The sequence below is a fragment of the Mercurialis annua genome, linkage group LG2, assembly GCF_937616625.2.
Source record: "Mercurialis annua linkage group LG2, ddMerAnnu1.2, whole genome shotgun sequence".
In the NCBI taxonomy this organism is placed as follows: Eukaryota; Viridiplantae; Streptophyta; class Magnoliopsida; order Malpighiales; family Euphorbiaceae; genus Mercurialis; species Mercurialis annua.
The window spans coordinates 52,204,303-52,336,299 of NC_065571.1; the positions used below are offsets into that span (position 1 = coordinate 52,204,303).

Genomic DNA, 131,997 nt, shown 5'->3' on the forward strand with positions numbered 1-131,997 from the left:
ACACTTTTACAAGTTTAATCAATGGTCCTCCATCAATTATTAGCCATAAGAAACACCTAAACTAAATAGACACTAAAAATAATGATAGTCATATCTTTCATATCTCAAAACACAAGTTTTATTATTACTAATTACTACTAATACTTTCAACTCAATCCCAATTGCTATAAATAAACTTAATTATTCTAAAAAGTAATTCAACAAATTGAGTAGGTCAAATTGAGGGGGGATTTCGTAATTATGCAATTTCCCCACTTTAATTTTGTTTGTCGTCTTTTTGATGTACATAAATTAATATAGTATATTTTTTTGTGGCGCTGATTATTAATATTATTATTATATTTTATTTTTCGATTACCTTTCTCTAACCCAGAAAAATAAACATAAAATAAGCCAAACAAAAGAAATAAAGTTGAGAGATAGAGATAATTACTTCAACACACACACACACAAATAATAAAAAAAATAAAAAAAAAGCTCGTCAATCAATCAATCCACCAAAATTGAAGCTTTAATTCTTCACTGTTAAAATTATTTTTCCGATCTTGACTGTTATCTCCAGCTATGGATCCATTTGATTTGGTTCGCAAAGGTTCAATTATGATATACGCTTTTTTTTTGTTATAGATCTTTCGTATTTGTTTTAATTCTTTGTTTTAATGTGTTTTTTGAGCTAATTTTGACTTTTTTTAATGTTGAATTTTTTGAGATCTGTGTTAATTTTGTTCTGTGGATAAGGTTAGCTTGTTTTAATTGTGCTGGATTGTTTGAGCTATGAATTTCGTCTGATTTTGTGTAAAGTTTTGGTTCCTTTTTGATTATCTATTCTAGGTTTTAATTAATTAGTTTTTTTTTTTTAAAAAAATTAATGCATTTTTTTTGTTTAATTTGAGTAGTTGTGTATTTTTTTTGCTAATTGTATTTAATTGAGCTTGTTTACTGATTTCCTTTTATGTTTTTGATTGCTATTATTGAGGTTTAGCTTCTTGTGTTTGTTTAGTGTGAGTGAGTAATTTAATTATGGGTTGTAAAGATGAGACGGTGATTTAAATAAAAACAATTATAGTAAAGTTTCTGTAAAGAATGGTGTTTAGTTAAGGAAATTGCAGTTTTAGCATTATTTGATGTAAGGTTTTACTGAGGTTATTTGTGGAATGAAGTGGACTGTGTGCATGTGAATATTGCTAGTTTGTCTGATTGACCAGTGCCCAGTCAGTATGTAATAAAATAAAACTGTTTTTTTGCAGGTTTTGGATAAAGCCTGCTGCCGAATTTTTAAGTTAGCTTATGTTAAAGATCTTTAATGCATTTAGAGTAGTTTTTATTTCCATTTTGGTAAAGAAATGAGCTTGTCCAAGAAAGTTTCTCAATCCAGTGATACCAAGTTAAATATTCCCAACAAGGCAATTGCTTTGAATCCAAATGCAGCAGAATTTGTTCCCTTTTCCCTCAGGTCTTCATCTTCTCCATCTGGAAGTTCATCGAATGCGGCAGCTTCATCAGCAAGGTTTGCTACTTCTGGGACTATAGGGAAAGCAGTTCTTGATCGGTCCGAGTCTTCTATTTCCACTACTTCTGATGAGGAGGCTCATCAATTCTGGCGCCATCAGCTCCCTGATGATATCACCCCTGACTTTAAGGTCATGGGTGAAGATGAATCTCAGGCACTTGGAGGGCTTTCTTTAGCGGGTCTGTCCTTGCATGACAGCAATGAAGTTCCAAAGTTCCCTGCTTCTCTTGGCGGTGGGTATATATTAACCGAGCAACAGGAACCATCCCCACGGCATTTAAATGGTAGCAGCTTCAGTGACAAGATGAGATATGCCAGTGCTATAGCTTCTTATGGAGAAGATCCAACTTCAGCAGTTGGCTATTCGAATTTGTCAACTAAGCTTTGGGACAAGCATATAGTTACCAATGATGAGCTTCTCGGAAATGGTAGGGAGGTACATCAATACAATGGGAATTCAAGACCTGGGTTCATGAATGATATGTTAGGTGAACATGCAGTAGTCGACGAAACCGATATGAACCCTCTGGAGTTTTTGGCCTCCAATTTCCCTGGATTTGCTGCTGAAAGCCTTGCTGAAGTTTACTTTGCAAATGGATGCGACTTAAATCTTACGATGGAGATGCTTACTCAGCTAGAGGTAAATTCCTCTACTGCTGGTAATTTCTTTATTTGAATTGGGTGTTCTTGGTTTCTTAGCAGCCAGAAGACAATGTAGCGCACATACTAATCTATGAAGTATTTTTAATTTCATCTGATGTTTAAGCTGTCAGGTGTTTGATGGTTTGCCCTCGACACATTATTGGCGATGCATTGATCATTATGGAAGCAGTTACTGCTTTTTTCAAGAATTAGAACATTGAAAACAATTTTCGAGAAACAAACAGCTGATCATTCCATGATTATTATCGTATTAGAGTAATTACAAAATGCTTCATAAAGTGTGCTATCTATTTTTTGCTTAGCAACAGTATCATGGTAACTCTTCAGGAATCACTTCTGATGCCTCCATAGTTTCTCAGCGTCGCATTTGGCTATAGGAATAGATTTATCATGAAACTGTTCATATGTTTTAAACTATGTAGGAATGCAACTGTGAATCTGTTAGTTAGATGGTAATGGCGATGATCTATGCCTTTTATGCCTTATTTTGTCAGGAAAGAGCCAACTCCCATAAGAGTTCTGAGGTGACTTAGTACTAAACTCCTACTGTAAGCTTTAAGTGCAGCCTCTGGTTGTTAAGACATAGTGGCATGGTAAATAGGTTTTTTTCTGTGATATTAATGTTTGTACTTGTCTTGCTAGTCGTGTCAAACTCACTAGTTGGTATATATGCTTGGGCTTGATCTCTGAAATACATAAGGGCATGAACTTCTATAGATTATTAATTTTGTAATTTTCTCAACACAAGTTTAAAATTCCCCATTTGTGAAAATTATTTATTTTACATAATGTCTTATGTTGTAGCTTCAAGTTGATGGCGGTTTCAATCAGAATATGAACTCAAAAGCATTGTCAGCTCCCAATCTCAGCGCCTTGGACTTTCCAGCACTTCCTGTGCATGATAGTCAGAATAGTCCTTCAAAATATGCTGGAGATGATATTCAGCAAAGTGGCAATCCTTATCGTTCTTCCGAGAAAGAGAATTTACTTTTATTCAAGTCCAGTTCTTCTATCCCATCTAGAGCTGGTGCTGTAGATTTTGCTTCAGCTGTCAGGAAGTTGGCATCTCAAGATTCCGGCATATGGAAGTACGAAAGAAATGGTTCTGCTGATTCAACTGTTGGTTCAAGCAGAAGCTCTCATGTGTTAGCTAGCGCGTATAGTAGTGGGAATGGGAGAAGCATTTATTCAGACCGGGTGCAAAATCGTGGCTCAGCTCGAGCAGCTCCTGTCTGGCTTGAAACTGGAGAAGCAGTGGGTAATGTTCCTCACTGAATTAACTACTTGCATTTATACATCTGTTATTTGTGAGACAAATGAATTCTGCATATATATTTGCTTTAACATTGTTGGATGGCAGCAAATATGTACTCCGGGTTGCGGGAAGAAGCTCGTGATCATGCACGATTAAGGAATGCCTATTTTGAACAGGTAATCATCAACTCGTTGAATACATGGTTGCTTATTAGCGATAATGCAACATGGTCTTGCAGTACAGAGATTGAAACGCTGTCTATACCTCTTGGCAGTTGTTCTTAATTCAGGGTAATATAGGCCTACTAATCTACTTTTTGTGATAGCATCTCTAATTGAAAGTGAACTACAGTGTTTTCTTATTTTAACTTGCAAAGCTGCTGGGATGTTCAGATTACTGAATCTAGAACAAGCTGCAGTTGTGCGTGCAGGCACTGAATCAGTCTAAAACATGCCAAGGATCAATGTGTCAAACTGATAGATGAGCTGATGTTTAAAAAAAATTTAGGCAAGCTTTTCTAGATATAATCCGATTGCACCTCTGCTGCAGACAATTCCATGTAGATCACGTTTATTAAAATTTCAAAAACATGCTTACTATGTGGTGACTACTACTCTGAACTATATATGCGCTTGTGTACCAATGCTTTCAATTTCATTATCTAAGTTGCATACGATTCAGCTGAATTTATTATTGAATAAATGCAATGATTCTTACATCTTGAAACAGGCACGACAAGCATACCTCATTGGAAACAAGGCTGTAGCCAAGGAACTGAGTGTGAAAGGACAGCTGCACAATATGCATATGAAAGCAGCTCATGAAAAGGCTCACGAATCTATATATCGCATGAGGTTTGTCCATTTTTGCTACTCTTACTTGATCTCAGCCTTGACCAATAGATTGCTTCTTTGTAGCATTCTTTTAACTCATGGCTGTGACAAGCTGCAGTCTTGAGATTGTGAGGTGAATTTACTTCTGGTAGTCCTTACTAATGCGGTACTGCCTATTTCTTGTCAACGGAATAAGGTAGATGTTGATATAGTGAATAGTTATTTTCCCTCGTGCTTCTCATTTCGTTGCTGCCAATTGTTTTACATGGGAATTCTCTTCTACTAGTATGAACAATGGATTTTCTTTATATTTCTTTGAAGAAACTCATTCGCAAACAATTTGCGAGAGACTAAATTTAAATATTTTAGATCCTATTTCTTTGTTATTACTGAGATGCTGGTGCACAATCCTTCTGATAATTTTACTGCATATGAACTGAATTTTGAATCCGAAAATCAGGTCTAATTTCTTCAACATTGGTTCCTAGAGCTACATTATGAAAAAAAAAATGGAGTTGGGTGGTTTTGATTTGGGTATGTCATGATTTTATTCTCTTATTGTGCTTATGAGCTCCTCCCCATTTTTTGTTTTCCTTTTATAATAATTCAGGAACCCAGTTAGTCCCGAGATGCAGGGAAATGGGAGAGGACATGAGCGGATGATAGACCTTCACGGTTTACATGTAAGTGAAGCAATCCATGTGCTAAAGCACGAACTTAGTGTTCTGAGGAGCACAGCTCGAGCTGCAGATCAGCGCCTGCAGGTTTATATCTGTGTTGGGACAGGTCATCACACGAGGGGTTCCCGCACTCCAGCGAGACTCCCAACTGCTGTTCAGCAATATTTGCTTGAAGACGAGGGACTTGACTACAGTGAACCACAGCCGGGGCTGCTTCGAGTTGTGATCTACTGAGTCAAAAACTTGACAATGTGAGGTATAGGAGTTTTTTTTTTTGACAGAATGCAAAATCCAAGCCGTAGTCATCAGTCAAATCATTATTGTATCTGTACATGAGAAGAGATGGAAGACAAAAGTAGTCGAAAACCTGAAAAAAAGGAGAAAAAAGAAAAGGAAAAAAAAACTTTAAGGTAAAAAGGAGGAGAAAACTTAGGGTAAAAGAATGGAAGGAAGAAGTGTATCATTAAGGTTTAACCGGTTGACAGCAGCAATATTTTCGGGACGGAGCCTGCTGAACTTTTGCATTTTGTTAATTTTGTACCTTATTTTTTGTTACATTTATTTCCTTTTTCTTTTTGTAATTCTCAGATGTAACTGATAGAATTGAAATTACATGATAGTACAATTCTTCAAGGGTGACTGCTGTGTGGTGTCTGGGTGCTAAAACATAATCAAAAAGAGGGACCAAAGAAGTCTCAAACCATGAACAATCTGTTGAGAAACCATGAGAGAACTTCGTAATACAACATTCGCTAAAGATCAATTACGAATATATTTTGGATAAAAACATCCATAAGCCAGATATTTTGACTTGTGTTACCACTTCAGCATAAATTATCCAATAATTTTATGCTATCTCGATTCTAATTTAAATTAATTCTTCGATCGTTTTTTACTAGAGTAGAGAGGATGAAATAAGTCAAATTAATTGATATTTTAGGACAAATTTATAGGGTAAAATGAAGGAAAATTTACACCCTATACTATGAAAATTGAAAAGGCAACATATTTATAAAATACTACCTCATTTTTCGCTTTACAAATAATATTACAAGTTTCAAAAAAAATAATAATACTACATTTCTAAAAATATTTGCAAAAATACTATCTTTTCATCTTCTTTCCTTCTTAATTTTTTTTTCAAATCCTAATTTATTTCTCTTACTTTATTAAAATGTCCACCACCACCACCATCGATCTTTATCTTATAGACCTTGTCGTCACCCTTTGTCATGTTTCCGCTGCCCCGCCGCTCGTCAGCTCCTCCACGCCGCCACTCCTCACATCGTAGCCACCCGCTGCTCCTCGACGTTGTCGTTTCAACTTGCCATTTCTTCGAGCCGCTGCCGCTCGTCGGCCTTCACTCGTTTTACCTTTTCAGATAAGTTGTAAAATTTAGATTGAAGCATTAATAAAATAAAGTCGAGGTACAAAATATTATTAGATAATTTAGATTTGAAGGGGCAAAACAAATTAAATGCCAATTTTTTTTCCAAAAGTCATGAACTTCACCTTAATTGATCTTTTATGCCAAGTTCAGAAAGAAAAGTAAACCTTTGTTGCAAATAAAACGAAGGGATGTTTTAATATAAAATTGGCTGTACAAGGATTTCGTAATGAGTTTAGCCTAATTTAAATTATCGAAATGTAATTACGATTCAAGAGTAATTAATTCACATTTAATTATTATTATTATTATTATAATTGGTAAAGCATATTTTTATTTAAATCAATTAATGATAATATTTTTTAATATATAGTTCAATTAAAAATAAAAATAAATCTATAAACTTATTTATTTTATACATATTTTATTTAAAATGAACGTAGAAGACCCTTTGTTCTAATTTAAATGAAGATATGGCCGAGCTGAAAATTTGAAGTTTGGAGGGAAAATTGGACATAATGCAAATCCAAACCAGACATGTTCATTCAATCCAATCTCAAACCCAAACCCAGACCCTCCATCTCCTTTCTATTCTCCTCTATTTTCCATTTCTCTTCCACATCTCTACCTTCCTCACACTCCTCCTCTTCCTCCCAACACTTCACTCTCCTACGCGCCGCCGTCTCCGCCTCCAATTTATCCCTCGGAAAATGCATCCATTCAAACATTATCACCTCCGGCCTCGCCTCAGATTGCTTCTTGACCAACAATCTCATCACCATGTATTCAAAGTGCGGCTCTATCTCGTCTGCACGCCAGGTGTTCGATAGAACTCCTGAACGGGATCTTGTTACTTGGAATGCCATTCTAGCTGCTTATGCGCGATCAGATGAGCCCGTAATTGATAATGTTTCTGAGGGTTTCCGTGTTTTTCGCCAACTCAGAGAGTGCTTTGTTTGTACTAGTAAGTTGACTCTGGCTCCGGTGCTTAAACTGTGTTTGGTTTCTGGGTCTGTTTGTACTTCCCAGGCTGTTCAAGGGTATGCGGCAAAACTTGGTTTGGTATGGGATGAATTTGTATCCGGGGCGTTGATTAATATTTATTCGAAATTTGGGTTAGTTAAGGAGGCTAGAGAATTGTTTGACAGGGTGCAAGAGAGGGATGTGGTTTTATGGAATGTAATGCTCAAGGCATATGTGGAAATGGGTTTAGTGATAGAGGGGCTTCTTTTCTTTTCGGAGTTTCACCGGAGTAGTTTGCGTCCTGATGATGCTAGTGTGCGCTGTATTCTTAATGGGATATCTGAGGTTGGTAATGGTTTAGATGTAGGAAAGATGTATATGGAGCAGATTCAGGCTTATGCGACTAAATTATTTTTCTATAATGATAGTTCAAATGTGGTTATTTGGAATAAGAAAATGTCTGACTGTATCCAAGCTGGTGCATTTCGATCTGCTGTGGATTGTTTTACTAAAATGGTTAGATCGTCACATGTGAGATTTGATGATGTGACGTTGGTTGTTGTTCTGGCTGCAGCTACTGGTACTGGTGACCTAAAGTTAGGACAGGGAATCCATGGTATGATTTTGAAATCTGGTTTTGAAAATATAGTTTCTGTTGCTAACAGTCTTATCAACATGTATTCAAAGATAGGGTTTGTCTCTCTTGCAAATAAAGTGTTTACTGGCATGAATGAGTTAGATTTAATTTCATGGAACTCTATGATATCATGCTATGCACAGAATGGTTTAGAGGAGTCCTCGGTGAATCTACTTATTGGTCTATTACGTGATGGCCTTCAACCAGACCATTTCACACTGGCCAGCGTGCTGAGGGCTTGTTCCTCACTTACAGAGGGGTTGTTTCTTAGCAAGCAGATTCAAGTTCATGCCATAAAAACCGCTATAATTACCGATAGTTATGTCTCAACTGCTCTAATAGATGTTTATTCTAGAAGTGGATCAATGGAAGAGGCAGAGTTTCTTTTTGAGAATAAAAGTAAATTTGATTTGGCGACATGGAATGCAATGATGTTTGGATACGTAATCTGTGGTGATAGTCATAAAAGTTTGGAACTTTTATGTTTGATGCATGAAAAGGGGGAAACTTTTGACGAAATCACATTAGCAACTGCTTCTAAAGCATGCGGTGGGCTGGTAAGTTTGGAACAGGGAAAGCAAATTCACGCTCTTGCTATAAAATTTGGTCTAGACTCGGACCTATTTCTCAGCAGCGGCATACTTGATATGTACATTAAATGTGGAGACATGGCAGATGCACACTTGTTATTTAACAACATCCCTCTGCCTGATGATGTTGCATGGACATCTATGATTTCAGGATGTCTCGAAAATGGAGATGAGGATCGCGCACTATCTGTATACCATCAGATGCGGCTCTCTGGAGTCTTACCCGATGAATATACTTTTGCTACCCTTATCAAGGCCTGCTCTTGTCTAACAGCATTGGAGCAAGGAAGACAAATTCATGCAAATGTGATCAAGCTTGACTGTACATCCGATACGTTTGTCGGGACTTCACTCATTGATATGTATGCCAAATGTGGGAATATCGAAGATGCTTACTCTTTATTCAAAAAAATGGATACTGTCCGAAACATTGTGTTGTGGAACGCCATGTTGGTGGGTCTAGCTCAACACGGACATGGCGATGAAGCTCTTCATTTATTTGACATTATGAACTCTCATAATATTCAACCTGACAAAGTTACCTTTATTGGCGTCCTTTCTGCCTGTAGCCATTCTGGCCATGTTTCTGAAGCGTATAGCCATTTTCATTCGATGCAGACAGATTATGGTATTGACCCTGAAATTGAGCACTATTCTTGCCTTGCTGATGCTCTAGGCCGTGCAGGACGTCTTCAAGAAGCAGAGAAGCTAATATCATCAATGCCCTTCCAACCTTCTGCTTCAATGTACAGAGCCTTACTAGGCGCTTGTCGCGTTCTGAACGATATGGATACTGGAAAAAAACTGGCAGAAAAGCTAATAACCTTGGAGCCATCCGATTCATCAGCATACGTTTTATTATCAAATATTTTCGCGTCTACCGACCAATGGGACAGTGTAACTAAAGCCAGAACAACAATGCAGAGAAAGAACGTAAAGAAGGATCCCGGGTTTAGTTGGATAGATGTGAAGAACACGAAGCATTTGTTTGTCGTCGAAGATCGATCACATCCCGAGACTGGTTTAATATACAGTAAAGTGGAGGAAATGATGAAGAGGATCAAAGAAGAAGGGTATGTTCCTGATAAAGACTTTGTGCTTGTAAATGTGGAAGAAGAAGAAAAAGAGCGGTGTCTATATTATCATAGTGAGAAGCTAGCCATTGCATATGGACTTCTTACAACTCCTCCGACCAGCAGGCTTAGAGTCATTAAAAACCTCCGTGTCTGCGGTGATTGTCATAATGCGATCAAGTTCATATCGAAGGTTTATGAACGGGAGATTGTGGTGAGAGATGCAAATCGGTTTCATTGTTTCAAAGGTGGAAGCTGCTCTTGTGGTGATTATTGGTGACTCGGTATACTTGTCTATTGACTGAAGGGGTAATTTTCACTCATAGCCCCTAAACTTTTGTCGCTTTCCTATTAAGTTCCTTCTATTGCAATCTATAACAGTTTTTTTCTTGTCAAACAATTTTTTAACCGTTAGATATCTAAATTTTAAATAGTACTATAAGGTAAAAGAAATTGTCATTGATTTTGTAGATCTTATGTCGAAAAATTTGATACCAGATCGGACAAACTGGTTGAACTGAAAACCGACTAGTTATACAGTCTAATTAATTTTAAAATTAAACTCTAATCCAGTCGGGTTGGGTTGAAGCAGGTTGTCTTTCCCATGTCTTGTCTTTCCTATGAGGAAGACGATTCAACTTATTGGGAGGGCGAAGTTGGCATAGAGAAGACGAACCAGTTGCGGGTTGGAGATGGACGGTGTCATGGTCGGAGATGTTTTAATGTCGGAATGAGTTTGATGGTTTTTATATTTTTAAAAATATTTATTAAATTTATTGTGTATTTATTAAATTTATTTATTTTAGTTAAAGGAATTAAGAATTCATTTTAGTTTTAAATTGATCGTGATTTGCATCAAATTTTAAAGATGGAGCACTTAGATTTTTACGAATGTAAAAAAGAATACTACAATTTCATTATCAGACTTAGTTTCTTTTGAATAATTTCATCTCTGGAGTAAACAAATAGTCATAAATTGAAAATTTAGGATATAATTAATTACGTACTCATCTCTTTTTTTCTCTGAAAAAATCCTAGCCGTCCATAACTCTTTTCTCAATTCTTCTTGGGCTGCCGTCAATGGTTTAGGTAATGCCATTGACGGTAGCCATCTTTTTTTTTATGTTATTTTAATTTCATATAGTATAATAAGTAGCCAAATTTTTTTCATTTTTTTCTTGATGGATTAACATTTATCGACGAAGCGCAAATTCAATTTAAATTTTCATAAATCAAGAATCGAAGATAAATTGGAGATCTTTCAACAACAAAGATGAAATTATTCATAGGCTATAGTAGTTTTTTTATTGTTTTAGTATTATATTTTGTTTTGAGAATTCTATTTTGTCCTTTCTATATGAAGAGTTTGTTGTCCTTTCTATATGAAAGGTTGTTGTCCCTTTTTATGAAGGGTTTTCATGTGTTGGTTGTATCCGATGTCATGGTTGCAGTTTCTGATTTTATAAATCAGAGTTTGCAGGTGGTGGTGAAGATTGAGCGAAGAACGGTACTTTATTGGCGAAACAGTTAGATAATTTATTTTTTATTTTCGTAAGTAGATCTGCGAATCAGATAGCATGTTGTTTGTTCCATGTCAGGTCATCGGGTTTAGTTTTCAAATTTTCCCGAATTTCTTACAAATGTAACTGTTTCATATTCGATTAATGAAGTTTGATGAATTCTCAAAAAAAAAAAAAAAAAATTTAGGATATAATTGAAAATGGAGAATGCAATATAGGATAATGGTTGGATTGGAAAAACAATGAGGGCTGAATCAAAAACACAGAAAACGTTCCATGCAAGTTTGTCGGATATTTATCCTACACATCGTTGGTTACGCGGTGGAAGGCGCGTGAAGTAGTTGCCAAACAGAGTTTTCTGTAAAGTCTTTTAAGTACACTAAACCCCAAAATAAGTGGACGTAAATGGAAACTGGAAATAGTACACCTCGCAGCTGTTACCATATAAGCCAAACAATCGTACACTTAATGCAAGTGAGCATTTATTTATGAATAAATATATTTATAACGAACATATTTTTGAACTAGACCTATAGTAGAAAATTACTAAGAGTGGTAACTTATTGGATGAAGTTACTAGTTAGAACAATTAATAGTAAAACTTGAATACACTCAAGAATTTATTTTCTTTGATGAACATTCAATTTTGTGTTCAAATTATCATAAATTGTTGGTGAGAATTAATCTTTGTTCTTTAAATGAATATGAATTTATTTTATATTGCTAGTGAAATCTAAACCAAGTGATTAGATTTTTCAAGTGCATTCATCGCATTCAAATTCAAAACTGATTTAACGTGTGTGTATATATATATATATATATATATATATATATATATATATATATATATAATCTATAAATTAGATATATCTTAAAAAAAATATCCATATTGAAAGGTGATTTTTAATAATTAGTGTAAGTTTTTTTTTCTTTTCAAAACCAAAGATTCAATTTTTAGTAAATAGAACTCTCAATCCACAATTGATGAATGAACAAAAACTTTGATTTTAAGTCAAACCATTATAAATGGTTAAAATTTTTTTTTTTACTAATATTTTTATTATTTTTCATTTTTGTTCTAAACAATATTAGTTTTTAAATTCTATTCGCCCCTTTAAAATTGATAAAGAAATTTTACTAATATACTAATTAGTTGAATGATTATAATAATATTTAAAATTTTGATACTTTTAAAGTTCCCAAAACAAAAAAGTATCGTAATTTTTGGAAATTGGAATGAAATCGATCGTCGGAATTTATGATTGTAGTTTTGATTAATTAAATAAAATACAGATGTAATTGTTACACACTTTTAATAATTTTAATCCATAATTGAAAATACATCACTAAAGATCTAATTCAATGAAAAGTTTGGAAATTTGAATAGATCATTTAAATTTATTATAGTATTATAGTTCTCATTAATTATTTAATAAATAATATATTTGTAATTAACTTATTATTAATATTTTAATAATTTTTAATGCATAATTAAAAATAAATATCACCGAGTATCGAATTTAATAAAAATAAAAGATAATAACATGGTTTTTTCATAAATTTAGTTGAGGAACCTTTAGAAATATTAAAACTTATATTTAATTTATTTCAAAATAATTTTAATGCATATAAATGTAAAACTAATTTAGATCTTTAATGTTTTGAATCGACTCTCAATTAGGGGTGAGCACGGATCTTGGATATCTCCAAAACCGAACCGAAAACCGGACCGAAAATATCCAAGACCGAAAAATATCCGTTGACCATTGACTTTCCCCGAACCGAACCGTACCGAAAATTTTATTGGTACGGTTCTGGATCTTTTATAAATAACCGTACCGAGAACCGAACCGAACCGTACCGAACCGAAGTACCGAAATTATATATATATATATATATATATATATATATATATATATATATGTATATATATATATATATATGTATATATGTATGTATATTATTCTAATTTTCATTTGGTTATTATATTTGTATTAACTTTGAATTACTAAAAATTAAAATTGTTTTATAAAATTAAATAATATATATTAAAAATATTAGTCTATATATATAATTTTTTTATTAATTTACATAAAAACAAAATACTTATATATTTCAATGAAAATTATATGAATTTGTCAAGTATTTAATAATTATTAAAAGTATTTTTTATAAATTAATATGAACAACACATATTCATTATTTTCTATCATTGACCAAATTACATAGTTTTAACAAAAATAATATAATTTTAGACTTGAGAATATTTAAAAGTACCCTTATCAAATAATCAAAAAATTAATATTAAATCGAACGATAATATACATGTTGTGCTTTTTTATTTTATTGATGATTATTTACTTGTGATAGTTGAAAATATAAAAAATATGAATGAATGAGTAGCTAATTAATTTTAAAATTCAAAATAATATATTATAATATAGTAGAGATCACATTTTAAATAAAAATAATATCCGTGGTTTTGGTGATATCCGTACCGAACCGTACCGAACCATTAGGCCCGAATTCCCGTACCGAACCGTACCGAAAAATAAAATCTCCGAACCGAACCGAACGGATTATTGGTACGGATCCGGATATCCAATTTTTAATATCCCCGACTTTTGGTTTGGTTCCGGAGATTTGTCAATCCCCGGATTCCCCCGAACCGTGCTCACCCCTACTCTCAATACCTCTCTTAATTGACTTTCATTTAATGATTCCAATTAAAATTTCCTGAAAATATAAAAATTGTGGGAGCCAAATATAAGTTTTTGCCAAACAAACCGTCGTCTCTAAATTTTTCAACTTGTTTTCCTCACACAATTTAGCACATTATGTGCCTCAGTGTATGATATGCAGAGAATAAAGATTGAATTTTTATGCTTATTACCAACCCAATTCTTGTTTATCTCCTCCACTTCTGCATGTTAATTGTGTTTTCATTTCTTTTCTCTACTTCCTATACTGTAAAGCTACAATCTTTGCAGTAAATTGTTGCTATTTCTTATTTAAATAATTTATTACAACTTTAAAATGGCTACTCCAATGGAAGAAGACAACAATATTAATCCTCTCAAGAGAAGTTTTAGTTCAGTCAGCAATTTACAGTCAGACCCTTCTGATCATGATCATAATGCTGCTACCCATCAACCAGATTCTACTGTTACTACCATTGGCAAAGAATTTAGTCCCAGAAGGTTTTTTTTTCTTGAATTTTGTTGGGTTTTAGTTATGGTTAATGGGGTTTGGTTCTTTTTTTTTTTTTATGTTTGTTAGTGTTAATTTTGCAGTTATCAAGTGAAGGTTTTTGAGGTGGCTATGAAGAGGAACACTATAGCTGTGTTGGAGACAGGAGCTGGAAAAACTATGATTGCTGTTATGTTAATTAGAGAGATTGGTTTAGCTATTAAGTCCAGTGGTCTTAAAAGATTAATTATTTTTTTAGCTCCTACTGTTCATCTTGTTAATCAGGCACGTCCTTCTATTTTTTTTGTTAGTTTTATAGAAATTAAAGAAGATGGTTTTGTTTTTTACTAGGTTTTTTTTTGCGATCTTGTTGCTCATAGTGTAATGTAGGTTGTTTTCTGGGTGCAGCAATATGAGGTTATTAAGGTTAATACAGATTTTGAAGTGGGTGAATACTATGGAGCAAAGGGGGTGGATGATTGGACTCTGAAGTTCTGGGAAAAGGAGATTGAGGAGCATGATGTAAGTTGTATTGGTTATATCTCGAGAAAAAGTATTTCGTGCTCGTTGGTTAATTAAAATGTCTGTTTTCTCTGTTTATATATGTTACGGTAATCGAACATTATTTTTGAAGCTACCTCTTGTGATCGGTTTTGTCTCTGTATTGTTTGTGATTAATTGAACGAGTTTTTTCTGATTAAGTTTAAACGGACAGTCTATAATTATATTTCAATGGAACAGACTTTTTAACTTACTTTTTGAACTTATGATCCATATTTATAAAATTAAAATTTTTGGTAACTAAGTAACAATGATGTTCATGTTGGTGTTGGTTATAATGCTTATCGTTTCTTATCTCATAGGTTTTGGTTATGACGCCCCAGATCCTTTTGGATGCCTTAAGAAAGGCATTCTTAAGTCTAGAAATGGTATCCTTGATGATAATAGATGAGTGCCACCGCACTACTGGTAACCATCCTTGTACGAAAATTATGAAGGTTAGCATTCCATTTCTACAAGCTCCGTTATTGCATCTCTTTTTCAAGAAAGATCTTTCATTTTCTTTTAAATTTTCATAATACATAATTACTTAATTTGAAGGACTTCTACCACAAATTGAGTAACAAGCCAAAGATTTTTGGAATGACAGCATCACCTGTTGTTAGAAAAGGTATTACCACCTTCTGGTGTTGTATTTGGTTTATTGCTTGAATTATCTTATAATGAAGTATTTTATAATAGATTGATAAATTATCTATGTTTGGAGGCTGATATCTTGTATATACATTACCCGGTTCTTGTTTGCCATAACTATTCTTAACATTTTGATTTTTGCATGCTAGGTGTCTCCTCTGCTATGGATTGTGAAGATCAAATATCACAACTTGAGACCGTGTTGGATTCCCAGGTATTTTTGACCTATGATTGAGATTCCCTGCATTGATCTTGCGGTTACATGCCTGACTTTTTCTTCTTCCATTTTTGCATGTGCATTGCTGCAGATTTACACTATTGAAGACAAGGCAGAAATAAATGTCCATGTTCCCTCTGCGCGAGAAACATGTAGATTTTTTAACAAAGCATCGTTTTGTAGCTTAGACATTAAATCTAAAATTGAAGCTTCATGGTCTAAGGTATTCCCCCATTCATATGGATACATCTATATGTGGTGGATGATACATGTGTACGAGTGTTGCAGCTTTTCTTTATTTAATATGCATGGTTTATTTCGGGGGATGGTGATTTTTTTTATTTGCATGGACAGTGTGATGGTTCACTGCAAAGTTTGCAAGGGTCAATACAAAGCCGTTATAGAGATGCGGATGACAAACATAAGCTGATGAAACAGCGGGTGTCGAACGACTGTTCAAAGATATTGAATTGCCTTGAAGATCTTGGCCTCGTATGTGCTTATGAGGTATGATCATTCATATTGTAAACTGAACTAAAGAGAATATTGATGTTTAGAAGAAATTAATGTGATCTCCTGTCTGCTCTCTCCTCAATCAATTACAATTCCCTTACACTCTGTCATATATAGTATTTGGTTTTCTTTTTACAAAAAAATTTCATATTCACTTATTAATTTCAAGTAATTGCTGTATGTATACATGTAAGGTCTTCTTTGCTTTCAAAACAATCTTCTTACGATTGTATCCTCTCGCAGTATAATTCATTACTATTTTCATTTCCGGTTTGTAGGCTGTCAAAGTTTGTTTAGAGAATGCTCCGAACTCCACTGAGGAATGTGAATTTTATAAAGACATTTCTATGAAGTATAAAGATTTCCTTGAGGAAGTGCTAATCATTGTTGGCGAGTCTTTGCCACCTGGTATTCTGATTGCTACTTTCTATTTTTTTATGCAAATATTTGGTTAAATAATGACCCATTTGCTGCTTTGGATTTGTTTAAGCTTAATCATATGTGCTACATTCAAGTTGAGATTTCTTTTGATTATTTCTCTTACGGTACTGGGTTTGGACATTATTACTATTCACATCCTTTGCATATGTCGCTAATTCGATGTCCTATATTATTTGTACTTGGAACTATCATTGTTAATAAATTTTTAGTTCTTTTATTTAAAAAATATGAATTAACCCTAGGAGACTAATGAATTCTAACTCGTTTGCAATACTTCAAAAGTGCCTCATCTTTTTTAATTATATTATTTTTGGCCAATTAATTGCAATTTTTAATAGGGCGCTTTACGTGCTCAAGTTTGTTAGTCCTGTGATGGTTGAAGGCTTTATATTGAAATAAGTGAATCTATATACATATGGTTTTAGCTGACTTAATTACTCGCTAATAATGATATCTTGGAATTTTATTTTGTTTTTGAAAGTAATCCATCAGCTTACCTCTTATGTTTGAAATACCTTATCCTGGTTTTGCAGCATAAATGGTTTCACTTTTTCTGATATTTCGTTAGTATCAGAGGCATACCTTGATAACTAAATTCCTTTTACTCCAGTATTTCAGTTATGAGAATAACATCTACAATTCTGCATTATCTTAATTCGAGCAATATTAATTTGCCTTTTGCTTTGAGCTACGTATTTTTTTTCTACTCAGGTGATAATTATTTTTTGGATCTGGGATTTGACTATTTGAAGGCAGTAGATTTGGGTTACATATCTCCAAAATTATATGAACTACTTCAAGTTTTCCTGTCATTTGGGTAACGGAAATATTTAAGTTGTCAGTTTTTTTAGTATCATTGGTCATTCATTTTTTGTCACTTTGATTTTTATGGTTGCAGAGGAGACAAGGAGATACTGTGCCTCATTTTTGTTGATAGAATTGTTACGGCTAAAGTAATTGAAAGATTTGTCAAGAAAGTTGCAGTGCTATCACATTTTACTGTTTCTTATGTTACTGGTTCTACTACATCAGTTGATGCATTGACACCAAAAATACAAAAGAAAACCATGGAATCATTTCGCTCTGGCAGGGTATATATGGTTTTACACATTGTGATTTAGAAGTTGTATTATCCAAACACTTGAAAAATGAATGTATTTGTTTTTGTAGGTCAATCTGTTATTTTCCACGGACGTATTGAGGGAGGGAATTCATGTGCCTAACTGCTCCTGTGTAGTATGCTTTGATTTGCCCAAGACAGTATGCTGTTATGTCCAATCTCGAGGGCGAGCTCGACAGAGTGATTCTCAATACGTCATCATGCTTGAGAGGTAATGCCCTCCTCATTCTTGTATGATTAATCAGACTTGTCTCTGTATTCTGTACGTACGCTATTACATTTATGCTATAATGCATTTGCTAGGCTATTGAAGTTTAGGGTTGTTTTACCTTTCATTGGAATTTTTTTTTTTTCATTTTGTCTTATGTTGGATTTTTCTTAAGAGGTAATGGTTCATTGTTGCTTGCATGTCTTTAGGGGAAATGTGAAACAAAGAGATCAGCTATTTGATTTCATTAGGAGTGAATGGTTAGTAACAAATACTGCTATAAATAGAGATCCTGATGTTTGGACTATGAAAATATGCATTCCTGAGGAAACCAAGGCATATTTTGTGGATGCTACTGGCGCTTCAGTCACTGCAGATTCTAGCGTTACCCTCATACAGAGATACTGTAGTAAGCTCCCGAGTGATAGGTATGGAAATGTTCCTGTAGATGACAACAATGTCGATACTTTTGTTTTTTCAGATACATATGTTTGAAAGCGACCAAATTCACTTCTAATTTAATTGGCTATGTTGCTACTAGGTACTTTACACCAAAGCCTAAATTTGAGTTTGAAAGTTTCGAGCAGTCATTCCTGTGTAAGTTAAGGTTACCTGCCAGTGCTGCTTTTCAAACAATTGTTGGTCCAGAAAGTAGAAGTCAAAACCTGGCAAAGCAGCTAGTATGCCTGGAAGCTTGTAAGAAGCTGCACCAAATGGGTGCCTTGGATGATCATCTCCTACCTTCAGTCGATGTACCGGAAGATGATCTTACTGGGAGAAGTAGAGGAGCATTAGCAGGCGCAGGTATGCTTGTTGATCAATATTTTAATACAATTTTCCTATCAGATGAATGTCTTTACAAATTACGATACATTTGTTATGGTGCTTTTGGTTCCTGATTTAGTTGCTAGAATTGAAAATAACAAAAATCCAACGTCACAATTATATGATATCTAATGAATATTGACTTTTAAACTTGGGAGTCTTCATACTATCTGCATTGGTCTGAAACAATAATTAGAAAGATAGAACAGAATGATAATGAAAGACATTGAACAGGATTAGTAATACTTGTTGGAAGTGGTGTTGTCCCACATTTGTTGTGTGTGAATGAATATGTGTTTATATATTAGTTGGGCATCTCCACTTAGCACCAATTGATTTGAAGATGGAATCTAACAGTACTGGCATACTCTTGATTTGGATTGTAATAAAGACGCTGTAGTTATTTCCTTCACATGACAATAGCTAGATTATCTGATATCATCTCTGAAGAATTTAATACTTTTATATTAATGTTGTATTGTGTTAACCATATCATATCATATGTTTGTGTTTACATCTCAGTCTCTAAATAATTATCCTTTACCTCCAATAATAACAACTCTAGGAACTAAAAAAAGGAAGGAATTGCATGGAACGACTTCCATTCGTGCATTATCGGGAAGTTGGGGAGGGAACCTTGATGGAGCCACCTTTCATGCATATAAGTTTGATTTCTCATGTAACATTGCCAATGAGAAGTATTCTCAATTTATACTTCTCATCGAATCAAAACTTGATGATGATGTTGGAAATTTCGAGTTGGACCTTTTCTTAATCAGGAAGACAGTTAAGGCTTCTGTTTCTTTCTGCGGACAAGTGCATTTAGATGCTGAACAGGTAAATAAATATGCTCATAATTAACATAATAATACATTTTTGGAAGGGATTTCACTGACGCAATTTTATTTTCCATTCAGATGATGAAAGCTAAGTGCTTCCATCAATTGCTTTTCAATGCCTTGTTTGGGAGGTTGTTTACTGGGTCCAAATCATCGGGATCACCGAGAGAGTTTTTGCTTCAGAAAGAAACGAGCTTATTATGGAATCCGTCATATATGTATTTTCTGCTACCACTCGAGACATTCACTGCATCAAGTGACGAATCTTGGAAAATAAATTGGAGAGGAGTTAATGTTTGCACCACGGTGGTAGAATTCTTGAAGAAGAATTATTCTTTGGGCGCCGAGTATCATAATGGCGAGACAGCATGCTCGTCTTATATCGAGAGTAGTAATGGAAATGCAATTCACTTTGCTAATAGCTCAATTGATATAGATAAAGTAGAAAATATGGTGGTCTTAGCAATTCACACATGTAAATTATATTCTGTTGTTGAGGTGATGAATGGTTCATCTTCTGAGACTTCTTTTGAGCAGAACGTCGGTGATAAACCCTCAAAGTACTCTTCATATTCAGAGTACTTTAAAGAAAAGTAGGTGACCCATCCTAGAAGATAGTTGGTCTTGATTGCATTTTTTTCCCTTCCGCTTACACAGACTCAGGTTACTGTTTATGGTTTCTGAGCTGATTATTTGACCACTATCTCTTGTCAGGTATGGAATAGTGCTGATGCATCCAACACAGCCTTTGTTGCTGTTGAAGCAAAGCCATAAGCCTCACAACCTGCTTAGTCCTAACGATGAAGGTTTGTTGATTGAATGCTTGAACAGCATCATAAGATGGAATTTCTTGTGTATCGATTCAATCATTCCAGTGTCGGAGTCTGGACTTTTTTTTTGGGATGAATAGTCTGACTTATTTATTATAGTATCTCAATGTAGATTATAGCTCAGCGCCAATAGATGTTAATTTTGATAATTTGTAACAAGTTGCCTAATTGCAGAAGCTGGGGTAGTTGGAACTTTAATAGACTAAAAACAGCCATAAAAAATGAACTGGAAAATGTGGTTCCTCGTTCTGATCATTTTATTTCTGATATGTTCTTCTAAATCTGCAGATACTTCAAAAGCTGGCATGGTTGTCGAAAAAGAGAGACAGTATGCTCGCATGCCACCTGAGCTCTTAGTCAGTATTGACCTTTCACATCAGACTCTAAAATCATTTTACTTACTACCATCAGTGATGTATCGTCTGGAGTCCCTCATGTTAGCCAGCCAGCTTAGACAAGAGATCGACTGTCAAGTTCCCAGCTTTCATATCCCAAGCTCATTGGTTTGTCTTATTTAGTTAAACTGCTCGCTGTATTTAATCTGTATCTTGATGTATCATTTACTTAATAGTTAGTTTATATATTCTTATCATTTTGTTATCAGTTGCTGGAAGCAATAACCACACTCAGATCTTGCGAAACCTTTTCCATGGAGCGATTGGAGCTGCTCGGGGATTCAGTTTTAAAGTATTCTGTGAGCTGTGACCTTTTTCTAAGGTATCCTGAAAAGCATGAAGGACAATTATCTGATCAGCGTACACGGGCTGTTTGTAATTCAGCCCTACATCAATTGGGAATAACTCACAAAATACAGGTATTTTGTATTTTTTTTAGAATAAGAGATACTGCGATCTGTATCTGATATGCTCGACAGGCTACATCAAAAATTGATTACTCATTGCTGCTTATAATGACTCTCATTCTGCGTCCATAAGAACTGTCTTTTTCCACATAACACATGATGTGTATATCTCATTTTGCAGGGATATATACGAGATAATGCATTCATACCACGTTTTTGGGTTGCTCCTGGACAACGACCTGCATTTAATTCCCCTTGTACTTGTGGTGTTGATACTTTAGAAGTGCCTCTGGATGCTAAATTTCAAACTGAAAACCTGAATGTCCAGATTGCTACATGTTGTTCTTTAGGCCACCGATGGATGTGTTCCAAAACAGTATCTGATTGTGTTGAAGCCATTATAGGAGCATACTACGTCAGTGGAGGGTTGATTGCTGCACAGCATGTGATGAAGTGGTTTAGCATGGATGTTAAATTTGATCCATTATTGGTAGATGAATACATCAAGAATGCTTCTCTACAATCTTATACGCCTAAGGAAGAAGAAATTAAGAGCCTAGAATCAAAAGTTGGCTATAAGTTTTCCATCGAGTTTCTCTTACAAGAGGCGATGACACATGCCTCGATGCAAGAACATGGAATTGGCTATTGTTACCAGGTAATGAATTTTATATTGATAGAGCTTTTATGTATTGTGTATTTACTTGTGCCTTAACGTTACATGGTTAGCCTCAATTAACTTCAAAATAGCAAAGACACTTCATTCAATTAACATTTTCTGTTTCAGAAGAATCTCGGAAACTTGGCGTTTCGGGCCCGAAACTTCATTTCTAACATAATAAACCTTAAATAACATCATTTAAAGTGTCCCGTTTTCATGTATCTGTGTCCATGCTATATAGAATAACTTGAAAGGAAAACTATTTTATGCATTTCAAAAGCAACATGTGGATATTTACAATTTGAAAACAAACCCATTTTACATAGCAAGTATCTTGCGAGTCTTGTACTGACAATTTAAGATGTTACTACATTGAAAAGGCATTTTCCATCTGCTTATATATGAATATATAGATGGATATAAAATAATTCTTGCTGTTATTTTATTTCACCTTTCGAATTTTGGACAGAGGCTTGAGTTTCTTGGTGACGCTGGGTTGGACTTGCTTATTACACGGCATCTCTATCAAAATCACACAGACATTGATCCTGGTGAATTGACGGACTTACGTTCAGCTTGTGTTAGTAATGAAAACTTTGCGCAAGTTGTCGTTAGAAAAGATCTATGGAAGCATCTTCAACATTGTTCTACATTGCTTCTAAGCCAAATATCAGAGTATCTGAAGTCCTTTAGTGAATCTGATGAAGCCACCAAATCGGCTGCAGGTCCAAAGGGTCCCAAGGTAAGTGCTTGTCTCAATAGCAGTGTACTTTGTTATTTTAAATAATTTGCAGCCACTTCAGATGTGATACTTAAGGGAGTGGAAAAGCCAAACCAAAATTTCACTTAGGTTTGGTTTGACATTAAAAAGAACTTTTATTTTTTTTTTCTCGCTTGGTTCGATTTTGGACGAAAAAATTTTCAATTGACCCTTAGTTCAAACCGAACCGAAAAAACCAACGGAAGTGACTGGTCCGGTATAAATTGAAATATTTTAAATTACTGTAAATTAGTCTTGATCCGGTTTTTAAAAAATTCAAAATAACGCGTTAATTCCATCTTTTCAACCTTAAGTAAACATTTTATTGATCATTATAGTCAAATAAGTCATGAGATTAGGAGCTCTAAAACCTTTATATGTTTCAACTATCTGTTTTTTATATGAAGGTGAGCTTTTCTGCAGTCATTTGCTTTATACTAGCCATATCTTTTTTGATCCTACACAGGCTCTTGGAGACCTACTTGAAAGTATTAGTGGGGCAGTTTTAATTGATACAAAATTTAACCTAGAGGAAGTATGGAGAATATTTATGCCGCTATTATCGCCTCTTGCAAATCCAGAAAATCTTGAGCTTCCTCCACTGCGTGAATTGATGCTATTATGCGACTCTCGTGGATATTTTTTGAAAAACAAATGTGTAAGTAAGAATGACGATACTGTGCATGCACAGCTCAGGCTACAGATCTCTGATGTTCTTTTGGTTGGAGATGGCTATGAGCGGAGCAAAAAATCTGCCAAAGAAAAAGCGGCTATTCATTTGTTGAAGGAGCTTGAGGTATGATCATTATATTATTTATCCTATATTCATTTTCCCAAGAATTTAGATGTAATTATCACCGAACCCTAAATAGCTATGTTGCACGGAAACTTATCAAGTTTTTACGTTTCGGCGTTTCGTTTCTATATTTGGAAATTATTATAAATCTCCAAAACTTTATATTAATAACGTATTCTTATAAAATATATCATTTTGCAGTTTTTTGTTTCTACATTTTCTGTTCCCGTTTCCGTGCAACATAGCTAAGTAGTTGCAAATTCATGTAAGATAAAAGTTTTTAAGAATAATTAAAAATTTATCAGAAAATTTACTATACTCGTAAATATCACATTCAAGATTTCAACATTTGAAGAAACTCAAGGAGCTTGTGCAAAATTTGTTGTGACACACTTTTAATTATTTCATTTATTATGCTGATAAGAGACGTGTAGAAATATTGATTATAGTGGAAAAATATGTGAATATAGTAATTCATTTCTGGGACTTATGTTTCCACTGCTTCAAGATTTAAAATTACTGAACAAATACTCACATTCAAGATTTAAACTTGTTAAAGCATATTAGGAATGTGGATATATTAGAATCAATTAGTCTATTAATTAGTAGCTAAATTATAGGCTAATTGATTATGATTGATTGTGATTGATTATTTCCTAGAGTAGGATTTCCTTCCTAGAATAGAGATTCTATACTTGTATAAATAGCCTTGTAATTGTTGAACATAATACACAACAACTTATTCTCTATCTCTGTTTATAACATGGTATCAGAGCATTATTCTAAAGAATAGGATTTTTTTTTCTTCTGCCTAAAGAAGCAGTGTAGTAGTATTTGCAGCAGTGTTGTGTTACTGCCTAACGAAGCAGTTAGTTGCAACTTTGTCGGTCATCAACTTTGGTGGAAATTATGACGGAAAATAAAATTGTGATTTGTCACTACTGTCATAGAGCGGGTCATATGAAGCGAGATTGCAAGAAGTTGCAGGCTAAGAGATCTCAGTTAATTTGTATTGCATCTACGGTTAAAACCTCTGTAAAAACGGTTACTATTTCTGCAGATGAGTATGCCAGGCTCATTCAATCTAGTTCAGTAAATGACGTTGCTGAATCAGGTAAATCTAGTACATGTCTTGTTTCTTCATCTTCAAAATGGGTAATTGATTCAGGTGCTACAGATCATATGACAGGTAATCCTAGTTTGTTCTCTAAATTTCAGTCAAATCAGTCTAGCTCTTCTGTTACTTTAGCCGATGGGTCGCAATCTTGTGTTGTTGGTTCTGGAACTATTAAACCCACGTCATCATTACCTTTGTCATCTGTTCTTAGTTTACCTCAATTATCTTTCAATTTGATGTCTGTTAGTAAACTTACTCGTACTTTGAATTGTTCTGTCACTTTCTTTCCCGATTATTGTTTGTTTCAGGATCTTATGACGAAGAAGATTATTGGTAAGGGACATGAATCCGGAGGCCTCTACATACTTGATCCAGAAATACCAAAATCTATAGCTTGCACTGGAATTGTAACTCCTTTTGAAGCACATTGTCGGTTTGGTCACCCTTCTCTCCCTTTATTAAAGAAACTTTTTCCTCAATTTTCTAGCATGTCATCTCTAGATTGTGAGTCTTGTCAGTTTGCAAAACATCATCGTCTTAGTTCTAGTCCAAGAATCAATAAACGAGCTAGTGCACCTTTTGAGTTAGTACACTCTGATGTTTGGGGTCCTTGTCCAGTTACAGCTAAAACTGGATTCAGATACTTTGTTACTTTTGTGGATGATTACTCTAGAACGACATGGTTATACTTGATGAAAAATCGTTCAGAATTATTTTCTCATTTTACTAATTTCTGTGCTGAAATCCAAACTCAATTTAGTAAGCCTGTGCAAATTTTAAGAAGTGATAATGCTAAAGAGTATTTGTCAAACACCTTTCAAAATTATATGGTGAATCATGGTATTCTTCACCAAACTTCTTGTGTGGACACACCATCCCAAAATGGTGTTGCTGAAAGAAAAAATAGACATCTTCTTGAAACTGCTAGAGCTTTGTTATTTCAAATGCAGGTTCCTAAATATTTTTGGTCTGATGCCGTTTCTACAGCTTGTTTTCTAATCAATAGAATGCCTTCCACGGTACTATCTGGTGAGACTCCGTATCAAGTTCTCTTTCCTAATAAAACTTTGTTTCCTATTGAACCTAGGATATTTGGCTGTACTTGTTTTGTTAGAGATGTCCGTCCTCAGATAACGAAACTTGATCCAAAATCTTTAAAGTGTATTTTCCTTGGATATTCTCGTGTTCAAAAAGGATATAGGTGCTATAGTCCTACTCTTAGCAGGTACCTTGTATCAGCTGATGTCACCTTCTTGGAAAATGTTCCATTTTCTTTATCTTCAGGTCCTACTAGTCAGGGGGAGGAGGATGATCTGCTAATATATACTGTTACATCACGCTCTGTACCTCCTCCTCGTGCTCCGGCTAAGCCTCCAATAATTCAAACATATTCTCGTCGAACACAACCGTCTAATCATGTAATTACACCTACTTCAGATCCTCTAGTTCCATGTCCTGAACCAGCATCTTCGTCATCGGATCCGCCTCCGAGCGATGATCTTCCCATTGCTCTTCGTAAAGGTAAGCGTACTTGTACTTATCCTGTGTCTTCTTTTGTTTCGTATGACCATTTGTCGTCATCATCTTGTTCTTTTATTGCGTCTCTTGATTCTGTTTCTGTTCCTAAGTCTGTAAAAGAGGCTTTATCCCATGCTGGATGGCGTAAAGCTATGATTGAGGAGATGAATGCTTTGGATACTAATGGTACCTGGACCTTAGTTGATTTACCTGCAGGGAAACGAACTATTGGATGTAAATGGGTGTTTGCTGTTAAAGTTAATCCTGATGGCTCTGTTGCTAGGTTAAAAGCTCGCCTTGTTGCTAAAGGTTATGCTCAGACATATGGAGTGGATTACTTTGAAACCTTTTCTCCTGTTGCTAAGCTTACTTCTGTGAGGCTATTCATTTCAATGGCGGCTACTCATCATTGGCCTTTACATCAATTAGATATCAAGAATGCGTTTCTTCACGGAGATCTTCAGGAGGAAGTCTATATGGAGCAACCACCTGGTTTTGTTGCTCAGGGGGAGTATGGGAAAGTATGTCATCTTCGCAAATCCTTATATGGCTTGAAACAGAGTCCTCGTGCTTGGTTTGGCAAGTTCAGTGATGCTATTGAGAAGTTTGGAATGAAGAAGAGTAAATCCGATCACTCTGTTTTCTATAAACAATCTAATTGTGGCATTATACTATTAGTTGTGTATGTGGATGATATTGTAATCACTGGCAGCGATTCCATTGGGATTTCATCTCTCAAGTCTTTTCTGCATACACAGTTTCATACTAAAGATTTGGGAGTGTTGAAATATTTCTTGGGAGTCGAAGTGATCAGAAGCAAGAAAGGCATCTTCTTATCTCAGAGGAAGTATGTGCTTGACTTATTATCTGAAACAGGAAAATTGGGAGCTAAGCCATGTAGTGCTCCAATGATTCCTGGTCTGCAACTTACGAAAGATGGAGAACTATTTGAAGATCCAGAGAGATATAGACGATTGGTGGGTAAACTAAATTATCTTACTGTGACTCGTCCGGACATTGCTTATTCAGTCAGTGTAGTCAGTCAGTATATGGCATCTCCTACTATTGATCATTGGAAGGCAGTAGAGCAGATTTTGTGCTATCTAAAAGGGGCACCTGGTCGTGGAATCTTGTATGGTGATCATGGTCACATTAGGATTGAATGTTTTTCGGATGCTGATTGGGCTGGATCGAAAGAAGATCGAAGATCCACCACAGGATATTGTGTTTTTGTTGGAGGTAATTTGATTTCTTGGAAAAGCAAGAAACAAAATGTAGTTTCGCGATCAAGTGCAGAATCAGAGTATAGGGCTATGGCAAAGTCTATTTGTGAGATAATGTGGATATACCAACTCCTTGATGAATTGGGTTTGCAAGCTTCTAAGCCAGCTAAGTTGTGGTGTGACAACCAAGCTGCACTTCATATTGCATCCAATCCAGTGTTCCATGAGCGGACCAAGCATATTGAGATTGACTGTCACTTTATTCGTGAAAAGATTCAGCAAGGTTTAGTTTCTACAGGTTATGTGAAGACTGGAGAACAACTGGGAGATATTTTCACAAAAGCCCTTAACGGAGTTCGGGTTGATTATCTTTGTAACAAGCTGGGCATGATTAACATCTATGCTCCAACTTGAGGGGGAGTGTTAAAGCATATTAGGAATGTGGATATATTAGAATCAATTAGTCTATTAATTAGTAGCTAAATTATAGGCTAATTGATTATGATTGATTGTGATTGATTATTTCCTAGAGTAGGATTTCCTTCCTAGAATAGAGATTCTATACTTGTATAAATAGCCTTGTAATTGTTGAACATAATACACAACAACTTATTCTCTATCTCTGTTTATAACAAAACTTATATGAAACAGGAAAGAGGAATAACATATTCTCGAGGCGACTCAAAGAAGAGGAAACAAGATTCCAATGTTCTAGTTGATTCATCTTCCATAGACATAACAAATGCTAAGCCGATAACACACAAAAATCCAAAGAAGCTCGAAAATCAATCACCATCAGGTTCTGGAAGAGATCCTTCCGCTGCTAGCAATTGCAAAGATAACCCACCAGGTATGCACCTTTATCTCTTTCAACTTTTGGACAAGGTGAAGGATGTGAGAAACACGTGTTATTGATCTGTGAATCGACTTAACGTTCATTTGATTTACTATTTTGATTAAAATGCTATCATATTATAATCGAAAAGTTGACATTTTGATGTTTAAATCACTGCATCTTTATGCACAGTTCTTTTGGTCTCCTTTTTGAACTTGTTGAGTGAATTAATTATTTTTATCAGCACGATTTGCCAGAAATATGTCACCACAAACAAAAAAATAAAATGCTTATGATCTAAATATATAGTACGTATTGATTCTTGAATTATTGAAGCTTACCTCTCAAGACGAGAACTCTCATTTTTTTAGTTACAGTTATCGGGGCAATTGACATGAAGAAGGGTGGACCTCGAACAGATCTTTTCAAGCTCTGTAAAAAATTGCAGTGGACAATGCCTTCATTTAAAACAACAGAACAAAAATCAAGGTCTGCCTGTTCAACTAAGTTTTGTGCATATGTTTTTCTTGACATTCACTGCTATTCCATTTCTCTACTTAATTTAATTTTGTAATTTTCACTAAATTTGATTTTTATTTCTCTTGCAGCACTCTAATTTCATTTGGTGAAGGAATTGAGAGATATAATTGCTTTGTATCAAAAATCACATTGACAGTACCCGAATACGCCACTATTGAATGCACCGGAGACCGTAAACCGGATAAGAAAAGTTCATTGGATAGTGCAGCATTGTCTATGCTTTATGAGCTTCAAGAACAAGGGCAACTTATCATCGACGACTCGGGAAATAAGTTAACTACTGCTTCAGATAACTGTTCCCAGATTCTGGAAAACATAGAGCAAGTAGAGAACAAACCCACTGACCTCCAAGAATCAATGGCTTAGCTGAATTTTTCATGCACCATTGTTTTGTATCTGCAGAAACTGTACATAGTACTATGGCCCGTGACATTTTTCTGGAAAGCATAGCAGTCAGCTAGAAAATATTATATTGTAATATTAATGAATGTGATAGTAATCTAGGCTGCTTCCTAATGGTAGTTTTCTGTTTTATTTTAGGCTTTATCCCTTGAGAAAACCAAAATTTTACGATTGTGGTCAATTTTAATCAAATATTTTAAAACGTCATTTTAACTTATAATTTCCGCCACCTAAAGAGGCTTAATTCGGGTGGCCGAGATTCAATCCATCAAGGTTTGATTAATCTGAATCATTAGCCTTTCTTGTAATATGATTTAGCTAACAGTGCCTTACAATTTGATCTATCAAGCTGGAATTGATAAAAGGAATGAAATATTCAATTCTAAGCTTAAGAGTGATCAAAATAAAATATTTTGTAACACTGGTACAATAGCGTGGTTAATTTACATGCATATACAGGTTTCTTCCATCCAAAGAAATGGAGTGTCCATTAAAGAATAAAAATCGGAAAACAAACTGCTACTATACCTGTATATTTGATGTAAAAATACTATATGAATTACAAAATAGAAAACCGAAATTTTGCACAGTTTCGGCATTTCATTTCCGAAAACGCTTCTGACATTTCAAATCTATTCTTATAAAAGTATCGTTTCTTATTTCAGTGATTCCATTCATGCCAACGGGTTTTCAAAGAACAGCTATCGTTTCCGTAGTTCACCGGTTACTCAAAACCAATATACTGCTATAACAGCCATGTGTGATCAGATGTCAAGCTCTAATCAAGAGTTCATATACGTTACTATTGTTATCTCCAGAAACACGCTTTAACATCTCAAAACTCTTTCGGCTCCCTAAGAAGTCAATCCGTTTAAAACTCACATATCCAAGCTCAGTTGTTTCTTTACTAGAATACAGTGTTCGGAGCCGGTCAGCATGCCTAGAGTCGGTATGGATTGCAACTTCTACTTCTGAAGGCGACATATTTTCCTGCAAGAGTATGAAGGCACACACTTAGCAATATTCATATCGACGTGGAAAAAGATATCCCGGGAAACATTTAAAACCGTACCTGATAAAATGTGTGTATATGATCTAACACCTGCATACATGTGAAGCCATTTTCGCTGAAATACGTTCTAGAAGAGGGTCCCATTTCAGAAAACCGATCGATAGGAAACAGTATTGTCAGAAAATGGTTCCTGAATATCAACTCAGTCTTTTCGCTGCAAGGCTCAAGGAGAAAATTAAAATCAGTGATACAGCATATAATAGAGGATTATTTTCTTCATAAATGAATTCGTAGATTCAAAATTTAAGGGATGTCAAATATGAAAATAAGAGCTTCAGTTCGTAAAATTTGTGAAAAATGTCGACTTATATGTAGACGGAGATGAATTATAGTTATTTGCTTTGACCCAAGGCATAACCAAAGACGGGGATAATCTTGATAAGCAGAAACGCCGTAAAGGATCTGATGAACAAAAAATGTATATAAGAAAATCCCCATGAATTAGAGAGTGAGAGGAAGAACCTTTCTGTAAGTGCTCGTGTTAGGTTAGCAAATGAAGCTTCTGAATCCTTCCCATCCGCCTTAGCATCGAAGAAGACAGATGGACGTTCACTGACATCTTCACTACTAAATGAGTCTGTGTAGATAGAAGCAGTTGAAGTTGGCTCAGATATTGACCAGCAGATTGAATCCAGTAGGCTGCTTGGGGTTATCGGTCGTATTGGAGTTTGACAGGTCTGTAAGAAAACAAAAAGTTCAAAATGCAAGTTTCACTCCAACACAAGTAATGCAAAATTTTAATACAGTTAAAGACAAGTGGGCTTTTAGCAGTAAACACGAAATAACCACCGGCATTACCGTCAAAAAATAAAACATCAAGCAATACTAGGTGTCTTGTTAACTTAATTCAAACATGAAAACAAATATAGCAGACCTCATAAAGCAAGAATTATCAATAATAAGCAGCAAAATAGCATATGAGTAATTTCTAACCTGCATTCGACGACCACGACGACTTCGAACTCCATTTTTAGCAAAACTGACAATTTGCTGCCTTTGTGCATAGTTTACTTGACTCCTCAAACTATGGATGTCTTGCGTGGCATTTCCAGTATTTATTTCCTTAAAATTCAATACTAGAGACCGTAAAAATGCAGTTGCGGTAATTCCGATTGAGCCTACCACGATTACTGTATCAAGAATGTGAGGTAAACACGTACCTGCTCCACAAGGCCATTCTGGAAATTTTCGAGCTTCAACCCTACCTGCCTGGCCAAATCAGCAGACAAGTGAATAAGCCTTTGGACATTTTTCTCCTTCGCCGTTTTCAAAACCCAAAGAGGCTGAGATACAACATATTCCACAGTGAGATTTACGGAATCAAGAGACTAAATACTTATTACTGACAAACAAACTAACGCACGAGCACTCACAGTAACCAGGTTGTTAGAGTGGCCCAGATATCTTTGGACTGAAGCTTCTTCACATACTACATGACTTGCATTGCAGCCAACAAACCATCGATCTAAAAATGCTGCGCCTTCTTTCGTAGCTGCCTCATAAACCTACAAATTACAAGGCATTTCAAGATTTGCTCAATGAATAACAGAATTGCTATTTAGAAATGCACACTACCTTATTCGTAAGTTCATCCGAGATCTCTGAATCAATATACATGGAGTTACCAGATAGAGTTAAATCCGGACTCCTATTAGAGCTTCTTGTAGACAATCGTTTATGCAGACCTTCAGTCGTGTCAAACTTCTTGGCATTATTAATACCGGCAGGAAGACATGAATTTTCAGTACCGCTATTACCAACAAGTCGATTTAAGTCGTCTAAGCGCACATCATTTTCACCAATGCTCTTAACACTGTAAAGTGATTCACTTAGCCTCACTGTTGAATATTCAAATATAATTAATATCAAACATCACCAGCATTGTATTTATTTATTAATAGCTATTAACAAAAGATTAAACCCACACATACCATTCCTTCGGACACTATCCACAAACCATCCAATCGTCACAACAAAAAGACCATTTTTTGATCCATGCTTCAAGGCGTGATCAAACTTGCGTCCGCCAAAGCTGTAATCATTGTTAAGGAAACACGAAGCCTCGGTATTGATGAGAAACTAAAAACTTGTTACATAAGGTATGTTTTGAGATTTTACAAGTGCAGTCCACACTTCAATCTTAAATCACAAATAGAAATTATTATGTTCACATAAGAAAAATTAAAAGGATATTTGAACCACCAAATGGGTACACTGGGGATGCAGATTAGCACTGTACTGACCGCCTAATCTTTCCGTTGCTTCCATGACTTGCTTCCTGGCTTCTGTACAATCATAATAGAATCATGATCCCATAAATCAATCTACCTAAGCAAGATAAACAAGACTTCATGGTAAATTCACTAGTAAACTTCCAAAAAGAACATTTTAAAATAATTAAAATCAACTTGAAAATGAGTCATAATAACTACTTTTACCTTAACTAGAATCAAGTGATCTCAAAAAAAAAAAAAAAAAAAACTAGAATCAAGTGAACAAACTTTTGAAAAGGACAAGCACATATTGCCAAGAACATAAGATCATAAAATTCTAACTATATAATTCAAATTCATGACTCCATACAATCAAATATTTATGTCCTCAAATGAAAACATACTAAACAACACATGCACATATTGCCAACAAAGATTCAATCTTTAACACATAATCCAAAAAAAATCCTTTCCCCCAAATCAAAATCTTCAACAAAAGAATAGAAAAACATCAAAATCAACAAAAAACAAATATGTAATTGAACTAAAGAACATACCTTTAGATAAACCAGTAACACAAACAACAAGACCAGAAAATGGACCAGTCGAACGAACCAAACCCGGTTCAGACCTCACAGAGGAAGTTGTAGTTGGAGCAGGAGAAAACATGGGTGGTTCAAGAGATTGCAAACCTCTAAAAGAAGGGATTGAAATTGAAGATGATAACCCCACAAAAAGCCTTGAACAACCTTTGCTATTAATCACTTCAACCTTGCTAAGACCACCCATAACCCGAATATAAACCTCCTTAAATCAGTTTACAAACATCATTACGCATAATTAAGCATAATGAAGCATCAGCACACCAAACAAAAAGATGAAAAACAAAGAAAAAATTGCAGACAATGAGAATATAAGAGTGAAAGCTTAACTCAAGTACTAGGTAATAATGAAGAATTTGAAATGGCTGACCAAAAAAGAGAAAAGCAATGGGATTTGAATATGAAGTAAAAGGGTATTATTAGCAGAATGTAATGTCATTGGAGACACTAAAACAAGATTGGAAAGTGATTTTTCATTGCTAAAGTGAAAAAAAAAGTGCTGAATTTCAGAGAAAAAAAGGAAAAAAATGAGAATTTTGAAGAGAAAGAGAGATTCTTTAGACTGTGGTGGTGTTGGGTTTTGAATATATAATGAGAAGAATGAAAAAGATTTAGAAAAACTGAAAAAGTGTTATTTTTTGCAGATTTTGAAGTTTGTGATGATATTGAATCTCAAGAATGGTTATGGAGTGTGTAATTGGCAAAAAAAGTGTTTAAAAATCACTTCTTTGGCTCCATTTTTGCTTTAATGGATTTGAGGAAACTAAGAATGGTTACTGATTCAAACCCAAAAGCACGGGTGGTTTTATTTTGGCATAATGTGTGTTTAGGTCCCTGAATTTATTCTGTTTTTAGTATTTGATTCCTTAAGTTTTAATTATCATCGTTGAGTTTCTATACTTTTAATTTTATAGCCATAGTAACTCTCAAAAAGTGTTAGCTTTGTTGATGTAGATCGGAAAATTGATTTAGAGACTTAACATTAACAAAAAATAAAGTAGTAAATGAAAAATTTATCTCAATTTTAATAACGTCATATTAAGCATATGTACTATATTATTGAGAAGGAGTAATATGATGTTTATAAAATTAAAAATATAAAGATCAATATTGATAAAACAAAAGGTAAAATGCACACAAAAAATTTCGACTTTTTTTTAGAAGTACAGATCAGTCCGTTTAATTTTTTGGGGCACAATTATGTCCTCGTGTTTTTAAAATTGAACAATTAAACCCTCATTGTTTAAAATTGAACAAATTAACCCTTTTACTTTATTTTTGGGACACTTACTCTCTCAAATTTCGATAAATATTTTAAAAATTAAAATTATTTTTGAACTTTTTCTATACGATTATGAAAGACATGTCAGCCATTAACGAGTGTTTCTAATGATATTTGACGAAAGAGGTTATTTGGTCTATTTGAAATAAAGAGGGTTTAAGTATATAAAAAAAGTTGATTTGTACTTTTATAAAAATTACGAAGATTTTTTGTACTTTTTACCTAAACAAAAATATAAAAAGTGGATAAATACAAACGGTCAAATATGCAGTTTGCCTTTATATTTAAGTGAAGAGTCGTATTAATTCTTGAACTTTTAATATAAGCTATTGTAGATAATTTATTTTATTTTAATAACTTTGCTCATAGCTTTTGAAAGTAAAATTATCTACATCTACTCTTGTATTTTGATAGAATATATAAACACCGTGAATATATTATTTATATCATTTTTAACATATTAATATTTTTTATAATGATTTTTAAATATCTGTGCCTAATATATCCATGTATGTTTTTCACGTGTTTTAAAATTACAAGCAAGGATACAATAGTTTTATTTTGAATTGATAGACTAAATTGTTAAGTTATTAGTATCAAGTTTGATACAAAATATCACAAAGAGAGATTGTGACGCAGACTCAATCTAACACGTCATTCGTGAATTAGCTTATTATATTATGATACGTCATTAAAATAGTGACATTATTATAATTTTATTTGTTATTTATTTATATTTTTGAATAGTAGTAATATTATAATAATATTATTATTTTAATAACGTGTTGCAGTTTACGAATGATGTGTCAGACTGAAATTATTTAAGAATTTTTTTCGAAAACTACCAGTGCACTACTGGGTAGTTGATACTGAAGATTTACGAGTCTACCATTTTTGAAGATCAAAAATGGAGTTGCCTTGTGGCAAGCTATTAGGCTTACACGTGGCATACTGACCTTAATTTGGCCACGAGGTCCCCTTATTTGGTGTGATATGTAAACCGGCTTGACCACAAAATTGGTTTATTTGAGTTAAATTTCTACTCAGGAGAAAATATCTGATGCTGCATTCAGAAAATAGGTCCACTATTTAATGCCATCTTTCTATTCTGCTTCAATCGGATTCTATGCAACAATAATGTTAGCTATTATATTGTTTTATGTAATAGTAATGCTTATATGTTCATTATTTTTGCAACTTTTAAATTAATTGAAATGAAATGTATCATTATGTCGATTTCTAATGAACTGTTTGAACAAGCACCATAAATAGTTATATATAAAAAGCTTATCCTCTGAAAAAGTCCCATTTTTTAGCCTAATTCGCACCCTCACATTTCAAAACCACCAAATATACCTAAATTACGACCTTTCACTTTCAATTGTATCTTCAACCATTAAATTAACCTCTTTTTACTTGAAAAAAGCTCAAATTAATATTTTAAATTTTAATGTATATTCTAATTAGTGCTTAATGTTATGTTTAAAATAAAAAATAAAAATATTCTTTTTAAAAATTATAAAACTTAACGACAGTTTTTTATTTGTTATAAATATATTTATTTTATAAAAATTCATATCTGTAAACACACTGTCTCGAAAAAATTAATCACCGACATTTGAATAATTTTATCGCCACTATCCAACTCGCTAAAAAAAATATTCAATAATTTTAAAATTAAATAACTCTTCTAAATATAAAATAATTTTCAATTTTGTTTAAATTAAAAACCGTTCGTCTTCCTCGAAACGAACCCGGACCCAGGTTCATCTCGAGGAAGACGAACCAGTCGTCTTCCTCCATGGAAGACGAGCAGGTCATCTTCCATGGAAGAAGGCGACCTGGTCGTCTTCCTCAAAACAGAGGAAGACGAGAGAGCTTCGTCTTCCTCAGATCTGAGGAAGACGACCTGCTCGTCTTCCCATGAAAGAAGACGAATGGTTCCTCTTCAGTGAGATGAACGGATTTTTAATTTTTATAAAATAAAAATTGTTCTATATTTAAGAAATTATTTAAATTTTTTAAAATCAATATTATTTATTAATTATATTCAATAATTTTTTTTTTAAAAAAAATTTAACAAAAATGGTTTTTTTTTTAATTATAACTATAAGGATCATTTAAAATATTTATAAAAATTTGAAATACCAAAAAACGGTCAATTTGATACTTAAGGGTGTAATTGAAATCAAAAGGTGTGAATTTTAATTTTTAAGTGTGCAATTTAAAGTGAAAGGTCGTAATTTGGATATATTTGGTGGTTTTACAACGTGAGGGTGCAAATGAATTTGGGCTAAAAGGTATTTTTCTTAAGTGGATTAGCCTAAATAAAAAAGTTATTTAATTTTGAAATTAATATAGCTAATATATCCTGAATGTTAATTGTATAATTGGTTTATTTTATTGGGTAGATCACGGAAAATTTGTTGGGTCACCTAAAGTTAATTTTATTTAATGGCTTTTCCATATGAATATGATAAAGGTGACGCCAAAGCATAGCAACCCCTCCATCTAATTTCATAATGATGCCAACAGTTGACTTTAATGCAACATTATTAACCTTTTTTTATCATAATTTATTATCTTAAGCCAACAGTAATTACAACTGTTAATCAAAATATTTTCAATGACATCTGCCCGTGCTAAAAAAATAAAAAATTTGTAGAACAAATTGAGTTACTCTCTTAGAGAATAAAAAAACCGCAACATGCAAACTTGAATTATCGTAAAATCGTTGAAACCAACAAAATTTGGCAACAAAAAAATTTAAACCATCACAAGGAACTTAAAATGAACCAACAAACATCAAAATAATTGAATTCATCAAACATCATAACAAGTGATTGTGCATAACAATAAGATCTTGATTGTATTTATAGTTCAGTTTCTTGTAGAATCTTAACACATCGGAAATAACTAAAAATTCTATATTACAGTACTTTATTAAAAAAATTACAAATACAAAAAAGCAGAGAAACTGTAATTTTTTGGCTAAAAGCTGTAAATCATCGTATCAAATTATCAACCCTCAAGAATAAGGCTGGTTTTAGAAGAAAAGCAAGAAAGAGGAGAGAGGAGAATGTTTATTACTATATTCTTTTGTCCTTTAACATAAATAACTTTAGTACATATACAAAACCAATGACAAAATATGAAAATGTGAACTAAGATATTGAATCAGAACTAATACAAATCTAAAACTTTAAAGGTTTTGCCATTGGCCGCACAGATAATAAAATTAGCTCAAAAGATCATAAATTTAGTTTGTCTAGTACGTAATTGGTTTTTTGTTTAAATTATGTATTTTTCACATTAGGTTGCTTGGTAAAGTAAATGAATGTTTAATGAGTGTCTAAATTCTAAAAGTGTATTATTCGTTTTGACAACAGATAAAAGATCTAACAATGAAATTGAGCTCATGTTCTCGTGTTATTTATGCATGGCGGAGATGGTGGCTTCTCTTGATTCGTCGTGTTCCAATTATCGGCGAGTTAGGATGATATGTAGGCGATCTCTTAAATTACTTGGATATCGTTAATACCATATTAATATCATGACCAGTTCAACCACGTCAGTCCAATTTGATTATTTTCTACAAACATACATATATAATTTAATCCTTTTTTAGTTAGAGAAAATCACAAAAATAAAAATAAAAATAGTAAACTGCTTAAAACGTAAAACCATTCGATTCTTTATTTACAAATAAATATAAAGTGTGATGCATATCGAACCGGTGGCCAGACCGATTCTGGCGCCCAGTACTGTTTTGAAAACTCTGGAAATAAGTAGTGCTTGTTAAATTAGGGTTTGAAAAAACACTATTTAACATGTGATATGTGTAAAAAAATGGATTCAAAGATAAAATCATCAGAAGGCAGAAGAGAAGAAGTGGACTACAATGTCAGAAATTGCATTATATCATCACTTTGTTTTGTGTGTTTTAGCACAGCCATTTCTATGTGCATATTATAGCAAATTTGGAATATTCGGCCACCAATTATTCTTTTACTTTTACACTCAACATTAATCCAGAAAATGCAATAGAAATAAAAAGAAGGTTTGTGATGATTTCAATTTTTTTGATCAAATTTGAATTATTTGTTCAAATTCAGGATCTTATTTTTGGAAATTTGTAAGAAAAATCCATTTATAATTTAATAAATTTAATGGTAAAAAATATTCCAATTATTTAGTACTATTTATTTACTTTGTTATTTTAATATTTTTATCTATATTCTCTAAATATATAAAAATACCCTTTTCAATCATTTAAAACCATTAGAAAGTTTTTTTAGAAAAACTATAGCAAACAGTGTATCTTAACACCCTATGAAATTCTTTCAAGAATTATTCTTTAGAAAAGATACAAACTGTGTTATTAGAAACAATTTAAAACTCTTTTAAAATTATTTTAGAAACTATTTTTTAAAATAACTATAAATTTTATTTTTAAAAAATCGTTTGAAATCCTTTTAAAAGATATTTTTTAAAAACGGTTGTGAGCTGTACTTTAAATACCATTTGGAATTGTTTTAAAAAAAAATATTGGAGCAACTTTTAGGGTAAAAACTAAAAGCACGAGAGTAAAAAAAAATATTGACGCACGTGGAGTAGGAATTTCAAATTATAAAATGATGATTAATTTTTACAAATATTATTATTTTTTAGATATTTTTTGTAAACATTCATTTTTTTTATTTATTCTATTACTAATAAAAATAATTTTATTTTAATAAAAAAAGGTTGGCATTGTCATTTTATTAGGAAGTTGCGATCACTAGATGATGGTGATAGTTATCTGTTGTATTTATATACACTTGTCTCTATAATTATAATAATGCAGATTCAAGGTGCATTATGTACCTAAACTCATACCAGGTGGCATAACTAAGATTAGTAATACTCAGTCACTGGAGAAATTCTTGTGTGAACCAAGTTCGCCACGTAGAATTATGAACTATCCATCCATCGAGGGACACGTGTCAATAATAAATGTGATAGCCAATCATTAAATACCATATTAATTATAGTTAAAATATAATCAATAAACGTAATAATTAATGATTGGTTATCACATTTATTATTGACACGTGTCCGTGGATAGTTCATAATCCTACGTGGCGAACTTGGTTCACACAAGAATTTCTCCAGTCACTGACCGTCGGCTACTAATTATTTTTTAATCTTTTTTATTTTTATATATTTTTTCAAAAAAAATAGCCATTTTTTTTGTTTGTTCTCTATTTATTTTCCAATTCTCATATAACTCGAACCATAAAAATATAAGAAATAGGTAGTTTTTTATGTTCATGAGGTGTCCCGAACGAGTTTCTACTAAAAAACGGCACCTTTAATCCTTCAACATTCAGATTAATCCTTACTCGAGTCGGGTAGGTCTCTTACGGGAGTAAAACTTTGGCCCCCAAATTTTAAACGAATGCATATATGAATACGGTTCGAACCCGCACAAAAAGAGTAAATTTAAATGAATGAAAACAAAGTGAAATAAATGAAGGGCATAGAAGTTAGACTAAGGTTGAATGGTCATAATATATATGAGTCAATGTAGATGTCCACTTCCCAAAATAAACACCAAAACTAAATTGGAAGCTATCAACTTCCAAACACTAAAGTATTGCCATTCTACTATATAATTTAAAATATGGAGAAGGGGCAAATATGCCCCTAATGTTCATAGCAAGACGCAGATGTACCCTTAATATCTAAAAAGATGCAAAAACAAAATACACTAAACATTTTCAGAAAGGGGCATAAAGGCCCCTCCTTCTAATCGGAGTGAACTTTTGTACATAGAAACTGACATGGATACAGTAAGTCCTACATCTAGATGGGGTTAACTTCCATGAATATTTCAAAATGGGATTTAAAATCTTAGAAGTATAAAATCAGACCAATCAAATTAGACAATTGATTCGATTAATCTGATTTAACCGAATAATATATATATATATATAAAACATTGAGTTTATTCATTTAACCGAATTATTAAAACTCTTAACCGTAAAAATCATAGATTGATTTGGTTTAGTCGTCCATTCTCAGACCTCCATTTCCTGTCTGGATTCTACCTTAATTAAAAACAGGTTACCTTCTGTACCAACCAATTTCTTGCAAATTTGCTCCTGCTAGAAGGCTACCATAACAAGCTATTTCTCCAAGGAAGAAAAGAGCAGCCATAAGATAATCTTATATAAAGAATTAGTTGCAAGCTACGTAGAAACGTTAACTACATCCAGTTTTTCTTTGAGAAACATAACCTTCTTTCTCAAGTTATTACCGGACATCTCAAGAATTCTGATGCCAATTATTGCTCTGGCTACCATGATGATTTGCTCATCATAGTACTCGCCATGCTAAATATAAAAGAAAAAGAAACATATTTCGCCAGCTAAAGCTACCACAAACTCGATATAATCACAAAACAAGAACCAGAAACATTTGCACGTTTACTTAGTGATTTATCAATAGCTGACTGCTCTAAAAAGAACACGCATGAAAAAGGACGGACAGTCAAAGCTAAATCTCTGCATTCTTGCTATGCATTACTAAGATAACAAAAGATTAAAGGTTCAACGTGGTCTCTAAACTTGTGCGTCTGGATAAATAAACTCACATTTAACTATTTTAATCAATTAGGACAATACTCCCTAATTGTAAGCCAATCAACATTACATTGTATGATATGAACGCGTTCACGAGCCGCGATGATCAAAATTTGGGGTTAATTGACTTTGAATTAGAGAGTACTGTCTGTCCCTAATAGATTAAAATGATTAAGTGTGAGTTAATTGTCCCTGATGCATAGATTTAAAAACCACGATGACCCTTTAAACAATAACTAAAAGCTGAATTAGGATTCTGTTACCATTTTACTTGGATGCATACCTGCAATCCCTAGCAAAGTGCCCAATCTTCCCACAAGAATAACATTTGACCTTCCTACGTTTGTTAGCTTGGTTTCTTTCTCGACGATCATTACTGTTATTGACATTGCCAGCCTTATTCAGCACGTATGTTTCAAAGTCTCTGCACTTAACTATAATGTCAATAAACCGCCATTTTGGCTTTCCAAAAATATAAGACAATCGAATAGGATCAAATTGCGAAGGAAGAGAATCAACTGCTAGTTGATTAATCAAATCCTCAGGAATAACAACATCCACAGCTTTCAACCGACGTGCAAGAATTTCCATTTCGTTTAAGTGCTTCATCACGTCTCCCTGACCATCATAACGAATGTTCACTAGCTTCTTTAACATCTCAGGGGCTTGAATTCTTTCGATATCCAAAACCTCTTCTTTCAGTGCTGCAAAAATTTGTTTAGCATTGCCAGAATTGGTTTTGAGGCATAAGGATAAATATATAGATTCAGCCATCTTACACTCCATAAGTGTAGAACAGAACCGATTACTCCTTTCCCAGTTTTCATATTTAGCCTTCTCTTCGGGTGAGCTTGTGTCGGTAGGTTTAGAAGGTTCCTCTTCCCGAAGAGCAGAGTCTAATTCACGAAAACCGAGGATGTTTTCGATGTCAATTTTCCAAATAATCCAACTCTCATAATCTATCTTATCTAATTTCTTCATAGCACACATCAAATCACCAAGATCCATTGCAACAGAGCTTATCTACCAATCACTGCTGAAGTGAAATGGAAACAAGTCAAGATAATTATCAAATTTACGCGCAGTGGCATGATTCGGAATTGGAAGAACAAGAATAACAAATGTACCCTAAAGCACTCATGCTGATGGAATTAGATGCAACATGTCTAGATAGGTGAAGTCCCAATATTATACCATCTCGAAAACGAATGATTATTAGACGCAATGGTTGCACCACTTCATTAATGCAATGAGGCAATAAAGAAATATTTAATTGTTGTTTAATTTTTATCGTTAAATATCCGAACATTGCAAATGTAACATCAATTTGTTGCCCGAATAACATGGTACAGCGATTGTTTTGAAAAATTATTCACACATAGATGATCACTCACAAAATGCATGGTGCATTAAGTTGCGATTAAATGAGACCTTAATACAGAGAAGGAATCAGAATTATTAATTGTGATATCACAACAATTCTATCCCTAATTTAATAAATCCAATTCAATATTTAAATGAAAACCAACAATCTGAAGAAGAAGAAAAAAACCTAAACAATTTAGTTTTCGAAAAAAAAAAAGATCGTAACTGAAAAACAGATATAGATGCAACGGTACCTCCTTTACCAAAATAACTGATGATGTCGGAAGATTTAGCCGGCCGGCAAGGTGTATTTGTCCGATGAGAAATTTTTCAGTCTTTGACAGTTGCAAAAGTGTGTTCCAGTGTCAAAACATGCAGTTGTAGTAGTCTCGTAGAGGCACGTATATATGTGAATGGGGATGCGTCTTAGTGTACTTGCGCGACGATCTTGGCCGTCCATAAAACAGACTAGGATACTGGCCGTCAAATACGTTTTCTTTTGGAATTTTTTATATTTTTAGGAATTCATGCTAAAATAGACACAAATTACGTTTAAGACTTAATTAAAAGGGTAAACAGTAGTTCAACTTAAACTCATGGGATAAATATTAATTAGTCCTTATCTATATCTATACTATATATAAAAGTACGGATAGAGGAAGACAAACAAATTTACTGAATAATCCTTTTTAATTTACTACTAAATAAAGGTTTTATAGTCATTAAATAATTAGTTATTTAATTAATCACTATTATAATTAAAGTCCTAATTAGAATATATAGCTAAATTATCTCCAATTTAATTTTTAGTATGTAAAACATAACTAAATTGTCTCCAAATTAGTAGGAATACCTATCTTTTAGTTTGATTGAACTACAAAATTAAAATACTGTATTTGATTAATATATTATTATTTAAATTTTTATCTTATTATTTTTAAAAATAGAAATTAAGTTAATTATTTAATTATGATTTTTTTAAAACTAAAATAAAAATAAATTCAATATGAAAAAAAAAGTATAACCAAATATATTATATTTACTTTTACAATAATTCTTAACTAATTTAATATTAATTATAAATAAAAATTTAATATAATTATACTAAATTTACTAATATATTCATTGACGAATTACGTTACGAGCCACGTGCATAGCACGTAATGCGAAACTAGTTGATGTAAATATTTTAAAGTTAAACTTTTAATATTAATGCAAAGATATTATTGTAAATATATACTCCTTCCATCTTATTTAAAAAGTCTCATTTACATATTACACACAGATTTAGAAAACATTTACTATTATCTTTATCTTTTCAGGGTTTTTCATGTTTTGTCCCTATTAATAATAGGAAAATTTTCAATAAAATCCCTCTAAGATGATGACTAAATAAAAGGTAAAATACCAATGAACTATAACTCAAATGATATAAGTGCTGAGTAGCAAACTGCTAGGTTGTGTATTCAATTCCCACAAACGCTCTCTCCTTCCCAAATTATCAAAAAAAAAGATAAAATATGGTATTCATTGGAAAAATATTCTAAAAATAAAAATAATTTTTTTAAAAAATAAATATGAGATTTCTGTAATGAGACGGAAGAAGTAATATAATTACTATAAAGGATAAAGAAGAAATTAACTAGAGCTCCGTTAAATTAACAAGTTTTCCAAGACTGGTCTTGGTACTCAATTCCATGTTATTTTTTGTGTCAGTCTGAGTAACTCGCAAGTTCACTAATTCACTTGACTGGAGTACATTAATGCGTATAGCATACTTGCACCGGCTACCATAACAATTAACAAGCCACGTCTCCGAGAAAAGAAAGAGCAAGGCAAAATAGAATTTTTTATGGAGAATTAGTTGTAAATTGTAATTTATGTAGGAATAATGACTAAAACCAGTTTTTCTTTGAGAACCAAAATTTCTTAATTCTTGTGACAATTTTTGCTCTGGCTTCTGTAACAATTTGCTCCCATCATAATACTTTTAAGACCATGCTAAAAATAAAAGAAACAGAAACAGAACTTGATACAAGTTAGATTGCATATAAGCAAAATAAAATGATTTCTTTTTTTGTGGTACTAGCAAAATAAGGATACCAGAGCGACTGTGGGACAGTACTCGACCTTTTTAGCACAAATAACTTTGCTGGATATGTCAGATTTAAATCTGCACCTAAAAGAGACACGCGTCTCATACGCCAAGAATGCTACGAAACCAACTGGAAGTCATGTGATGATATAACGAGTAGAAAACCGCAATGCTTCTGAGTATTGGTTTACAGAAAAATGCAGCAGAGTTGAAAGATAATGAAGAACAGATGCAATCACAGGAAAGAAGCTCATTTTCATGCATAGTATACATAGACAAAAGAGACTTGGAGAGGAAATAATTCAATGCAACAAGCACAACTCGGCTTTATTTTTCACCTAGAATGGGAAGTTGAGAACCATCAGTAGAAATGTACAAAAACTGAACCAACTACACACTATGATGTCATGTGCATGATGAAGGTTCAAGAATGATAAGCTGCAGCAAGATGCACAAGGATACAACACCCAAGAACTTCATATAGAATATGCTTTACTCAATAAGACTACAAAGTGATACCAGCTTGTATTCTTATTACGACAGGATAAAATCAACCGGTTATTAATAGAACCCCCGTTTGCTCACCATAATTTATGTGTCAACAAGTTTAAAAAGAGTAATATTGAAACATAGAGATTTGCAAATAGGTAGTGCTCTACATTTCTTATGTAAGAATTGGATTACTGAACAAGGAATCAGGAACTAGCAAAGGGAAATAACCTCCTCAAAATAATGTGTAAAGATAAAAGGGAAACAAACGACCCATTAAAATTAGCCTAACGACATGGATAATAAATTAATAACATAGTTTGTTTTTGTATCAAATCATACAAGTGAGATTGCATATAAGCAAAATAAAATGATTTTTAGCAAATTAAGGATAGTAGAGTCACTTGTCCTTTTCGGCACCAATAACTTTTTTGGATAAGTCAGATTTAAATCTGCACCCAAAAGAGACAAGTTCCGAAAACTTTGCATCAATTGTTTCTTCATGCGTCTCATACGCCAAGAATGCAACAAAAGCAACCGGAAGTCCTGTGATAGTAGAGCATTAGAAAACCACAGTGCTTCTGATTATCGGTTAACAGAAAAATGTAGCAGAGTTGAAAGATAATGAAGAATAGATGCAAATAATGCAATGACCGTCATACAAATAGACAAAAGAGACTTGGAGATTAAAATAATTCAATGCAATAAGCAGAACTCTGGCTTTATAACCGAACATAAAAAAATTAACCACACCCAATTAGTATAGTTTGATTTGGTTTGAATTTTTTAAATCCCTCTAAATTTGGTCCAGTTCGTTTTATTTTTATTCAGTTTGTTTCAAACGGACACACACCCCTAACTGTGAGCATTTCATACATATTTCTGCATATATTGGCAAAATATTCAAATGCCACTTAAATGATATGTCCATAACAATATAAACCTTTCTGAATATCAGATTTCTCTGATTTCCCCAAAGGTGCCCAAAGGTACTATGCTGACTCCACACATTTATGTGTGATTGAGCGCATATATGTTCACAGGAATGGGTGTGAGAGAGAGCGAGAGAGCATACCTATAACAAATATACTCTGAAGCGAAATTGCTCCAAGGAAGCTCAGAATCAATAGCAACAAAGCAACCTATTATATTCGCCAAAAAGAGACTTCAAAATATAAACAGTAGCTTAAGACAAACTAGCTTTAGTAACCAGTTTCAAATCACACTTTAAAATTGGAACCATATGCATATTGTCTGTAAATTGTCAAAAGAATCAATTGCACATTTAAAGTTCCATTTAAAAAAAAAACAGACTTGTATGTCTTTTCATTGTTCAAGCCTGTAAATAGACTAATCCGTCGAGCAGGGAGTACTATGGTCAGATCATACTTAAGCGAAAACTGTAAAACACTGCACTTTCCACTGTCACACTTTCAGTCTGTTGAAGTTCTTCAAGGTGCTATGTATATTCGTAACCTATTCAGCCTTAATCCTTATACTGACACATATCTCTGGCATTTACTGCATTCTAGAGAAAAATTTGTAACTGTTATTTAAAATCACGTCATTGTGAAATGGTAATACCTTAAGGAACAGAATCCAGTCGTTGCCCCTGCAGAGAGATTTTAAGACATTAACAGCAGCATTCCATGATGAAGCCACTGAATGAGCTGCTTGGTGAGACTTCTCCTCTGTTAAGTGAAAATACGATGCCGGAAGTTTTTCGATTGTATAACCAAAGCTGCATTACAAGAAAGCATAAATTCATATAAAGTACTTGGACTTCTAAAAAACTGCATCAGGAAATTGAAGTTAATTTTTTGAAAGTTAGAACCAGAGCCACAGGGAAACATTTTCTTATTTTAATTGCAAACTTAACTATTCATATTTGGAGGATGACTTAATCAACTCCAACAACACACTATGATGTCATGTGCATGGTGAAAGGTCAAGAATGATAAGCTGCAGCAAGATGCAAAAGCATAGAACATCCAAGAACCTCATATAAAATATGCTTTACTCACCAAGATTACAAAGTGATACCAGCTTGTATTCTTATTAAGACCAGATAGATTCACACAATAACAAGTGAAACAAAATAGTAAATCCTTACATTTTCTCTGGTAAATTTGCATGGACGAACAAGAAGACCACTGCTGCTATAAGAAGCTTTGCAAGTGCAGTCATGATGGTAGATTGAGATGCAACTAAGTAGTAGTAAATTGTCATCATAATTAACAAAGCGCACAGCGTTTGCTTTTTATTCTTCCAAAGTAGTGTATCAGCAACTGCAAATATCAGCAGCGGGACATTAGTGAGTTTCAAAATTTGTTGAACTGTAGATAAACTTAATTAAACATTTGCATGTATTATAATCCAGGAACATCCAAAGGCTCAATCATCTCACAAACATAGAGAGACAATATTACTTTGAGAAGGTAAGTTCACTATGCATGACTACATAAAAGAATGAAGATGATATGGATGCTCGAGCTAACTACATTCAATTCCAATAGCCATTTTATTCTGCTACCTTTAGGTGACAGTGAAAAAACAAAAAACAAAATCACAAATTTATCTTCAAAATTCTGGAGCAGTTGACTACACAATTTTCAGGTGTATAGTGCTGCCATTTAAACCCCTTCGTTTTAAGGTTCTGAATACGTCAGCAGTTAAAGACCCAAATTATCCGATGGTAGGCCTTGTTAAATTCACACACTGTGTTCAAAAATACTTTTTTGTATTATTAGATGTTATTTAACCACCGCAGTGATAGCAGAAAAACAATATTTTGAGCTATTAGGATGATTGATAGGCTTGATTTAGAGTCCCCTGTACCCCTAGGATCCTTAAAAAACAGAAAGGATTATTCCAGAGTGCTTATCTGCAGACATGGGACTCAGGCATGCTTAAACTAGTGACATGAATAGAAAGTGAACGCCCATACCCCTTCCACCTCCAAGACATTTGTGAGCCTTAGATGGTCCTTCTCTTTTGGGCTGATTCTCAGCTCTCAAATGTGAATATGAGTCTAGAGTTCGTTTTAAACCCTCCTGCGCAAACGTCAAAAGCGTTACAACTCACAAGTGAACCAGCAACCTATGAATTTTAAATGAACATATACAATCTAATGTACATGTTCGGAATAGTGTCATGAAAGCATTCCCATAATATTAAGCTCAGACAGTTAATGATGAAATGACAGTCTTATGATCCGGGAATAAGCATACAAATTGCTAGCAGTTTAGTATTTCTTTTTTCTAATATTCCTTTGAAAATGTATGAGAATAGTCATCAGATCTGATTGATATAGTTAAGTAATAGAAAAAAAGTTTATTATGTTTTTGTTTAATTAAATAGCGTTAATGAATCTAAGAAGCTGAGAAAGGTGAAATCCAAAAGCGCCAAGCTCTTAAAATAGGATTTGGATGCAAATTGTAAGAAAACTGCTAGTAAACTAATAGTCTGCAGAGGTAATCATAAATTTCAAAACTCTAGCAAATAGTCGTACCAGTTTGAAAAATAAAATATAACTCGGTGATATAAAAATATTCAGAGAAGTAAAGTCAAATGAAAATGTTCAAAAACCTCAAATGATATTATAGGAGTGTAGCCAAGTCGATCCTTTGCTTTTGAACAATTAAACGATCTGCTACAAGAGAGAAGTCTAATTCTTGAAGGTATCAGTTGCGGAACTTTCATCCCATATGGACCCAATAGCTTATATATCTGCTCTACAAGATGAGCAATTGGCATCACAGCAAGAGCTGGGACCTTTATCCTAGGTCTGCAAGACAGCAAACATTGAGCAGAAATTACAGCAAACTTACAAGGAAAATCCATTTTTTAAAACATAGTAATGAATTTATCTTTACATTTTAAGAAGGAAACATAATGTATAACAATAATAGTTTAGATAGCAGATAGAATTTGTCATTAATTTTCAAAAAAAAAATTGAGCCAGTAGCAATCTAATCATTTCGTAAGGGGCAGGTACAAAAAGCCTACACTCAGATTACACAAAAAGAAAATAACTTTACAGACATTTTGATCTTAATAATCAATGCAATGAGAAAGAAAAAGAAACTGATACCTCTCATAGCCAAGACCTCCAACAATAAGTGAGACAAACTCCCAGAACTTTATGGGCTCCATGTTGGTTATAAAGTATGCCTGCATTTCCCATTACTTATTAGCAGAAAGCAGCCAACATATCCCAGTATAGCATGTAATTTTAAAAACTAGAGTTGGCATGATTTGAACAGCTTAGGAAATAGAATGTTAGGGGATAACCCAATCATTGAAACCTAGAAAATTAAAACATAAAAGAAACAGAAAATGATAGTACCTGTCCAGCAGCCTGCTCTGCCACCTTCCCTCCTGATGCTAGAGCTCGTTCAGCACATATATGGGAATGTGCCACATTTTCAACATATGTAAAATCATAAACATTATTTCCATCTCCTATAATGAACTGCTCAATCAATAAAAGAGAAAATATAATATTAGATTTGATGGAAGCAAAATAGAACAAACAAGTGCATAGTGGTAAACTTTGCATAATTTAATCAAAGGGACTTTCTTAGCCATACAAAGTTTAGGTGAACTATAAACTTGTAGATGACGCATAAACTACCAGAAGACAGAAGTTGGATCAGCTGTTCACATCTTTTAATACAATTACATGAGAACGACAATTCAAGAATCCTCATACATTTTTTATCCAGAAAAAAGAACTTGGTAATACAAAAAATTTAATCAAGTCCAAAACCATTTTTTGCTATTTGATTGAATAATTGTTTTTATGTCAAAATATGCGCACCATTAGTCTACGTAGTCTCATACAAATGAAGCAGATAACATAAGTTGCATGAACAAGTGACAAAGCCATAACTACCTTAGATTTCCCAGCTTTTGCAGCAGCAGCCAAAGATGGAACAAACAATCTATCTCCAGGGCCAAATATGCTACTAGGACGCAAACTACATGTAAGGAGCCCGTTGTTTCCATTTGCCTTAAGAATTGCAATCTCACCTTCAGCTTTAGTTGCAGAATACGAATCGAGAGGCTGAAAAACATTTAAACCCAATAAAACACACCATCTAATATTTTTCATTAATAAATCTCATAAAAACATATTAGCAACAGCATCTGATAAATCAACATTAGTACCTTAGCTGCATACGGCAAAGTTTCATCTCCGTCAAGAATTCCATTGATCCCGTCAAAGACTACACTAGCCGAGCTAGTATAGATAAGTCTCTTAACGTTTAGCTCAACACAAGCATCAATTACATTCTTCGTCCCTGTAAAAAGTCATATCACTAATTAAATCAAACTCAGCTCATTATCAACTAAAAACAGAAAATAAAAAAAAATAAAAAAACATTTTACCTTGTACGTTGACTGCATAGTGAAGCTGGTAGTTATTGATCGACGAATTCGGAGCCGCCATGTGAAACACTACCTCAGCTCCTTCAATAGCTGAAATTATGCAACAGATTAGCTAGCATTAATTACAAATTTAACATTAATTAATATAACTTACCTTTAAGAACCTGAGATTTGTCGCAAAGATCCATACTAACATACTTAGCGGAGCCAGATTTCAAGGCATTGCCTAGGATTCCATTCTCTTCTTCAGGACTTAACCGAATGGCAGATTCTAAATCAGCAATTCGAACTAAAAACATGTCGAATTTAATCAGCATTTCCACTAAATGCCTCGCCGCAAAACCCCTGCCTCCGGTCACCACGCACCACCTCTCATCCGCCGATGACGACATTTTATCGATTAATGAACTGGTTAATTAATCAATGATTTTCTGCAAGTTAAACAAAAATGAAGGATTAAACAGTTAGTTTAATTAAATGCTAAACAGTATTGATGAAATTTTGGGGTGATTATGAATTAATCAGAGCAGCTTACGATTAATTACAGTTTATGAACTTTGGAATCTGGAAATGAAGGAGATGTGATTAAGAGCTCAGGTTTGAGTACTGGAGTTTGTTTGTTTGTTTTTTTCTTTTTGAATCATGCTTTTTTTGTTTTTGGAGTATTATTATTTGAGGAAAATTGGTTGGACCGGCAGAACCGGACTGAACCAGTAAAGGACTAAAACCAAGTCTTAACCTAGTTGTATTAAGTTAAAATCAAAAGTCTATTAGGAAAATTAAATGTTTGATAAATATTGGTACATCCTATCAAACTGGTCCAGTAACAAAAGATTAATATTAATTTAAACCAAATATAAAATGTTATTCTCTCTGATTCATAATATTTGGTGCATTTAAAAATTTTTTTGTCCATAATATTTATTATTTTAAAATATTAAAAAAAATTATTGAATTTTTTTTAAAATTTATCCCCAATAATGAATAATTTAATTAGAATAAAAGAAATTAATTAAACTTAATAATAATAATAATAATAAAAGTATATAATTTAAAATATTTTTATTATCTTTTTATTTATATAAAATTGCCAAATATGATAAATATTATGATTGGTCTATAATAATTGTTCTCCTAAGTGAATTTCATTTACAAATTCAATTTATTTTGGCTGAATTTATGATTTTTTAATTATATAAAAATTAATTTTTATAATTTTGAATTATATTAATATATTTATCTATTCGAAATAAAAAAATAACAAATTACAAACGAACCCACATTATGCAGAGGAATTATCCATTTAGAGACTCTAATTTTTTTTTTTGAAAATATTAACAGAAAGGCTTAATAGTTAACATAATTAAAATTATTCTTAATTGTATAAAAAATCACCAATTTTCGCGTGTTTTTTGTATTTAACATAATCTTCTTTTCTTGACATAAAAAATCACCTACTTTTTCAAATTTTGACATATTTATCCACAGGATGTGAAACGGCGCCGTTTTGAATGGAAAACGGCACCGTTTGCACTAAAACGGCGTCGTTTTGCGTTTAATTTTTCAAAGGAAACGGTTATGTGGACGATGCCAAAATATAAAAGTTGATGATTTTTTATGCTAAGAAAAAATATTATATTATATACCAAAAACACAAAAAAGTTAGTAATTTTAAATGCAATTAAGCCTTAAAATTAACGGGCCATTGATTAGATTTTAAAATGGGACGATGACAAAAGTACCTAAAATTTTAAAAATATTTACAAAAGTACCTGTAAACTTTTTTTATTTACAAAAATATGACTGATTTAAAATTAATTACAAAAGTATCAAAAAATGAAAATTAATTACAAAAGTACGATTTGTATAATGTCGGTATAACTATGGTATAATTTTGGAATATTAAAACTATAAATCAGATAATTTAAAAATAATATTTGGTTTATTATTGGTATAATTTCAGTATATTTTTGGTATATTGATTATAAATTTTTATATATATTTTCTAGTTGATAACATGTATTTTTTTTTATGTGTATTTTTCACTATAGTTGGTAATGAACTAGAAAATTTGTATACTCTTGGTATACTGATGATATAATTTTGGTATATTATTAATTTAATTTTCAGTATACGATTTGATGTAATTTTGGTAAATTTTTATATAATATTAATAAAATCTCAGTATGTATAATGTTGGTATAATTTTTGTACAATGTTGATATAATGTTAGTTTATTAGTATACTAACATTATACCCACAGTATACACCGTATGTTTGATATTATTTTTTATTTTTTTATACTTTTGTAAATATTATTAATATTTTTGTAAATAAAAAAAGTCAACATATACTTTTGTAATTATTTTCATTTTTTTTGGTAAATGGTGTAATTTCCTCTTTTAAAATAAAAAGTATCAAACCTCAAAATAAAATAAAATGAAACAAAAGGGTGTGCAGCCCTCCAAATTTGAATTCGGTCCCCTTTCCCTCCACAACCCTCCATTTTTATCTTCAGAGTTCAGAGGTAAAGCAAAGCACAGAGACAGTAGCTAGCATTAGCCATTCGCAAAACAAATGCCGTCAAACCCTAATTTCTTGTCCCAGCCTCTGTCTCTCTCGCTTTCAAATTCACTCTCACACCACAACGACGACGATGATTTCGAAGTCCCTATCTCACAATCTCATCAGAAAACCCCCTTAAAACCCCTCAACGCCAGTACCCGCCACCGAAAAAAACCTAAAAGATCCGCTAATCCCGGTAAAGAGAACGCGGATTCAATAGCATCCGGTTCGAACGAGGACTTAACATTGCACGAGAATTGCAGCTTGGATTTGATAGAATCGAGCATCATCGGTTGCAGTTACAAAAACGCTGATGACAGTGTGGATTTTAGTAAGGAGAATTGTTCCGGAAATGGAAACAGTAAGGGTAAAAGAAAAGAGATAGAAGGACAAGAATTTAAAAAAGAGGGATACTTTTGTAATTCTATTGAAGCTAGGCTAATGAGGTCAGGACCTGGGTCAGGGTTTAATGAGGGTGTTGGTGGTGAATTTGGGGATTTTGAGGAAGAGAGTGAATTAGATTTGTTAATTAAGCTGTGCAGTGAAAATGATGGAGATTGTGCAGTTAAGTGTCCACTTTGTGGAGTTGATATTTCTAATTTAAATGAAGAATCTAGATTGATTCATACTAATGATTGTCTTGATAAACAAGAGAATGATGGTCAGGAAGTAAGTGTTTTTTAATAGTTTTTGGTTATGTTTTAATGGTTTTTTTGTTGATGTTATTGGTTTACTATTCATGTGTTTTGCAGGTTGTTGATAGGGAAGAAGAAACTGGTGAAGATTGTGTTGATTCAGTGCATAAGAATTTTGATGATTCGCCTGTAGTTAAGTGGCTAAGAATTCTAGGTTTGGAGAAATATGAGGAAGTTTTTGTGAGAGAAGAGATTGATTGGGAATCCTTAAAGTGGTTAACAGAAGAGGTATATGCATGCTTTTAAAATTAAGTTTCAGCTGAAACTTTATTTCTTAATATCCTATATTTTGATGTATTTTTTGTGTGTTTGTGGTTAAATTATAAAATTTGTGGGAATTTGTTGCTTGTTATCCTTTCAATTTGGCTGAAAACAATAAATTTCTGGGATGAATTTTTAGAATAATGAACACCAGATATCAACAGTAGAAGACTAGAAGTTCTGTATTGGTTATTGCTGTAGTGGTTAATTTCCTCTAGCCTAGGTGTTTGAGATTGCGAGAATCGGAAGTTCTATAGTGCAATCCCTAGGCCAAAGTTATTTTAGTTTTAGGAATAAGGAGATCTGTATTTGGTAATGCTTTGTGTGGCAACCTTATGCTTGCCTTTTCCAATGTATGCTCATTTGTAACTTTTTTGACTTCAATGCTGTTTCTTGTACTTGGGAGTTGATATTGATAGTGCTTGTATTTGCTTAATTCTGAGTTCCTTGTAGGATCTCTTTATCATAGGCATCACAGCACTTGGTCCGAGGAAGAAGATTGTTCATGCTCTTGATGAACTTAGAAAAGGCGGTAATCTAGTTGCTGAGACACACAGAGATACAAATGCATCTGTTAATGCTGGATCACGGACTAGTCATGGAACAGAGATTCAATTGCAAGCTTCTACAGTTGATGGTGATGAAACTAGTAAATCAACTGCAAACAAGTTGATTACAGATTTTTTTCCTGGCTCTGTTACTCTTAGGAAGAAAAGTTGCAGCCTTGCCACAGAAAAGCAAGGACCAGCAAAGAATCGGTCAGATTCTGTTTGTAATCATGGAGCAAAAAAACACACTGCAAAAAGTGGAAAACGGAAAGACATTCCCTTGTGGTGCAGCATACCAGGGACATCATTTCGAGTGGTAATGACTTTAGATCCTTTAAATAGTACCACTAAACAAATCCAACCTATAATTTTCCCCTTTACATTTTACTGTATTACCACTAAACAAATCCAACCTATAATTTTCCCCTTTACATTTTACTGTATTTCAAATCATTCTCTATTATATAGCTGATTACAGCTCCAGTTGGAGCAGGTATATATATGACACGATAATCAGCTCCAGCATGGTGACTGAATATCTTATTTCTTCTTTATTTGTTGATGATCTTTCTGGTATATTACTTAATTCATTCTAGTCACATGTCTACAGGATGCTTTCAAATATCTTAGAGGAGATTGTTCCCATTGGTTTCTTACGCACTTCCATATGGATCGTAAGTTCAGCGACATTCTTCATGCCTAGTTTTATCGATTTTATTTTGAAGCAAACCATATTGAAATAAGAGTACTTCTTTGTATCATTTTTCTGTGCCGTGTTATTTTATTTTATATAAAAAGATCTGCGGCTTATGTCATCGTTTCTCTTTTGACTTAATGTTACTTCTCTATTTCTCTCTTGATTACACTGTTTACATAAATTTGACTCAGGGAATTGGGTGCTTAGCTTGCATATATAATCAACTGCAATAAGTTAAACTATAAGATTCAAATGTTTATTCGTTGCGAGAATTAATCTTATGTTCAGATAGCCATATGTGTCAAACAAATTATGAAATGACTTAACTGGTATATTTTCTCAACTCAAGTGAAATGATTGATGGAGTGCAATTCCACAGTTTTTGTTAAGCGTATTATTCTCCTGTACCTATAAGTGTTTGAACCAATTAATCACGAATCCGTTGGCATCCTGAGAAAAAGAAATATATTTTGATGGTTTGACAGATTATCAAGGCTTAACAAGGTCCTTCTGTCATGGGAAGATCTATTGCTCCTCGATCACTGCAAGACTTGTAAATATGAGAATTGGGGTTCCTTGGGATAGATTACAAGTTCTACCTCTCAACCAAAAGATCAGCATAGCTGGTGTTGATGTGACATGCTGGGATGCAAACCACTGCCCTGGTTCCATCATTATACTCTTTGAACCTGCTAATGGTAAGGTATGTTCCATGTTGACTTCTTAAGGCATTGCCATACTGGTTGTTACCTCGTTGTCATTTAAGTTTGATGACAAATATACATAAATATTCAGGCAGTTCTACACACAGGAGATTTTCGCTTTTGTGAGAAGATGGCAAGCATGACCGCTTTACAAATGACTCGTATTCATACTCTCATCCTGGATACGACATACTGTAATCCCCAGGTAACTCTTCTTTTGAGTAATTGCATTCCCTCGATCTTGCCTTGTGCATCCTTTAATATTTTATTTCTCCACTGAATAGTTTCAGCACGCATTATAACTCATTCTAGTGAAGAAATGCGTGGTAAATGAAGTTTCATCCTTTGTATAAATTTCTTGCAGTATGACTTCCCAAAGCAAGAGGCTGTAATACAGTTTGTTGTTGAGGCTATTCAAGCTGAATCTTTCAACCCCAAAACTCTTTTTCTAATCGGAAGCTACACAATCGGTAGATTCTTTCTCTAGGCTCCTTAATCCTTGCCTCTGTTTTCTCTTATGCATACCAACTCTCATTTAGATGTATATTCTTTTTTATTTTCCTAAAGGAAAGGAAAGGCTGTTCTTGGAGGTTGCTCGTGTGCTACGTAGAAAGGTTTATGTTACTGCAGCAAAGTTCCGTCTTTTGGAAAGCTTGGGGTTCTCAAAAGAAGATATGCAGTGGTTTACATTAAATGAATTTGAAAGCCAAATTCATGTGGTGCCAATGTGGACGCTTGCAAGTTTCAAAAGACTTAAACATATGTCCAATCAATATGCGGTGAGAACAAGTTATCATATTTTTTTGAACAGTCAAGTGTTTAAGGGGTGCTAGGCTGGGCACAGTTGCAGGAGAGACCTCATTTCTGCAAGTTTATGTTTTTCTGTCTGTTAAAATGCTGCAAATGACTTACATTTGTGTCTGCTTATTATTCAGAGCCGTTTCAGTCTGATAGTTGCATTCTCTCCGACCGGATGGACATTTGGCAAGGGGAAAAAAAAATCGCCGGGCAGAAGGTGGCAGCAAGGAACTATCATAAGGTAAAAGGGTGTTCTCAATTGGGCTATCTACTACAAAATGTCTCGTTTTCAGTGAAACTCGGGATTTAACTGTATTTTTTCTGTTTTTACAACATGCTTGTTCTTTTAGTTTTTTTTTGCATTTTTAAGCACGATATTAGAATCTAGTAAACCAGAACTGAACTAGCAAGAGCTGAATATGTCATCCGTGTAGGAGATCCACATCAGATGACACATGACACATGATTAAAGTCTTTTTGCATAAAAAAATACATGAAATTTACCGATTATTGCAATTTAATCATATACATTTAATTGTTTGCAATTTATAAAATTTCGTTAAAGGTCAGCCATTTTCTAGTACATAGCCATTCTCAATCTCATTATCAGTTTTATAAAACATACTCCAACTTTGTTCATATTCTTGTAAAGTGTACCTGCATTGCCTTGGAGCACGTACCATTTTCCTCTTATCAGAAGAAATACTTGTATATTTCTTCAATATCAAACTGCGTACTCGCTTGTTCCAGAATCTGATTTACCTGGCATTCACATGTAACAGGTACGAAGTGCCATATAGCGAGCATTGCAGCTTTACAGAACTCAGAGAGTTCGTGAAATTGGCATCTCCTGAAAAAATAATACCAAGTGTAAATAATGACGGACCTGAATCTGCTGACACCATGGTTTCCCTCCTGCTGTCTTGATTAGTTATGGCTTTGGTTCAAATGACATGTTCTCAAACAGACTGGTTAAGGATCCATTATTTGATGTTATGGAACTAGAGCAACATTCAATTTTTTTGGTCAATTTACTACTGTGTGTGTATCCAGAATGTAGAAAGGGCTGGCAATGGAATTATTAGTATTATTTTTCTAAATATTTAACAGTAAAGTTCTTGTTGTCATTTTCAGAGGTTACATGATATAAGCATAAGAAGTAGGAGAAGTGGCGTGGACATGCCGGAGTGGTTATCGGGCATGACTAGAAATCATGTGGGCTCTGCCCGCGCAGGTTCGAATCCTGCTGTTCACGGCTTTTTCTTGCTTTTTTCTATTGATGAATTGGAATAGTACAGTGAAGTGGAGTCCGTTCGTCTGCACTTTTATATTTTTTTAATTTAATTATGCACGTGCGTGATTTAACATGCACTTGCCCGGAAATAATTAACAAAAACTAAAAAAAAGTTTAAGGTTTAGATTTTGACTAAATGACAAAATAGTAAAAGAGCTTATTTTACACGTGGGGATATAAGGCATCGGGGTGGGTGAATAGAAGTGATCCTTCTTCAATGTTTCCTCCCACCTATACATATTACATTTGGAATTAGTTTACTCTAAACTGTTAAATTTGTAACTATAACACGTAAAACATTTAAACAAAAAGTGAGACAAAATTTTAAGAAAAATTGAATATATTACATATATTTTAATTCCTATTGTAAAATGTCTTGGTTCATCTACAGTATTTGTTGGAGATGGCACCAAAAAAAAGGGGCTAATCTCCTCTCCTAGAATGCATATGATATAATTTCAGTAGGAGAAGAAAAACGTAATTTTGGCAGCTAAAATTAGCCAAAATATACTGATAATGGAACCATAAGCTAATTGGGTGTAAAAAAGAAATTAGAAGTTCCAAAGAAATGAGTGGTGAGAGTTATAATTAGCTTCATTATTATCACCATTACCATCATCAAAAACGGACGGTGGTGGTGGATAATACTCATCTCCCATATTATGTACCCCCGTTGGATCATAATAACCAAAACCAGCTCCTTCATTTATATCCAGCACATCCAAAAACGACCAATCCAATGTCGTATCATCACCTGATCCAACTGCACCATCGTATGCATGGGATGATGATGATGAAGATTCAGCTGTATTAGTATGGGCATTGCTTGCTTCATTCGCAAACCTAGCTGCTACAATTTGTATTTCTGGAGGACTCAGCGACTCCCCGCCAGTAATATGCGGCGGGTCATCGGGAAAGTTAAATTTCGCAGTGGGTCCTCTAAGACAATACAAAGCAGCGTCAAATGCACGCGCCGCCTTTTCTGGCGTATCAAACGATCCTAACCATATTCTTTCCCGGCTATTAGGAAGTCGGATTTCGGATACCCATTTCCCCCATTTTCTCTTGCGGACACCCGTATATTTGGGCTCTGCTGCTCGCTGCTCATGATGTGATGACGTAGACGATGAATTTGAAGGCTTCACCATAATTTTTTTAAGTGTGTTCTGTTCGTTAGTTAGGATGAAGCTGATGAAGTGAGTGTGGATAGTGGCGGTTATGTGATATTTATATTGAAAAAATTTGACAGTCTAAGCGTGTTGATTTGGGGGGTCAGTCAGAGAGTAATGAGGAGTCAGCGGCCACGTGTAATATGGTAGGGGACAATAAGATGACAGACGCGGGAGTCCTTTTTTGTTTGTAGAACTGAAGCACGTTCAAATATGTACGGTGTTTTAAAAATCAAATCAGTGGTCGAACCAATGTAAATATTTATTCACGGTTTACTCAGTGTTTTTAAAAAAAATTATCCGATGAGTCTATTGGTTTGATTGGTTCAACCACCAATTTAATCGGTTAAATATATTATAGTATATAACTTAGTTTTAGATATGGATTATGGTCTAATTGGTTGAACCGGTAATTCAACTTGTTCAACTACCGGTTGAACGGAATCTATGATTAATTCTATTAACAATCAGCCCGATCCAACCCAATTCAATCGGATTTCTATTTAATTAATTCAATTTATAAAATAATATGGGATAATTGTTTAAATATTCTACTTTTGAAAAATAATTATAGTAGTACCCATCCTTTATAATTAATTATATATTGTACTTTTTTTATATTCTAATTTTTTTTATATAATTAAAAATTCATAATCTAGATTTTTGTAATTGCTTTTTAAAAATAGTTTGAGGATAATACCAAACAATATCTGCCGTGAGAATGTAAATTTTAGGTTTAATAATATACTGTATCTTTTAATTATGTTCACTATATATGCACTCTATTATAATTAATTTTTCTATCGTAAAAAGTACATAAACAGAAAAGGATGTAAATTTTCTAATTCTGTTTTTTTTTAGAATTTTATTTTACTTATCTTTTTTATTTTAAAAATTTGTATTAAAAAAAATAAATTTTGAAGATCTACTCATCTACATATCATTTCAATATTCATAAAATAATATCATTTCAATGATAGTTAAACAAATTTTTTTAATAGTATATTTTAACTAAAAAACTATTATATGTAGTTTATTGTTATATTTGAACAAAAATAATTATGGGAGGGGCAGCCGAGGCGGCAATCCTGACATAAGCATCGGTCCTAGACATCTCGCCAACAGAGCCCTTCTTTGTTGAATAATATATATAAGGGTAATATTATATATTTAAATTTTAAATACATAAATAAATATAATTAAAAAATAGATTAAAAATCACTAAATATATCATAGTATATAATATTTAGATAATTTTACGGTAAGTAATTTTTTATTTGACATAAAAAAAAAATAACCTTTCATTAATATTAAATAGTTATGAATGTAAGAAGTTAGAAAGTGTATATAACTGTTTCTAATAATCTGACTGACATGAAACAAGATGTAAAGGTTATTCGCAGATTGCTTATAAAATTAAAATCAAAAATTACATAACTGATCTATCATGATAAGAATATAATTTTTTGCTGTCTAACAGAAGATTTACCAATCTTTAATAAAAAAAGGTAAATAAATATTTTATGGAAAAAGAACAACAAATTTTTTATAAAGAAAACAATCACGGTATAATTTAAAATTTAAATTTTATAATTTTTAAAAAGTTGACTTAAAAAAAAATCAGTGACATCTGATTTGTGATTTAACCGGTTAAACGAATCAACACATTTTGGTTCTTAAAAGTGAAAATACAGGAAAATGGTTGTTTAACTCGTGTGATAAAAAATTTAAGATGGAAGATAAAATACAAAATGGTTGGTGGATCTTGCGAGCTCACTTGAGCCTTCCTCTTGCATGCGATGGCTTAAAAATGAATCTTTTGGGGGTCCTTCGTGATTCATATATCCTTATCAAAACAATTATATATTACTTTTAAAATTATAAAATCCTTTAAACTGGATATAAACATTTAAATTATTTATTGTTAATTTGATGGCTATGTGGTTTGATTTGAGTTTGTATTAGGTCAAAAGGAGCACCTCTTATATTCATGCAAGCCCGAATCATAGAGATTAATTTTATTCGTAAACTTTTTTATAGAGATTTATTCGGACATATATGAAGCTATAAGGGATCAAACTCTGCAATAATTTATCAGCGTAGGATTGGTGATCAATTTTTTTTTGCTCCAACTGAACTTTATTTTGTGACCTTTTAGCGGCGGAGCCACCACGGGCTGGCTCGTGCGTCCACTCTTGTCGGAATTGGTCTTAAACATAATTTTAAGGCTTTATCATCAAAAAAATATTCACCTTTTTTATTCTTTCGTTTACATCATCACTTTTCAAAATTCTCAAGCCAATTTTTTAATTTTCAATTTTGATTATAACCATCTGTTTAAGTTGGAGTAGAAATATTCATCAAAAAAAGTTGGAGTAGAAATATTCATTAAAAAAAGTTGGAGTAGAAAAAGGTTTAATTATACTCTTCATATTGCTTCATGTTTGAAATTTTTTACGATAAAAATTCAAATTTGTTCAATATAAAGCAATATTATATTTAAATTTTTTTCGCTTCAATTTGAACAAACGGCTATAATTAAAATTAAAAACTGAAAAATAGGTTAAAACTAAGGATTTTGAAAGGTAGAGCCATAAATAAAAAAAATCAAAAAGATAAAATATTTTGGATGACTACGCCTAATTTTTTTTGAAAAATCCGATTATGTCCTGATCGTATGAAAAAATTGTCAATTATAATTCTTTTCCTTACAATACGCTCTCTGATTAAAATTTCCGGATATACTACTGCTTATGCACCTACCAAGTTCTATTACTCGATTCATCTTCTTGCAATTACTTTTTTTATTTTTTGTTGTTTTCTATTTAATTATTAGATTTCAATTTAAAAGTTAAAATGTTAAAACTTCTAATTTGTGTGTGTTAAAGATAATCTCACGTTGATTAGCAGAACAAATATAAATGAGCTTATAAGTGTAAAGATTCAACCATTTATTAACTAGTTCTAGTTAGGCTTAATTGCATAAAAAATCACCAACTTTCGCGTGTTTTTTGTATTTAACATAATTTTTTTTTCTTGGCATAAAAAATCACCAACTTTCATTTTTTTTGGCACATTTGTCCACGAGATGTGAAACGGCGTCATTTTAAATGTAAAATGGCGCCGTTTTGCGCTAAAACGACGTCGTTTTGCGCTTCCAAAAGAAACGGTATGTGGACGAATATGTAAAAAAATAAAAGTTGATGATTTTTTATACCAAGAAAAAAAGATTATGTTAAATACCAAAAATACACGAAAGTTGGTGATTTTTGGTGCAATTAAGCCTTCTAGTTATTAGGTCATGGTTGAATTTAAGCACCTTCTTTAAATATGTGGGTTGTCATATTCTCATCAATTTATAATTAATTACTCCTACCAACTAATTAACATAATATTTCTAATATAGTATCATAGCGGGTCTGGCCGAAATCTTAATTATCCGGTTATCCGTCTGGATGTCCAGTCCCAGCGGCCCGGTCCGATATTACCGCTGCGTATTCAATCACAATTACAGTTTTAGGGAAAGTTTCAATTTCAAGTGACAAGCAGATGTCCAGTTTCGGTTGCATTTGAAGGGGAGTGTTGAAAATAATCATATGTTGTTTAGAAAAACAAATCTATACTATATATAAAAGCACGGATGGGAGGGGGACATGCAAATTTACTGAATAATCCTTTTCAGTTTACTACTAAATAAAGGTTTATAGTCATTAACTAATTATTATTTAATTAATCACTATTATAATTAAAGTTCTAATTAGAATAGGTAGCTAAATTATCTCCAATTTAACTTTTAGTATGTAAAAAATAACTAAATTGTCTCCAAATTAGTAGGAATATCTATCTTTTAGTTTGATTGAATATATTATTATTTAAATTTGTATCTTATTAGTTTTAAAGATATTATTATTAAAATTAAGTTAATTATTTAATTATGGTTATTATAAAACCAAAAGAAGAAAAAATTTAGTATGAAAAAAATTTAATAACCGAGTATATTATATTTACTTTTATCTAAAAAAATATTATATTTACTTTTACAAAAAGTCTTAATAAATTTAATATTAATTGTAAATAAAAAAATTGATATAATTATAATAAATTTACTAATATGTTCATTGAGGAGTTACGTTACGAGCCACGTGCATAGCACGTAATGCGAAACTAGTATAAATAAGTTTATAAGTGTAGAGGTTCAGCCACTTATTAACTAGTTCTAGTTATTAGGTCATGGTTGAACGTAAATACCTCCTTTAAACATGTGGGTTGTCATATTCTCACTAATTTATAATTAATTAGACCATCTTCTTGGGAAGTCATCAAAATGAGAATTGATGACTCCCCATCTATAAAGGAGTCACCTAAATACATTTAAGTGACTTCCATATACTCTCTCATTAAAAATAGTGAAGGAATTTTTCCTTCACCATTTCACTTTTTGATTATAATAATAGGATCAATTTACAATTTGATACTTATAATTCATGACTGTATTTAATTAATTGCTTACTTATTAAATAATTATGGAATAGTTTTACATGTAATAATATTAAAATATATTAATCATTTATTTTTTCATAATAAAAATATAAAAATTAATATAAAAATATCATATAAATAATTTAACAAGACAATAATCTAAAAATATTATATGAATATTTTTACGAAACAATAAAATATAAATCTTACATAAATAATATTGAGACAATTAACTAAAAATATTATATAAATAATACTATATGTAGAATTTGGACGAATATGAGTATAAATAAGTTCGTGGGTGTAATTTGTAAAAAGTGTATAAAATATTAAATTAAAAATGATTAAAATACTAAAAAGTAAAAAAGTATGTTTTTTGGTGAAGAAATTTAAAATATGTTTTTTGGTGAAGAAATTTGAAGAAATTAGGTGATTTTTTTTAGAGATGCCCTTACTCCTATCAATTAATTAAAATAATATTTCTAATAGTGTGAATTTAATAAATTTGTTATCAATGTCAACAATTTTATTTCTTTGTATATTTTCTATTAAACAAGGGATTTTAATTGTTTTCACTTTTCAGTCACAGTATGCAAAGAAGGAAAATATAAACCTTATCACTTATGCTTAGTTTCATTTTTTATATTCAGTAAAAATGACATCGTGTGATAAATTTGTTATACAGAATCAAATTGGAAATATTTAAATCAATAATTTTAAATATATTCAATTTTATTAATAGTCTGGTGATTAAAAAAAGTTAAATACTCATTAGATATTTTTTAAAATAATTAGATTAAATTATAAAATTCAAATACTAAAATAGCATATTTAAAAAATTAAGACACATTAGTATAATTTGTTTGATAAATCACTTAAAATGACCATAGAAATTTGCATGTGGGAAAGCAAAAACCCCTACTGAATTGAGTTGACGTCAGTGTATACGAATTTTATTGAAAGAGTGTCAATTAGTTTGATTATTTTTGGACCGATCGACTTTTATTGACAATGTTTGTTTTGGCTCCATCCTCTGACCTGACTTTGCTGCCTGATTCTAGTAATAGAATTTAAATTATGATATTTGATAGAATGTTTATACTAAAATACATATCTGTCTTTATCAGTATTAACACATAAGTATATTTTTAATGTGCCCTAAAAATATTCTATTTGCTTGGCCTGGAAATTCATATTTATCAATAATATCTACTATATTTATAAGAGTCCAACAAATTAATAAATTGTATATTATCTATTTCTAAGGTAGTCTCTCTAAATAAATCTCCATTTTCTGCAAACTTCATAGTTTGTACCATTTAGGGGAATTATTTTTAGTTTTCACCGGAAAATCACCTTCCTGTCACACACACACATACACATATATATATATTATAAAAACTTTAAATAGTGAATTTTTTTTTTAATTTTTATTCATTATTTTATGCGTGTTAAGCTCTCTTGATTTGATTAGGTCTTCTGGATTTGCATGTGACGTATCCATGATTCAATATTTTTTCTTTGAGTTACATGTCAAATTTACTTTCTAAATATCTTAATCATTCACAACAAAATATTTTATTTGACCCCTTTTTTAGCTATTTAAAGGATAAAAATTATTTAATATCTAAATAAATATTTTATCAATTTTTCTTCTAGAAACTTTATTGATGATCTTAAAAAATATGAAATTTTCAACGGATCAAACTCCATAACAGTCTCGAGCGAAATTAGTAATCAACTGTTTTTACTCTAAATGAATTTTTTTATCGTAATGGCCTCTTATGGCACTTAACGAGAATATTTATACGATTTCATTCATCTTTTTTCGATTATTTTTTTCATTTTTTGTTGTTTTATATTTAAAGGTTGAGTTTGGAATTAAAAATTCATATGTTAAGAGTAAAAAATAGCTTTTATTTTTGTATTCTATTCGTTTTTAATAAATTGTATTTAATTATTTGGCAATATTTTTAGCAGATTAATTAGTAAATTATCTGCCGGATGAGATGCAAGTGTTTTAGAATGTTCTTCTCAATCTCATGATTGTGACTCAAGATCTGTACTTGAATGTTGATTGGTCATTTTTTCCATTGACTTTTCTATAGAACAAAATAAATTAAAAACAAAAACCATAGGTAACAGCTAACATGAAGACATTCTTTCTACACTTCTACTGGTCCATATAGTTCTCCAAATTCCAAAAGTGGTCCCTAAGAGTAACTTTACATACTGATTGGTTCACAACTATTTTCATTACGAGCTACTGTAATCTTCATGGGTTTGCTTAACCTTCAGTTTCTTGATACTAGTAATTACAAAAAAAGTTTTAATTTACTTCCTGATTTGGTAATTAAAAATAAATTAAAACTAATCTCATGGTTCTAATAAAAAAAACACTCTAAATTTAATATTGCGACTTGTTTTAACCCTTATGTTTCAGATTGTTCTATAATTTTTCACTGTCTCAACTCCTATTTATATATAATGTTCCAATTATTTTCTTCTGCCCCATCAAAATGGATAAAACGAGTTAAAATGTTAAGTACGGGGTGTTTTAAAAGCCATGACTTTGATGTTAATTGAACTTTTATGCCAAATTCAGGAGGCAAAATAAATCTTTATTGTGAGTAATTAATATTTACTGGGGCGATACCAAAAGTTCAAGAGTAAAAACTTAACCAAACAATATTTTTATATTGATTATTGTAAAAGAGAAAAAACAACTACATTTTTGCACACATTTGTTTCAAAAAGCCATAATCTTTCATATTATTTTTTGGCAACATTGTGCTGTTTTCTTTTATTGGTAACTTTAACAGTTTGTAATATGGTGAAAATTGTCTAAGTAAAGCGATTTTTTAATTTTTGTAAAATATAATGCTTAAAGTGCTAAAAATATGAAAAATATTTGATATTCTCTTTTGAATTACCTTTTTTTTTACAATTAGCACCTGCATCGACGGACGGAAATATGATGATGTTTAAAGCGCTGCAAATATTACAGGTGATTGAATTCATGAAGTCCATGTTAAATTTTTCAGACTAATCACCAATTTACATAATTGAGTACAATAATATGAATATTATATGCTTCTAACTAAGAACTATACAAAGAAGGAGAAATTAGTTAAAAAGAAATTCATGTGGAACTATTCACAAGAATTCAATTATTTATAGACTATAGAATTTATTCATGTGATAACAGTCCACAGGTGTGTGTGAATAAGAATTTTGATTATGATGATAGAATTGACTAATCAAGGAATTTAGCATTATTTTTTATTAGTAATTTAAAGTGAGAGGGACGCGTTAGACATGAACAATTTGGACTCGTAACTTAACCAACCCCATGCACAGTTTATATAGTTCGTTAAAAACATGTCCAAATTAAACATGTCACAATTTATAGTACTATTTTATTTCCTGCCTAATTGAGCATAATTATTATTCTGTGATATTTAAAATAAATGCATTTTAGTTATTAATTACATTGCGTTGTTGCGTTAACTCATAATAATTCACGATTTTAAATTAACTAATCCCTTACAGTTTTATGCTAGTTCTTTAAAAAAAATTAAGTCGTATTGTCGTCAATCCCAATTCTTTTATTTTAAATAATTGGAGAGGAGAACGCTTGCGGAAGAAAGTGAGCCCGCCAACTAGCAAATTGCTACCAAATGCTTATATTATTTAAGTTATACTTCATTTATAATAACATTTGAAATTTTTTTTTCTTTTTAGGTGTGGTACTTTTATTTTAGTTAATAATTTATATAAAAACTTTTATTTATAAAAAGATGGTATCTTTTATTAACGAAATTTAATGGATATATGCCTAGCAATATTAGAAAGAAACAATATAATCACTTGTAAATATTTGTGACAGTATCTAAAAGTAGTCAAATTTTAATTGAATGGTGTTTGGAAATAGTTAGAGAAAAAGACAAAGACAAAGAAAATATTAAACTGAACGAATTCTTGTCTATTTTTTTTTTAAATATATTCATGTGACTTTCATCAGAATTTTTTTAATTCATAGGATATCATTAAATTGAATATAAAACAGTTAAATTTATAAGATATTCGAAATAATTTGAAAACTAAACCCGATGACCTAACATGAAACAGACAACATGATGCCTGATTCGCATATCTTACTTACGAAAATAAATATAAATTACTAATTGTTTTCCGAATTAAGTGCAATATTCAATCGCTCTCGTTCAAACTTCTCCAATTACTCGCAAACTCACAACATCCGATCCAATCAACACTTGATCATAACTCCTTCTAAAAAAAGATAACAAACCTTTCACAAAGAAAGGACAACAAACTTTTTATAAAGAAAGAACAAAATAAAACATTCATAAAAAAGACAAACAATAAAAAATAAATAAAACTAGTATAATTTATAGACGAATCCATTTTGTTGATGAAAGATCTTCAATCTATCTTTGCTTCTTGATAATTGAATTGCGTTTCGTGATAAATTTTAATCTATAAAAAAATAAAAAAGAATTAGCTATTTATTATATTCTATGAAATTAAAATAATATAGATAAAGGGGTGGCTACCATCAATAAAAATTTAAGTCATTGACGGCTGTCAAAAAAAATAAAAAAAAATTGTAGGCGGTTAAAGTTTGTTAGAGAGAAAAGAGAGGGTTTAAGTAACATGTAGTTTAGAAAAAGAATATTAATAATCACTCATACTTTCATCAGATTGTGCACTACTAGTTTGAACATCAAATTGAACTAAATTAACTAAAACCAGATTTTCTAAATTTTTCAGTAAATTGAAAATGGAAAATATAACAGAATTATCCTCAAACTACTCTATTTAAAAAATAATTACAATATCCAATTTTATAAAATATTTATAAAAATGTCATTTTTTATCCAGCAATTACTCACCGTAAACACACTATAAATACACTAGAAAAACACTATAAATATACCATAAATATACTACGACGACACCATAAAACACCAACAAAAATAAAAAAAATACATCAAAATGGATATTTTAAAAATTACAAAAGTAATTTGAAAAAAAAATGCGATGTAATTATTTTTAAAAGGTGGATAGCTTTGTAATTAGTTTTTTTGCTAAATCGGTACCGTTGTAATAAAAGTTTAAAAAAGGTGCCCTAAATTCTTTTTTTCCACAAATATATTGAATACTAGTAGAAAAAAAGTATTTAGTTCGTTTGGTTATTCAGATAATCTAATAATCAAATTTTGATTAACACTAATTATTAAAAAAGGTATTAATGAAATGCACTCTCGTTACTGGGAAAAGAGCAAAAATATCTATAAAATCCTCTTACTTTTCAAAAATGTTACTATAACCTTAAATATGACACAAGCATATAAAATGCTGATTTTTTTTATAGAAACAAGTCGCTAATAGATAGGCCACATGTGGCACGACTTATCAGAAAAAAGCGACGTCAAATGCATCAAAAAATGTGTCAGGAACACGTTTGAAAAGTGTTAAAAATGTGTATGAAAAACACGTCTATTACGCGCCAACGCGTGTCAACATGTAAAATCCTTGTGTTATTGTGACAGAGATATTTAATAAATTATTTATATATATATATATATATATATATATATATATATATATATATATATATATATATATATATATACACTCACACACGCATATATATAGAAATAAATTGTTTATGTGCCTCTTAAGTATATATGTGATATATTTCAAATAAGAAATATATGCGTCATATACTTTAAAAAGGCTAGTTCTACAGTACCACTCAATCATCTATGCCACTTGAAAAATTTAACCGGTAATTTCAGGTAAAAAATTAGAGCATAATTATCAATTAAGTGATTATAATTTTAGAGATTAACGTTATGATAAAGAATTATTTTACATAACCGGCATCTCTTTTAGTCCTCACTCACTTGAACAATTACTAGACGAATAACGAATCGTAGTTTCCTGATTATGATCTGAAGTATTTTGAGCAAACTGACATTGAATTATTTCGGGTCCTATGTTGGATGATTTTGTTTGCGAGAAACCAATTTAACGGGAATGTTATCAGCTATGAGCAACCGTATTCTGAATAAGTTCCATATAGCAAACCAGCAGTTGCCTGTTGCAGGCATAACTCATAATATTAGATGGGGCAAAGCAAGTGAAGGCTGGATATGAATCATCAATACAGCACTGTAGAGGCAAGAGATGGATGTTGTGGTGTAAATAAAGGATTTGTGTGTTGGACACAATAGCACAGTTATGCCTAATGTTTCTCTTTAATGGCTTGAGTTTAGATTTTGTTATCCATCAACAAAAATAATATTTCAACAGTTAACTAACCTGTTTGGAGCATTATTTGTCCACCATTCTTTTCCGAGTGTTTATCCCATACAACCGTTGCGCCACTAAGAATTTTGGAGCATTATTTGTCCACCATTCTTTTCCTCACTAAGAATTTTGTCAATGAGAAAGTTGTCAGAAATTAGAAATATGAGAATTTTTTACTACTTGGAAAGTGTGCTATCAAAAACTAATTTTCATATTGGCGGTCAAATTACAAGATGGAGGTTCTTCATTGAACAAAGTGTCAACGCGCCTTCTAAACTTGTGATACGGGATCATCTAACCCAATTTATATTTTTTTGAGCAACTAACCCCAAAACTCTTTATTTTTGGGTCAAATAACCCCATAATTTATATTTTTATTTTAAAAAAACAGATTTAGAATAATTACATCGCAACAATTAGGGAGGTATCTAATTAATTTTTTGTATCTCTCACCTCCGATTTGTATTTTACGCGTTTTAAAAATACAATTATGGGGTTAGTTGACCCGAAAATGAAGAATTTTGGGGTTATTTGCTCAAAAAAATATAAATTGGGTTAGATGACCCCGTGACACAAGTTTAGGGAGCGCGGTGACCCTTTATTCGTTCTTCATTTCCATGGTATAAGTCCCTGCTCAGATTAATCAAATGCACAATTTGTTCTCCTTGGACTTCTCCATTCATGGGATAGTTTAAATTTAAATTATGAGTAATCAAGATCCAATAGCACTCACGTCGGGAGTTGAATTTTAATAATCTTTTACTCACACGTAACAAATAAATGTTTTAATAACCCATAATTAGAGAATAATTTTTTTAATCGCCTATACTAGATTTTAATTTTTTTCTTTTGGTGGATTTAGTTTGGTTATGGTTCATTTTGTTTTTGAAAAGTTTAATTATTCAGTTGGTTTGGTTTTTTAGTATATAAAAATTTTCAAATTAATTTAATTGGTAAAATTAACCGAATTATATATAATGCTATTTTTTAAATTTAAAAAATTTAAGATATTATATAATTTTTTTATAAGAATTAAATACTAATTTATCCTCTAAATTTGTATTTAATGGAAAATTAATACCAATTGTTTTATTTTAATAATTAATGTTAATAAAGTTTAGTTATTCAGTTAACAAAAATAATCGGCCAAACTAAAGAATTACTTCAATTCGATTATAATTCAATTTAAATCCTTTAGGTGGTTCTGTTAAAAAAAGTGGAAAAATTAGTTCCGGTTGATATGATTTTATGATCGAATCAACTAATGTAAAGCCTATCTATAATATACAAACTTTGTGTTTTTTTGAGCTGAAATTGATGTTTTTAATATTCACTGTCAAGTTGGGGGGTTGAAGTAATACTTTGTCTAGTATCAAACTCTTCAAGGAGTAACCTGTACTTCAGGTATCAAGTTAAAACTATTGATGGTTGTGATCAATATTAATATCATCCAACGGTATCTGTTATAAGTGGTATGGAAGAGTCAATGGTACTGTAGAATGACCCCTTTAAAAAATATATAAATTATCTATCAAAAACATACCTATTATAAGTGTATTAAATAACATGTATCTATCAAAATACATCAAAAGAAAAAAATCTCAAACCATATCTCCTAAATTGATTAAAAGAAAGTGTATATGAGTTATTTTCAATATGTAATTAATATGTATGTATATATTACATGCTTAAAAAATATACTTTTTCCGATTTATAATATTTGTCGCATTTGACTATTTTATGTAAATTAAAAAACTACTAAACTATTTATTGTATATATTTTTACTAAATTATCTTGATTTGTACATATTTTTAGTAAATTGTCCATATTAATTATTTTTAACTTTACTAAACTATTTATTATTAGAGATAAAAATAGAAAAATAGTAATTAATACCTTTTTTAAACTCGAATGTGATAAATACAATGGACCAATTTTTTTTTAAATGCGACAAATATTATGAACCGGAGGAAGTATAAATTATATATTAAAGATACTTATCATATATTATAAATTAAAAAAGATGTTATTATCATATATAAATTACATATATGATATATTAAAAATATATAAAATGCTTATAAGAAGTATCGATAACATGTTCAAAATTAGATATGTATATGAATGAGATGTGACTTTTTTTCATTGAAAGTGTAGAAAAATGTAAACAGATATGCCTATTTTTTTTCCTTTTAATGTTAAAATGGGAGACGTGTAAGTACAGGAGTAAATGATATTTTGTGAAATAAGTGAATAATAGCTGAATATTTTTTCTTATCAAATTAGTATTGAGAAAAGAAATTTCACATTTGTTAATAAGCTTAAAGCACTCAAAAATATTCCATCTTTTCTATTTTTTCATTTATGTTCTCAATTTTTAAATTTTTTAAATTTTAACTTATTTTTCAATTTTCACTTTCAATTATAATCATTTGTCCAAATTATAGTGAAAAAAAGTTCAAATATTTTGTTTATATTAATTTATATTTTTTTAATTAGCATTTTTATCATAATAAATCTAAAAAATAAAACAATATAAAAAATTTATTTAAATTTTAATTTAGACAAATAGCTATAATTAAAAATGAAAATTAAAAATATATTAAAATTAAAGAATTTAAAAGATGAGATCATAAACGAAAAAAATTAAAAATATAGAATATTTTTGAGTGATTTATTGTGTAATTTTCTCCTCATCACTCACATCATTCATCAGCTGAATGCACTGATTACTCATATCGGCCTTGGGCTTTGCGTCTATTATCACCAACTGATTACATTTGGATTGGAAGTGCAACCCATAGCCCACATCGCACCATTTGCTAATTCCCGCTTGAATAGCGAGCAGTTCGTTTCCATGAATAAAATGATCGAAGCCAACCTGTTTGTGTTAATGCCTCAGAGAACAAACTTGTACAAACAATCATTATTCAGATGGTTACAAACCAGATTCATGACCTCAAGTAAGCGAGTTCAAGACAGGAGCAAAAACAAACGAATACACAATCTCGAAATAGTAACCGAAAAATGCAAAATTGTCTCCAAGGTTTTATCAGTCATGGAAATCTTGAAGCAAGAACAAGAAATGGTAATCCCCGTCAGGAATCTTGAACAACATAGAGTCAAAATCAATCTACCTAAGCCCCATAAAGTATCGGAGTTTCTCCGAAAATCGCCCAAGATTTTCGAACTGTATAAGGATCAGAGACGGGTGTTGTGGTGTGGAATGACTCAAGAAGGTGAGGATTTGTTGGAAGAGCTTGATAGGTTGATTGAGGAGAATTCTGATAAAGCTGCTGAGTATGTAACTAGGTGTTTGATGATGTCGGTTGATAAGCGAATTCGTGTGGATAAGATTGCGCATTTTCGGAGAGATTTTGGGTTGCCTATGGACTTCAGGATCAGTTGGGTGCATAGGTATCCTGAGTTGTTTAAGGTTGTTAAATGTAGTGAGCAAGTTGAGCATTTGGAACTTGTTTCGTGGAATCGTGATTGGGCCGTTACTGAGTTAGAGAAGAAGGTAGAAGGCGTAAGTACGCGTGAAGGAAGCTTGGATGAGCGTGAACATGAACATGAACCGGGTCAGCTGTCGTTGGCGTTTCCTTTAAAATTTCCTTCGAATTACAAGAAGGTGTATAGACATGGAGGAAAAATCGAGCATTTTCAGAAAAGGTGTTATTTGTCGCCGTATGCTGATGCTAAGGGGCTTACAGCTGGATCATTAGAATTCGATAAGAGGGCTGTCGCTATTATGCATGAATTGCTTAGTTTTACAATTGAAAAGAGATTTATTACCACCGATCATCTTACTCATTTTCGGAGGGAATTTGTGATGCCACAGAAGTTGATGAGACTTCTGTTGAAACATATTGGGATTTTCTATGTATCTGAGAGGGGAAAGAGGTTTAGTGTGTTCTTGACTGAAGCTTATAAAGGACAAGAACTGATTGAGAAAGGTCCTTTAGTTGTTTGGAAAGAAAAACTCCTGAGCCGTATTGGTTACAGAGGAAATAGAAAGAGGATTGAAACATTTAGTGATTCGTCAGACACGGAGTACGATAAATTGGCTGAAAATGATCCTGAGAATGAAAGCATAAGTATGCAATTTGAGCATGAAGAGACAATGGGTGGTTTAGGAGATGCTTTACGTGGGAACGATGATGAGATGGAGATTGAAGAGATTGGCTGTGCATATAAAGATGGTGATGCATCTTGAGGTCATTGAAAAAATAGTTTCTAACTTATCTGACAAAACTTCAGGAAAAAAAAATGCATATTGGCTATAGTTATTTCTGTTTTGGCTAAGCCTGGTCCATCCTTATCTTTAGCTCAGACTTCATTGGGCAACTAAGCAGCTTTAGGAGGTACTGAGGTAGAGCTGCTTAAGCTTCTGGCCTGTAAAAGATGGAAACTTCGCATCCGTCCTGTAACCCTTGTGGCTTCAAGTAAAAGACTTGACGAGGTTAGAGAGAGCTGTATCATCCCTCTATTGCTCCTTTCCTCCCAGAAATGCCAGAATTTATATGTTTTTAAGGACGTAGCTGTTTTATTTTCAAGGCCCGCGTTCTGTTTTCTTGATTAACTATCAGAAAATATGTTCTTGTCTGTGGAGCTCCACATGTTTTCTCTTGGTATTTTAGCAGGTCAATGTTATTGGAGTACGTGTTGGTCCACAAAATGATGCTTGCAATAGTTTGTGCCGGAAAACTTCAATCTATCATTTTAATGCTACTGATTTTATGATCCCAGCTGCAAAAAGTAGACAACATGTGATAAAGAAACTGCATATACTATTCATCTCTCTAATCATAGTCAAAATGGCATGTTTTAGATTACAAAGACATGAAATTCATTATATGTAATAGATGAGATGCAATAAGAGGCAGTGGGCCCTTTTAATAGTCTTACCACTGAAGAAATAAAGATTTACTGTCAAAGAACAAAGGTTCATTTTTGAATTAGTAGAACTGGTTTAGCCTTTGAATCTATGCCCCATATACTATAAACGGGAAAAGTCTGCTTTGATTATCATCATTAAACACTATAAAATGCAATAATTATAACAAATTGGACATGTAATCTTAAAGCTCCAAGTATGAATTATAGCACCTGGTATTTTGTTCTTGTAAGTGAAAGTAAATTCATTATTATGAACAAACAGGCTAGGCTAGAGCATTTTTATTTTCATGGCTAAAAAGTGTCCTGCTTGTCTATTATATGAGTCCTTTTACTAGAACCTTTTATGATTTTCATTTTTTAAGGTAGTAATATAAAATGGTCAGTCTGTTTTTGATCTGTTTCTACTGAAGTTTCCAGCATTCATGGCATCTGTCCTGACCTGACCAATTTCTCTGTAAAAGATATGAATTTTGCGACTATAGTAATCCTTGTGCCAAAGTATGCTATCCTATTTTTGATCCTGAACATTTCCAGTGAGTTCCTGGACTGAAGGTATAACCCGTGTTATAATTTTTTTGCTGAACAACATAGCTGATGCTTATGTGATTATGTTTATGTTAATATGAGGTCTATTTTTCAGTCAAAAATTGTTTGAAATTCATTCATGACATGCTTTATCTGATATTTTTTTCTGCTTGTAGAATCTACACCCCGAGAGATGGGGTTCTGTTGCTGTTTTTCTGGAACGGATGACAGGAATTGGCCTCTCCTAAGTAAATTCCGAATGTACATAGTAGCTCGGTCTCTTCAACTAAAGTTCATTTGGTTTTACCAGTCAGCATTTTATTTCTTCTAAACCAGATTGTTGACTGTCAAGCTGTTGATTCAGTGCCTTTGATCATACATAGGTGACTTATTTCCTATAGATTTCTCTTGTAATGAACTTTAGAGTCTTTTCGTCTAATGAAAAAAAACTATAGAGTCGACAAAATTGAAGACACTGGCAACAGATTTCAACTTTTTCCATTTCTTTTCAAATTGATGGAAAATTAATTGTGAACCAAGTTGCATCTGATTATGGATATAGCTCGTCCTGATAAATAAATATTCGGATGGGGCTGGATGTTATAATGAGCATGACCTATTTTTTTTGTCTCCATAGTTGAAAATTCCTTGATCATGTTAGTTTTCTTGCTATGCTCTTGTTGTGATCCTTAAACTTTAACAGGTTATGTCTGAACCCCACATTTGGACTCTTATTAAGCTCTTTTCTGCTCATATCAGTGTAGGACCGTGCAGGGTGAAGAAAACACATGGTGTAGCAAATTTCGAACATCGGTCGGAGGCCAATTGAAAGCTAGGCAGATATTTATTAAAATGAGGACTCAACTTGTTAAACCATGATTTAATTGGCTGGCCAGCTGCAAGGTATGAGCTAGTATATAGCTGTCTCGCATGCTTCATGTTTTTGCCTGTTATGTTTACCGTCCATTTAATAGGCTGACGTTTTTATTTTTCTAGACATAAATTGGCTGATAAAATGCATATGCATAACTTGCTTTTGGATACTAGTTGGTTATGATATTTAATTTCTATGCCTGAAGGCTGAAGCTAATAAGCACTTACACTTAGGGGTGACTGGTGAGCATTCGTTTCAGTTTGGTCAAAACCAAACCTAATTATCCATAACCTAATTAACCAAACTACTTTATCTTCTTAACTTAACTAACCAAATTACCCGTAGGCCATAACCTAATTAACCAAACCACTTTATCCTTTTAACCGAACCAATCAAATTATTCAAATTAATCAAAACCGACTTAACCAAATTATCAAAATTTAAAAAATGCAATACCAAACCGACTGAATTAGTCGGTTGATTCTGTTAAGCCGATAAAAAGATAAAAAGTTATTTTTTAAACTAAATTATAATTTTGGTTAACCAAACCAACCTAGCTACCGATCTGTATCGGTTAATTCGGTTTGTTCAATTTCCATACACTTCTAAAATGATAGTGTGTCAATAATGTCTAGTACGTACATGTAAATGTGGATAATATGGAGTTGAATCAGGCTTTTCACTTTGGCAAAAAAAAATCAGGCTTTTCATCAATTTCGGTGGACCCAATTGCAGTAACAGCATTGCAGTTTTTCAAGCTGTGGCTCATGCTCAGAAATACCAAAATTCCATTATTGGCCGTCCAAATTTATTCCTAGGACTAAGGTGACACTATTTTTTGAGTTCTTAATAGTCAGTATGGGACAACACAACCCATTTTCAAGATAAAAGACTTAAACTATTTTGATTGAATCTTATTAGCTAGTTAACTGGTTACTGCAGTTGCTGTAGTAATAGTTACTTATAGGGGTGAGCCAAAGGCCGTTTCAGTTAGAAATCCATTGATTTAATCAAAACTGAATTAGTCAAGTTATTTTATCTCTTTTGTCCGAACTGATATAATTAATTATTTTAACCAAAATTGATTTAATCTTATGAAGCATCGACACTTCTTAGAGGTGCCAGGGGGACACCGGGATACACCGGAGACAGGGCGCTAGTACGTATGCTACACATATGGGACGCGGTAAAGTAGGTTTCCAACTTGCCAAAAGTGTTTAATTAAGTACTTAAAATTTGTTATATTTTCTTGTTATTAAGATAAAGTTAGGGGTAACCTAGAAATTTAATGCATTTAAAAGTTTGGGGTAAGTCATTTTCTGCCTTGCAGACATGATCAAGAAAAGCTTTCAAACCGACTACCGGTTTGATTTTAGTAAAGAGTAAAGAGTTGATTTGTCTTTGGTCAGACGTGGATTGAGACAGGTCAAACAATTTAGTATAAGATGACTTGAACAAAGTAAATGGATGCAGACTTAACCTGAAATCTCTTGTTTCTTTAAAAAAGATCTGAAATCTGCCCTCAGTTTCAGAGTGTAATAATATACCAAATAGTTTATCCTTAAAAACAATTGGTGCTTTGAAAATAATAAAAAAAAGCAGAAATTCTTAACTTCACTTAAAAGTTAATTTAAAAAAATAGATTTGAATAATTTAAAGAAATTGAAAAATGTCGACCAAACGTATGGACGGCTTAAACCAAATACTCTTTCTTATAATTATTTAAAGATTTTATAAGGTAAATTAGAATATAATTTATAAGTTAAAATAAATTTAATTTTCAGTTGTGCAAAGTTTTAGGTTATAGTTTTCTTATTATTACCACTATTTTCATTTAAAAGTTAAGTGTGTTGTTTTTGTTTGTATTAGTTTAGTATCTTATTGATTTTTAATTTATACGAGTGGTTTATTTTCGAAATATTCAATTTAGAATCTACTGAATATGTTAATTATAGAGAGCTAATTGTACGTCTTTATGGGTTATTTAAACACATTGCATACAGATTCATATAGTTATTAAAGAGTCTAAATTTGTTCTTCATGAAGTTGTTAATACATGTTGCCTCTCAAAAACAATGCGAGTATTTTTTTTCCTTTTTTAAAATGGATTAAAAGATTTTACTCCTATCCCACGATGACTCGAACTTATGACCATTTGAGTTAACCCATCTCGTCCTCGAGCGGGGGTAGTTGTTTTTTTTTTTTTATGTGAGGTACAGGGTGTATAGCCATAAATTGTTGTAGGCAGAAGTTTTGAACTGTTTGCTGTAAATGGGTTCATAGGTCCCCATGGCAGTTGAATCAATAAACCACTAACTAAAACAGTCTTGCTTTGCATGTGATGTTATGATGTATTACCTAAACGTTTTCTTCTTTCCTTTTCTCACTGATTTTTGTTCACATCTTAACGTAATTGCTGCAACAGTTCAGCTGAAGGTTGTCTACCTAAATCATGTAGCCCATATTAATATCATGGTTTTAAGAAACAAACCAGGCTGGCTGGTTCAACCGGATCTGAAAGTCAGTCCGATTCAATTCCTTTTGAAAAAACAAAGTGTAGCTCAATCGCTATGAACCGGAAAAACCTCAAGAACTGAAACTCATTGAACCAATTAAACTGTAAAAATCATCTAGTTTATCTAAATAACCTTAAAGCATGTAGACTTGTTCTAAATATGTAATATATGCTGTATAAATATCTTTATTTTTATTTAACTGGTTGAATTGTTAATTAGTGGCTTCACCAGTTTAGTCTCCAATTTGTTTTTTAAAACCCCAGCCACTAGGACTCGAACTAATTAAATCTTAGACTCGAATTAATTAGAATTACTCTTTTTTTATGTATGGATCCCACTCATAGGTCCATTATCTAATTTGCATTATCATTGCACATACAGAGTCAAATGATAACGTAATAATCATATTTTGGTCATTGATCACTGCATATTATTATCAGCATCAAAATCTTGGTGTGAAACACCCTCAACTACTTCCTGTATTGCAGTTTGACTCTTTATTACTACAATGTGCGATGCTATAGTATTTCCCTACGAAACCCTTTATGGGAAAGCTGCATGAATCACACACGACTCTTTTGTCTTTAGGCCCATTTTGTGATTTCTTCCTTGTTCATGTAAACTCTCTTTTTAAACATGCAACAATGATTCAACATAAATTTTATGATTAAATTCCTAACATTGCTGAGATTTCTTCTTTGTTAGTATTCTACTCTTACCTATAATTTGCTTTGTAGAGTAATTTAATTGGTAGATTGATTATAAGCATAAGAAAATCCCATTTGTTCCATCTTAATATATTTGCTTTGTAGATTAACAACATTTAATGTAATACACTTATTAGAGTAAACAATCATATTGATAAAAGGGTTATTTAGATTAAAATACTTAAACTTTACCGTTTTAGCGCTTTAAGCCCCACGTTTGAAAGTTGCTAAATAATTGCTCCACCTCTTATTTTTTGGAAAATTCAGGCCAAACTACATAATCCGATGTCGTTTTATTCATTATACAAGTGCCAAAAACAACATCGTTTGTGTGGGCTAAAAATTGCTCTGGGGCAAGAAATTGCCTAAAAAAAATGAAAGTTTAGGACATTGTTTAGCATATTTCAAACGTGGTGTTTAAAAACCATTTCTACAATTAATGGACATTGTTTAACATATTTCATTAATTTAGATTGACTATAAGCTTTGATATTTCAATGTAAATAACCATTTCTAATGGAGTATTATTTATCACATGATAATCTTGTTTTGCTTTCCATTTTTTTATAAAAATAAATTAATGAACACGAAATGAGTAGCATTTGGCATAGAAAAAAAACACCCTTTTGATTAGAGTGTTGAACTATATATTGTATCCAGCTTTCATTTAATGAAGAATTGAAAGCTATACATAACACCTCAACTGCATACCAGCCCAAGTTGGTGCATTCATTAACTTCACTCTCCACCTACTTTCTTCCATTTACCTACATTACATTAATGCAACATTTAATACTACACACTTGTATATATTCAGACATATAAACTCGTAACTATACAATTTTATCAACACCAGAAAAACATAAAAAATAATTTAACGATGCCTAGTGAAGGAGATCTTCTGTCAACAGAGATTGTCAACCGTGGGATTGAATCATCAGGTCCTAATGCTGGTTCTTTGACATTCTCCGTAAGGGTTCGGAGACGGTTGCCGGATTTTCTTCAATCGGTTAACCTTAAGTATGTTAAGTTGGGTTATCATTATCTTATCAACCATGCCATTTATTTGGCTACTATACCGTTTTTGGTGCTTGTTTTTAGTGCTGAAGTTGGTAGTCTTAGTAGAGAAGAGATATGGAAGAAATTATGGGAAGATGCTCGTTATGATCTTGCTACTGTTCTTTCTTTTGTTGGTGTTCTAGTTTTCACTGTTTCTGCTTACTTCATGTCCAGACCAAGGTCCATTTATCTTGTTGATTTTGCTTGTTATCTCCCTCATCATGATCTCAAGGTAGAGACAAATCATATTACTTTTTAAAGTTTAGTTGGCAAAATCAGTTATCAACTGTTTACTATTTGGTAAATTGGAACACCAATCTATTTTCCATTGGAAAAATATTGATGCGGTTGTCAGAACCGTGTATATTGTGTGTTGACATTTGCACTTTTTCAACGGAAAATAAGTCGTGAAAGTTGATCACCGATTTTATCAAGTTTAAAAGTTTGTTTTGGAATTGCAAAACATGCTAAAGTTCAGGATTCTTTTTTCAATTATCCTTTTGTTTTTAAACCAAGAATTTATTCTGTTATAGTACTTGAGATTTCTGTAATTGTGTTATAGGTGAGCAAGAATCAGTTCCTGGAGATGTTAAGTAGCTCCGGAAAGTACGATGAGTCAACCTTGGAATTTCAGAAGAGAATCTTAGAGTCATCCGGAATTGGAGATGAAACGTACATTCCTAAAGCTGTAATGGAACAACAGAGTTGTACAACGATGAAGGAAGGTCGTTTAGAGGCTTCAACGGTGATATTTGGGGCCCTTGATGAGCTCTTTGAGAAGACTAAAGTCCGTCCGAAAGATGTCGGAATACTAGTTGTGAACTGCAGCATTTTTAATCCGACGCCGTCCCTCTCTGCCATGGTGATAAATCATTACAAGATGAGGGGTAACATCTTGAGCTATAATCTTGGTGGAATGGGCTGCAGTGCTGGGATTATTTCAGTTGATCTGGCTAGAGATATGTTGCAAGCTAACCCCAATAATGTTGCTGTGGTAGTTAGCACTGAGATGGTGGGTTATAACTGGTATGCCGGTAAGGAACGCTCCATGATGATTCCAAATTGCTTTTTCAGAATGGGCTGCTCCGCTGTTCTGTTGTCGAACAGGCGTCGTGACAGCAGGCGCGCCAAGTACCACCTTGAACACATTGTTCGGACACATAAAGGCGCTGACGATCGCAGTTTCAGGTTTTCTACTTATATCCATTTTGATTATATGCTAAGATCTTGATTATTTTGCTAAGATCGAGAATTATGGTCACAACACAATTAAATAACATCACACCAGGTTAAGTAGATTGAATATAATATAAACAGGTTCCTGTTGTTAATTTTGTGTCTAAGAGGATTAAACATAACAAATGAAACACGATCGGATATATGTAATTTGAAGTTTTTAAATTTTATTCCTGAAGTATATTATATTTTTGATATTATGTAAACTATAATATTATTTATTTGGTTAAACTTGTTTATATGCGTCCTTGACACTCGAATGCATTATAAGTGTGTTGTATTTGAGTTTTATATATCAAACATGATTATTAATCGTAGGTCTTTTGTAATTAGACTAATCACATTTCATATAGTGAGTTGTTCATAAGTAGACTTATCATTTTTCGTATTTAAGCCGACACGACCCATTTATGACCCGCAAATACGAATTTCTAGGTCTAAGCTTGCTATAATCCTACATTTCTAACTTTTCTCTAATTCCAACAACTAGGGCTGTATACCAGGAAGAAGATGAACAAAAATTCAAGGGGCTAAAATTGAGCAAAGAACTCGTAGAAATCGGAGGAGACGCGCTCAAAACCAACATCACGACACTTGGACCTCTAGTCCTACCATTTTCTGAGCAACTCATCTTCTTCGCGAGCTTGGTTTGGAGGCATTTATTCGGCAAAAAGAATGGATCTTCACATCTCTCAAAACCCTATATTCCTGACTACAAGCTTGCATTTGAGCATTTCTGCGTCCACGGGACAAGCAAGATAGTGCTCGATGAGATACAGAGAAATCTCGAACTGAGCGACAAGAACATGGAAGCGTCGAGAATGACTCTCCACCGATTCGGAAACATTTCGAGCAGCAGTATATGGTACGAGCTAGCTTACTTGGAAGCCAAGGAAAGGGTTAAAAGTGGAGATAGGGTTTGGCAAATTGCTTATGGATCTGGTTTTAAGTGTAATACTCTGGTTTGGAAGTCGATTCGACGTGTCCGAAAACCTTCTAGAAACCCTTGGCTTCATTGCATTGACAGATATCCTGTGCAGCAGCTTTAATTTAAAAGCTTGTGGAGATATTCGATTGTCAATTATTTATATATTGGAACTACACTGTTGTTTATGTTTTAGTTTGTTTCTGAATCCAAAATTGTTGAACTAAAATTAGCACATTTGAAAGTAGTTTCAAGAAGAAATTTCAGGTTTAACACACTGTCATATTTGGTTCGGATTGCTCGTGACGAGTTGTTTCGAATTCATTTCTTTAAATGAAATGTAAAAAAATAAGATTGTGGAATGCAAATGTTCACAACTTTTATTCCTACCTGAATGTATGATTTTTTGTTAAAAAAAAGACCATTTTGTTTTTCTATAATTCATTCAATAATTCAAGAAGTAAATTAGAATTGTAATAAAGAGGTCCTTTTCATTTAAAAAAACATCAATAATTATGGTCTGCTTGGTTTAGAGGTTGGAAAAATTGGGAGTTAATCGTACAGAAACAATTGATATGTGTATGAGGTTGAGGGTTCGACCCTCAACACTCACGGGCAGTGTGCCTATTTAAAAAATGTCTAACATTAACTCCCGCTAACCTATGCTAACAATTAAAGTAGGCTATCTTTGACAAAAAAAAGAAAATCATACAGAAACAATTGAAATTAAAATTTCCAACACGAAGCTATTGTTAGCTGTTGAATTTTATGGAAGAGCTCAAAATTCTTCACTTTTAACCATTTCACTATACTTACTTTTATGGCTTAATACATCTGCGTGTCCCTGCACTTTTCTGTTTTTGCACATAAGATCCATGTACTAAAATATCCATCATTAAATCCCTGCACTTTAACTTCCATCATCCCCAGGTCCCTCTATTGAGGCGAGTGTTGACGCCGTTAACGCACTTTCAGTTTTCTTAATTTTAGATCCCTGCACTTTTAATTTTTTAATGTTACGTCCCTGCACTTTTAAATGTTGAGATTATGTATAAATATGCATTAATTTTTAGTTTAATAAAATTAAATTTAAGTATAAAATATTAAAACTAATATTTTTTAAAGGGTACAAATTTAACATATTTAAATAATAATAATGTCAAAATTATATCTTTTAATTATTTTATTGAAAATTTCATTCATTCTTACTGAATGTTTAATGTATTATTATTCATCTATAAATAAAAAAAATTATTTATTTATTTTATTATGTTAAAAATAAAAGTGAATTTAATTTTTTTAACAAATAAATATTAACTTAGAGAAATAAAACGAATTTAATATTTTTTATTCAATAATTAAAATAATATTATATACCGATAAATTTTATTTTTTAAATAATATGATAACATCGCACTTAGAGGTGTAAACGGACGTTGATCTTAATATATATCAAATTCGAAGTTGAGTATGTTATATAAACTTACAAGTTCGAGCTATCTACTTCCATTTTTAAAGGAGACATATCAAGCGGAAGTCTGAATGAATTTCTAATTTCTTAATAATTTTTTATGTTACCTTTAATTTTTTTTTTTAAACTAATGTTGAATATTTCTTGAGTAAGGGCCTCATTCACGAAATATACTCTAATATTTAAATCATATTTATTTTGATAAAATGATTGTTAATATAATTTTATTAAATCTTTAAATTATAGATTACTTAACTTTAAATAAAAAATAAAATTAATTAATTCTTTAATTATATTAAAAAAATAAAAGTGAACTAGATTTTTTATTTTTTAAAAGTAAATATTAACTAACCTAAATAAAACTAATTTTAATAGTATTTATTAATTATTAAAATGATATTTTATATCAACAAATTTTTTTAAATAATATATAACAAAATCGCACTTACAGAAGTAAACAGACGTATTCCCCAAAAAAAAAACAGGCGTCGATCCTCATATATGTCAATTTTGAATTTGAGTGTGTTATATAAACTTACAAAACAAAGCTGACTGCTTCCATTTCTAATAATAAATAATAAATAATAATTTTTTATTAATTTACAAAATATTTTTATTGTTAATTTAAACATTATAAAAAATTAATTAAATTGCATTAACATCTTATATTATTAATTAAAAATTATATATTTTTTAAAATATATATATTAAAATAAATTTTTATATGAAAACAATTATAAGGACTTTGTTTACATAAAATTAAAATGTAGGGACCTTATTTGTATAAATTAAAAGTGCAGGGACCTTATTTGTATATATCAAACTACAAAACTGAATACTAGTCTCATTAACGGCGCGTGTACTGCACGCGCTAACAGAACCTTAACAGAGGGACTTTGGGATGATGGAAGTTAAAGTGCAGGGATTTAATAATGGGATACTTTAGTGCAGGGACCTTATATGCAAAAACAGAAAAATGCAGGGACACGCAGATGTATTAAGCCTACTTTTATTTTACTCTATGTAAATATAATCTGAAACTGCAAATTCTGCATTTTTACACTATAGACATTATTTTTATTCGTTCGGAATGTCTGAAAAACTAAATAAAACATTTTTTTTTCAAAGGTCTAGAGAAAGCTGCAATTAATGGGATTTTTATAATCCGAAAAGGAGGTGAAATTCTCTTTGCTTTTGATAGAGATTAGAAGACTGAATCTAGCCGTAAGTTAGTCTTTTAAATGTTGCATTAGTGAGTCTTTTAAATGTTGCATTAGTGAGTCTTTTAAATGTTGCATTAGTGAAATCAACAAGAGATAAATTAAATAAATTAACTCAATCCTTATTCTATTCCACAAATAATTGTACAAAGAAAATATAAAATTACAAATTTTTTCTTGTCAAACACAACATAAAAGAAATTGAATTCTCTCAAACTGTTGCTGCATAAACCAATTAAGCAAATGCAAAAAGCATTTCCATATGAATTCTCTATAACTCTTCTTCTAACCAAGCATTTTATTCCAACAATTTTCCTTAAAACACTCCACAAATCTTGATCACACAAAAAACAAGCACTTAAAGTTGATTTTTTCTTCTATTTATATGCATTCACCACACCCCTTAATTTATCCACTACTACAACAATGGCATCTCAAAATCTCCTCATAATCACAACCATATTAACTGCCATTCTAGTACTAGTATTTTCACCAGCTAATGCTTCAGCAGCAAGGCACAGAGCAGAGCCAGCTCCATTTTGCAACGATGCTAGGCTTTTAGCACAAGATGTCATTAGCGTGACACTCAAGCAAATCCGACACACACGAGATTTCGTGCATTCGATACCCGCTCTCCGGATTCTGAAGCATCAGCAAAAGCCGGAAATCGAGAAATGCGTGGTCGGACTTTTCGATTGCTTGAGCCAAATTCGAACTGTTCTGTATAGTCTGAGCCATTTGAAAACTACCCGTCAGGATACCGAGGCTTTAACCGAGTTGCTGCCGCAGCTGACAGGGTACTCTGCAGTGTGCAATTTAGTTGAGAAGGATTTGGGTGCAATGCTGCTTAAAATATTGGATGTTAAAATGGTGGATACCAGATTAATGATTCTTGATGTGCTTTATGTAGTTTCTCAGCTGGATGAATAATCGCTTCTGCATAACATATAAATTATATAATTATGAAGTTTGAAGTTTGAATTTCAGGAATAATTTGTGTTATTTACATCTGGAGTGATCACAAGTGTGGGGAATGTCATCAAGAAATCTGTTTTTAGTTATAAGTAATATATCAAGGTGTATGAATGGGATCAATGGAACTATTGATCAGTTTAATCTATTGGAAGATCATTAAAAAATCATATCAATATAACTACTTTAAAAATATATATGAAAGATGACATTTTCCAATCAGCATTTTTAGACTAAATGTGATATCCCATATATACAATTGGCCAAACACATATTTAAGTCCCTAACTATCACTCTTTTCCAACTTAAGTCCCTGAACTATAAAACGTTTAAAATAAGTCCCTACACTATCAAAAACATCTATTTTAAGTCCCTATTGTTGCGCAAGTTAACGGAATGTGGATGACGTTAACAATTACATATCAAAAATGCTATTTTGGTCACCGCACTATCATTTTTTTCCAAATTGAGTCCTTACACTATTAGAAACATCAATTTTAAGTCTTTCTATCACATAATTTAAATAATATTAATAATATTTTTATTTTCTTTTCTTTTTTAATGTTATTAATTTTTTTTAGCATTTCCAAAACTAGAATCATCTTCGACTATTAATAAAAAATTTGCAATTTAATTTAAAATTTATTAATTTAATTAAATAAAAATAATTTTTTATTTATACAATTAATTTTTTATTTTATACAATTAATTTTTTATTTTAATGAAAAAATTAAATATATTAAAAAACTGTTCGTCTACCTCGCAATCTTTAAAATATCATATTTTTAAAAATATTTATTTTTATTTAACTAAATTAATTTATTTTGAATTAATTAATTTTGAGTAATTAAAAGTTTAAGTTAGATTTATAGTGCAAGGACTCAAATGGTAAAAAAATTATAGTGCAAGGACTCAAAATTTTAATTTCATAAATTTTAACTACAACCAATCTCAGAGTCAAGCGTTTGTATCTCACTCTCTAACGGAATGGCACGGAGGGACTTAAATCGGAGACTTTTGATAGTGCAGGGATTTATTTTAAACGTTTTATAGTACAGGGACTTAAGTTGGAAAAAAGTGATAGTGCAGGGACCCAAATATGTGTTTGGCCTATACAATTGTGAGGGTTAATTATTTTTAGGCCACTGAACTATAATTTTTTTACAAAATATTTACCGAAGTATAATTTTTTTACAAATCGGTTGCCGAACAATAAAAAGTTACAAAACGGTAACTGGAGTATTATCTTTTTACAAACGGGTTATCATTTTGATAATGTGGATAAGGAATAAGATAACTTTTTTTTTTATAAAAAAAACAACAGTTCGGTTACCGTTTTGTAATAAAATTATAGTTCGATAACCATTTGTAACTTTTATAATCCAGTAACCATTTTATATATAGTTCCGTAATTATTTTATAACTTTTTATAATTTGGTAACCATTTTATAAAAATACTATAGTTCGATGACCTAAAAAATATTTAACCCCAATTGTGATGGTAGTTTGTTTGGTTTATATTTTTTTTTTATGCATTTAGTTTATAATTTTTAGTTGGGCAAACTATTTTGAATTAGTGATTTTAACTTGAAAATTAGAGGACTATAGGTGGCATAAGGTTCCACGTATTATGAAATTAGACATTGCCGATAGCAATAGCTCAAATGGTATAAGCTCTTCGTGCTCCCTCTTCTCCAATTATCAGGAAAAAAAATGTACGATCCACAATCGGTGGACCTAATATTTACTAACTAAATTCGATCAACATATTAAATTAATGCAATTTAAGCTAGATTTTTTTGTACTTATTAAAATTTAACTAATTATTGAAGTTTTAACTCGCATGTAAAAGATGAACTTAATATGAATTTAGAATTGAGCTAAACTTGATGTAAAAATAAATGGAATAAAGGGTCAACGCGCCCCCTAAACTTGTATCACGGGATCATCTAATCCAATTTATACTTTTTTGAGCAACTAACCCAAAAACTTTTCATTTTCGGGTCAAATAACCCCATAATTGTATTTTCAAAACGCGTAAAATACAAATCGGAGGTGAAGGATGCAAAAAAGTAATTAGATATTTTCCTAATTATTGCGATATAATTATTCTAAATCTGTTTTTTAAAATAAAAATATAAATTATGGGGTTATTTGACCCAAAAATGAAGAGTTTTGGGGTTAGTTGCTCAAAAAAGTATAAATTGGACTAGATGACCCCGTGTCACAAGTTCAGGGGGCGCGTTGACCCTTTATTCAAAATAAATGTATAAACTCGGCCTAAGTAGGTCAGGCTTGGGCGGATCAGCTGACCGACATACTGATAAACTTAGTTACAAGTGGCACTAGTTAGATGAGGGCGGATTAGACAAGTTCATGGGCCGGACTCAGACCGGACCCGTCAGACTTTTTTTTATACAAACTAAAACCTGGCATGATTTCGGTTCAGGTTTTATAATTCCTACCCAAACTCCGCCTTAATACTATATTGTTACGGGTTCGGGGCAGGTTTGGACGGACTTACATGGGATTTCTATAAAAATGAAAGTCTGATCCTGCCTATAAAATAGCGGGTTTTTTTGGGCTCGGACTTGGATCGGACTTAGTATAAAAAGATTATTTCCCCAACTCTAAAAATTGGGTCTCGGCGGATACCCAAGCCCATGAACATCAAGGGCGGACAAAACATCAGAGTTTAATTGTGCTATAAAACATTTGTTTATAATACGACTACACTAGTCTACTGCGGATAACTACTACTGTAGAGCTACTAAACAAAATACCACAATTTAAACGAGGAGACTTCAATAAGCAAACAAAGTGAAGTCTCGTCCAAAAAGACAGGTAACGAACAGAAACCGTTTAATCACGATATTACTCCGTCAATGCTCCTTAATACAACTCCGTTAATTTTCTTGATCCTCCGATCCGATAGCTCGACAACTTGTCGAATTTTGATCCTACATGCAATCGTAGATTATTAATCTACGGAAGAATTGTAACGTTTTTCGTTAAGGAAATTTGGTTAAAAAATGAAAGAAAAATGGGGTCAAGGTTTGATTGAGAGCTTCGGCAAAAATGGCTCTAATATATTAACAAAGATAAACATAAGTATTAAGACAAAATCTATCTTAAGGTCCTTATATTTTTTTGTTTTTTTATTTTGTCCCTAAACATGAGTAATAAGTTTCTTTACAAATTTGTTTCTTTATTTGTTTCCTATTAAAAACAATTTTATAAAGTATTTTTGTTAATAAAAAAACTGTGAAGGATCAAGTAAAATTATTTTTAAAATCAAGGGACTAAGTAAAGAAATAAAAAAACTTTATAAAATTATTTTCAAAAATATTGGAACCAAGTAAAGAAACAAAAACGTCTAACGACAAAATAAAAAAAAATAGAAAGTATGAAGACCTAATTAATTAGGATAAGTTAAGCCAAATATTAATGAAAATCTAATTTGCGAAGATTATAAATTGTTCATTAACCATAAATATGATAACCAATCAATAAATAATATTTAATTTATTTTAAGATATCAATAATTAATGTAATATTTATTGATTGGTGAATATATTCAATAATAATAGATACTTTCTCCATTCTATTTTAATTGCGAATATTTTTCTTTTTGAATTTCCAATTTTAATTGACTTCCATTAATAATACTTTTAATATTTATTTATTTTATCCTTAATTAATGTATTTATTTAATTTATTTTAAATATAATGCATTTAATATAATATAAGAATATAAAATTAATATTTTTAAAATAATATACAATAATTTTTTTAATTAAAATAGAATAGACAGAGTAATATTTTCTCCGTCCCAAAACGATAGGCGACCTTTCTATTTTTAACATCTCAAATTATAGGCAACCTTTTATATTTAAAAAGTAATTTTAGAATTGAAAATCCTACTTATCTCTAATAAATATGCATCGTTATTTTTAAATACATTATTTGCTCTATATTCCAACATGAATATTTTTTATAGCAATGCAAAACACACCAACAAAAAAATTAGATAGATAAAATAATAAATTTTAATTAATTTTAGAGAAAAGGGTCATTTATGCCTTTTAGGTTTGTCTCTAGGATCAAATAAGCCCTCAACGTTTGAAAAGGTTCAAATATGCCTCCAACGTCTTAAAAAGTGAACAAACAGGCCCCCGTTTTGACTTATAAATGAGACGCTGGGGGCCTGGTTGTCGAAATTGGAGGGTCTGGTTGTCCATTTTTCGAAACGTTGGGGGCATATTTGAATCTTTCTAGACGTTAAGGGTTTACTTAATCTTAAAATCAAACCCCAAGGACATAAATGACTCTTTTCCCTTAATTTTATAGTTACGGTATTTGTTCAAGTGGCCTATTACTGGGACAGGTGGAGTATATAATTTTACGTAAGAAACTACTTTCATGCAAATATTTATCATCGTTTCGTGCAAAGATATTGACATATATCAGTCTTGTGTCTTTCTTAGGAACTTCCTGGGGACTTTATCAAAGTCTTCTTTGATTTGACTCTGCACTTGTACACACAGATCAACCATCAATTTCATGACCAATTTTGAACAAATTTAATACAATTGCGTCCAATTTCCACCTATTCCAGTATTTCACAGCTTCATCCCCCAATTAATACATGCATATATATATATATATATATATATATATACTAGTTTCGCATTACGTGCTATGCACGTGGCTCGTAACGTAACTCGTCAATGTATATATTAGTAAATTTATTATAATATCTTTAAAAATAATAAGATAATAAATTTAATAATAATATATTGACCAAATACACTATTTCAATTTTGTAGTTAAATCAAGCTAAAAGATAGGCATTCCTACTAATTTGGAGACAATTTAGTTATTTTTTACATACTAATAACTAAATTGGAGATAATTTAGCTACCTATTCTAAATAGGACTTTAATTACAATAGTGATTAATTAAATAACTAATTAGGTAATGACTATAAAACCTTTATTTAGTATTAAACTGAAAAGGATTATTCCGTAAATTTGCCTGTCCCCCCCCCCCCATCCGTGCTTTTATATATAGTATAGATAAACACGGATGCGGGAGACATGCAAATTTATTAAATAATCCTTTTCAGTTTACACTAAATAAAAGTTTTATAATCATTAACTAATTAGTTATTTAATTAATCACTATTGTAATTAAAGTTCTAATTAGAATCTGTAGCTAAATTATCTCTAATTTAGTTTTTAGTATGTAAAAAATAACTAAATTGTCTCCAAATTAGTAGGAATACCTATCTTTTAGTTTGATTTAACTACAAAATTAAAATATTATATTTGGTCAATATATTATTATTTAAATTTCTATTTTATTATTGTTAAAGATATTATTAATAAAATTAAGTTAATTATTTAATTATGGTTATTATAAAATCAAAAAAAGAATAAATTTAGTATGGAAAAATATTTAGGCCTAATTACTTAAAAAACCCCACCTTGAAACAATTTTTCGTTTATACCCTGACCTAGGAAAAAGTTTATTTGTACCCTTTTTTGATTTTTCGTCTTCAATTGTACCCAAAAATTTTATTTTTTGACAATTTAATTAATTATAGGATGAAAATATTAAAAATAATTAAATAGAAGGGTTATATCATTTTTTTTCTATTTGAAAAAATACAAATAAGTTAAAAAATGAAGGATTATTTTAAGTTTTTTCTAAATAAAAAAAAGTTCAATTTAGTGCTTTAGGATAGAGTTGAAAACAAAAAATCAAAAAAAGGGTACAAATGAACTTTTTCCTAGATCATGGTATAAACGAAAAAATATTATAAGGTGGAGGTTTTTTAAGTAATTAAGCCAAATATTTAATAACCGAATATATTATTTTTATAAAAAAATTTAATTAATTTAATATTAATTATTAATAAAAAATTGATATAATTATAATAAATTTACTAATATGTACATTGACAATTATAATATATATATTCTCTACCACGCTCATGTTTTATATTTAAAGCCAACTCTAGATCTAGGGCAGTAAAGGAACCGCTCAGGAGCTGTTAAGCATTCGGCTTGATAAGAATTTTTTCATATTTTTCATATATTTATTTATTCAAACAAGTGTAAGATAAATATAGTGACGTTTAACTTGTTAAGTTCACAATTGTATATAAATTTATTTAATTGTTTGCGAACGGACTTGTAAACAAACTAAAAAAAAGTTTGTAAACTACCTCAGAAGTTCGATGAAAGTTTGTGATTGGCTTGTATATAATAAAGAGTTCACAATCTGATTTGCATTTAAATAAAATTTAAAAACATTTTTCTCAATTCATTGAAACTACATAACTTTGATAAAAGAAAAAAATAATTTGAATGAAAAATTTAAAAGTCAAATATTTTTTACTAATTTCATAAGTGTTGTTCCAGAAGAAACGCAATGTATGTGAGAATACATTCATAAGATCCAGGATGTGAACCATATAACCGTAGGCCGGAGAGCACAATAAACCAAAATCATAAGGTAATGAGTTAGTAGTCACTTGTTAGCGTAGTAGAAAATAAATAAGAAAAGAGAAAAGAACAATCAAACAAATGTTTTTACGTGGTTCGAGCAATGTGATCTACTACACGGAAAGAGAGAATTTATTCTATATGTTTGTTGTGAGTTTACAATAAAATCATCGCTTGTATTTATAGTGAACTCTTAAAACACAATTTAAGTCCTAATCTTTTACGAAATCATATATACCTCAAAATCCTAAAAGGAAATTAATGCTAAATAAAGAATTAAGCATTCTAATCCTAATAGGAAAGATATGAGCCATAACTTAACAATAAGTCATGAGCTAGTTCATGAACTCATCTAAGAGCTCATTCGTTTCTAGCTATATAAACGAATACGAACACGAACCAAACACAACCACAATAAAATTTAAAAGAGTCGAACATAAACATCTCATTTAAATTTCGAATGAACACAACCCAAATATAAATACCTCATCTATATAACGAGCTGCATATATTTATAAACACTTTAAAATTCGGTTTGGCTCTGGCCAATTCTACGGCTTATATATATATATATATATATATATATATATATATATATATATATATATATATATATATATATATATATATATATATATATATATATATATATATATATATATATATATATAAATACCATATTATCAAATTAATTATAAAACATGCAGAAAAACAAAGTTCAGGACAAAATAAAAAATTTAATAGCAATATTTTTCCCTTGGATTTCAAAATAATTAATTTTGACTTTTGAACTAATAATTTGATCATGTAATTTTTAAGACTAACGTAACGCTAAAATTTTCCTTCGAAAAGAAGTAACATTAAAAATTTAGCTACGATTGCATTAACTGTTTTGACTTATGTTATATAGTACTCCCTCCATTCTTTTTTAGTTGTCCATTTAGTAAAATATAGGGTTTTTTGTATGATATAGCACATACTTTAGCGTTTTTTTCGTTTTAAGCACATACTTTAATTTGTATCAACCGGTAGCACGAACTTTCAAATGTTTTTATTTATTAGCCCAGACCTCATTTCCGAGCTGATTAATCCTACGTGGCACGCCGGAGGTCCATGTCATCTTCCAGCGTGCCTTCACCATACGACGTCGTTCCCTGCTCCCTCCAATACGCTCCATATTTACTCAATACGGCGCCGTTTTTGTTAATTAAAACGGCGCCGTTTCAGTCAAAACCAAACTTCCCCCTTCCCCCTCATTTTCCCTCACCAGCCCGACCTAATTCCTATTTTCCCTCTCAAATCCCTAAAATCCCCAATTCTCTTCTGAAATCCCTAAAATTGCTATCATCCCTAAAACGATTTTCCATTGAAACGATTCCATCTGACTGTGCTTGTTGTCTCCTAAAATCCCTAAATCCCTAATTTGCGATCGCTATGAAAAAGAACAAGAAGAATCCAGTGCATGTGTTTGTTCCTCCTGGTGGAAGTCCTCTCACTCCATCTCTAGTTGAGGTAAGTTTTTTGATTTTGTTATTTGCTTTAGTTGAATTCTATAGGGTAAGAAACATTTTAATTGATAAACAAAATATGTATGCAGCAACGAATATTGCAATCTGGGTTTTCTATGTGGTATCATTATGATGGGGATTTTCATACTTTCAGTGGTGATATGATTTACATGGGGGGAAGAATAGAGGCAGATTATGGTTACTGTCCAGATAGGGTTCAATTTTTATGTATTCAAAAGTTTGCTGAAAAACTAGGGTTTAAAGACAGTAAAATTAGATATCGAGTCCCTGGTATGCCGTTAAAAAGTGGATTAAGAGCATTAGATTGTGATAAAGCTGTGTTGGAGATGGTGAAATTTGTTATGCTTGGGAATGATAAAATAGATGTGTATGTGGAAGGGCAGAAACTGGATTCTTGTGACAATGCAGGTGGGAGTGAAGCAGTGGCTGACTATCTTCCTACTCAAAACTCCATAGTGTTAGACAATGTAGATGACAATTTAGGTGCTAGTGGATCAGGGGTTGACAAAGCTAGTGCAGCAGGGGTTGACAATGCTAGTGGAGCAGGGGTAGAATTTGAAAATGAACCAGCCACTTCATTATCAGGTGTATTTGAGGCAACCACAAGCAATGAGAAGCAGAAACAGAATGATCAAGAACATGAAGATGTTGGTGGTTTGGAGGCACCCATTGCTGGAACTGGAGAAGATACAAGGGCAGGCTTGGCACAACTTGAAGAGGATGAGGTTGAAGATGCAGACTACTATCCTGATGGGTCTGAAACTGATGATGGATTAGACGACGATGAGATGTCAGACGACGAAGAATACATATGCTCTAGAAGGTTACTCCACCAGAAAAATAAAAATGTAGTATCCAATGACCATGTTGCAGTGTCTGGTCTGGATAATTTCAGTAGACAAACTGTTGATCATAGTGCTGAGGTACCAATTCAAAATGCAGATGAGGCGGCTGGGTATGCTTCTGATTATGGAGACAGTGAGTGTGATGTGAATTCTCTTGGCACATCTGAGGAAGAGAACTTGGATGAGGTAGATAAACTGCAAAGGAAGATGAGGAAGGTCTATGACCCTAGATGTGATCATAAGTCCTTGCAGTTTGTAGTAGGCATGAGGTTTGAAAGCTGCCAACAATTAAAGGAGGCTGTGCAGAAGTGGGGAATTGTAAATGGACGTAATGTGAAAATTGTTAGGAGAAATTTCAATAAGTTTGAGGCTGTGTGTCATGAGGGATGTAGATGGAGATTGTATGCTAGCTTGATAAGGGAGGAAAACACTTTTGCTATTATGAAGCTACAACCCAATCACACATGCAGTAGAGTAACAAGGAATAGAGCTGCTACATCTAATTGGATTGCAAAGGAATTTATCTCAAAATTTAGGAGAAATCCTAATTGGGATGTAAAGGAATTGGCAGGTGATTTGATGGAGAAGTATGCAGTTGATGCAGGAAAATCCAAATGTTATAGAACTAGGTATGAGGCTACAAAAATGTTAAAGGGTTCAGTTACTGAACATTATGCCCTATTGAGGTCATACAAGGCAGAGTTAATGAGGGTTGATAGAGCTGGCATGTTTGATTTTTTGATTAATGAAGCTGATGGTACATTTGAGGGTTTTTTTATTGGGTTCAGTGCTTTAAGAGAAGGGTTCAAAAGAGGTTGCAGGTTGGTGCTTGGTTTTGATGGGTGTTTTTTGAAAACAGAATTGGGTGGGGCCCTATTAGCTGCAGTTGCAAAAGATGGGAATGATCAGATGTATCCTGTGTTTTGGGCAGTAGTCAAAGTGAGAATGAACATTTTTGGACTTGGTTTATGAACATTGTTTTTGAGGAGCTAAATCTTGGGGATGGGCTAGGCTGGACTTTTATAAGTGATCAACAGAAGGTATGAACCCTATTTTATTGCAAACTGTTAGTGTTAAATACTAATAAACTGTTACTGTTAAATACTAAGTGTGTTAGTTATAAACTGTTAGTGTTAAATACTTATAAACTGTTACCGTTAAATACTAAGTGTGTTAGTTATAAACTGTTAATGTTAAATACTTATAAACTGTTAGTTAATGTTTTGGCATGTTTTGGCATGGGTTAATTTTTAGGCATGTTTTGGATATTTGTCTAACAGGGCCTTTGCAATGCCATAGCAAAGCTGGCACCCCTGGCCCAACACAGAAACTGTGCAAGACATGTGTACTGCAATTGGAAGAAAGAGTTCAAGGGTCAGGCATTGAAGAAATTATTTTGGATTGCAGCAAGACAAACTTATGAGGCTGGCTTGAAGTTGGCTTTGACAAAACTGATGGATGAAAATGAGGCAGCCTATTTGGACTTCATACAAAGGGATCCCACCAAATTCTGTAAGGCTTATGTTTCTGAGCATAGTAAAAATGATATGATAGACAATAACATATGTGAAACCTTCAATGGGTACATTGTTAGGGCTAGGGTCAAGCACATTATAGACATGCTAGAGGACATTAGGGTTAATCTTATGGAGAGGACTCACACTAAACTGACACATATGTGTGGGGTAACTGATACAATTTGTCCTAGGATTAGAAAAAAGTTAGAGGAAATTAAATATTATAGTAGGATGTGTTCTGTCAAGCCACCAGTGGGTGACACATTTGAGGTTAGCATTGGGGAGGATGGATTTGTGGTGGACCTGCCCAATGGTACATGTGCATGTAGGGCCTGGCAAATTTCTGGAATACCCTGTATCCATGCATGTGCTAGTATACACTGGCAGCACAAAGACTGTGCAGATTTTGTGGACAACTGCTATAGTGTGGGATTATATATTGAAACCTATAGGTATGCTTTACAACCATTGAATGGGAGAAAAATGTGGCCTGAAGCAACTGGTAACAATATTTTACCCCCACCTTTCAAGAAGATGCCAGGGAGGCCCAAGAAAAAAAGAAGAAGGGGAATTGAGGAATTGGAAATGGACAAGATGACTGATAGGAGTATTTTACTCCTATATTTAGGGTCGATTTTACTCGGTTTTCATCATGTGTAGTATTGTTTTTATACATTATTTGGCGTTTTTACGTTTAATAGTGTTTGTTAGTATTTCAGTGGAAATTAGGTGAAAAACGACTATTTGGGGCAAAATTATGGTGGATTGCGTGTACGAGTAAAAGCGTACCTTGCGGACGAAGGAATTGAAGTTCACGAACGAGATTGAGAAAAATATGGGTTGTTCCCGTTCGAAACAAAGGTTTCCCGAACGGGAACCATGCAGAATAAGCATGAGTCTCGAACGAGAAGGCATTGTCTCGTTCGGGACTCAAGAAGAAATCACATCTCAAAGCTTTCGGATTCAAGTTTTTTCGAACGTGAATAAGGCTCCCGTTCGGGAAAGAAGAAAATTGGGCATGTCTCGAACGGGACTACGGTTTCCCGAACGGGAAAGAAGAGAATTACACGTGCAGCAGACTTTGAATTGGACTGAAATTCCTCCTCCAATTACAATTACAATTCCTATTACAAATTGATTTGTAATACGAATTAGAAGACTCCGGAACTTCTCCTACTATATAAAGACCTTGTACTAGACTCAATTGAAGACGTAGAATAATTTAGACTACATTAGTTTTATTTTCATTCTCTTAAAATAGCGTTTTAGCTTCTATTTCTCAGCAGTTTATAAGTAGTTTATTATTAGTTTCTGCAAAGAACGATTGTGAAGATTTCAAGTTTAATCTAGACGATTCTTCCGAAATTGACAACTCCGGTATTTATTGTTCTAATTATGTTTAATACTTCATCTTCTTCTTTGTTTAATTTAAGTTTAAGCATGTGTAACTAAATCCTTTGTTCGGGGATTGATATGAACACTTAGATTAGTTTTCGAATTGGATTAGGATTTATTAAGTGAGTAAAATTGTGTTTTAATTACTAAGATTAATGCTTGAATTAATTTGATCACTTAGTTCATGATTTTGTGTTTAATTAACTAATTGAGAGATTGTTAATTAAATAGACATAGGTAATTAAAAACTTAGAGGAAAACGCCGTGAGAGCGGGTTGGAATTTAGGTAGTCGTTGAGTTTGCTTCATAATTACAATTTAGTTATTTAATTCAGTTTTAATATTGTGAGAGCAAATTAATAATTGATTAGCTAATTAGGTTGTGATTTTATTTGAATCTTTGAGGCTTGAGAGAGCGGGATTCGGTGCATTAGAATAACTCGATTCATAATAAAATCACTAGATAAATTTTGATCTATTCTTCTACTAGTTTATTTGGAATTATCAATCCTTGAACTTTTTACCATTATTGTTTAAACTTCAATTTATTTGTTTGATTTCAGATTTTTAGTCTAAATTACTTGAGTTAATTCACTTTAGATTATAATTAGTTTACACAAATCCATTTATTTTCCTACTAGCCAATTAAAGAATATTAGAAATTAGTTGTTTAGTTCATTGTTCCTTGTGGGATCGATACTTGGTCTTCCAAGTTATATTACTTGCGCGATATCGTACACTTGCGATTATTTGCCAACAAGTTTTTGGCGCCGTTGCCGGGGAGCAATTGCAATTAAATTAATTAAAAGTATCTTATTCTCAGATTGAGTTAGTTCTATTTAATTTTAGTTATTTTTATACTTTGTGATTCTTGGATTTTACGTTGGTTTTCTTGTTTTTGTTTACGCAGGAGTTTTGGTTAGTGTATGCCTAATACACGACGTGCCAGAAAACCGCTAGAACCGTTTCAGTCAGATTTAACATCCTTCGAAAGAAGTATCCGAAAAACAGCGCGGAAATCCAAAACAATGGAGGACGACCGTAACCCTCCGTTGAATCACGAGGGGATTGTTCCACCACCACTACATGATGGCCTAGCTCTTAGGCCAAACGAGAGGGTTGCCCCTCTTCCCGCAAGACGTACCTTGGGTGAATTCTTCTTACCCAACGTAGACAACGCCAACTATGGATGCTTTGCACCTCCTATACTTGCTAACAATTTTGAAATCAAGCCGGGAACGATTCAACTACTTGAGAGTCGTTGTCAATTTTATGGGTTGGAACGCGAGGATCCAAACGCCCATCTTTCAAAATTCACGGAGGTATGAAACACATTCAAAATCCATAATGTGACGGAGGATCAAATCAAGCTTCGTCTTTTTCCTTTCTCTTTGAGGGATAAGGCGAGGAATTGGATTCAATCACTTCCAAGCACCTCAATCACAACATGGAAGCAATTGGCACAAGCTTTTCTCAATATGTATTTCTCTATGGGTAAGACCACAAGGATGACCAAGGAAATTATAGATTTTCTCCAATTACATGGTGAATCTCTATACCAAGCTTGGGAACGCTTCAAAGAGCTTCAAAGAAATTGTCCGCATCATCATCTAGGGAGGGAGCATCTTGTCTCTATTTTCTACAATGGTACCAATGAGGCTACACGGGCAACGATTGATGCGGCATCGGGAGGATCACTTATGAAGAAAACTTATGATGAGGCCAATAACTTGCTAGAGGAACTCGCTACAAATAGTTGTTCTTGGTCAACCGAGCGGTTGAGGCAACCACCTCAAAAGGGTATAATGACCCTCGAGCAAACCCAAGAATTTGAAGCAATGAAAGCGAAGAATGCGACACTTCTAGCACAACTCGAGATGTACAAACAACAAGCAAATCAAAGGAATGCTCAACTTGCGGTAGTTCAAATGGGTTGCGAGACTTGTGATGGGCACGATCATTCGGGAATGGATTGCCCCGTCCTACATCAAAACTCAAATGAGCAAGTCAACTATGTCAATGGGCAAAGGCAAGGCAATGACCCATATTCCAACACCTATAATCCGGGGTGGAGGAATCATCCTAATTTTTCGTGGAGGGAAAATGCGGGTCAAGCCAATGCCAACCCAAATATGGGAGGAGCAAATTTTCAAGGAGGAAACCGTGGTCCACAAAACCAAGGCAACTTCAACAACTACCGACCACAACCCCCACCCGGTTTTCAAAATCGGAATACGGATGAGGGGAGCAAAATTGACAAGCTTATTGAGGAAGTTAGAACCGGTTTTAAGAACCAAGCTTCCGTCAATCACCATCTCGAGACTCAAATTTCTCAACTTGCCATCTCGCTTCAAAATAGAGCTCAAGGGGGTTTACCGTCTACAACGGAGTCAAATCCAAGGGAGCAAGTCAAAGCCATTGAACTCCGAAGCGGGAAAGAACTTGATGATCCACATGCAAGTAAAGAGAAAGCGATCGATTCAACAACGGGAACAAATGAGGAGGAAGTAACCGAACTTCCATATGTAAAACCGCCACCTCCTCCTCCATTTGTGCCGAAGGTCCCTTTCCCGGGACGATTGAAGAAGACGCCGGATAACTAAAAATTCCATAAATTTCTGGAAATTTTTAAGAAACTCCAAATCAATATAAGCTTTGCGGATGCTTTGCGTGAGATGCCTCAATACGCGAAGTTCCTCAAAGAAATCATAACGAAGAAAAGGAGTTGGGACGACAAAGGCACAATTTCCCTAACAGAAAGTTGTAGCTCACTCATCCTTAGTGACTTGCCCACCAAGCTTAAGGACCCAGGGAGTTTTACAATTCCATGCAAAATAGGCGATTTAAATTCAATTAATTGTCTATGTGATTTAGGGGCAAGTATCAATCTAATGCCTTTGTTTCTTTTCAGGGATATTTTTGGTGATCAAACTTTGAAGCAAACATCAATGATGCTTCAATTGGCGGACCACTCCCTAAAAAAGCCATACGGAGTGGTAGAAGATGTTCTAGTCAAAGTAGACAAATTCATCTTTCCGGTGGATTTTGTCGTACTTGACTATGCGGCGGATAAAACATGTCCTATGATTCTTGGGCGTCCTTTCATGAACACGGGGAGGGCATTGATAGATGTGCACGCCGGACGACTCACTTTGCGTATCGATGATGACAAAGTAGAGTTTGATATGAAAAGGATTATGCGCAACACTTTTGAGGAGGTGGAATGCATGAAAGTGGATATGGTTGATGGAATTGTGGAAGAACTTTTCCCGGTTTCAAAAGTCATATTCCATTCCGAGGAGACACAAGCAACTTCCGAGGAAGAATATTCCAAAGAAGATGAGCCGAAAGCCGAAAATTTGATTAGAAGAGAGAGCGTGACACCACCTTCTTCTATCTCTCCACCAAAGGTTGAGCTTAAAACGTTACCATCTCACTTACGGTATGCGTTTTTGGGCGACAACATGACACTTCCCATCATCATCTCAAACAACTTGTCAGAAACACAAGAAGCGAGAGTTGTCAAAGTGGTGAAGCAACATATATTGGCGATGGGTTGGCAAATTTCGGACATCCGAGGAATTAGTCCCTCGGTGGTCATGCACAAGATCCACCTAGAAAATGAGTCAAGAGCATCGGCTCAAAGACAACGGCGTTTGAATCCAAATATGAAGGAGGTCGTGCACAAAGAGATAGTAAAACTTCTCGACGCCGGAATTATATACCCCATATCCGATAGTGCGTGGGTTAGTCCCATTCAATGCGTTCCAAAGAAAGGGGGGATGACGGTGATTGAGAACGAGAAGGGTGAGCAAATTTCCACTAGGACGGTAACGGGATGGCGTGTTTGTATTGACTACCGCAAGTTGAATACGGAGACGAGGAAGGACCATTTTCCGTTACCATTTATCGATCAAATGTTGGAGCGGGTAGCGGGCCACGCTTATTATTGTTTTCTCAATGGATATTCCGGGTACAATCAAATTCTTATCTTCCCGGATGACCAAGAGAAAACAATTTTCACATGTCCTTATGGAACGTTTGCTTATCGGAGGATGCCTTTTGGTCTTTGTAATGCACCGGCAACATTTCAACGATGTATGACTTCCATCTTCGCCGATATGATTGAAGATATTATGGAAGTCTTCATGGATGATTTTTCGGTATTCGGGGACTCTTTTGAGATGTGCTTACATAATCTTGAACGAGTGTTGGCCCGGTGTGAGGAGACCAATCTAGTCTTGAATTGGGAGAAGTGCCATTTCATGGTAGAAGAGGAAATTGTCTTGGGACATAAAATCTCCAAGGACGGCATTGAAGTAGATAGAGCAAAAACGGAAATCATCGAGAAATTACCACCACCAACTACCGTAAAGGGAGTTCGTGCCTTCTTAGGGCACGCCGGGTTTTATCGACGATTCATCAAAAATTTCTCTTCCATTGCTCGTCCTTTAACTAATTTGCTTGTTAAAGATATTCCTTATGAATTTACTAATGATTGCCTTGTTGCTTTTTCTAGGTTGAAGGAAGCCCTTATCTCGGCCCCAATTATTTCATCACCCGATTGGACTCTTCCTTTCGAACTCATGTGTGATGCAAGCGATATAGCACTTGGGTGCGTATTGGGGCAACGGAGGGAGAAAAAGCTTCACGTGATATACTATGCGAGCCGAACATTGGCGGGTGCTCAACTCAATTACACCACCACCGAAAAAGAGATGCTTGCGGTGGTGTTCGCATTGGATAAATTTCGGTCGTACTTACTTTGCTCTAAGGTTATCATCTATACGGACCATGCGGCCCTTCGATACCTTTTTGCAAAGCAAGATGCTAAACCGAGACTAATCCGATGGGTGCTTCTTATGCAAGAGTTTGACATCGAAATTCGCGACAAGAAAGGAACGGAGAACGTCGTCGCCGACCACTTGTCAAGGTTAGAGATTCCGGAACCAATTATAAGTGGCGTAGAGATTAATGAAACGTTTCCGGATGAGATGTTGATGGTACTTTCGGAAGTGGAAACGCCATGGTATGCGGATATCGCAAACTATCTATCTTCCGAAATAATGCCACCGGATTTGACTTACCACCAAAGGAAGAAATTCTTGAGCGATGCTAAACGGTTTCTATGGGAGGAACCGTACCTCTTCAAGGTGTGTGGAGATGGGATTTTGAGGAGATGTGTACCACTACAAGAGATGATGCCTATACTTAGTCAATGCCATTCCTCGGACTATGCGGGTCACTATGGTACATCAAGGACCGCCGCTCGTGTGCTAGAGTGCGGATTCTTTTGGCCTACGCTATTTCGCGATGCAAAAGACTTTGTTAGTCATTGCGATCGATGCCAAAGAGTGGGGAACATATCTAAGAGAGATGAAATGCCGCTTACCAACATTCAAGAGGTGGAACTTTTCGATGTGTGGGGAATAGACTTCATGGGTCCTTTTCCTATGTCGTTTGGAAAGCAATACATATTGGTGTGCGTAGATTACGTTTCAAAATGGGTAGAGGCGGAAGCATTACCCACTAACGATGCCAAAGTAGTGTTGGATTTTCTCAAACGTTTGATGAATCGATACGGGACTCCTAGAGCAATAATAAGCGACGGTGGATCTCACTTTTGCAATAGGCAATTCGATGCCTTGATGCGGAAATATAAAGTCTATCATCGGGTCGCTACTCCGTACCATCCTCAAACAAGCGGGCAAGTTGAAGTTTCTAACCGTGAGCTAAAGAGAATTCTAGAGAAAACGGTTAATAACACAAGGAAAGATTGGTCACTGAAACTAGATGATGCATTATGGGCATATCGTACGGCTTTTAAAACGCCCCTCGGAATGTCTCCATATCGTATTGTTTTTGGGAAAGCAAGCCATCTTCCGGTGGAACTTGAACATAGAGCGTATTGGGCCATTAAAAAGCTCAATTTTGACCTTAAAGCGGCGGGGGAGAAACGTATGCTTCAACTCAATGAGTTGGACGAATTTCGGTTAAATGCTTATGAAAACGCCAAGCTTTACAAAGAAAAGACGAAATGATGGCACGACGCTCATATCGTTCCTAAAACTTTTTCGGAAGGCTCTTTTGTCTTGCTCTAAAACTCACGCCTCAAATTATTTCCCGGGAAATTAAAATCCCGTTGGAGCGGTCCTTTCAAAATTCGAACGGTGGCAAGTCATGGAGCTTTGGAATTGGAGAACTCTAGTGGTGAAATCTTCAAAGTAAATGGACAACGGTGCAAGCCGTATCTTGGACCATTGACGGATCAAGTGGTGGAACAAATCACGTTCACCACTCCTACATAAATGTCACGACCCAATCTCAGGGCCGAGACCGGCGCTAGGGAATGGGAGTGGTTGCTCCGAAACCCGTAGCAAGCCTAAAAACGTAAAATAATTTTTTTTGCAAATATAAATGTCATGCATGACGTAAGTAAACACGTGTCATGCAGAAGCACACATGCCAGGCACACATATCCTCTGGCAGTCACAATATAAATAACGCAGCAGGCGTAAAACGTTTAAAACTTTAAAACGTTAAAGTTATATTTATAGAAAACTATATATTACAGGCTGACTGACAAAATACTTATCTACTGCATCTCTAAGAGTAAAGTACTGTTTCTTTACATACTCAAAAATACAGACTTCTGGGAGTAGGATAGAAGTCCGTTGCTTCAAAGCGTCTTTATCCTGAAAGGAAATCTGTGAGGGGTCAGTATATTGGGATATACTGAGTGAGTTCATACATTTACTAATAAGTATTCAAATAAAACATAAAATCGTAATCAATCATATGCAGCCAAGTACAGGATCCGATTGAAACCTTAATCCTCAAACATACTAATAATCAACCGATCACCCCAATCATAAATATCAATCGCGAGTCCAACTCGCTGGTGGCCCAGCCACTAGATACGGGGACTTCCAGGCTACACCGTAGCCGAGTTCACTCTGCGTATCTAAATCATAACCCAATCGTAAATTTCATATTCATCATCAGCTCCCAGCTGAGTCATATCAAAACTGGTGATCACACAGTCCTATTGTCGCCCAATAGGTAGCACGTTCCATCGGATCAATACCGGTTTCAAATCAAACATATGCAATTCATAAAAAGAATTCGCATACCAAACATGAAATTCAAATACAAAGCAATATAAAATAATTGCTTAAATACTTTAAAAGCAAATCGTATAAACTCACTGAAAACGCTTATCCAAAAATACGTCGGGGCTTTAGAACGTCAAACTTCCCGAACTCCTGGTCCAGCTCCTTCTTGCCTTGCTGGATCTAAAACAAATTTCAAAACATTTGACTCACATCAGAATCCTATTCTAAGATTGACTCTAGACTCGAGATTCGACACGTTTTACTTTCATTAATCATCGTGCTTCTCATGTATATTCCGATAAACGGTATCAAGCTCGTTTATGGATAAAATATCATTTCAAAATCCATTCACGTTTAACCTCACTAGGCTAACTATTCGAGTTAATCGATAACTAATCGATTCTGACAATCCTACGCGAAATGGGGTAAGATTTGGAAGTAAAACGCCCGGGCGAACTGCTGTGCGAGAGCACGTCCCACTGTGCGTTCGCACAGCAGACTGTGCGTTCGCACAGTTGACTGTGCGTTCGCACAGTCTGTTCAGACTGTGCGATCGCACAGTCTTGCTGTGCGTTCGCACAGCTAAGCTGTGCTACGCACAGTACGGGTTTTTCAACCCCGGACCCGATTCCGACATGCTTTCAACGATCCGACATCCAAACGAAGCGTAAACGTGCCAAAAACACTAATTCTAAACTCTAAACGCTATAATCGAATCCAATAATCAATAAAACGATAAAATCGTTTCGTGGCATAAAACTTTGAATCGATATAACTCAAAATATAATCAACGAAACGGTAAAACGTCAAGCTTACCGTGATTCGCCTCGTGAATACGATCAATTCGAGTTATTAAACGTCGAAAATGGACGAGAAACAAAATCGAGCGAGGGAAACGGCGATGAACTGACGAGCGAGAGGAATGAAAGGAATGGAGTGTCTGGATCCTTCATCTGAAGGATTTTTATATATATCTGGCTAACTTGCACTTTGGTCCTTGAAACTTTTCAAAAGTTTCAATTTAGTCCATAACCTTTTCGTGTCCAAATTTTAAACAGTCTCTGATCGACTTGAAACTTTTACCATAAATACTATAAATTATTTCGCGGACTTTGGCGAAATAAAATTCCTTACGGGATTTATAAATTACTTTATATTAATTTCTAAAGTTAAATCCCCAATCCCGCTAATTGACTTATTAAAATTTATTCAAATTTCCCGATATAATTAAATTAAATTTTTCTTAATTTAATTTATCGGAATCACGACACGTGGCACGACATAATTATCTTAAAATATTTTGGGGTATTACATTCACCCCCCCTTAAAATAAATTCGTCCTCGAATTTAACGTTTAGCCACGTACCTTGAGTGAATAGATATGGGTATTTCTGCCTCATATCCTCTTCTGTCTCCCACGTACACTCTTCTACAGATTGACTTCTCCAAAGAACTTTCACCATTGGGATTCTCTTCGTTCGCAATTGTCGTATCTGTGTGTCGACAATCTGCACTGGTCGTTCTTCATATGTTAGTTCCTCGCTCACGTCCACCACTTGTGGTTGAATTATTCGAGAAGGATCAAGTACATATTTCCGAAGCATGGAAATATGAAAGACCGGATGAACTTGCGACATCTCCTGTGGCAAATCCAACTTGTAGGCAACTGAGCCTATGCGTTCTACGATCTGGTAAGGTCCGACATATCTCGGTGCCAATTTACCCTTCTTTCCAAAACGAATTACTCCCTTCATCGGTGATACTTTGAGAAACACGTAATCTCCGAGTTGAAATTCGATATCCTTCCTCTTGGGGTCCGCGTAACTCTTGTGTCGACTGGAAGCAGTAGTCAAACGCTGCTTTATCAATGGTACTTTTTCTGACGTAATCTGAATGATCTCTGTTCCAGTGAGCTTTCGTTCACCGACTTCGTCCCAACAGATAGGGGAACGACATTTTCGCCCGTATAATGCTTCGTAAGGAGCCATCTCAATGCTTGAATGATAGCTGTTGTTGTAGGCAAACTCGACTAGAGGTAGGTACGTATCCCAACTACCTCCAAAGTCTAATACGCAAAGTCGAAGCATATCTTCTAACATTTGAATCGTCCGTTCAGACTGACCGTCTGTCTGAGGGTGAAACGCAGTGCTGAAATTCAATCGCGTTCCCAGCGCGTCTTGTAAGCTCTTCCAGAAATGAGAGGTAAATACGGAACCTCTGTCGGAAACGATTGACACGGGAACTCCGTGTAGGCTCACAATCTTAGCGATATAAATCTCCGCTAACTTTGCTGCAGAATAAGTCGTCTTGATAGGAATGAAGTGCGCTGACTTCGTTAAACGATCCACGATTACCCAAATAGAATCAAAACCTTTCTGCGTCTTGGGTAATCCGATTACGAAATCCATCGTAATTTGCTCCCACTTCCACTCTGGAATGGGTAAGGGCTGAAGAAAACCGTATGGTCGCTGGTGCTCCAACTTGACTTGTTGACAAGTCGGGCATTTCGCCACGAACTTTGCGATATCTTTCTTCATTCCGCTCCACCAATACGTTGATTTGATGTCATGGTACATCTTCGTGGAACCAGGATGAACGCTATACCTCGTTCCATGAGTCTCTTCCATGATCTTCTGTCTTAAGTCTTCCACGTCTGGAACGCACATTCGATTACCATATTTCAACATTCCGTCGACGATACTGAAATCTTGACTCTTTTCTTGTTGAACTTCTTCAATTAAATGCTTCAACTGAGGGTCGTCTGCTTGTAACTCTTTGATCTGATCTATTAACGTCGATCGTATCGTTAACTGAGCCATTAGGTTCCCGAGAGATGAGATCTCAAACTCAACCCCTTGGCTAAACATCGTATAAATCTCGTTAATTAATGGTCTCCGCCATGTCGTAGTAATATGCGCGAGACTTCCTGCCGACTTCCTGCTCAATGCATCCGCCACTACATTGGCCTTGCCTGGATGGTATTGTATCGTACAATCGTAATCTTTTAGTAGCTCCATCCATCTCCGCTGTCTGAGGTTTAACTCTCGTTGGTCAAAAATATACTTGAGACTCTTATGATCTGTAAAGATCTCGCACGTAGCGCCGTATAAATAATGTCTCCAGATCTTTAGCGCAAAAATCACCGCTGCTAACTCTAGATCATGCGTGGGATAGTTCGTTTCGTGCTTCTTGAGCTGTCGCGATGCGTATGCAATCACTCGACCGTGTTGCATAAGAACACATCCTAGTCCAACTCTTGACGCGTCACAGTAAACTGTGAATCCTTCCGTTCCTTCTGGTAACGCTAAGACTGGTGCCGTCGTCAGACACTCTTTCAGTTTCAGAAAACTGAGTTCACACTGATCCGTCCAGCTGAACTTCGCGTTTTTCTGAGTTAGCTTCGTCAAAGGTACAGCGATCTTTGAAAAATCCTGTACAAATCTTCTGTAGTACCCTGCTAAACCTAGGAAACTTCTAACTTCCGTAACTGATTCAGGTCGTTTCCATTCTATCACAGCTTCGATCTTCTTTGGGTCAACCTTAATGCCGCTTTGTGAAACCACATGACCTAAGAAAGCCACTTCCGTTAGCCAAAATTCACATTTAGAGAATTTGGCGTAAAGCTGATGCTCTCTTAGCTTCTGTAGTACTATCCGCAGATGTTGAGCGTGCTCTTCTTCTGAACGTGAATAGATCAAAATATCGTCAATGAACACGATCACGAACTGATCCAAGTACGGTTTGAATATTCTATTCATTAAATCCATAAAGGCTGCTGGGGCGTTTGTTAATCCGAATGACATAACAAGGAATTCATAATGTCCGTATCGAGTTCGGAAAGCAGTCTTCTGAACATCATCATCGCGAATCTTTAGCTGATGATAACCTGATCTCAGATCAATCTTGGAAAAGTATTTCGCTCCTTGTAACTGGTCGAACAAATCGTCGATCCTAGGTAACAGATACTTATTCTTGATCGTTACCTTGTTCAGCTGTCGATAATCAATACATAATCGAAGCGATCCATCCTTCTTTTTCACAAATAGCACTGGTGCACCCCATGGGGATACACTCGGTCTGATGAAACCACGATCAAACAACTCTTCTAGCTGATCCTTAAGTTCCTTGAGCTCTGCTGGCGCCATTCGATAAGGTGGTATCGATATCGGCTTCGTGCCAGGAGCCAATTCGATACAGAACTCAATCTCGCGGTCTGGGGGTAATCCAGGTAATTCCTCTGGAAAAACGTCTGTATATTCTGACACAACTGGCACGTCACTTAAATTTATACTTTTCTTCTCCATGTCTCGTACTATCGCTAAAAATCCTTGACATCCCTTCTTCAACATACTACAGGCTTTAATAGCTGAAATAATACTTGCAGAAGATTCCATCCTATCACCCTGAATTGAAACTACTTCAATTCTAGGCGTGTTAAACGTTACCGTCTTCTTCCGGCAATCCACATTGGCATAGTGCTGAGCTAGCCAATCCATTCCTAATATGACATAAAAAGCTAATACTTCGAGTAAAATTAAGTCAACCAACAAATCTCGTCCTTGAACTTTCACAGGACAGGACGGATAAACGATACTAACTTCCACACTCTCGCCAACTGGGGTAGCTACGGACAAAGAATTCCTAAGGTACGCTGGTTGCACTCCTAATTTACTAGCAAAACTAGGCGAAACAAACGAATGCGTAGCGCCCGGATCAAATAAAATTAATGCGTCTTGAGAAGCGATAGAAAAGGTACCTTGCACCACCGCATTGGAAGCCTGAGCCTCCTGAGGATTCAGTGCAAAGACTCTGGCCTGACTCCCGCCAGCCTGCGAAGTCTGACCAGTACCGCGTCCTCCGCCATTTCTTCCTCCTCGATTTGCATAACCACGGCCTCTCTGGCCAGTGAAGGTACTTCCTGTCTGATCGTATCCTGATGCTGTCTGCTGTGCAGTCCTCTGCTGCTGATAAGAATGTTGTACTACAGTAGTCATCGAACCCTGAGGCATCTGCCTCGGACAATCTCTAGCAAAATGGCCTCGTTGACCACAGTTAAAACATGCTCCATTAGCAGTGTAGCACGCGCCATAGTGCCTCCTATTACAGTTCAGACATATAGGAACTCCGCCTCCCATGTCACTCATCGATCTGGCACTAAATCCAGTGCCTGAAGTACTGACTCTAGTTCCATATCGAGCTCTCTTATTTCTCTGCTGACGTGATGGAGGTCGAGAATAATTCCCAGCATATGATCGGGTAGGTGCGCTCTGTACGCTATGAAACGTATTATCTCTCACAGGTGCAACATTGGAAGGGTCAGGAATTCTTCCAAAACGAATCAGAGAAACTTCCATTTGCCTAGCACTATCAATCAGTTGCACTAGGGTTCTTCCGATATCAGACGTTAAACTCACAAATTCAGCTCCTAGACCCTCTACAAACCTCGAGTTCACTCTGACTGGGTCTGTAGTCAGGTCTGGTGCAAATCTACTCACCCTAGTAAACTCCGTCACATACTCTTGCACAGACCGATTGCCTCTACTCAGGGTCAACCACTGGCTACGATAACTTTCCGTCACCGCATATGGTAAAAAGTATTCCCTAAAGTGGTTTGCAAATTCAGCCCAGGTCATAGTATCCATGGTTGGCTGAATATGCTGCTGAAACCAATCTTTCGCAGGTCCTTTCAATGACATTTCTACCATAATGATGGTCTGTCTCTCATTAGCTTGCAGGCGTCGAGCATTACGTTCTACTTCTTCGAGGAAATCGAGAGCATCACCTGTATTGTCAAACTTAGTTGGCTTGAGGCGCATATAAGCCAAAACGATATCTCGATCAGTGAAAGCCACATTGCGTAACTGTTGCTGCTGTAGTTGCTCACGATGCATATTCTGCACCTCTGCCTGATTAGCTTGCATAGCCGCAATTCCAGTAAGAAACTGGTTCAGATCGAAACCCACAACATTAGGTTGCTGGACTTGCGCTTGCACTCCAGGTGCCTGCGCCTGGGCCTCTTGGCCACCACCTCCTCCACCCTGAACAGAAGACTCATCTTGAGCTTCTGGATGGACGTCATGCGCCCCTTCTATAATATTTCGTGCTGCAGCGGCAGCTCGCTCTACTTCTTGTCGTTGGTCAGACATCCTGACCAAGACAAACAGCGTTACTTAACCACATAATCGCAAACGCATAACGTAATAAACGCGCATCTCATCACAAGCGAACACACACGTAAGACAGACTCACATCCTAGAGGGAAGGCTGATAGTTTGAAAATCAAATGAATACGTAACAAAGACAAGACTCGAGTCCTATGTGCTGCAGTAGAATCCTAGGAAAACCAATCACTCTTCTAACGTAAGCAATGGTAACTGGACCATGCTCTGATACCAACATTGTCACGACCCAATCTCAGGGCCGAGACCGGCGCTAGGGAATGGGAGTGGTTGCTCCGAAACCCGTAGCAAGCCTAAAAACGTAAAATGATTTTTTTTGCAAATATAAATGTCATGCATGACGTAAATAAACATGTGTCATGCAGAAGCACACATGCCAGGCACACATATCCTCTGGCAGTCACAATATAAATAAAGCAGCAGGCGTAAAACGTTTAAAACTTTAAAACGTTAAAGTTATATTTACAGAAAACTATATATTACAGGCTGACTGACAAAATACTTATCTACTGCAGCTCTAAGAGTAAAGTACTGTTTCTTTACATACTCAAAAATACAGACTTCTGGGAGTAGGATAGAAGTCCGTTGCTTCAAAGCGCCTTTATCCTGAAAGGAAATCTGTGAGGGGTCAGTATATTGGGATATACTGAGTGAGTTCATACATTTACTAATAAGTATTCAAATAAAACATAAAATCGTAATCAATCATATGCAGCCAAGTACAGGATCCGATTGAAACCTTAATCCTCAAACATACTAATAATCAACCGATCACCCCAATCATAAATATCAATCGCGAGTCCAACTCGCTGGTGGCCCAGCCACTAGATACGGGGACTTCCAGGCTACACCGTAGCCGAGTTCACTCTGCGTATCTAAATCATAACCCAATCGTAAATTTCATATTCATCATCAGCTCCCAGCTGAGTCATATCAAAACTGGTGATCACACAGTCCTATTGTCGCCCAATAGGTAGCACGTTCCATCGGATCAATACCGGTTTCAAATCAAACATATGTAATTCATAAAAAGAATTCGCATACCAAACATGAAATTCAAATACAAAGCAATATAAAATAATTGCTTAAATACTTTAAAAGCAAATCGTATAAACTCACTGAAAACGCTTATCCAAAAATACGTCGGGGCTTTAGAACGTCAAACTTCCCGAACTCCTGGTCCAGCTCCTTCTTGTCTTGCTGGATCTAAAACAAATTTCAAAACATTTGACTCACATCAGAATCCTATTCTAAGATTGACTCTAGACTCAAGATTCGACACGTTTTACTTTCATTAATCATCGTGCTTCTCACGTATATTCCGATAAACGGTATCAAGCTCGTTTATGGATAAAATATCATTTCAAAATCCATTCACGTTTAACCTCACTAGGCTAACTATTCGAGTTAATCGATAACTAATCGATTCTGACAATCCTACGCGAAATGGGGTAAGATTTGGAAGTAAAACGCCCGGGCGAACTGCTGTGCGAGAGCACGTCCCACTGTGCGTTTGCACAGCAGACTGTGCGTTCGCACAGCAGACTGTGCGTTCGCACAGCAGACTGTGCGTTCGCACAGTCTGTTCAGACTGTGCGATCGCACAGTCTTGCTGTGCGTTCGCACAGCACCTGTGCGAACGCACAGGGTGCTGTGCGTTCGCACAGCTAAGCTGTGCTACGCACAGTACGGGTTTTTCAACCCCGGACCCGATTCCGACATGCTTTCAACGATCCGACATCCAAACGAAGCGTAAACGTGCCAAAAACACTAATTCTAAACTCTAAACGCTATAATCGAATCCAATAATCAATAAAACGATAAAATCGTTTCGTGGCATAAAACTTTGAATCGATATAACTCAAAATATAATCAACGAAACGGTAAAACGTCAAGCTTACCGTGATTCGCCTCGTGAATACGATCAATTCGAGTTATTAAACGTCGAAAATGGACGAGAAACGAAATCGAGCGACGGAAACGGCGATGAACTGACGAGCGAGAGGAATGAAAGGAATGGAGTGTCTGGATCCTTCATCTGAAGGATTTTTATATATATCTGGCTAACTTGCACTTTGGTCCTTGAAACTTTTCAAAAGTTTCAATTTAGTCCATAACCTATTCGTGTCCAAATTTTAAACAGTCTCTGATCGACTTGAAACTTTTACCATAAATACTATAAATTATTTCGCGGACTTTGGCGAAATAAAATTCCTTACGGGATTTATAAATTACTTTATATTAATTTCTAAAGTTAAATCCCCAAATCCCGCTAATTGACTTATTAAAATTTATTCAAATTTCCCGATATAATTAAATTAAATTTTTCTTAATTTAATTTATCGGAATCACGACACGTGGCACGACATAATTATCTTAAAATATTTTGGGGTATTACAATAAATTCCGGGCCACGGTCTAGCTTTTGACCGAAAATAAAGCGCACTCGAGAGGCAATCTCGAGAGGTTACGTGTTTTATTTTATTTATTTTATTTCTTTTCTTTTTATGCTTATTTAATTTTTATTTGTTTATTTATTTCCGTTTAATTCCGGGGTGAGTTTTTGTGTTTCTGCAGATATATTTCAAGATTTCAGGAGGTTCTCGTTCGGAACAGAGCTTTTCTCGAACGAGAAAGCCAAAAATTGGCCTTGGTCTCGTTCGAGAAAGAGCTTTCCCGTTCGAGACCCAGCCCTCAGTTCCACTTTTTTTCGAACGTGAATGGCTTGTCTCGTTCGGGACTAGGCAAATTTTGCCTTTGTCCCGTACGAGACAGACTATTCCCGTTCGAGACCCAGCCCTCAGCTTCCATTTTTTTCGAACGTGAATGGCTTGTCTCGTTCGGGACTAGGAAAATTTTGCCTTTGTCCCGTTCGGGAAAGACTATTCCCGTTCGAGACACAAGGCATTTTTGCCTAGGTTCGAAAGGGTCTCGAACGGGACAAAAATGAAAACCGAGGAATAAGCCTAATCCCGTTCGGGATTAAATTATTCCCGTTCGGGAAGCATCAAAATTTTTGAATAATTTGAATTTTGAATTTTGAATTAAAGTGTAGTAGATTTTTTGGGACTTGTGTTTCTTTTGAGACTTGTGTTTCTTTTGAAATTTGTGCTTCTTTGAGATTTGTGCTTTGCAAAAATTTGAATTTTTCACTTGGATTGATGATTTGGCAAATCCGAACCATTCATTAGTGTTTAAATTTCACTTGGATTGAGTACATGGCTTCGATCTAAACCGTTAAATCAATTTCAAGTTATTAAATTGAAAGTTTGAATTTAGTGGTGGGAAATCTTGAGATTTGTTATATTTTCCCTATAAATACCTTGCATTTTTCTACTTTTTATTTCACACATATTCTTCTTCTAATATTCTTCTTTTCTTATTCTCCAAATTTTTGCTTAGAAACATTCTCATTCCGCAATCATGGTGCGAAGCAAGAATGCCGAAAATCAACCAATCCGTCGTTCAAGCACGAGAAATCAAGAAGCGGCGAATCCACCCTTACCGGCCGTGGGAAGGGGACGTACTAAAACAACCGCTCCATCATCATCTCGGGTTAACACCTCGGCGATATTGACTACTCGCTATAACGCACCTTTCCAAATCCATACGGAGGAGGAAGGTGATTTATATTTGAGTATCAAAGAAAGGGAAATGGTAATTCCTTTTCAAATCGATTTTGATGATATGGAAAGCCTTGGCATCAAGGATGAGGTGGAGCGCTATTTGGATATTTTGGGGTTATTGGCATTATCAAAGGTTAGTCATCACTCTTACGATGAAATTACTCGTGAATTCTTCTCTACTCTCAAACCGGTTAGCGGTTCTCCTACATCTATTTCTTTCCGCATCAACAACACTAGCCATACACTTAGTGTTGAAGATTTGGTGAAAATGTTTGGAATGAGGGGAACGGGGTTGATAGATTGGGATCAAAATTTTGATCAAGTGGAGATATGGAGAGAATTGACGGATCGTGATGATTATCGGACAAGGGGATCCAAAATTAATGAAATCAAAGACATAGCTATTGTGGTGTTTGTGAAGTGGTTTGGGCACTCGTTTGGCGGGCGTGGTGAATATACGAAGGTGGCCAAGAGTGATCTTTTAGCTTTGAATGCTATTTTGCATCCGGAGATAGAAGCCTACCAAGTCAACACGGCGTATCGTCTTTTGAAGCGATTGAGGGAAGTTCCAACCGAATTATCCAAGATTGGCTATGGTTTCATTATTCGTGCTTTGGCCGAGAAATACAATTGTATGCCTACGGCGTCTACTTTGGCAACTTTTGAGACCATTCTAGCACGGTCTCTTAATATCAACCATTTGGATGTTGCCGGGTTTGTGAAGAAGGGAAGAGTTATTCCCTATAATAGAAGGGTACGATTGGTGGCACGAACACGCCGAGAAGCAGTAGAACGGGAAGAAGAAGGAGGAGAAGGAAGAAGAGCGGGGAAGGAACCCGTGGGAACTTCTCAAGCCGGAGAAGCAGCTCATGTTTCCGGGTTTGACCAACGGTTTTCTGAGTTGGTTGAGCAAAACCGGACCGGATGGGAGCAAAACCGGGTTGGTTGGGAAACTAACCAAAAATTACTTGAAGATATCCGACGTGAACAACATGTTGGTCTTGCACAACTACAATGGAGGCAAGATCGAATGCGAGCACGACTTAATCGGCAAGAGGATTTTCTTCGGGGATATTTTAATACCGCCGGCGGAGAGCGTTATCCATCACCGGAACCATCACCGGATCCACCGGCCTTTGACTAGAGCGAGATTTGTTTTTCTAAACCCAAACTCTTTTCAATTTTCTATTTTTATTTCTTATTTCTTAGCTTTGGGGACATAGCTAGAAATAGTGTGAGGAGGGGGGAAGAAAAATTTATTTTTTGTTTGGGTTATTTTTCGGTGATTTATCTTTATTTTCAGTTTTAGTTTATTTTTATTAGGGTGTTATTTTCTTTTTAGTAGATTGTATTAGGTGTTAAATTAGTTTATTTCAAGGTCTTGTATCGCTTTAAATCTTTTTCTTTTAAATATGAAAGTGTTAGTTGATTTGGTGTGTATCTTAATTAATTTGTCAATCTTAGATTTCCCCGAATCGATGAATGTATGAACGCGGTTTCTTAATTCGACAATTGATAAGCGATGCTTGCTTAATGACTTAATAATTCGTTGACATAATCCGATGAAATAAGGGTGAATTCAAAATTTAGACTTGTTCAAATCGTTGAAACATAATTGAATAACTTGATGCGGATTCATGACATGTTGATTGTTTATTTTTATAGTCGTTTTTAAACTTTTGGCATAAGTAGCATAATTTAAGTAGGAATTGAGTTTATGGCATAACACTACACACTTTTGAGAGTTTTGAGCTTAATTTTCTTGTTGTGAGTGTTGATTTCATGTTTTATTCCTAGAACTTGCTCGGTGTCCGTTTAAAGTTACACGATTGAGTTTTCAACAATTAGATGATTATGGCAATTAGGTATAGCCTTTCTTTTAGACCACTTAAATAGACTACCCTTTATCCCTTAGATTACACCAATTTGAGCCTTAAACCTTTTTATTGTTTTTACCGTATTTTACCCTTTACCGTTCTATGCTTTACCTCTTTTGTTTACCTTATCAACTTTATATATTATTTGTTATGACTGTGATGAATATAGGTGATTAATAACTCGAGATTAGTAAAAAGAGAAAGTGAACTACATTGTGCTTAAAAGATTAAAGTTACGCCTTGAAAAAGATTGAAAAAGAAAAAGGAAAAAAAAGAGAGATAGAAATTTGCAAGCAAAAAGGTTCAAAAAGAAGAAAAATTCTGAGATTGCAAAAAGCAATGAGTAGAGCGTAATTCAAAAAGAAAAGAAAGTTATAAGTTCACATAAACGAAAAACCGGAGTTAGATCAACCTAGAAGTTAATAGTAGTAATAAATAGTGTATTAAGTTGATAATTAGCCTTTTTTAACCTTTTTACCTACCCTTTACCTTAGCCACATTACAACCCAATAAAAGACCATATGATTTTTGTTGATTACCGAATCAAGTAGCGGAGTCCGGGACTATGAGCAAGCTTATGGTGAGTATTCATGTTTTCAATTGTGAGCTTTCTTTGTTATATACCCTACTTGTTGAAATATTGATGCCATTAGCTTAGTTTTTACTAAATTGTGCTATGATTTGCCTAAGTGAGAAATTGATTATTTTCCATGTCCCGCAAGTGATAGTGAAGCTTGAAGTGTGATTCAATTTGACCTTGTACTAATGAGTTAGTAACCGTTGTTATATTGAATTATGTCATAAAATTATTATTGTTATTTGATTGCATCATTATTTAGTTGTCGGTTTTAGAAGGTTGTTTTTCATATTATTCATAGGGTCGGGGATTTCTTTGATTGATTTATTGTTAAGTTATATGCTAAGGATTTCTAACATATTTTGTAGAGTAAGATTTATTTCTTGCTTGAGGACAAGCAAAGGTTAAGTGTGAGGAGGTTTGATAGGAGTATTTTACTCCTATATTTAGGGTCGATTTTACTCGGTTTTCATCATGTGTAGTATTGTTTTTATACATTATTTGGCGTTTTTACGTTTAATAGTGTTTGTTAGTATTTCAGTGGAAATTAGGTGAAAAACGACTATTTGGGGCAAAATTATGGTGGATTGCGTGTACGAGTAAAAGCGTAGCTTGCGGACGAAGGAATTGAAGTTCACGAACGAGATTGAGAAAAATATGGGTTGTTCCCGTTCGAAACAAAGGTTTCCCGAACGGGAACCATGCAGAATAAGCATGAGTCTCGAACGAGAAGGCATTGTCTCGTTCGGGACTCAAGAAGAAATCACATCTCAAAGCTTTCGGATTCAAGTTTTTTCGAACGTGAATAAGGCTCCCGTTCAGGAAAGAAGAAAATTGGGCATGTCTCGAACGGGACTACGATTTCCCGAACGGGAAAGAAGAGAATTACACGTGCAACAGACTTTGAATTGGACTGAAATTCCTCATCCAATTACAATTACAATTCCTATTACAAATTGATTTGTAATACGAATTAGAAGACTCCGGAACTTCTCCTACTATATAAAGACCTTGTACTAGACTCAATTGAAGACGTAGAATAATTTAGACTACATTAGTTTTATTTTCATTCTCTTAAAATAGCGTTTTAGCTTCTATTTCTCAGCAGTTTATAAGTAGTTTATTATTAGTTTCTGCAAAGAACGATTGTGAAGATTTCAAGTTTAATCTAGACGATTCTTCCGAAATTGACAACTCTGGTATTTATTGTTCTAATTATGTTTAATACTTCATCTTCTTCTTTGTTTAATTTAAGCTTAAGCATGTGTAACTAAATCCTTTGTTCGGGGATTAATATGAACACTTAGATTAGTTTTCGAATTGGATTAGGATTTATTAAGTGAGTAAAATTGTGTTTTAATTACTAAGATTAATGCTTGAATTAATTTGATCACTTAGTTCATGATTTTGTGTTTAATTAACTAATTGAGAGATTGTTAATTAGATAGACATAGGTAATTAAAAACTTAGAGGAAAACGCCGTGAGAGCGGGTTGGAATTTAGGTAGTCGTTGAGTTTGCTTCATAATTACAATTTAGTTATTTAATTCAGTTTTAATATTGTGAGAGCAAATTAATAATTGATTAGCTAATTAGGTTGTGATTTTATTTGAATCTTTGAGGCTTGAGAGAGCGGGATTCGGTGCATTAGAATAACTCGATTCATAATAAAATCACTAGATAAATTTTGATCCATTCTTCTACTAGTTTATTTGGAATTATCAATCCTTGAGCTTTTTACCATTATTGTTTAAACTTCAATTTATTTGTTTGATTTCAGATTTTTAGTCTAAATTACTTGAGTTAATTCACTTTAGATTATAATTAGTTTACACAAATCCATTTATTTTCCTACTAGCCAATTAAAGAATATTAGAAATTAGTTGTTTAGTTCATTGTTCCTTGTGGGATCGATACTTGGTCTTCCAAGTTATATTACTTGCGCGATATCGTACACTTGCGATTATTTGCCAACAATGACCAGGCATGGTGTTCAAATGACATGTAAAATTTGCAATCAAGTTGGGCATAACAAAAGAACTTGTCTCGCAAAATATAACAATGCAGTTAGGAGACCAGACAAGCCCCCTGTGAGTTTATTTAATTGTAAATTCTGTGTGTTTTGCTATGTTTTATCATGATATTTTGATGTTAATTTGGTGTGTTCTGTATTTGTTAGGCTCCAAGAGGGAGACCTAGAAAGCATCCTATAGCCCAACCTGGTGAATCTTCAGGTGCACATAAACCTAAGAGGGGTAGACCTGCTGCAAAGGGACCTGCTGCAAAGGGACCTGCTGCAAAGGCTCCTGGAGGCAGGCTTACTCGAAGTGCAAGTACACCAGCTTCATCTCAGGCAAAAACCAGAATGACTGCACACACCCCATACCAACAGCCAAGAATGGCTACCACAACTCAGCCAAATATGGCTGCCACAGCTCCAACACATGGTGGCTTTACCAGGTTATATTCAGAACCTGGTGGCAACATCTACACAAGGGTAAGGTTTTCATAATTTAACTTGCAAAACCATTTAATAAGTAAACAATGTGTTGATAGTGTTGTTTTGTAATTTGTTATAGCCACCTCGTGGAGGATTTGGACGCGGCAGAGGACGTGGAAGGGCTACTGGAAATGGAGGAGTGCCAAACTATGGGACCTCCAGTTCTCAAGCTAGTGTAACTAAGCCTTAGCCTTAGATTAGTTGAAATTGTATAGGCTTTTTGAAACTGCTATGCAGGCTTTTTGTAACTGCTAGAACAGTTATTTTGCAACTGGAATGCCAGTTTTTTGCACCTGCTTGTTGCAGGTTTATAGGTTAGTTTTGTGGAACCTGATTGTTTCTGGTTCTGCTAGACCCATTTTTTGCACCTGCTTGTAGCAGGTTTTGATAGAATGACAGTTTGTAAATTACATTAGTTACATACATTCTATTACTAATACAGGTTATGCTATTTAGGTTATGCAGTTTTGTATCCATTTTGCACCTGCAATGCTTTATATATGGTATGAATTTGAAGTTGCATAAACTCAAAAGTTGCATAAACTCATAATAAAGTTGCATAAAATACTTGAACATTCTAACAGCAATAAACCATCCTAATAAAGTTGCATAATAAACAGAATAAACCATCCTACAACCAAAATACATTAACATTCTAACAGCAACTTAAGGACCAGCATTCTACAACCAAAATACATTAACATCAACATAACATTACTATAAACTAACAACCATCAAGGTTACTCCAGCAGCTTCTGAACAGTCTGACAATAATTGAAAGAAATCGCTGAAACAATCACAAGCAGCATAATTATGAACCAAATGATCCTCATCAACACTTGATTTCTCTTCTGTAGATTCCTTTTGTCCTGCAACAGTTTAGCCTTGATGCCTCCAAGCTTATCAGCTTGCTTCCCAACTCTGGAGTTCATCTCAGCCATTTCATTCACCGTTTGTTGCAGCTCAAGGTTCTTACGATCAGCTTCCTCCACTTTCCAATTCATCACACCTAGAAGTCCTCGACAAGCAGTCATCCTACATGTGTTGCTTTGCAGCTCAATTCTAAGCTTTGACTCCGCCTCAGTTTTCACCTTCAATGCCTCTTCCAGTGCATCCCTCTTATCAATTAACTTGGTCATAACTTTTCTTTCACGACCAGTTACCTCTGGGTCGATCCACTCAAAGAAATTGCAGTCATCATGCTTCACACAACCATCAAATGCATAATAGTTAGACAAAACAACAAACTTTATCAACCTAAATGTCACAACCCTAACATACAGCCAGACCCAAACTTTATCAACTACAAGACCAAACCCAAAATTTATCAAATCCAAGAGCAGACACAAACTTTATCAAATGCAGGTCATAAGAAAATTTACCTCTCTAAACTTGCACCAGTAAAACCTCCTTCCAGGGTTCCCTTTCGTGTATGCCGTATACACAGAAGCAGCAACGTCATGGCAGCAATGCTTCTGAGGAATGGCATTGAATTCTGAACTCGTTGCTTCAGAGTAAACGGCACTGCTTCCGGTACTTGTCTCGTAATTATGCTTCGTCATTCAAACTTGGTAACAAGAAACCAAGTGTAGGAGGATATGAATTAGGGATTTTTCAGAGGGGAATTAGGGATTTGGAGAATTAGGGATTTCAGAGGGGAATTAGGGGTTTTATTAGGGATTTGAGAGGGAAATAGAAATTAGGTCGGGCGGGAGTGAGGGGGAAGGGGGAAATTTGGTTTTGACTGAAACGGCGCCGTTTTAATTAACAAAAACGGCGCCGTATTGAGTAAATATGGAGCGTATTGGAGGGAGCAGGGAACAACGTCGTATGGTGAAGGCACGCTGGAAGATGACATGGACCTCCGGCGTGCCACGTAGGATTAATCAGCTCGGAAATAAGGTCTGAGCTAATAAATAAAAACATTTGAAAGTTCGTGCTACCGGTTGATATAAATTAAAGTATGTGCTTAAAACGAAAAAAACGCTAAAGTATGTGCTATATCATACAAAAAACCCTAAAATATATTTGTCTTTAATTAATTGTCCATTTAGAATTTCAATGTGATTTTAGCTATTATCTTCCAAATTTACCCATCCCTAATAAGGGTGATGCTATCCGGATAGAATCTATCCGGATAGAAAACTAATTTTTTATTATTTAATTATTTAATTAAATATGAATTACAACTTTATCCTTTTGTAACTTTTATTTACCACAATTAATTTTAAATATTATTTATTTTCATAATTACTTTTAGTTTATGTTTCTTTACAACTTATCTCTTTTCTAACTAATTTTTATCATGTCTAACTATTTTTTAAATTAAATTGTAGTTATCTCTATATAATGTTTATATTAATAATTATTATTTTTTCCTCACAGTTACTATGTATTCTTTATTTTAATTAAAGAACAGTAAGTATCCACGTCTATATTTTCTTACTTAGCCAAGAAATGATATAGCAGAAGAAGTATAGCAACTCATGAAGAGCTACAGTTGCACATGTAATTGGCACCGGTTGAAAAAGAATAAATATCTCCAAAAAATTTAATTGATGTCTTTTATCTTCTAATGAACTTCATACGCATATATTTTCTACATGACAACTCTTCATGATACCAAATTTCATTCCTGAATAAATTTTTCTTTCTAAAAAATTAATAAATATTCTATTTTCTAAAATTGATAAATGTTATTACTTTATATTAAGAGTTAAATGTATATAAAATTATAAACTATTTAACATATTTTCTAATTTCATGATTTTTAAATTATATAATTTAAAAAATATTATTTTATATTATCTCTACTTAATTAATGATAGAAATATTAAAACTGATATTAGAATTGTGTATGGTTCGAGAAAATTTAAGAATTGATAAACCTCAAAAATTGTATCAAATTAATAATTTGTAAAATGAGGAAACAATAACGTAAATTGGTTCGGTTTGATGATTTTATTTTTTAACACGGTTCGGTTTAAAAATTCGGTTCTAACATTTGAGTATAATTATGTAGTGTGGAAATCTATCTAGGATCAATAACCATACCAATTATATTATTGGTTCGGTTTAATTTGGTTCAGAAAAGTCAATAGTCAACATATATAATTCGAGTCTAGATACTTTCTGTTACATTTTTTGTTGAGATGACACTCATTTATTAGTGTAAAATGCCCTCCACCTTAGCGAATTACACCAATAGAGTCGTGACACCTCAGCACCGTGCATGAATTTGAACAAAAAAATAGTAGTTCATGCATGAAAATGAAAAAATTTAAACTACGTGATTAAAATAAAAAAACATGTAAAAGTTGGTGAATTTTTATGACATTAACCCATATATATATATATACACACAAACTTAATTGTCATGTTATTATATTGGGTTAATGTTAAAAAAAATCACGAACTTTATATATTTTCTCATTTTAATCACGCAGTTTAAATTTTCTCATTTGCATGCACGAACTACCATTTTTTTCTCAAATTCATGCACGGTGCTGAGGTGGCACTCATTCATTGGTGTAAAATGACTTCCACCTCAACAAATTACAGCAATGGAGTCGTGACATCTCAGCAACATGCATGAATTTGAGAAAAAATAGTAGTTCGTGTATGAAAATGAAAAAATTTAAACTGCGTGATTAAAATGAGAAAAACGTATAAAGTTGGTGAATTTTTATGACGTTAACCCTATTATATTTAACTGAATTTACGTTAAACATCAAACTTTAGAAAACTGAATCGATATTGAATTTTGTTTATTCCATTAGTTAAACTAATTAAATTAATCTAAACGTGTTTTTTTATAGGATAGGCTAGAGGTGGATATGGACGGTTCTAAACGTAAACCGACCAACATCTGAAGGAGGGCGGTTCCGAGCCGAATTTATATTTCTTAGAGCCGGAACTGTTGATTTTGAGTCCGATAATACATTATTTAACATATCTTAGATTCCATTATTATATGATAGGCTTTCTTGCAAAGCTATTCGGGTTTAATAGTAAACTACTAATTTTAAAGGTGATTTGAAAATTAATTTATTTTTAAAAAACTGTTTTTGATTTTTAGAATCGACTAGAACTAGAATCAACTGGTTCCAAACTAGCCAGAACAATTAAAGGGGCGGCTCAACGTCGGTTCCATATAAAATGGATTCGGGGGGGTTCCAATCCAAAAACGTTAGTTCGAAAACCGTGGCTACTCCTACATTAGACAAATTAAAGTCGATAAATTTGTCTTTTTATCTCTGATAAAAAAATAGCTTCTTTTTATACTTAATTTATTGTAACATATCGCTCAAAGTTTTTAAAAAGTAACTTACTTAATGTTAAAATTTATACTATGAAAAATAATTCATAAAAAATAATATAGTTTTTATTTGTAATAACTGTTATTAAACTTCTATAAAAAAAAATACGCATTTTCAATGATAAAATGGGTCTCTATAATATTCTTAGAAAAACTTTTAATTTGAATGTGGGTTGACAGCCGGCTCTAGGTGATGAACCGACCTTCAAACCGGCAAAGCAAAGTTTAATTGCATGTTTGATAATGGTTTCGCCAATATTGGCACCAGCACTAGCAGTGAGCCAGTGACATTATTAAGTGAAACAATCAAATACTTATTCATAAATTTAAACAATAATTATAAAAAATTATTCTGTTACTCAGTAAAACAAAATTATTATTACTTATCTCTAACTAATTTTAAACTTATCATGTTTGTTATGTGTTTGAAATTTATTGTACTAACTGTTTTGATATTGTTATATTTTATTTAGATGTAACTATTTATTTATTTACTGAAGGTTATAATTGTCTTCTAATTTTCACTTGTAGTTAAAACTACTTAAATGTCCTTCATATATTTTCAAAAATGACCAAAATAGGTCTTTCTATCCGGATAGATTCTATCCGGATAGCTTTTTCCCCCTAATAAATGACTCCATGTTTTCATTTAAAAAGCATTTATTAACTAATAGGGTTATATTAGTGTATTTTTTTTCATAATTTAAGACAAAAAGACATTATCTTAGTATGTGTAATATTTGCTAAATGGACAACTAAAAAAAACAGACGGAGTAGTATAATTAAGACAGAATCATACATTAAATTTGCATGGACACACTAAGCAGTCTCTGTTTAAGAAGACAATATCCATTAGGAGTACTATTTTTAAACTTGTTTGATTCTGTTTTTTATTTTTCCTTTTGTTATCAACCTTTTTTGTCTCTTTATTTTTTGACTTTGCCGGGTAGCCACTAAGCCAATAAAAGGAAATAGAAGATGAGATGACGATGTAACAGTTGCCATAGTTTAGTCTGAGTGACAGCTATTCTTAATGTAATGCAAGCCACTTCTACTTTTTCTACATAACGTGCATGAATCTAATTGTGTTTTGATCGTCTAACTCAATACAATTTAGAAAATCTATGTTTTTTTTTTATCAATTTTTGTCTTTTTTTCCTTTTTAACACAATGAAAGAACTGAAAAGTAGTATTTGGTTATATCAGTAGATGTTGTTGTTTATATATAAAATAAATAAAAAATATAATTTTTATTTTTATTAAATTATAAATATATTAAATTATATAATATTTAATAAAATATAATTATTTTTCATAAAAAGCAACATTTAATTTAAACTTATTTAGATATTATTTCGATAAATTTATGATTTATTTTAAAAAATTATTAAATTATAATTGTTTTAATATAAATAAAATAATTTTATATAATTTATAAATGATTAGAATATTCAAAAATAATTTAAATAATTTGATATATTAAAAAAACAAATTATTTTAAGGCTCTTCATATTTGTCATAATTCATATTGATACTCCTTGTTTTGATATGTAAACTCTATATAAACCACCTTATATGCAAACTGTAAGGTGTCCCTCACGACTCTATTCTCGTATTTGTTTTTTGTCTTCTTTCTCTTCTATCTTCTTTCTCTTACTCAAACTGACTTGAGCGTTAGAGCGGACATCCGGTAACCCCACCGGTGTTCCTTCTAACCTCTGTTTGGTCTTCTTCTCCAGGTTTTAAAGGACAGCTCGGATCGTGATTTATCATAAACGATTTGGTACCTTATATTTTCTTCCGTTAACGATTTAAAACCTATACTTAACTGAAGGGTCTTATAGTTTACAAAATCAGGTACCAAATCGTTAGATTTTCAAATAAAGAGTACCAAATTATAAATTATGACAAACGTGAAGGGCCAAGTAATTTGCTCTTAAAAAAACGATCTAATAAGGATAATTTTATTTAAATAATTAAAAATATTGAAACAACTATCAACTGTTGGCAAAAAACTTCAAAATTGAACTTTTCCAATAACAGTTGTTTAAGGTTCAAAAAGCTCCAAAAAATTCTTAAAAAAATCTCATCAAACGCTTTATTGGAGCTTTTTAGAAAATAAAAGTTAAATATTTCACAGAAAATGAACAAAACACCTTATTAATTTGGTTATAATCAGTAACAGAGCTAAAAGTTTAATATTAAAGAGCCAAATAAATATATATTATATGAAGGAGACAATTTCTACAAATAAAAAACTAAATCGTTAAACATAAAAAATATAGACATTAATTTTAATATTTTTATAAAGTTCAAGGGGGGCATGGCCATTCCATAAAGAATATACCTTCTCTGTTTATTTTATACTTTGTTCTATGCAAAAATTTAAAAAGCACTTATTAAGATATACTATATTCCTACTTTACCTTTATTAATACTAATAGTAAATTTCTTTATAAAATTTATTCTAACATGACTGAGAATTAACTTTTAGAAATGCATTGATTGATTTAATCAGTCTATTTTGATTAATTTGATTGAATTTTAATTAATCGGTTACTTTTATTTAGCAGATAAACTTTTTATTTAATTACAGTTAAAAAAATTAAAAAATTAGTTGAACTAACCTAACGGAAAATTTCTATCTAGATCCGGTCCATAAAAAATTTATGGACCGATTCAATGAGATGTTAGATAAATGAGTAAAAAAAAAGAGAAAATTGTATTAAGTTTTATAACATCTCATTGGATAGGTGCATGGAAAATTCATGGATCAGGTTTAGATTACCGAATATTATGTATATTGAATTTTTATAAATATTTTATTTTTTACAAAATAACCATCATTTTGTCCACTTACAATCATTAGAAGGAATTATCATGTTTATTTAATGGTTAAATGGACAAATATATTTAGAATAATTTTGATGTATATCTATTTTTCTCAAATCAATTTAGTTCTGTCTATATTTTTGCTCTGAAATCCTCATTTTCAGTTGCTTTTTCTAAAGGCCTAATGGTATAAAAAATAAAAACATTTACGACTTGTCGCAATTATATCTAAATCTTTTAATTTTTACAATAATATTCAAATTATATTTTTTTGTTGCAATAATATCCAAATTGCATTTTTTATAGCAATAATAGTCAAATTGATGGCTAAACTTGTTGTTTTTAATTAAGATATTAGGCTATTATTATTTTTTGATGTATAATAATATAGTAAAAGTCCCAAAAAATGTCAAAAAACTCAAAAAAAATCATATAAAAAGTGCAATTTGGATATTATTGCAACAAACTAATGTAATTTGGATATTATTGCAAAAATTAAAAGGTTTGGATAAAATTGCAATATGTTGGAAAGATTTGGGGTTTTTTTGCCATTAAGCCTTTTCTAAACTAATACCTTAGCAAATGACATTTTTTTATAACTTCAAAATCTAACATCTAATTAAAAAAATAAATCAAACATCACAAATTCCAAATTTAAATTCTCTTTATTGGTTAAAGTAAAAAAAAAGACAAATTTGAAATTCAATATGAATATAAAAGATAAAAAAATATTATATTGAGATAAAAAAATTAGTATCACTAAATTGATAGAAACAAATTGGAATAATTTATAGCAAAAATATCAAATTGGAACATATTCAACTTTTTAAAGTTTTGAATAGATTTAAAAAAAAAGTTAAAAATGTTTGACATTTTTTAACCATGAGACCTGAATTATACATATACTTATATATAAATTTTAATTCTTTAATTTTTTTTATCATTTTAATCAAACTAATCTATTAGTTTTGCCGGTTTAATATTTCATTTTTTTATCAAATCAATTTTACAAAAAAATAATAATTTAGTCGATTCATCAGTTAAAGAGATAAAATAATATGAATTTGCTTAAATCTATTTATTAGAATGAACTGACTGTTGGTTTACTCCTAATTGTTTTTTTCTTATTATTTCAAAATCCTTTAACCATCATTTGAATAGAAAAATAGAAGCAATTTTCAGAAACTTTTTGTACACTAATTAGAAGAATACTTTATAAACTTTGCTAAAATCGGAAACTTAAAACATATATAGCTGCCACTTGAGCTGAGTTCTATTTTGTTTTTATTTCTTAACCTTAATTATAAAAATCTTGCACAAATGAGATATAATTAGACCAACATGATCACAACTTCGAAGAAGAATTATACATAACTTTTTTCCTTTAAAAGAAAATTGCACCATCAATCAATAAGGGCTGCCGAAGCATTGTCTAGAAATAAAATTAAGGCATCACTTTCTTGAAAAAGCTACAATAATATATAGTACTGGTCATTAAATTTATAGGACAAATTCATATAAGTTTATTTTCACAATTTAGCCTATAGTTCTCCAAAATCAATACATCAACTTATGTATTTTAGGAGTGCATAAAAAATATATTTTATACATAATTCACTATACTTGCCTATATATTTTTTTAAATAGTTCGTATCAATTCTAATATGATTAGAGTCTAGTATCTTCACGGCTGTATTTTATGCACTTTAAAGTAAATAAAACAATTTTATATATTCAGAATTTTGATCGTTTTGATATATATATTTCTAAAACAAATTTGAAACTTATGGTCTATAATTTTGGCGAGTTGAGACAGCTATATCTAATTCTCAATTCAACTAAAGTTATAAAATTTATATCTTTCTTTTGGGCAAATAAAATAAATTTGCGTTGCACTTGACAATTCAAATACATGAGTGATGTATATTGAATTAATTTATTAATTATATGACATGTAACGAAGTTAAATTCATAAATTTTTATTAATTATTAAAATGATTAGTTTATTAAATAATAAATACAAAAGATATGACTATAATTATAGTTATTCTAAAAAGTTATGGATGGATTTATCAAAATAAGTCGAGTTTTATTTATTTGAACTTATCCCATAAGTTAAAGGTCTGGAATGACCCTTTGTTCATAATATATAGGAACGTGCATGAGAGCGGCAAATAAACTGTATGCTGCATGAAATCCAAATTAATTGGAACAAACTTTGAAATAGTTTCAAATATAAGAAACAGATCATAATATTAGGCATTGGGTAACATCACAAAACTTTCCCTATTTATGAATTTTCCGAATCATGATTCAAGCTGATCAATTTAATCGTCAAACCACCGAGTTATAGCTGCCGAATAATATTTTGCTAAAATCGTGAGTTTAATTCTTGCCGCAAAATATTCCCCTCCCATTAATAAAAGAAAGAATTAATTAATTGTTAAAACCAGTAATTTAAAGTAGCTACTTAGCCACGGTACAATATGAAATTTATATTTATATTAGAAACTTAAAATCATTATCATTAACTCTTTAAAATCTAAAAGTTTGGTGCTTCACTTTCGAAATACTTATTATTTATCAGAGTTTTATTACAAAATGAAGTAGCAACTTTTCTAGTATGTACGTAATTTCCATGTAGCTTAAATTTCTGGGATGTTTCTTCAAAATGCATAGTCTCATACGCCAGACAGAGAAAGATTCATGCATATGTAGAATTTAATCAAATAGTCTCTTATCTCCTAAAAATTCATTAAAACTCGATAGTCAATAATTATTTTAATAAAAGTCAAATTTATATTCGATATTTTTGAAGTTCTTTCCTGAGAATTTGATATTATAAATATTTTTTTATAGAAAATAATAATAATCCCCGACATTTAGTGCTTCTCGAATCTTTAATCAAAGAAAGAGAGATGGTTTGCAATTTGCAACGTGCTTAAAATATAGTAACTTGGAAGGAGGGATCCACAAAACAAATAGTCCTTACACTTGAATTTATTTATAGTTGTTAATTAATTATTACCCATATGACTAAATTAATAAGAGAATTTTCGATAATTATCTATTTAGCTAGACGACATTGCCATTAAGTCAACCAATTAGTTTAGCATCAATGATTATTAATTTATATACTTCTTTCAACAATACATTTTGACCTACTAGCAAGTTCAAAGTAATTTTTTTCAATTAATATTACTCCCTATGTAGTCTGTTCCATTTTAATCGTCATTTTTTAAACAAAACACACATATTAAAAAAGTCATTAAAATTTCATGTAAAAAACTACAACGCATTGATATATATACTAAAAAATCCGCATTATTAATAAATACTCTCTCTACTACACTAATTAAATTAGAGGATAACAGTAAAAATATTTTTATAATTTGTCACTGAACTTTGTAATTAAATATTTTGAATAGAAAAACTTCAAACATTCACAATTAAAAAGGAATAAAGGAAGTAATAGAAAACTGTATTTACTAACTAAGATAAGAAAATCAGTCTCAATTGACTTAATTATAAAAAAATGTATAAATTTAAAAAAATCTAATTAAATATACAATTTTTTAACTTAAAAAGTTCATTTGGTATCATCATAAAAATTATAATATCTAGTGAAATAAATTTTTTAAAATTTTATAATTAATCTATATAATAGTCAATAGTAACTAGATTTTATAGTTATATATGATATTATAAAATAAAAATAAGCAACTCATAATTATTGAAGTAGTTTATTATAAATAATTTTTTTATAAAAATTTATATTTAATTTATTTTAGTTAGCATTCTAGGTAGGAAAATGCATAACACATCTTAAGGTTCTTGTAATTTTTATTTTCTATTTACTTGATCCATAGTTGCTTTTCTTTTATTAGTCCCTGAACTTTTTATTTTTTATTTACTTAGTCCTTGTATTTTTATTTTCGTCTAAATTCTTTTTAAATTTGTTATTTATTTAGTTTTTTTTTAACTTTCAGTTTTGTTTACTTCGTCCCTAATTATTTTTTAAGGACTAAATCATTGTGAAATTTGATTGTAAAAGGAACAAGTAAATAAAAAATAAAAAGTATAAAAATTAATCAAGGAAATAAAAAAGACCAAAAAATAAATAAATAAAAAATGATAAATACAAAAACATGAAGATGAGTTAAGCCTAGAAAGAAAAAAAAGGACTATCTTAATTAATATCATAAGTGGCTAAACAATCAATTAGAGTTTATATAAATTGTCTGATGAATTATTAGGAAAAGTTATTTTAAATTTTTCACTATGTCCATACATATAGTTTGCAACTTATTTCTAGTCTTTAAGCAAAAATAGACGCCTAATTTTGTCAACTGCTTTATTCTTTCATAACGAAAGGTTGTCACCCATAGGAATTAGTTCAAAAATTTATAATGCATTCTAGCATATTTATCATTACCATTAGGAGATTAAGTGAAGTAAAAGTGAATGAAACATACAAACACAGCAAACTCACCTTGCTTAGCATAATACTATTTCATTTACGGATAATTATTAAATAAATTTAAATCTTTTTTTAGATTTTAAAAATATAAAAGTTTTTTCTTAATGTTTATCTAAATTCACTAACGCTTTCTCCGTCAATTAAAGGTGTTAGTTGATTTGGTAAAAACAAATATAACAGTTTTAAATAAAATTCATTTTAATCCCTGAATTTAATTACAGTTTATTTATAATTATTTTATTTTAACTTAATATTAGTATATTTATAATAATAATTAACAATATTTTATTATTAATATTTAAAAAATTATGAAATTAGGATCCGACTTTTTAAAAATGTAGTATTTAATTTATATTTTAGTATATTGATAATTAAATTTTTTACTCCAAATTAAATTTACAAAAATTGTTATATACCTTATCTATTTAAGTAATAACTTTTTTAAAAAATAAAAGATCAAATCT

At 33.0% G+C, this 131,997-nt stretch overlaps 7 protein-coding genes, 2 non-coding genes and 1 pseudogene across 15 annotated transcripts; 6 read left to right on the top strand and 4 right to left on the bottom strand.

Annotated features, from left to right (window-relative positions):
• The first annotated feature begins 351 nt into the window (after positions 1-351).
• Positions 352-10,430, top strand: LOC126668710 (pentatricopeptide repeat-containing protein At4g33170). The gene is made up of 8 exons (XM_056104709.1): positions 352-592; positions 1,248-2,150; positions 2,978-3,431; positions 3,534-3,604; positions 4,158-4,282; positions 4,872-5,172; positions 6,860-9,900; positions 10,184-10,430. Exons 2-7 carry the CDS (start codon positions 1,344-1,346, stop codon positions 9,869-9,871), a joined length of 4,770 nt encoding a protein of 1,589 aa, XP_055960684.1. The 5' UTR covers positions 352-592; positions 1,248-1,343; the 3' UTR covers positions 9,872-9,900; positions 10,184-10,430.
• A 3,448-nt stretch (positions 10,431-13,878) lies between these two features.
• On the top strand, positions 13,879-29,278 carry LOC126670361 (endoribonuclease Dicer homolog 3). 3 transcript variants are annotated; one of them, XM_050364068.2, is made up of 25 exons: positions 13,879-14,311; positions 14,405-14,585; positions 14,709-14,822; positions 15,164-15,298; positions 15,402-15,471; positions 15,644-15,708; positions 15,803-15,934; positions 16,066-16,218; positions 16,503-16,632; positions 17,377-17,482; positions 17,564-17,756; positions 17,836-17,996; positions 18,203-18,421; positions 18,535-18,797; positions 19,384-19,655; positions 19,736-20,250; positions 20,372-20,463; positions 20,776-20,990; positions 21,092-21,301; positions 21,471-21,947; positions 22,420-22,692; positions 23,177-23,506; positions 28,016-28,214; positions 28,571-28,688; positions 28,808-29,278. In XM_050364068.2, exons 1-25 carry the CDS (start codon positions 14,148-14,150, stop codon positions 29,103-29,105), a joined length of 5,085 nt encoding a protein of 1,694 aa, XP_050220025.1. In that variant the 5' UTR covers positions 13,879-14,147; the 3' UTR covers positions 29,106-29,278. The 3 variants fall into 3 exon arrangements, with proteins under 3 accessions (XP_050220025.1, XP_050220026.1, XP_050220027.1); XM_050364069.2 differs by having other exon boundaries at positions 13,880-14,311; positions 28,577-28,688; XM_050364070.1 differs by lacking the exons at positions 13,879-14,311; positions 14,405-14,585; positions 14,709-14,822; positions 15,164-15,298; positions 15,402-15,471 and having other exon boundaries at positions 15,803-15,863.
• A 258-nt stretch (positions 29,279-29,536) lies between these two features.
• LOC126670098 (uncharacterized) lies at positions 29,537-33,791 on the bottom strand. 2 transcript variants are annotated; one of them, XM_050363754.2, is made up of 10 exons: positions 32,984-33,791; positions 32,406-32,498; positions 32,145-32,246; positions 31,789-32,051; positions 31,587-31,718; positions 31,374-31,496; positions 31,147-31,275; positions 30,676-30,890; positions 30,214-30,367; positions 29,537-30,131 (listed from the first exon to the last, which is right to left on the bottom strand). In XM_050363754.2, exons 1-10 carry the CDS (start codon positions 33,213-33,215, stop codon positions 29,913-29,915), a joined length of 1,662 nt encoding a protein of 553 aa, XP_050219711.1. In that variant the 5' UTR covers positions 33,216-33,791; the 3' UTR covers positions 29,537-29,912. The 2 variants fall into 2 exon arrangements, with proteins under 2 accessions (XP_050219711.1, XP_050219712.1); XM_050363755.2 differs by having other exon boundaries at positions 32,406-32,541; positions 32,984-33,109.
• An 11,370-nt stretch (positions 33,792-45,161) lies between these two features.
• LOC126669693 (3beta-hydroxysteroid-dehydrogenase/decarboxylase) lies at positions 45,162-50,924 on the bottom strand. Of its 2 annotated transcripts, none has more exons than XM_050363228.2 (13): positions 50,825-50,924; positions 50,434-50,710; positions 50,280-50,369; positions 50,058-50,191; positions 49,783-49,953; positions 49,234-49,359; positions 48,979-49,058; positions 48,474-48,672; positions 47,833-47,938; positions 46,999-47,173; positions 46,470-46,626; positions 45,961-46,027; positions 45,162-45,431 (listed from the first exon to the last, which is right to left on the bottom strand). In XM_050363228.2, the coding sequence occupies exons 2-13, from the start codon at positions 50,669-50,671 to the stop codon at positions 45,286-45,288; spliced, it is 1,689 nt and encodes a 562-aa protein (XP_050219185.1). In that variant the 5' UTR covers positions 50,672-50,710; positions 50,825-50,924; the 3' UTR covers positions 45,162-45,285. The 2 variants fall into 2 exon arrangements, with proteins under 2 accessions (XP_050219185.1, XP_050219184.1); XM_050363227.2 differs by having other exon boundaries at positions 50,815-50,923.
• A 1,784-nt stretch (positions 50,925-52,708) lies between these two features.
• Positions 52,709-57,674, top strand: LOC126670765 (DNA cross-link repair protein pso2/snm1). The gene is made up of 10 exons (XM_050364586.1): positions 52,709-53,513; positions 53,597-53,767; positions 54,254-54,664; positions 54,959-55,022; positions 55,531-55,748; positions 55,841-55,954; positions 56,114-56,219; positions 56,317-56,528; positions 56,685-56,788; positions 57,330-57,674. Exons 1-10 carry the CDS (start codon positions 52,857-52,859, stop codon positions 57,472-57,474), a joined length of 2,202 nt encoding a protein of 733 aa, XP_050220543.1. The 5' UTR covers positions 52,709-52,856; the 3' UTR covers positions 57,475-57,674.
• A 46-nt stretch (positions 57,675-57,720) lies between these two features.
• TRNAS-AGA (transfer RNA serine (anticodon AGA)) lies at positions 57,721-57,802 on the top strand. Its single transcript has one exon. It is a non-coding gene; the product is annotated as a tRNA-Ser (tRNA).
• A 178-nt stretch (positions 57,803-57,980) lies between these two features.
• Positions 57,981-59,117, bottom strand: LOC126669751 (ethylene-responsive transcription factor ERF017-like; annotated as a pseudogene).
• Positions 59,118-72,514: 13,397 nt separating this feature from the next.
• LOC126667483 (protein WHAT'S THIS FACTOR 1 homolog, chloroplastic) lies at positions 72,515-77,813 on the top strand. Of its 3 annotated transcripts, none has more exons than XM_056104470.1 (4): positions 72,515-74,291; positions 75,430-75,636; positions 76,018-76,156; positions 77,228-77,813. In XM_056104470.1, exon 1 carries the CDS (start codon positions 72,687-72,689, stop codon positions 74,043-74,045), a length of 1,359 nt encoding a protein of 452 aa, XP_055960445.1. In that variant the 5' UTR covers positions 72,515-72,686; the 3' UTR covers positions 74,046-74,291; positions 75,430-75,636; positions 76,018-76,156; positions 77,228-77,813. The 3 variants fall into 3 exon arrangements, with proteins under 3 accessions (XP_055960445.1, XP_050216418.1, XP_055960446.1); XM_050360461.2 differs by having other exon boundaries at positions 76,013-76,156; positions 77,228-77,812; XM_056104471.1 differs by having other exon boundaries at positions 75,430-75,514; positions 76,013-76,156; positions 77,228-77,812.
• Positions 77,814-80,006: 2,193 nt separating this feature from the next.
• On the top strand, positions 80,007-82,843 carry LOC126667482 (3-ketoacyl-CoA synthase 10). The gene is made up of 3 exons (XM_050360460.2): positions 80,007-80,641; positions 80,972-81,597; positions 82,136-82,843. Exons 1-3 carry the CDS (start codon positions 80,231-80,233, stop codon positions 82,692-82,694), a joined length of 1,596 nt encoding a protein of 531 aa, XP_050216417.1. The 5' UTR covers positions 80,007-80,230; the 3' UTR covers positions 82,695-82,843.
• Positions 82,844-99,535: 16,692 nt separating this feature from the next.
• Positions 99,536-99,642, bottom strand: LOC126670907 (small nucleolar RNA R71). Its single transcript, XR_007638895.1, has one exon. It is a non-coding gene; the product is annotated as a small nucleolar RNA R71 (small nucleolar RNA).
• Between the last annotated feature and the right edge of the window lie 32,355 nt (positions 99,643-131,997).

Bases quoted from the DNA above. Each gene is read 5' to 3' on its own strand.
- LOC126668710 (XM_056104709.1), top strand. From the start codon at position 1,344: ATGAGCTTGTCCAAGAAAGTTTCTCAATCCAGTGATACCAAGTTAAAT. The intron at 2,151-2,977 runs GTAAATTCCTCT...CTTATGTTGTAG, and splicing joins AGATGCTTACTCAGCTAGAG to CTTCAAGTTGATGGCGGTTT. The intron at 3,605-4,157 runs GTAATCATCAAC...ATCTTGAAACAG, and splicing joins GGAATGCCTATTTTGAACAG to GCACGACAAGCATACCTCAT.
- LOC126670361 (XM_050364068.2), top strand. From the start codon at position 14,148: ATGGCTACTCCAATGGAAGAAGACAACAATATTAATCCTCTCAAGAGA. The intron at 14,586-14,708 runs GCACGTCCTTCT...TTCTGGGTGCAG, and splicing joins CTGTTCATCTTGTTAATCAG to CAATATGAGGTTATTAAGGT. The intron at 15,299-15,401 runs GTTAGCATTCCA...CTTAATTTGAAG, and splicing joins CTTGTACGAAAATTATGAAG to GACTTCTACCACAAATTGAG.
- LOC126670098 (XM_050363754.2), bottom strand. From the start codon at position 33,215: ATGGGTGGTCTTAGCAAGGTTGAAGTGATTAATAGCAAAGGTTGTTCA. The intron at 32,499-32,983 runs GTATGTTCTTTA...ATGATTGTACAG, and splicing joins TGTTACTGGTTTATCTAAAG to AAGCCAGGAAGCAAGTCATG. The intron at 31,276-31,373 runs GTACGTGTTTAC...TTGAATTTTAAG, and splicing joins AGAATGGCCTTGTGGAGCAG to GAAATAAATACTGGAAATGC.
- LOC126669693 (XM_050363228.2), bottom strand. From the start codon at position 50,671: ATGTCGTCATCGGCGGATGAGAGGTGGTGCGTGGTGACCGGAGGCAGG. The intron at 49,360-49,782 runs GTAGTTATGGCT...TTGATTGAGCAG, and splicing joins CAAAAGCTGGGAAATCTAAG to TTCATTATAGGAGATGGAAA. The intron at 49,059-49,233 runs GTACTATCATTT...TGGGAAATGCAG, and splicing joins CAGAGCAGGCTGCTGGACAG to GCATACTTTATAACCAACAT.
- LOC126670765 (XM_050364586.1), top strand. From the start codon at position 52,857: ATGCCGTCAAACCCTAATTTCTTGTCCCAGCCTCTGTCTCTCTCGCTT. The intron at 53,768-54,253 runs GTATATGCATGC...AGTTCCTTGTAG, and splicing joins TAAAGTGGTTAACAGAAGAG to GATCTCTTTATCATAGGCAT. The intron at 54,665-54,958 runs GTAATGACTTTA...ACATGTCTACAG, and splicing joins CAGGGACATCATTTCGAGTG to GATGCTTTCAAATATCTTAG.
- LOC126667483 (XM_056104470.1), top strand. From the start codon at position 72,687: ATGAATAAAATGATCGAAGCCAACCTGTTTGTGTTAATGCCTCAGAGA.
- LOC126667482 (XM_050360460.2), top strand. From the start codon at position 80,231: ATGCCTAGTGAAGGAGATCTTCTGTCAACAGAGATTGTCAACCGTGGG. The intron at 80,642-80,971 runs GTAGAGACAAAT...ATTGTGTTATAG, and splicing joins TCCCTCATCATGATCTCAAG to GTGAGCAAGAATCAGTTCCT. The intron at 81,598-82,135 runs GTTTTCTACTTA...TCCAACAACTAG, and splicing joins GCTGACGATCGCAGTTTCAG to GGCTGTATACCAGGAAGAAG.